The sequence below is a fragment of the Leptosomus discolor genome, chromosome Z, assembly GCF_034619465.1.
Source record: "Leptosomus discolor isolate bLepDis1 chromosome Z, bLepDis1.hap2, whole genome shotgun sequence".
Taxonomy (NCBI): Eukaryota; Metazoa; Chordata; class Aves; order Leptosomiformes; family Leptosomidae; genus Leptosomus; species Leptosomus discolor.
In genome coordinates, this window is record NC_141419.1 from 52,969,594 (window position 1) to 53,113,772 (window position 144,179).

The 144,179-nt window shown below is 40.8% G+C and overlaps 2 protein-coding genes and 3 pseudogenes across 2 annotated transcripts; 2 read left to right on the plus strand and 3 right to left on the minus strand.

The window, feature by feature from the left end:
- Window positions 1-3,668: 3,668 nt before the first annotated feature.
- ST8SIA4 (ST8 alpha-N-acetyl-neuraminide alpha-2,8-sialyltransferase 4) lies at window positions 3,669-66,256 on the minus strand. Its single transcript, XM_086479380.1, has 5 exons — window positions 66,095-66,256; window positions 61,517-61,648; window positions 51,551-51,808; window positions 35,863-36,156; window positions 3,669-3,951 (listed from the first exon to the last, which is right to left on the minus strand). Exons 1-5 carry the CDS (start codon window positions 66,205-66,207, stop codon window positions 3,669-3,671), a joined length of 1,080 nt encoding a protein of 359 aa, XP_086335506.1. The 5' UTR covers window positions 66,208-66,256.
- A 4,431-nt stretch (window positions 66,257-70,687) lies between these two features.
- Window positions 70,688-71,360, minus strand: LOC147413287 (uncharacterized; annotated as a pseudogene).
- Window positions 71,361-112,118: 40,758 nt separating this feature from the next.
- LOC147413288 (uncharacterized) lies at window positions 112,119-112,891 on the plus strand (annotated as a pseudogene).
- A 467-nt stretch (window positions 112,892-113,358) lies between these two features.
- Window positions 113,359-114,131, plus strand: LOC147413289 (uncharacterized; annotated as a pseudogene).
- A 10,021-nt stretch (window positions 114,132-124,152) lies between these two features.
- On the minus strand, window positions 124,153-126,055 carry LOC147413290 (uncharacterized). The gene is given in 2 exon segments (XM_086480280.1): window positions 124,153-124,492; window positions 124,494-126,055. Coding segments are annotated over 2 exon segments (1,710 nt in total). The 3' UTR covers window positions 124,153-124,344.
- Between the last annotated feature and the right edge of the window lie 18,124 nt (window positions 126,056-144,179).

The window sequence follows — 144,179 nt, forward strand, 5'->3', positions numbered from 1 at the left end:
CAGTTTGCAGATCCTCACCGACCCCCCTCCAACATCCTGGATTCTCAGGTCTGCATCCTTATCCGTCACTAAGTCCTGTTTGTCTGCAGTTTCTTGACAGCCGCTCAGTTAGTGTGATTGATGAGTTTGGCTTCTTGTCTGTCTCCGTTATGATTTGCCTGTCAGGTTTGTGTCTCCATATACTTTATTGCTTTCCCCTTTTCCTTAGTACTCCATTTGACACAGTCCTCAATCAGATAATCTTACTGGAATAAACATTGCCATGCTCCACATATCCTTATCAGTTAGCATGACTCATTAGTTTTGGTTCTCCTCATTGCCTCCCTTATAATTTGATGGTCAGGTTTGTGTCTCTCTGTGTTCTTGTTTATGGCTTCCTCCTTTTCTTAGTATCCCTTTTTGTGTCGAGAAAGTCCTTGACCAGATACCTTAAAGGAGCAGACACTCTGCCTCCACATATCACTACAATCAGCACATATAATTGAAAAATATTACCACAATTGTGTTACAAAGGAATATGGAACAAAGTATAGCTGAAAAAAATGAAAAAAAGTCTTTATTTTACAGTTATACAAGTAAAAAACAATCCCCATAGCTATACTTGAAATAATATTAACAATGTCAAACATGACAATCCTGACAGTATACGTATCAATACTTTAAACCACAGAAATTTTATTACATATGCTCAGTAGCAATAGTACTGTGCAGGAATGAGGCTCTCTGTAAATGCTCTTCATTTTATCTACATTTAGAACAATTGTGCTTTTCCCTACACAAAGTAACTGCTCTTAAAATAAACAATGTGCAATTTCAGAGTTATATTCTGAAATATGTTAATCTGGATCCCCATCTAAATCCTGGACATGTGTCTCCCAGGAAAGTCACTGTAGACAGTGCTCAGCACTTTGCTAGATCAAACACTAAAAAAGATACTGAAAAACAGGCACACCTGTTTTTCTTGAAATTGCATTCCATTAGGAGGTGCTGACCTCAAGCAACAAAAGAATGGTACAGTCTTTGTTACACATCAGGTTGTGCAAACCAGCCAAGGTTTGAAAAGTTCAGTAGCTCTTGTATCCGGAGAGTAGCTCAGAACTGCGGGAGAGAGAACTGTCCCAAAGCTGAAAACTTAATTATCAAATATATTTATCTATTATTTTTATGAAATATGAAAGAATCTCTGCCACAGAAACCTTAACATGTATTTTGTAATGTAAATTACAATAAATTTATCTGAATGAAATCAGGTTGTTCAGTGTAAAGCTGCCATAAGATTTGGAAAAATATACACTGTCTGCTGTCTTGATATAGCTCCCAGTTCTTATTTTTAACACACATTCAGGAACCACAGCTGGCAATCAGTATGACTGATGTGATGATAAATTCAGGGAATACTCAACTGATGGGCATTTCTCAGCTGCTCCTCACCGGGGCAGATATCAGTATAATATTAGGGATCCTTCTTCTTTTCATCATACTACTTTGTATTAGTTGTTGATAGCGTTGTATGATAAAAGTGGCAATTATAATAAAGCCTGTTTATCTGATCTGTGCTGTAGGCCACATAGGAGGTGTGAATGTATATAAACAACAGATATTGTCCAAGGCAGCTATGGAGGTGTGAACTGCTGACTTCTGCCCAGTGAAGGACCACAAGGTGAAATTTATTCCACTGTAAAGCCCCTATACAGAAGGTAAGCCTTTGGTGCTATGCCCCAGGTTACCTTTAGGGAAAAAGTGTCACACAGTGATCATGTTAAGACTGCAACCCACACCTTAGCATATAGCCAAAGTAAACTGTTCTGGGTAGCAGAGACTGGTGAATAAGGAAAGATGCTACTGTGTCTTAGCTATAGCAGAATGACTTTCTGTTTCCCATCAACTTTTGGCAAAACAGTCTGCTACTAAATTTTTATCTGCTAAATTTAGCTACTAGATTTGCATAGTGACAGACCTCCAGTCATGCATGATGAAATTCATGTGAACTTAAGAGGAAAAATGGGTAATAAATGGCACTTCTAGGGAGTAAATGTTTGTGAGTGTTGTGCCACATAAGAAATTGCTGAAGCTACTTCAAAATTCAATAGATAACACTCAATATTTTATTTGGAGATGAGTACCTTATGTATAGCTGAAAATGTCACAAGAAAATATCCATACATTGTACCTGCATGCCTCCTCCTTAGCCTAGCCTGACGTGAAAATGGTGGAACCATGCTGCTCTTCATTTTCCTGCTCCATTAGCACTAAAACATATCATATGCAGATAGGTTTCGTATCTTAGTATATGCTGTACTGACACTCCACCCTCTCCTACCCTCCTGTATTTTTTTTCTTTTTTGAAACTGGTGAAAGAATTCTTGGGTTTGTGAATAAACAGGAATGATGCTTAGAAAAATCACTGTGAGAAAATGCAGCTCTGTTATTCCTGTTTGAACTACAGTTCTGCAGTTATTAACTGTTTGAACTACAGTTCTTTTATTTTCCATTTAACTGTCTAGGTCTTCTTTTTTCTTTAGACATGTTCCAATGTCACCTGAGTTCCTTTAGACTTTGAGTTTTCCTTTCAATCAGGAATAAAAATTGTATATAGTTGAATGTGTGAAATAATTTCTTTACTCCTGCAGACTTTTCTGAAGAATGAAATGCTATATGCAAAGTCAGTAAAGAGGCTTTTCTTTGAGATGCTTAATTGAAAAATTTAAATAACATAAAGAATATGTTCCCTTCAGCAGCAAAGAAGCATCATACTAACACCATTTCTTCAAGGCAAGAAAAAAATGTGTGTAAGAGAAATTGTTGGTAACAAAAATTAAGGGCATGTTTTCCTATGTCCTCAAATCTGAACACAAGAGAAAAACTTCTCTTTAAAATGGATCAAAATGACCTCTGTGTGGTTCCATGTGTCCAATACCCAATTGACAGCAGTAGCCAGAAAAACAATTGGGATGTTAAGGGCTGTGAGATAGCAGGATACAACAGAGTAACAATTGATAAATATTTGCCATTTCCCTCCACCCTCCCACCATTATGACTTTTTTTCTTAAGACAATTCCATAAGATATATACTTTTAATTACTCATAACATCCCCAAAATCCCTTAAGGGCTTCAGTACTTAAGAGCAACGAACCCAAACCAACAGCAAAAAGAAAAACAGCAACAAAAGCTGAGATTATAATACAAGATCAGAAATAGTCCTCTGACTGAAGGCATTTACTGATTTGTTTGATCTTATGGACTTCACTTTCTCTATTCAATTCCATCATAATCTTGAATGCCAAAGACTGGTTTATTTGCTCAAGAAAACATTCTATCCACTGTGAGTTTCTTCTGTGGGCTCTCTGACCACAGTGGTAAGTCAGCAGGCTACATTTTTCTTCTTTAATTCATGATGAATGTGTCACTGGATCCTGTAAACACTACTGAGTATACATTCAAGCTTTGTTCTTAGTGAAAGTGGCACTTACTTGAACCCTTGCAGTCAAGATAGCTTAGTTACATAGCACTTTACAGGTATAACAGCTGGTTATGTACTTCTGATAAAATTCCTTTTCCTGATGGCTTAGTGGGTACTGAAACACAACCTCACTGGGATCCCATTGCCATTCCACAACATCTTTATGATGAAGTGTGTATTTTATACTTATTGTACTGTACATGTGCTTTATTGCTGTACGCATTTCCCTGTTGTTAATTTAAGTGCTCCTCTGTTATGTAATACATACAATGTTTTAAACTCTAATGGCATCCTGTGAGGGCTGGCATTAGAAAAGTACCGGTATTTCAGATCATCATAATAATGATACTTGACTGGTTTTCCATGTAAATTCTTTGGGAATGGCCAAAATCCATACAGGTGAATTTCATCGCAAAATCTGGTGGCAAGCGTATACATGAGGAGACCAGTGCTGGGCCGTTTAATGTGGACCTTGTTTGTCAGCCAATAGCTGCAAAGAAAGAAAACATACATTAAGAAACTCTCATACAACTTCATGTCAATAAATCCTGTAAACCTATTTTATTTATTATGCGTTCATTTTGTAGTATAAACAAGCACAAGTTTCCTTCTTTTCTCTAAACTGAGAATATAAATTATTACACTGTTTTGGCACACCTTTATTCCACCTAGAAGAACAGTGAGATCTTATTTAACACAATGCTGAAGACAAGATGGCAAACAGGTTCTTAGTTCAGGATTTAACTCTAAGAAGTTATGATGCCTGCAAATGCTAGACAACTGCAGTTAACCTCCTTAGCCCGATCAGGGAACTGTCTTTTGCTATAATCTTTGACCTTGTGCAGTATCCAAATTCACCTTATCAAGTAAGCTCTACACTGAATATTTGATTGGCCTAGTGATTACTTCACAGATTGCTTATCTAAATAGAAAGTAAATGTACATAATAAACATAACATGTTAAGAATGTAACTTTCAGAAGTAAACAGAAGTGAAGCTTTAATTACTTTGCTTGTGATTAAGTACGTCAAGCTTCCTGGTTGATAACAGCAGTCTCCAGAAAAGTAAAATCTTACACTTACAATTTTAATTTTAAAACTGTTTTGTACTCAACAGTTCACTGATCTGACTGAAGCTATAGGATAGTTTTTCTGAGCCAGTAACAATACATCTGGTTGTGGGTTTAGAAGCTGCAGAGAGTTTTCAAAGAGGCAAATGGTGGATAGATGCAGAAGGAATATGGAAACTGAACTGGATTCCAGCACGTAGCTCATATTGGTACCTTCAAAATCTATCACCAGCACTGTTTTACATCCTCAACCTTTAAAAATGAAATGTCACTAAAATAGTGCCAGCCCATTACTGGTAAAACGCTTCTCCCAAGCTTATTTCAATGTAAAGTTTGTTAGTACTTCATGGAAATAAATAAGAATATTTAGAAACTTAAACCTGGTCATTCTGCTGGTTCAAATAAACATCAGCCACACACACAGTTGTACTGGTCAAATTGTGGGAACGAGTGGCTGCAAGTAAGTGAGGTAAGCAAGTCGTTACATATTGTTACCACACAAACTTGAATGACTACGTTGTATCACTATAGTCTTTGTTAGTTGTAGCCTATGGATTGTTTCTACCATAGCCTAGACAGGGGGTCAAGGGAGATAACCCTCATCAAACCAGAGATAGCCTTGTGTTAAACAGTTACAATAAGGTTGGAACTCCGAGTACAGAACCAGATTGATTTAAAGGCATTTAGCAGTGTAGCAGGAGGAACGTCCCATCCACCGCTATGAAACAAGATAGCAAACGTATGCCTTTAATCAAAGCTTCAAGTGTTTTAAAAGCATCAGATGCTCTGCAACATTTAAAATAACCATCCCATTGAAACTGGCCTTTTCAGTTTCTCTCTTTGCCAAAACCACAGGGCCCAAAGGCTAGTGTCTTTGAATCACAGACACATGCATGTGAAAGGTAATTTTTATTTTTTTTTGCATTGTATTCAGTTTCTTTTTTGAAAGCTGAAGGACTCTGCAAGGAGCAAGCAGTTCTAAGTTGCATGATTGCTCCAAAGTCAAGAGGGGGAATGACTCAGAATTTTGGCTGTAAAAAACAGGTTGGTAAAAAGAATAGTTAAGAAGCAAATGTAATGGGGAATGGTTACATGTACAACTGACAAATGTATTGCATATCATTTTTTCATCATTTTCATAAACCTGCGTTTTCAGACAGAGGTTTCTGAGATAAGATGCTAAGTAGTTTGCTCCCTACTCTGAGAAACTGCAACATTTTAAAACAAGACAAGCCAAAGGACAGACTCCAATTCTTGAAGATTTTTTTAAAATGTTTGTTTATAGAAAAGTTATTGAAGAAAAAAATCTGACCACTTTTGGCAATTCATATCACAGATAGAGTAAAACAAACTAAAAGTGAAAGTGAATTATTTAATTTTTGTAGAAACCGGTATTTGTCTCTTCAAAAGTCAGTTGGGCTACATTCAAATAACAGATAATTTAGCATCTTTATTTGTCTTATCTACAAATTCTATAGGATTTCTAAGTATAAACGAGATCAGAATCTGGCCGTGTAAATTTCAATGGATTTTTAATTCCTTTCTGTGGACAAGATTCAATCTAAAGAAACATATACGTTATAACCCTGAATAGTGCCAAAAGATTATGTACCAAGCTCGATTCATTGAGTGGCCAGCTGATCTCCAAGCAAACCCACTCATACACACTTGCCTGTCAATGAAATTCTGTTCCTTCTACAGTCATTACATGCAGAGGATACTTTGTAAAAGTGCTTTCTGGGAAATCTTATATGGTATTTTAAAAGTTAAAATAATAGCATGAATAAGAAAGTAGGGAAAAAAGCTTGTGAGAAAGAAGACAAAACATTTCAGTGTTACTCAAGAGTGCCTGTGTCAATGGGTGAAGCTAGAGGATGTATACTGTCTTGATTACATTCTCTTAAAAAGTGCTGTAGAACAGGAAAATATACAGAGAAAAGCAACATAGGCTGTCAGAAGAATAAAGTAACTTCTGTATGAGGAGAGAGTAAACAGAGCAGCTTGAAAAACAGACAACTAAGTGGGGGTATGGCAGAAAGCTCCAAAATTATGTAGATTGTGAAGAACGGAAATGGGGGTTTAATTACTACTTTGACACAAAAACTATGGGCCCAGTAGAGTTATTCAGTGGTAGGTCTAAAATAAACAGATGAAAGTACTTTTTTATACAACATGCCACTTGAACAGTGGAATTCATTGCAACAGGATGTTTTGGATGACAATGACCAAGTGACTAAAAAGATAGAAATTGCTAAAGTTCACAAACACAGCAGTGCAGATGAGGCTCCTTATGAAGGGTTTGTTAAGCTGCTGGCCATGGAAGCCCATATCACAGGGTAAATGCTTGACATTTCCTCTGTTTCTAACTTTTTTTCTAAGCCTCTGTGCTAGCACCTGGCACTGGTAAGACCACAGGCTAGAGAAGAGGGATCTACTTAGACACTTTTATGTTCTCAGGCCCAGTGTCTACTTTCTCTAGGTGTTAGATACAACTTCCTCAAACTCAGAAAGAATGAAGCCTTTGTTTATACTTTCATGTCTTCAGTGGGATTAATCGCATCAATGATATGAACAACCCTTCAACTGACCCTCTCAATTTATGTGAATGTATTAATTAAAAATGCATTATTAGTCATTCTTACTGAGATATGCCTTGGGCAGGAGGCTGCACAAGGAATTTAGAGCGTGAAAGAATTAATGTGAACAGTAACACTGAGAGTATGACAGCCACAACTGCTGAGTGTTTGCGTAAAATCTACTTTATAGTAGTCAGTGTACAATATTTTGAAATAACATTTCATTAAAAGGAATAATGTACTTTATGAAGAGCTGAAACACTCCCCAAATTTGCCATTTGCTTTTTAGTGAACTTAATTTTCTACTTTAATGTTCAAGGGTTTTTTTTTGTTTGGGGTTTTTTCCTTTACCCTTTTATCTTATACTGTTAATCACATTTGAATTATTGCTTATAGAGCAGATTTCAATGACCCCTCCAGAGACTGGACTCTGCCTGGCAATCTTCCTTAGAAAAGAAAGAAAAGAATAGTGATATTAAAGGTGAAAGCAGTCATGTTACATACCTTGCATTACCACAGCTAAATGAGATCATGGCCAGCAGACTGCCATACAGTGTCACTGCCATTGCAGAGAATTTTAACCACTGTGAGCATAGTCTTTATCGGCTAAGGCAAAACAATTAAGTACATATTAAATCTCACTTTCACCTGTCTTAAAATAAAATGACTCAGCTTCCCTGGTGTAGGAGACTATTCTGCTTTGCACCATTGCTCTAGCATGATCTACTCCCAAAGCTGCTTTAATCAACTTTTGGAAAATCACCTCAATAGGAAAAGGACTTGATAAGAATAAAGAAGTATCAAAATACAGCATAACATTGCCCTGATGTTGCCAGTGAATTAAGAAATGCTTGTTAAAGACTAGTTAAGCCTATAACTCTTTTGTCATACACGAAAAGATTTTGTGTAACAACTGGAATCCTCCACAGCCATAAGCCATGTGCCCTACATAATACTTGTAAGGATGGGGCAGTAAGGCCTGTGTATGAAGGAGAAAGCCTTCAGGAGTTGTAAACCTTACAGAACAAAAAAAGAAATTAAAATTAAGCCAAATTTAAGCAATAAACAGTACACATTTATGGCTGTTCAAGATAACACGATTGAATAAATTCTGCAATTAACCCACAGAAATGGCTGGAATACTATCTACATATAATTTTAAAAAGCAATTGAAATAATCCTGAAACAGATGGTATGTGGGAAAAAACCCCAATGATTTAACAGCTGGTACACTTTAGATTTCACTGATGAGAATAGTTGTAAATAACGTAAACATAACAGTGTATTAACCTTTTCCAGAACGACCAGAAAGAATCAGACTGCAAAGTAGTATTGCACATTAAATTTCAAACTTTATGCTAAATGAAAGCAACACGGGTGCAGAGATACTAGCCCAGGCCTGTATATATTTTCTTTTGCAATAGTGGGGACTATTAGGAGTTGCTTTGTAGGGCAAGACAGTTGGTGCTACATACAGGATGTCCACACCATACCCATTACAGGGTTTTTTTCACCGCAGACTGAGTTGGGGCATACTTGGTAAGCCACAGGAATGCCCCAGTTTATTTTAATCTGAAAATCATGTGCTTTCAGACCCTTCCATGACATAAAGAACAGTAAACAAGAACGATCAGGACATTTACTTAAAACATGACTTCTGATGCAAAGTGAATACACTAATGTAAAGACACCCAATAACACCCAATGACAACTATTCACTTGAAAGGTAACAGATACAGACTCCAAGATATTTCCTGAAGACTGTAATTAGCATGAATAAGCAATTCTTTGAGGTCTCTCACTAATAATGCCCTACTGTACTTGAAAAAGCAACAATTTATTTTTTTTTAATACTGAAAGTGATGCCTCTTGATTCTCATCAGAGACTACATATCTGTCAAGAATGGAGATCATGAGAAAAGGTGACAACTCTTGTCTGACAGGGCAGACTAGGTTTAGCACTCATCAGGAAAGAATGACTGCAAATCTGATGTTAGCACAATAGCTAGACCTGACTTGCCATTGTCATGCTTGGTTGTGATTATGAACAATAAAGTAGTGAAATAATGGGGAAAAAGATGAAAAAGAACTAATAGTGTGCATGTGTGTGCTTGTATGTGAGACACTGAAATAGCAGTTTTGATGCAGAATATCCTCTAGGAAACAGCTACGTATTTTTCAGGACAATGAAGACCAAAATCAAAGCAATGGAACAAGGACATTTTAAACGTATTGTGATAAAGATTATCTTAACTGGGGAATCAGGTTGGAAATAAAGATCACTAGAGAAGCTTGCAGAATGAAACTGTTTATAACACAATGCTATTATTAACAGACTGGGCTTGATCTAGTCCAAACTAATTACTGGTAGGAGGACCATCATATCCACATTTCCTCTATTCACCTCAAAATAACCATATTTTCATGGCTTTCCTGGTAGGCTGGAGCACATGCACATCCTCTAAAACCGACATATTATTTTTAAGACCTACTTAGAAGTACTTTTTTTTTTTTTTTTTTCATCTCAGTACCTGTATTAGAATTCCTTAGGTCCTAAGCTTTGGTCCATTCAACATTCCCTTAGTAGCTTCCAGAAGCCAAGGTCACTTGTTCTATAAATACATTAGCAACAAAGGCAGGGCTAAGGACATTCTCTATCCTTTAATGGATCCAGGTGAAAACATAGTGACAAAGAATGAGGAAAAGGCTGAAGTACTTAACACCTTCTTTGCCTCAGTCTTAAATACTAACACCAGTTGTTCTTGGTGTATCCAGCCCCCCGAGCTAGAAGACAGGGACGAGGAGCATAATGAACCCCCCACAATCCAAGGGGAAATGGTTAGCGACCTGCTATACCACTTAAGACACACACAAGTCTATGGGGCCAGATGAGATCCACCCAAGGGTACCAAGGGAGATGGTGAAAGTGCTCACCAAGCCACTTTCAACAATTTATCAGCAGTCTTGGCTAACTAGGGAGGTCCCAGTTGGCTGCAGGTTAGCAAATGTGATGCCCATCTACAAGAATGGCCAGAAGGAGGATCCAGAGAACTACAGGTCTGTCAGCCTAACCTTAGTGCCAGAAAATGTTATGGAGCAGACCATCTGAGTAACATAACGTGGCATGTGTAGGACAAGCAGGTGATCAGGTCCAGTCAGCACGGGTTTATGAACAGCAGGTTCTTCTTGACTAATCTGATCTCCTTCTATGACAAGGTGATCCACTCAATGGATGACGGAAAGGCTGTGGATGCTGTCTACCTAGACTTTAGTAAAGCCTTTGACACCATTTCCCACAGCATTCTCCTAGAGAAACTGGCTGCTCATGGCTTGGACAGGCATACTCTTTGCTGGGTTGAAAACTGGCTGGATGGCTGGGCCCAAAGAGTTGTGGTGAATGGAGTTAAACCCAGTTAGCAGCCAGTCACAAGTGGTGTTCCCTAGAGATCAGTATTGGGACCAGTTCTGTTTAACATCTTTATCAATGAGCTGGACGAAGCCATCGAGTACACCCTCAGTAAGTTTGCAGATGACACCAAGCTGGGTGGGAGTGTCGATCTGCTTGAGGATAGAAAGGTTCTACAGAGGGATCTGGACAGGCTGGATTGACGGGCTGAGGCCAATTGTATGAGAGTTAACAAGGCTAAGTGCAGGGTCTTGCACTTGGGTCCTAACAACCCCATGCAACGCTAAAGGCTTGGGGGTGAGTGGCTGGAAAGCTGCCTGGCAGAAAAGGACCTGCAGGTGTTGGTCCACAGCTGCCTGAATGTGAGCTGTCAGCGGGACCAGGTGGCCAAGAAGGCCAATAGCAACTTGGCTTATATCAGAAATAGTGTGGCCAGCAGGACTAGGGAAGTGATTGTCCCTCTGTACTTGGCACTGGCGAGGCCACACCTTGAATACTATGTGCAGTTTTGGGCACCTCAATACGAGAAATACATTGAGGTGCTGTAATGTATCCAGAGAAGGGCAACAAAGCTGATGAAGGGTCTAGGGCACAAGTTTTATGAGGAGTGGCTGAAGGAACTGGGGTTGTTTTAGCCTGGAGAAAAGGAGGCTTAGGGGAGACCTTACAGCTCTCTGCAACTACCTGAAATGAGGTTGTAGTGAGGTGGATGTTGTTTTTTTCTCCCAAGTAGTAGGTGATAGGATAAGAGGAAACAGCCTCCAATTGCACCAGGGGAGGTTTAGATTGGACATTACAAAAAAATTCTGCACTGAAAGGGTTATCAAGTACTGGAACAGGCTGCCTGGGGAAGTGGTTGAGTCACTATCCCTGGAGGTATTTAAAAGATGCGTAGAAGTGGTAGAAGTGGTGCTTAGTGACTCGGTTTAGTGGAGGACTTGGCATTGTTAGGTTAACAGTTGAGCTCAATGACCTTAAAGGTCTTTTCCAACCTAAACAATTCTATGATTCTGTGATTTATTTTCAGTAGAAGGGCTTTTTTTTCCTGCTTATCATTGGTATTCCAGATCATTTATTCACTGTCATCTACAATTAGCTACACAATTTTTTTTCGGCAGTGAGGGAAGATGCATTTTGACTTACCTTATTTTCATGCTTTTCTCTCAATGCAGTCACATTCATGACAACTTTTTAATAACTTTGCTGAGCAAACATTTTGTTGACATCTTACGGAATATCTTAGTCTTCAGGCCGTGCTTAACTGCTCAGCATTCTCACAGAAAAACCTGAACGGGGCTTTTCACAGCTCCTTTTCACCATCTCCTTTCTCAAAGTGTTCAAGCTTCTGGGAAATTACTTCAATCACTTCCCTTTTCACTGACTTTTAAGCCACAGAAATGACTCACTGACTCACGCTGCACCATCAGAGCTCTACCTGCACTTGTTACTTCTGTAACAAGTCATGATCTTTGTACCTGCTCACCACTAGTCAGTATTGCCTACTGCTCCAAGCATGCCTAGACTATTGTCTTCCTCCAACTCTCGAAACACTTCAGAAACACTGATCTGCTGCTTGGGTAGTTAGAAATGGTTTTTGTGATATATCACACTACAGGAGAGAAAGGGAGAATAGAAGCTACCTACATATGTAGCTACTGAAAATAGCAAAGAATATCCATAAATGTATTTTTTAAAGTAATTTAAGCCCTTAGGAATCAAAAGGAGCGCTGAACCTTTGACAGTAAATGTGGTATGTCTTGTTGCATAGCGACTTAAACACTTATCCTTGCTCAGAGTCGAAAGTCATTGGCTCATACTCATTCCAGCGCAGTACGTGCCTTGCTGAAAAGCATTGCTCTCACAACTGATGCAAGAAACCATTTTTAAGAGTGAAAAGTATTTTCATTTTAAAAGAAGTCAGTGGTAAATAATATGTTTAGAGATCACTAGATGTGCACACATGTACATAGCAAAGACGCAGTAAAAATAGAGCTAGAGTACATTTTACAGACTAAGAAATCTTAACACATAAACTACTGGAGAAAAGGTTGGGTTTCCGTTCTGGCACATCATCTCCTACCTGAGGTCTGGTGGAAAGAGATGTATCTCTCAGCAAAGTGTTCAACGTTTACCTTATTTCTGTGACATACTTAGACAATAACATATTACTGAAATTCAAATAATGGGGCAAAACACAGAATTCTATGAATTATAGAATCACAGAATCATTTGTGTTGGGAGGGATCTTTAAAGATCATCTAGTCCAACTCCCCCTGCAATGACCAGGGACATATTCAACTAGAACAGTTGCTCAAAGACTCATTCAACCTCACCTTGAACACTTCCAGGGATGTGGCATCCACAACTTCTGTGGGCAACCTGTTCCAGTGTCACACCACCCCCATTATAAAACATTTCTTCCTTCTGTCTAATCTAAACCTGCCTTCTTTCAGTTCAAAACCATTGCCCATTGCCCTCTCACTACAGCTCTTGGTGAAGTCTTTCTCTGTCTTTCTTGTAAGCCCCCTTTATATATTGAAAGGCCACAATAAAGTCTCCCTGGAGCCTTCTCTTCCCCAGGTCTAACAACCTAGGGACATGGTTCAGTGGTGGACTTGGTAGTGTTGGGGTAATGGTTGGACCTGACGATCTTAAAGGTCTTTTCCAACCAAAATGATTCCATGATTCTAATGCCAATTCCCTCAGCCTTTCTTCACAGGAGAGGTGTTCCAGGCCTCTGATCATTTTTGTGGCCCTCCTCTGGACCCACTCCAATAGGTCTTTCATGTGCTGTGGACCCCAGAGGTGGATGCAGTACTCCAGGTGGGGTCTCACAAGAGTGGAGTAGAGGAGAAGAATCACCTCCCTCGACCCGCTGGTCACACTTCTTTTGATGCTGCCCAGGATGTGACTGGCTTTCTGGGCTGTGAGCATATACTGCCATATACAAAGATTGAAGATATGTTAATGTTTCCTTCAGGTTAACAAATGCTGTCCCTGCTCAAAAAAACATTTTTTTTTTTCAATTTGTGACCATAAACTAGAACCACCAGTGATAAATAATAAAACTGCATCAATATCTTTTTATTTCACTCCCCCTTCACACATTATAAATGAATGAACTACCATCGGAAGTATTTACAAGATAGAAGCCAGTATGTCAGTCTCTAAGTTCCAATCAATACATTTTTTATTAATATAGACAGAACTTGCATCAAATAAATTATTTTTTATTATATATTGGTTAAAAGATGCTGGCGTTAATGGGCTCTTTTTTTCCTTACACTTCCAATAGTTAAGACGACTATTTTTTCATACATTTCACTCTTGCCCCATGGACCTGTTTAAACACATGGAAATATTACGGGCCAAGATAAAATCTTAAAAAATGATGGAGAACTCTTGAATAGAGTGACCCTTAAGTGATCAAAAAGTATGTATGTGAATTTATGAGCATTTGAAATGGAAGACAGGAGATGTGTTTAGAAGGTTCATAATCAGTCAAATCCAAGCTAATAAAAAACAAATGTGTTTAGGAAGGTACAGTAGCAATGCTGAGAAAACAGAACAAAAGAAAAAACCATTTGCTTAACCAGGAAAAATCATAGAGCCAAAAAGATGAATACCAAACCCTAGCAACTATTTGCCATAATTTGCCCAGAGAGGCTGTGGAGTCTCCTTCTCTGGAGATATCCAAAACCCGCGTGGATGTGATCCTGTGCCACCTGCTCTAGGTGAACCTGCTTTAGCAGGTGGGTTGGACTAGATGATCTCCGGAGTTTCCTTCCAACCCCTACCATTCTCTGATTCTGTGATAATTTGATGGTCCTCCTTTTTTCCTTTGTTTCATTCCTTCTGCATGAATTCATAAAACAGAAACTATTTTCCTATGTCTACAGCTACAAAGTACAGCTACAAACTGACCGATGCATGTTCCCGTTCAGAACTTTTCCGTGACTTGCCAATGTACTAATTTAGCAAGCTTTTTCTTTCTTCTCTCAACTTTCTTCCTGATTCAAATGCTAACCCTATAAAGACCAGGTTAGAGCAAAAGGTACAATCTCAGTTAAATGGCAGTTCATAGATATATTCTGATTTGTTTCACTGGGGCTTGGGTTTCATCCGCATAATCTAACAGGAATCTTTCTTCATGATAACTTTTCATTAATGATATACTCTCTGTTACACAAGTATCTCCCAATTTTCTACAACATAATTGGAAAGAAATACCTGGTTGGGACTTCATAAACAAGTAGTGTACGTATAATCTAGAAGACAGTTCAGCTCAGACTTCTATACAAATCTTTGGAGACTAAAGATTGGAGCACCACCATGTCTCCATTCCCCAATCAACTGCTCAACACAAGCAAATAACACTTAGAGAAGCATACTGACAGTACAAACAAAAAACTTTGGCACGAAAAGTAGTGTTGGATTTCCACTCTGGAAAGCACACTGGACTCAATCCTAACAAAACAGTTATAAAAGTAAGCAAAAGAAAGCAATTGCATTTTAAGTAAACGGGGCTAGAAATTTAAGCATGTTTTAAGAGGGACTCAATTGCTTTTTTCGCTCTCATATATATTGTAAATATTACTTATTTCCTTCTCTAAAAAGAGTATCAGAATTAGTTTGGATTAAACAAAAGTGATGAAGCAAGGGGACGAGTGGGAGGAAGAGCAAAATCATAATCAATTTGGCAAAGGCACAAGAATATCTTATTGGTTTTAGAGTAGGAACTACCTTTGCCTTTACAACTGATTTTCTGTTCAGTAAAATAAAACTAGAATCATGGAATGGTTTGTGTTGGAAGGGCCCTTAAAGATCATCTAGTTCCAACCCCCTTGCCATGGGCAGGGACCCCTTGCACTAGACCAGGTTGCTCAAAGTCCCATCCAACCTGGCCTTGAACACTTCCAGGGAGGGGGCAGCCACAACTTCTCTGGGTAACTTGTTCCAGGGTCTCATCACCCTCACAAAAAAGAACTTCTTCCTAATAACTAATTTTCTAAATCTACCGTCTTTCAGTTGGAAACCGTAACCCTTCATTCTGTCACTGCCCTCCCTGATAAGAAGTCCCCCTCCCTTTCTTTTTGTAGGCCCCCTTTAAGTACTGGAAGGGCACTATAAGTTTTCCCCGGAGCCTTCTCATGTCTAGGCTGAACAACCCCAACTCAGCCTGTCCTCGTAGGAGAGGTGCCTCGGTCCCCTGATCATCTTCGTGGCCCTCTTCTGGACTCGCTCCAACAGGTCTTTCTTGTACTGTGGACCACAGAGCTGGATGCAGTACTCCAGGTGGGGTCTCACGAGAGCAGAGTAAAGGGGGAGAATCACCTCCCTCGACCTTCTGGACACATTTCTCTTGATGCAGCTCAGAATGCGACTGGTTTTGGGGCTGTGAGCACACATTCCTGGATCATATTCAGTTTTTCATGCACCAACACCCCCAAGTCCTTCTCCGCAGGACTACCTACCAAACTCACACACAAAAACATACGTAGAGGTGAGGGAAATAAGGCAAAACAGAGAGTGAAAGTACGGAAAAGAGGCAGACAAAAGAAAACATGTAGAAGACAGAAACAACAGCACTTCTTAACAGCAAAATTAGAAGGCAGCCATAGAAGACAGGTGTTTTACTTCACTGATATTTTCAAGTTTCTAGGACACTTATAGCCTAAGCTTGTATTTTGAGTCACAATCATGCTGTGTCTACTTTTGAAGCAGAACTCCCTCCTCCAGCGAAGGAAAAGCTCTGCCCTGAGCTGTCGCCACTGCTGGAAAAAACCCTTCCTTTCCTCTCAACTCATCTTCTAGGCCTACCTACCCATTCAGGGGTGACACATGAGACAGCCACCACTGCTTCCTGCTGCTCGCACATTTCATGGAACTAAGGGTTGATCCAGACCAACTGTGATGATGTGCTAGCGTTCTAGGCAGAAGTTTGGTCTGTGACATCAGCACAGTTGACACCAGAGGTCGGCCTCCAGCAGAAGGGCAGAGACACAAGCCCACACTGAGACCTCTCCTATTGTTGGAGCTAAAACTGAGAAACCAGAATCCAAGAGTGTGTCTGATTTCACCTGGCCCACAGCAGCAATTTTAACAGGCAGAGACTGGATAGAATGACAAATAAGCAGTCTGCTTTCTACCAGCCATATTCCCTCCCTGAAAGTGCCTTTATTTATACATTTTGGAGTAGCTATTCAAGCCTCAGAAAGGCTATTGAAGCAGTTCCTTGCTAGGAAACCTTGATAATGCCTTGTGTCAGCAAAGATACCACAACCAAAAAATTAATTTGGCCCATGTCCTGCACAGCAATGATGAATCCTCTAATCCCAAAATTTTCCTATTGCATGGCTATTAAATATCTATTACATGATGGCAATTACACAGATTATATTTCAGCTTCAAAAAGTTAAGTAATTATGAATTTTAGTTTCAATTGAAGTAATACATACACATGTCATTGAAATAACACATAATACAACATAACCATGTGTTCATGTTAATCTTGAACTTCTGTGCTTTGTCAAACTGTGTCCTGGGGTCCTGACTTTTTCTAGGGATTGATGAGGACATGACAAAATGTTCATTAAAAACTCCCACATGCAAAGCTATGTGCCATGTCAAACATGGGCAAATGGAGTGGAAAAGGAATTTGTTTTTTAACAATACAAGACTGGGACTGATTGAATAAGACTCCTCAACCATGTCAGCCAATGCTTCTTTTGGAAACTTGTGTCAAATTAAGAACAGGGGAAAATCTTATGTTTGAACAAAGATAACAATTCAGCTAAAGGCTAGTAAGGGAAAAAGAACAATGTAGTATTACTGCAGTTATAATAATAGTAACATGCAGCAGATTGACCGGTGGACATTGTTAAGTGCTTTGAAACACAGGTAACTTTGGTTTAAATTTATAAAACATGCATTTCAAACACCTATGGAATTCTTAATATTTTATGAAAGCATTACTACAACTTACAATCAATTAGCATTTTTCCTAAGCAAATTGCAACAGAATGTTACTGGAGTGATGTAACTAAAGTTAATAACTTGTACTAATTCTAGATTTTAACATTAGATCTAGTCTTTCCTACTCATATGAATAACTATTCTTACGCTAATGCCCAGTAAACATACTTCCATAACAGAAAAAATCCTAACTAATTAATTCTCTCTCTTTTCAAAACAATGCAAATGCTGTCATATTCAGAAGATTAAAAAAACAAATATATGAGGAATAAGAATAAAATTCAGTGTGTCCACAATGTATATTAAGGAATTAGGAACACAATAATGGAAGGACTTACTCGTATTGTTTAATTCCGTCTTTTTCACTTCAGAAAACCCCAGAATAATTTATTTGTTCCCCAAAACTTCTATTCCATAAGTCTGTATTCTTGCGAGACCATTTCTAACACCTTATATAAACTGTTACATCTACACTAAAAAAAGACAAAACAGACACAACCATGGGACATTCTGTTCCCTGCTGTGGAATATTATATTCTCTGTCCCTGTAATAGGGGGAAATTTATAAAGATGATTCCAGGATGAGGACTGTGCCCTGTACCATGGATGGCACTGATACTGAAAATTATGTGGAAAAATGTAGCCTGTGAACTTGAGAATATGTTCAAGATGCTCTTTGATCATTGGACTGCTAAACAGGTTAAAACTGTTTAGCTTCTGCCCAACTCTGCTTGAAAGCTGAAGTCAGTAATGTCTAACATCAGCACTGAATACAGTAAAACAACATGTTCAATGCTATGTTACTTGTTACACTAATTTCAGTTATATAGAAGAAAATCTGACCTCTTTTGATTTAATCAATACAATCTGAAGTCTCCCTTTTAGAGATCATTATATAAAATATCCATTACAGGCTCTTAAATTTGAGCAATGCAATGAACCACAGTAGATTAATCAGATATAATAGCTATTGATTTTACCATAATAAACCCCATAGCTGTCAAAGAATTAACAGGGCAGAAGAGCCAGGCTTCATACAAATAAAAGTAAACCACTTCAGTAAAATAAGGAGCCAGAAGCTACTCCTTAGGATCGAGATTACACAAAACCTTCAGTTAAAAAGCATTCACTGAGGCATGTGTAAGCATGTGTTGAAGAACATGACTGAAAAATTTGCTGCATCGCAACCTCATTCAGAGCTCAAAAGTAAGAGATTGCTTTACAAAGTCCATTAAATACGGAAAGGACACTTAAACAATACACGAGAACACATTGCCAAGCCAAAGGACCAGCACCTTTAAAGAATGACTTTTCCTCACTTTGAAAATGCTATTAAGATCTACCTTCACTGCAAATAATGCCAACCAAAATACCAACTAGCAGCAATGAGATGTGACTGGAGTTCCGCCAAGCCCACCAACTGGTTTCACAAGGACACGCAATAGACCAAGAAAAAACTGGTTTTAGTTACTGCTACACTTGGTCAGAAACAAATATATGATAACTATGTGAAAGGCTGCAGATTCACAGAATCACAGAATGTTAGGGGTTGGAAGGAACTTCGAAAGATCATCTAGACCAACCCCCCTGCCAGAGCAGGACCACCTAGAGTAGGTCATACAGGAACGTGTCCAAGTGAATTTTGAGTGTCTCCAGAGGAGACTTCACAACCTCTCTGGGCAGCCTGTTCCAGTGCTCTGTCACTCTCACAGTGAAAAGTTTTTCCTTATGTTAATGTGGAACCTCCTATGCTCCAGCTTGCACCTGTTGCCCCTTCTCCTATCATTGGCCAGCACCAAAAAGAGCCTCGCTCCATCCTCCTGACGATCGCCCTTTACCTATTTATAAATATTAATGAGATCACACCCCAGTCTCCCCCAACTTAAAGAGACCCAGGTCCCTCAGCCTTTTGTCATAAGGGAGATGTTCCCCCCCCTTAATCATCTTTGTGGCTCTGCGCTGGACTCTTTCAAGCAGTTCCCTATCCTTCTTGAACTGAGGGGCCCAGAACTGGACACAGTATTCCAGGTGCGGTCTCACCAGGGCAGAGTAGAGGGGGAGGAGAACCTCCCTCGACCTACTGACCACACCGCTTCTAATACACCCCAGGATGCCATTGACCTTCTTGGCCACAAGGGCACGTCGCAGGCTCATGGTCATCCTGCTGTCCACCAGGACCCCCAGGTCCCTTTCCCCTACGTTACTCTCCAACACCTCACTCCTCAACCTATACTAGTACCTGAGGTTGTTCTTTCCCGGATGCAAGACTCTACACTTGCCCTTGTTGTACTTCATTAAATTTCTTCCCACCCAGCTCTCCAGCCCGTCTAGGTCTCTCTGAATGGCAGCACAGCTTTCTGGTGTGTCAGCCACTCCTCCCAGTTTTGTGTCTTCAGCAAACGTGCTGACAGCGCACTCTGTTCCTTCATGCAGGTCATTGATGACCATATTGAATAGTACTGGTCCCAGTACTGACCCCTGAGGGACTTCACTAGATACAGGCCTCCAACTAAAGGCCCTGTCCCATTGATCACAACTCTCTGACTTCTTTCCTTCAACCAACCCACGATCCACTTCACTACCCGATCATCCAGACCACACTTCCTCGGTTTAGCTGAAACAATGATGTGGGAGATGGTGTCAAATGCTTTACTGAAATCAAGATAAACCACTTCCACTGCACTACCATCATCTATCCACTTGGTTATGTCTTCATAAAAAGCTATCGGGTTGGTCAAACATGACTTCCCCTTGGTGAAGCCATGCTGACTGCTCCTAATGACCCTTTTATCCTTGATAAAGATGCCTAGAGAAAGCACTGAGGATAAGTTGTTCCATCACCTTTCCAGGGATGGGGGTGAGGCTGACCGGTCTGTAGTTACTTAGGTCCTCCTTCTTGCCTCCTTTTTGAAGACTGGAATGGCATTTGCTTTCCTCCAGTCTTCAGGCACCTCCCCACGACTTACCAAAGATGATGGAGAATGGTCTAGCAACAACTTCTGCCAGCTCCCTCAGCACCTGCGAGTGAATCCCATCAGGGTCCTTGGATTTATGTATGTCCAGATGGCTTAACTGATCCCTAACCCAGTCTTCATCAACCAAGGCAAACTCCTCCTTTATCCTGACTTCCTCAGGGACTCCTTAGGACAGTCTCCAGCAGTACAGACAGAGGCAAAGAAGGCATTCAGTAACTCCACCTTCTTTGTATCCTCTGTCACCAGGGCACCCGCCTCATTCAACAGTGGGCCTAGTGGGTCTCTAGTGTTATTTTAGTCTGCAATGTATTTGAAGAAGCCCTTTCTGTTGTCCTTGACCTCCCTTGCAAGGCTTAACTCCAAGGAGGCCTTAGCTTTCCAGTTGCCTCCCTACATCATCTGACAACAGTCTTATATTCCTCCCAAGTCGCCATCCCCTCCTTCCAAGATCCATAGACTCTCTTCTTCCACTTGAGTTTGCCCATTAGTTCCCTCTTTAACCATGCGGGTCTCCTGGCTCTTGATTTCCTACCTACTGGGATGTTCCAATCTTGAGCTTGGAAAAAGTGGTCCTTGAATATAAACCAACTCTCTTGGGCCCCTTTGCCTTCTAGTACACTGTCTCATGGGATTTTCCCTAGCCATTGCTTGAAAAGGCCAAAGTTGGCCCTGCTGAAGTCCAGGGTTGTGATCCTGCTCGGTATTCTGTGGACTGCAAATGGCTAGCTGAATAGGCCTTCCAGCAAGTACCTGGGTAGCTAAAATCCCCCAGGAGTACCAGGGCCTGTGATTACAAGGCTGCTGTCAGATCCCTTTAGAAGGCCTCATCAACTTCCTCATCCTGATCAAGTGGCCTGTAATAGACACCCACAACAGTATCTCCCATGCTAGCTTGCCCCTTAATTCTCACCCACAAACTCTCAACCTGCTCCTCATCCACCTCTGGACAGAACTCCATACATTCTAGTTGCTCTCTTATGTAAGAGCAACACCACCTCCTCGCCTTGTTGGCCTGTCTTTCCTGAAAAGGACATAGCCATTCATGACCACATTCCAGTCATGTGAGCTGTCCCACCATGTCTCTGTAATTGCCACCAGATTATAAGCCCTTGACCGCACGTAGATTTCTAACTCCTCCTGTTTATTCCCCATGCTGCTGAGGTCTTCAGGTCCTCATTAATACTAGAACACTGCCCCACCGCTACAAATCCAGCTACAACCTCATCTCCCTTCAAAAGTAGTTTAAAGCTCTATGTATGAGCCCTGCTAATTGTTGCCCTAGAACCCTTTTCCCTCTACAAGATAAGCCTTTCCCACGTATTAGCATCACTCCTGGTGTCTTATAAAACCAGCCATTATCAAAGAACCCAAAACCCTGCCTGTAGCACCAGTCTCAGAGCCAGGTAGTTACGGACTGCATCCTTCTATTGCTTCCTATATCATCACCCGCAACTGGAAGGAGGGAAGAGAAAATACTTGCTCACCAGACTCTTTCAGTAATTGTCCCAAGGCCCTGAAGTCTCTCTTCATTCCCCTCAGACTATGGGATGCAGATTCCTCCCCTCCTGCCTAGAAGACCAGTAGTGGGTAATAGTCTGATGACTGCACTAGGCTGGGGAGTCTCCTAGCAATATCCCTAGTTCCGGCTCCAGGAAGACTACAGGCTCCAGGAAGACTACAGAATTCCCTATGTTGAGGGTCAGCCCGACATACTGGGCCCTCTGTTCCCTTTAGGAGTGAGTCTCCAACAACTATAACTCTTCTCCCTTCTGGAAGAGGTTGCTATATGGCTGGAAGGCCTATCTGACTGTGGTAAGACCTCTGGTATATGTGGTCTATCTTCCACATCCTTATTAGTCTGCCCATCCTCCAGCAGGGCCTCATATCTATTTCTCAGAGGCCCCTGGGGAGGTGAGGCAGGCAAGGACAGCACTCACCTTCTGTCACGGCCATGAACTTGCCTCCATTCACCTCTTTCGTTTAGGCTTCTGTCTTCCACCTGATGGGGGCAGGATATAGGGGCCCCTTTATCCTGGGTGGTATCTGGTGGGTGCTCCTGTTTCCATTGTAGGGAGGGTAGAGCCTGGTTCCACCAGTCTATCTCCATTTCAGCCTCCCTAATGCTCCTAAGCCTTTTATTTCAGCTTGTAACCTTTCAGCCTTGCAGCTGTGCCACTCGACAGCAGATCACCTATTTGCTGACACTGCACACAGCCATACTCATGGCTGCCCCCTGCTGCCAGTGAGAGGCTGTGGCATTCCCTGCAGCCTGTGAGCTGGACACCTGCAAGTTTACCTGGCACCTCTGTCTAGGTTGCCACATTTCTTCAGACAAAAGGTTTTGCCCAGCTTGCCACTGTGGCTGCCTGTAGCACCAACTGCTCGAGCTGCTGCAGCCCTGGCAGAATCAGTGCTTTTCCCATGCGCTCTGCCCACGCAAGCTGCCATGCCACGCTCTGGTCGACATGCCACGCTCTGTTCGCAGTGCTTCTGATCACTAGTGCTCCCCAGGCCCTTTTTACAGGCATCAGACAGGGTGGCGTTCCTCTGGCAATGCCCAGGTCTTGCCTGCGCCTCCCGCAAGAGCTGCTGTCTCCAGGCGGGCCTCTCCGCCACCCTGGCATCTCCTTCCCTCAGGAAAAGCTGCTGTATGCTGACATTTGCCACTCCTGTGCGGGCTAGGCCAGCTCCGGAGCAGCTCCCCTCAGTGACTGACTACTATTTATTTTACAAGGAATAAGCTTACAACAGAAATTCCTGTGTTTTTCAAGTGAGGACATTAATGAATGTTTTTCCTTCAGAAAGATTTCCTGTCTTTAGCTTGCTTTCCTCAAATATTTGCTGATACCAACAGCCTTCTGCATCAATTTATCTTTTCTACAACATAATTCAGAAATGAATACAGAGATACATAACAAAATGATTGGCTAGTATTTATAAAAAAAAATTCGAGATACCTCCTCTCCGTAACTTGTTTTATTTTCATTCTGTGGGTTTCATGCAATTTAAAACATACCAACAGAAGCATCCAGCAGGTAGGTATCTACTATTATTACTATATTACTATAAAGAAAAAAAAAAGAATTACAACAATCCTAAAACAAATCAGCTTGCCAGTTCACTAAACTGTAAGATTACGATTAAAAAAAGAAAAAAGAAAGAAAGAAAAAAAAAAGTCTATGTAAAAGCATTTGTAAAAAATTTTTTAAAAGAAAGGAAAAAACTTGTCACTTCCTTGATTAAAGCCTTTAAGCAAAACCTGAACTCTCTTACTGTTACTTACCATGCTCTACCACACCAAAAGTCATGGTATATTGCTGGTGGCTTTACTAAGTTGCCATCGGTCATCTAATTAACAGTAATTTGAAGTGAGATAATTCAGTCTGTATTCAAGCTACTCAACTTCAAGTCACCAATATTATAGGAATGAAATTTTTTACACATTGGCACATTTCCCAGATATTTCGTACCCAGAACTTGCTTTGCATATCACAAACAAGTTTACAGAAATTTAAAACAAAATCAGAAAGAGAGATTTCCTCTTCTCTTTCACCTCTGTTTCAGAGGATGATCATCGTACCAAAATAGCAACAATGGCTTAGCAATCTCATGAGTTAAAACCAGGAGATCTCAGGCAAATTTTGCACTCTACAACAGCCTTTGTGCATTATCGTTGTCGGTGAGGAGCCTACTGTTCTCTAAAGGGATTCAGGAGGCAAAGGAGATGTTCACTGCTAATATCAGAGAGCTAAGATTTCCAAATACATAAGCCAAATCTTCCTCTACCCACATCCTCTGAAACCTGTCCTTCTCCCTCCCCCAAATCCATTCAGTTCACCTTCTAACTGACTCACAGCTAGCCAGCATCATATCTGTGGATCTCCTTCCACTGTGGAATGTCCCTGGGGATTCAGAGAAACTCACGAACTACAGCAAATCAACCTTTATGAAAACCCATTACAAACCCTTTGCAGGCAACAGAAATCCCAATTGCCATCAGTGGTCTATAGGTCAAGCCCTGTTTTGTTTCCAGTGCCAGCTTACAGCAATCCCCTACAGCCGGCCATGCTGCACCATCTTCTCAGCACACAGACACCACAGCATGGCTCACAGCTGAGGTTTCACACAGCCATGCAGGTTCACAAGTGGTGCAGGCATGTGTACCTCATGGTTTAGAGGAAAAGACACTGCAGCATTAAGGGAGGGGTTCCCTCCTTAAGCCTGTCTTTACCAGCCCTCATGGTTTTGTTTTAGTGATTTTAAAAAGACAGCTAGCTCTGCAAAGGAACATAAAAAGAAACATTATTTTCTGAAATCTTCTTGTCATTGACAGTTATGTTTTGCAGCCTACCTTCTCTCTGTTGCATATTCTTCTATACTCTGTCCCTTACGAGCTAAAGGTGAATCATGAATCTTTCAAACAGCTTGCGAAGCCCACACGTGGATTTTACATCACAGGAGCAGTCAAAAACAAGCAGGAGGATACTGCCTTCTTAGCCCTTCTCTATGTTACTTTTCATCTGAAGCTGAAGATTTTTATACAAGCATAAGCTGTATCACCTGTTGGTTTCAGTACGACTCTGATACACCCACAACTTCCTCTCTGCCAATACCTCCAGTGAGTGTGCCCACATTCAAACTGAAATGCAAAAACTAAACGTAAAAAAACCCTCATGAGCCTCCAAAATGTTCTGAAACCAGCAGTTGCCCTTGTCCTCTTATCTCAGGGTCTTATCTCAGATCCTTTTACAGGTCTTCTTTGCCTGCAACTTGTAGGAGAAAATGGTTATTCTGTTTGGAAATACTGTTGTATCCCACTGCTAGCCAATGAAGTACAACTACATTTAAAATGAAAAAGTAAGTCCTAGAAATAACTTTCTCTAAGTTAATTTTCTGGGGCTCTGCCGGAGCACCTGGCAGCGAGCAGCCTCTCATGGGAGGCAGAGGGGGGACGGCCTGCCAGCTCATTCCTGTTGTGCCTGCAGTGTGCAGTGCGTTAGGGGGAGGAGGCTGCAGCTCCAGGCGCAGCCCTGGGCGCAAGGTAGAAGCTGGCCGCCTGAGCACTATATGGCAGGAAACGAAAGAATTCACAATGAGATAAAGGCAACTAAATCAAATGTGCAATACAAAAATTAAAATTAGCGGCCAGCTAATGCACAGGTAGGATGCAAGGCAGGTGGGGAGAACTACAGGAGGGTTTTGCTCGGGAAACTGGGGAGCTTGCAGCTGCCCTGCTGCCTCCCGCTGCCTGCCAAGCCCCCGTGGCTGCTCCAGTGCTGGTACTGCTGTCCACGTTGTGCAGATGGAGAAGAAGCGCCGTGGTGGCGGGGACTGCTGGCTCCCTGTGTTCCTCGTTGCCCAGGGCTGAGGATGATGCTGGGGTGGTGGGATGGCATGCCCATTAAGTCCCTCAATTTAAAAACCAATGACAACCCCCCAGGAAAAAAAAAAAAAAAGAAAAGAATAAAAAACCAAGCAGAGGCTTACAAAATGGCAGGGTCTCCCATCAGGCAGTTCTCAGGCAGCTGGAAGACCCCCCTGCCACTTGCCCCCCTGCCTGCACACCTTCTCCTCCTCCTGCCCCTAATGTAACATATAATGCAGGCACGGCAAGAATGCGTTCGCAGGCCGTCCCCCTTCCACTTCCTGTGACAGACCCATGTAGAATTGGCCATGTAGAGTTGTCCAGTGGAGAGTTCACCCATTCCAGCTCTCTTGCTCTCTCCTCAGTGGGATGGGGGAGAGAAGAGAAAGAACAAAAGCAAGAAAGCTCATGAATCAAGATTAATACAGCTTGCTAGCTGAATAAAAGATGGGAAAAAAGGTAATCGCTCACCAGCACCAACAAGCAGACTGAGGACCATGGAAGACAACCACTCCCCACATTTCTGCTAGCAGTTTTATTGCTTGCGGAGCATGACACTGTATGGCATGGCATTTCGCTTTGGTCAGTGCAGGTCAGCTGTTCTGGCCGGGTCCCTTCCCAGCTATTTGCCCACTACCAGCCTACTCACCGGTGAGGAGGAGAGAGTGAGACATGGAGGCTTTGAGGCTGTTCAAGCACTGTTCAGAACTAGCCAAAACACTGGCCTGTTACCAACACTGTTTTACCCACAAATCCAAAACACAGCACCTGTCTTTTTGCACAGGGCTGCCATGAAGAAAGTTAACTCCATCCCAGTCAGACCCAGTACAACTCAGAGGACTAAACAGGAGCTCTTCTCTTATACAGCAGAGAAATACTCTAAAGCCTGGACTCCTTGGTGAAAGAGATGGACTGCTTCCCCACAAGCTGGGTTTGGGAGGAAAGTAGCCATTAGTCTTGGCATTTAGTAACTTGAGACATAAAATGCCCAAATGCTACTCAGTGCTTCTGACTTTAAGCACTTAAGCCTTTTTCCATATATGAACAAGAACCCAGGGACTTCAAACAAACCCATTAAAGCATTTTTGAAGAAACTTCTGTGCACTAAAAAGGGAGGCTACAGAAGATACTATGCCAAACTGCTCCTTCCTGTACTGACACTACTGTTAAGGTTTGTTCCAGGGTATTATTTCACTGAAAAACTGGACTGTTTATTAATTTTCAAAAACAACCTAATGACTTGAATTGGAGTATAAGGTAACACAGCACCTGGTGGCATCAGCTTTCATGTGTCATGGTCATCCATGCAGAAAGGAATGCCATACTCTGTCCTCGATCTAGCTCTCCTAATGCCAGTGTAGCAGCTAGAGATGTAATACCAAATTACGAAAGGAACAATCACAGGCATGTGTATCCATTTCTATGTTCTCTCTTTTGGTTTGGTTTGGGCTTTTTGTTTTGGTCATCCTCAGCCCTCCCCCCCCACCCTGAAAACTTGTAACAAAGATCAAAAGAGAAAAAACAACTTAGTCTTTTAAATTTTCTATTTTTTTTTCCAGATGAAGGGATCCAGTTGGAAAAAAGACTAATAAATATATTTAGAACTAGTAGAACATATCATATGATAACATGGTATCATAACAACTCTCCACTTTTACTGAAAAGTTCACATGCAAAGGCATTCTTAGACAGATGGTAGATGACAAAAAGCTAGGAAGGGCCACAGCCAGGACAGCTGGCCTGAACTGACCAAATGAAATGCCATATGGTGCTATAGCTTTGTTTGCTTATTTCCATGGTACCGCAGTAATTAACTAAGTATTTGAAGAAATCTATTACTGGCTGGATGCTCAATACAACTGCTCCTCATCACAAAAGTTCAGTAAGATCAAAGCTAAATACACATGTCTTGATAACTCTTGGTAGGCATTACAATTAAAACAAAAAATAGCAGAATTGTTACTATTGTAAGTTTCACTTTAGAAATATCACTTTAAAAAGAAAGGAAACCTGACAGAACTTCCTTATGCACATATGCATCACACAGAATCAACTGACAGCTCACCTCACGTGTCAAAAAAGTAGACAGGAGCTACTCTCCATCCTAGTAATATTATCTGCCCAACATGACTCTGTATGGAGTCCAGTCCTCTCTGTACTTTGGTCCTCAAAAACAGACTATAAAAACTGTTTCTGGTTTGCTTCTCAGCTGCACAGTTACATTTTTTTTACAGAAATATGATATGGTCAAATGACAGTCAATTAATTTTGCACATTTTTATAGTTTTCAGAAACACAGACATTAACAGATTTTGTACAAGGGAAGATAAAATAATTAAAAAAAAACAAATTAGAATTGGAAAATAATAATAATACAGTAGCAAAATAGTTTTCAAAATAAATATAAATCTGCAGATACACTGTATGAATAAACTATATGTTATTTATTCCCTGCTTAGCTGCTAACAGTCATTATCATTAGGTACAGTGCTGTTGCTCATGTTAGACAAGCCAAGGAGCAGAACTTGAAAATGGGCAATTTCATTACTATTTTTCTTATGACCAATTCTGTTGCTCTTTAGTTGAAACCTGAAACTCAACCGTGGAAGAGTAAGTTTCACAAGCCTTAAGTATATATTTTGCTGATAAATTGGAATGAAGCAGTTGCCACAGCAACTCACAGAATTTAATAATCAAAAGTTAAATAAAAATAATAACGATTCTCTCCCTACAGTCATGACCTGGCTTTCATGGCCTACTTTGCGGATTGATCCAGGCAACGAAAAATATAAAAATCATGCAGTTCAGTGCACATTCAGTTTCTCCTTTGTGTCGTCCTCTATTTCAACTGTGTTTGCCCTGATTGAAAAAGCTCTCTTTGCTCTCAAAAAGTGACATATCTCAACACAGCTTTCTAAATCTTCCTGAAACACAATAAAATAGGAGATCTTGTGCAAAGGAAATAAAAATTTATCCTGAGAAACTTTGAACCAGGTGAGAAAGCACCCTCATGAGGTGCACAGGCCCTGCAGCCCTGACAATTAGCTGCTAGGCTGAAAGATCCACCCCAGAATGTCTCCACTTCAGGAAAAGGAGCATCACCTCCTGCTCTCCTGTTAGGATAAGATCCCAGGATCCAAAGAAATACTTCACAGAATAGATTCAGTTATGAAAATCCAAACTAACTGGCATCCTATTTGTTTGTATAACTTACCAAACAAAGCCAGCAATACTGACATTACACAAGGGCATAAGGATACTGTAATATAGAAACCCTATTTTAACATCCAGATATGTGAAATATGGGATTGTATTCCACTGAAAAGTAGGGAAAAGTGTGGGGTTTTTTTTGTAATATTTTGAATATTTGTATGATGTGATGCAAAAGACATGGTCATTTTTACATTTAGTACTGTATTTTCAGCTTAATGGCCATTTTTTAAATCTTTTCTTTACTGCAGTGATTATTATTCATCCATGTACTCCAAAATGTCTTTTCTTAAGAAATATTTTAGCAGGAAAGAAAAAAAGTAAAGCCTGTTAGCCATAAGAGAAGAAACAGAAGTGTTTACTATATGGATTGCTCGCAGCAATTGTTTCCTGATTAGCACAGAGCTGCCAGAGAACTACTTGAGTTCTGCATCTTTGAGTTTCTCCAAGTATTTTTTCTGTAATTCCCACAGCAAAGGACTCTAGAGCCATGGTGAAGTTGTGTAAAAGGTCAATACATTCAAACAACAGCTGTTTGCTTTCACTAATAAAGGAAAAAAGACTACACTGAAAAGTGACCATAAATAGGCACAGCATACTCCCTGCACAGGCAAAACGCAGAGATTCGTTGGGAATTCTGCCATGTTTAATGCAGGGTCAACTCTAATATCACTCTTTCTCAGGCAGTATCATGGAGGAAATAAACTGAGCACAGACAAATCCCACAGGATGTCCACATGATTGTTCTGTACCCAAGAGACAGGAAGGAATCTTATGTGAAGCAATTTCCGTGATACTGCTGCCGAGTGACTAATAATAGTTCATGGGATGGCTCCAATAGCAAAAAAAAAGCCAAGAAAACATTCTTACACATGAAGATAAGTGTGAGAACTTTGTTTTGTGGGGTTGGGAGAGGCAACATGGGAAAAAACTTCTCAGAAAACTACTGTAATGTGAAAGATTGTATTGCTTGGCAGGGCAGGGGCGTGGTGGTGTTCTGACTCTTCAGCAGATTTCTTCAGATACTTGCCAGCAGAAGCAGAAGAAGAGCTGTGCAGGGCTCTGGGAGTCAACTCTGACCTCCACCTAATGTACCAACAAGATGCTTAGTCTCAGGAGCCCTCTCTACTCCCTCCAGGGAACTGTGAGGCAGGCTCCATAGCAGAAAGCATCTGCTGATCCTACTTTCAGGTTTTTTTGTCTGCCATCATTGGAAGTAAACAGTAAGATCTGGATTCTAAGTCCAGCAGGCTGTTTGCCTGCTGTTTAATGCATAATCCATTGGAGTTCTGCTACTGAGACCAGACTGTATGCAAACACTGTCCATACTTCAAAGAGTATCATCTCACTTGGAAAAATATTTATAAAAATAATCCTAATTAAAGTATTCAGTGTTAAATCTGAGGCCTATTAATAAATCAGTTTCTGAAATTTGTTGTTAAATTCAATTAAAAAGCAAAGTTGTGTGAATTGCTCATTGTAATTACTTTATAATTAACCTTCCTGGCAGTGGCATTAGAGAGCAAGTAAACCCTTTTAAAAAGTTAAGCTTTTCATTTATAGATTCTAGTTCCATGTTGAACTCTGTTACATATTGATCACCTCAATTATTTTGTCAATAATATGTGCACAATCACATTAAAATTGCATAAAAGAGCATTTAGAAATACTTCATGAAAAAATCATGCAACTGCCCCCAAATCACTTTCCAAATCCAGCATTCTAAGCTGAAATATAAACCCCATGTTGATCAAGGAGTACAAAAGCAAAATAGAGAAAAAAAATTATCACATGAAACCACTTTATCTAAATCTACTGAAGTAAAAAATCTGAATCAAATGGTCATTTAAAATATGCTACTGATTAAAAAAGTAGTTATCGTGTTGGACTTGCTATATACATAATCTGTTTTTAAAACTGAAACCCTCTGAAGATTTTAGAGGAGTGGTCATCACTCACAGAAGTTCAATAAGGCATGAAATCTGAGAAAAAGTAATTTCTTTTTCCAACACCACATGACCTTTTTTATGACCCAAAAAGTGCACAAATTGACTGGAAAAAATAACGTTTTCAAAATTATCTGATCAAGTGCAGCTCCCAAATACTATGGAGTTTCTCCCGCTCAGAAAGTTTCTTTCATTAAAAGAGAAGGAAAACCATGACAGAGAATTTCAGTGCAATATGTGATTGCAGCAAAACTGCCCTGTTATGACATTTAACTGTACACAGGAACAGAATTTGGCCTCACTAGATCAGAAGTCTAAGAAAGTTAATGCACTGTCTTTAGAAAATGCCTATGCTTTATGCTTTAAGGACTGATGAAGGAAAAACCCAATTTGCTTGAACCATTTGGCTGTGTGATACACACTGTGGCTGTCAGCCTGCACCCTTTGGCATTAAATGTCTCTATTAGTATTTAATTGTCAGATGGGAATTATGAATCTCACTTTAGTGATGATTAGTTACCAAATGATTTAGCCCACAATACACTACATTGCCATATTTTTAATAAAATTCTAGGGGCATTAAATTTACACTGGAAATTTGTTTGTTCTTCTAAAAAAAAGAGATGACTTTATAATTGTAATCTTTAGGACAGGCATCATCTTTTTCTAGGCAGTTCAGGCCTATAGTAGAGTGTTTTATATTTTGAGATTATGAAGACATGTAGTTGCAATATAATACATTAAAATTTCAAACAAAAGCCTCATTTCAACTAGCTGAATGACATGGATATGATATAGCCCTATGGTATACTACACCTACCAGGTATATCTGCCATAGGAAAATGGCATGGGTGCATAAGTCTTTCGAAACAGCTTAATAGAATTCAAAATAAAATTGCACCTTTTATTTGTCTCCATAAGAATATGCTTTCAAGTTGAGGACAGTTCTTCAGCAGATCCTCCTGGTATTAAGTCTTTGGCATGGTCTAACAAAAATCTCACTGTGTTTAAGTTATTACAAATTTGGAAGGGTTTCAAGATATAAAAAGCAACATAAGACCCAGACTGACTGTCCTGACTGATTCTCTTATCATTAAAGTCTAACTTAAAACTGCTCTACCTACCTTCATCTAAGTTATTATTTTATGCAAAATATGCATACTCAAATAAAATACAAAGCTAGAATGCTTTGAAATTACCAAGGCAAGAAACGAAACATTTAAGCACAAAGATAGAACTATCTGAGAATGCTCAAAATCTACAAAACAAAGGTTGCAGATGCAAGTAGTTTCCTTGTGTAAAGTAACAGTCTACAAAAACTGCTTCTTGCAGTTCAGCTTCCCTTATCATGCTTTCATCAATAAATCAAAGTCCATCTCCCTCTTACGGCTTAAGAGGCTGAAAGATGTAGCATAAGCCTTGCATTCTCACACTCTTGCACGTTTAGCCACCCTAAGAAGGAGGTCAGATGCTCTGCACAGGTCTTACTGTGTGTTTAACATGCAGGTTTTGTAAGTAGATTTCCTGTGCTTCTCATTCAACTAACAGCAATCTTCACATTCTGTTTATTTTACACTTTCTGTTTTGCATCACCACAGGCCTCTACTAGGTCATCACTGTTAACATGGTCACAAAGACTTAAACTTCCAAGCAGAGAGCTTGCAAAAGCATCAAATATACGAAAAAAATTATACCAAATGTATCAAAACAAATACACAAAACCAGTTCAGATTCATAAAACAAGGACCGTTTAATAGTACTTCTTTTTAGGTATTGTCTCTTCAGAGGCTCATAGATCACCAGTTTACACTGAATTTGAAATAAACATGAGCACAATAGATGGAATACAGTATTATGAAGATTTTCCTTAAAACTAAGTATGCACACACTGTTTTAAATGGCAGCAGACTTAGCTGTCCATTAGTTTCAAACTGAAGTTAGCAGTTGTAAGTTGCTTAAATTTTGCCCAGTCTTACAGCTCAAAATGGACTGATTTGATAATCAGGTTATGCAGCTTTAAATTTTACTTTATTTTTGAATGTTTTCAATACTTTACTTATTTGTAAAAAATACAGTTTTTAGCTCAGGCACATTTTAATTTGTCCTAGGTTACAGTGTAAAATGTGCCAAAAGAAAAAAAAAATATTCTATTACCATCTTCAGGAGCTGTTGAGCCCAGGTGGGGCGGTGCTCCCTGCCTCCCCCCTCTGGACTATCTTCCGTTAATGGGTACAACAATGCCTTATCGTCTGACCCATCGATAACTCGCTCCTGGACTATCTCCTGTTAATGGCCCATCAAGGAACTGCCTCACGACTCCCCATCCCATTGTGAGATGCTCCGCCCGGGGGGAAGGAGCCAAGCAGTCCATGCCAAATAAAAACTGAGACCTCGAACACCCTAGCAGCCTTCTTCCACTGGATTCCCAGAGGAGTTTTCCCCCCACTGGAGTTCCAGAGGACAAGAGCTACCTACCTATCACTGGACCTTCGGAGGAAGACCAGAGTCTTTTTACCTGATTGCTGCTTTCACAGAACTACATCCATCACTTCAGGAGGACTGCAGCCAGCATCTTATCGGACTGCTACTGCCACCCTAACAGGGTGTCAGGTTGTATTCCTGACTCTGTCAGTGTAAACCAGTGGTTGTTTGTTTTTTCCCTGCCTTGTGTTATATATATATATATATATATATTAGTAAAGAACTGTTATTCCTATTCCCCATATCTTTGCCTGAAGGCCCGTTAATTTCAAAATTATAATAATTTGGAGGGAAGGGGGTTGCACTTTCCATTTCAAGGGAGGCTCCTGCCTTCCTCCGCAGACACCTGTCTTTCAAACCAAGACATAATTTAAGAACAGTTTTTGCTTATTAGTTTCTCATACTACCATGGTATTCCATTTGACACATAAACGTAGCAGATCTTAAAGCAATGTAATTCAAGATCACACTCTTTCCATAGATTTAACTTTACTGTAATATAAAGCTCACTATTAGGAGTTGGTCTTTTAAGACTGCCTTCTAAGACATCTAAAGAATATTTCTTCCAGATACAATACTGCTAACTGTATCACTTCCAAACTTGATTCATGAAGACATATTCACCTCTTGCACCTCATTTCCTAAAGAGTTAGACCAAAGATAAATTTGACTTCTTGTTTTGTTCTTACTCAAATTACAAAAAAGAATAGTAAAGGATACATGACGGTACTCGTTACTTCCCACAAGAAGAAAAAAGGGAAAGCAAGGTGATTAAACAAGGTTTGAAGTGGAGGACCTAAGGTTTACAGCACAGATTCAACAACCTGACAATTTTATCCAATCATATCAGATGACACTGCTAGGTATAATCTGAAATACAGTCTAGACTACATTTTCAACACAATTCTGATGGCACAATTTTGTTGCCTTTCTTTCAGAGAGACAATGTAGGTGCTAACCCTTTTTTTAAGATTAAACCCCCTAAAGGACTTTCAAGCTGGCCAACTGAAAGACTGCACATTCTGAATTATCATTCATACTTGATAATTTTGCCCAGGTTTAGCAGATGGAAATGAGAACAGCTGTTTGTAAACTGGAAGTAACATTATTTATTCAGATTTATACACACACACAAGACCCATTACACCTATCAATGTTATAAGCATTTTGAATACTTGAAAATTCAGCACAATCAAGGACCATAAATAGCTAAAGTGTACCTGTATAACAAAACAACTATGGAAACCAAGCAACTCAGTAAAAAATTAAAGGAATTCCAAATTCCAAAGGGAACAGATTTTTTTTTTGTCAGTGCCAGAAGTGTACCATATGAAGAATGCAGCAGCTAACCTATCAGAGACATGGCAGAAGCAGAAAAGCACATTCAAAATTCCTAATATCCTGAAAACTAACATATTTCTAAGCTTTATCCTCATACTCTCAGACTAGATTGAGGTACCAGTTCAAACATCCTCTCTGATCTTATCTCTGCTGCAACAGTAACAACTTTTTAGGCAGCTAGATAATCAGTAACTGGCGTAAAAGACAATACCAATACTTTAAGGCCCCTCTCAAAACTCCACCGACAGCATAGTTCAAGGCACTCAAGCTGTATATTATCAGACTGTCAGAATTCACTTCACAACAGATACTGCACTACCATCATCTTCTGAATGTTTTTCATGCACAGCCCTATACACTCAAACTCTTACTCGTTGTGGCAAAGATACTGGAGTCTTCATCTGACAGTCTTGTTTAATTACAGGGTTAAAAAAAAGGTCTCTGCACAAAGCAAGGATTCTTTGGGTTTTTTTAACAACTGGTTACAGTAGTGTTTTCAGTGATGCTGACCAATGTTTTTTAATTGCCCAAGCATCTGGCCAAATTCAAAAGAAGAAAGTTTGCTACAAAAATCCTAGACATTTTAGGAAGGAGCTCATTATTTTCAGACCTGCCAGACTTCACTATTTATATGGTTGTTACCTTACCCTCTGTGCTACTTAAATTATACTTTTTATGGCCATAGTCTTGCCCAAAAGATGACAAGTAGCACTTTCATTGTCCTCTGATTTGATGACTCACAGATATCCTTTGAATTCACGCTATTTTTTCATTAATTTATCACAATAATGATCATAAAAAATTTTTGTACATGACAGTGAAAGTGAAAAGTTTTTGTGCTAATGCATTTCAGTTGTTTGCACTAGAGCAGGCTAAAGGAGTGGACAACATTTATTACCAAACTTATTTTATCATAAATGCAATCCATTATAACAATGAAAATGGAAATATCATACTCCCTTTAACATTTTGCTTGAGCTTTTTTCTGCGTATGCTAGGTATTCTAGTTAAGAGCTTCACTGTGCCAAAGACAGACCAGTCTTTTCCAGACACTTACCCTCTGACAGCATGAATAAGCCTCAGTGATGGATAGGCAGTTCGGACTTTCAATTTATTCTTAAGGATTAATGCATTAACCCACTCCACATGCTTCTCTCCGCCTTTGACCATGAAAGCAGGGATCCAAAGGACACTGTCATTCAGCATGGATAGTCTATGCACAAATTTTTCTCTGTCACTCTCATTCCGAAAGCCTCCAAATGCTCTTTGTACAACTGATGGGTTCATGGTAATAAAATCAGATTTAGTTCCCACATCGACAGCAAACTCCACCACAGGAGCTAGATTGCACCTGAAGAGGAAGAAATTAATGAAAAAATTAAAATAATTATGAAAAATTAACTCAGAAAAATGTCTGCATGAAGAGAAAGCTGAAAACAAACATGCAAGCCCATTCCAATTTAACATGAGAAAAAAATACCAGAGATAATAAGTGTGATAACACAAAGGATTTTACCCAACTTGCACATCCATTAGACAAATTCTTAAAAACATTTAATGTACATAATGCCACAAGAAAAAAAAAAAATTTCTTTGTACGTTTGAAAACCATGTCATCATGCTCTAAAATGCATCAACAGCTAGAGTAGCACTTGTGAATAACAGCATGCTTTCTAACACCTATTACCTTTCATTAGTGTTCATTTGTCATCATGTTACCAACAGCTCACATTCTTAAAGGAAGCCATGCCAGCCAATTAAGGTATAATTTACACAGGTTAGTCATTGCATTTTTTTTTTTTTTTTACAATACAGTATTTAAATACAATTTACAAATGAACTTTACCGTCTGTTAAATGAGGTTTGGTATTTTGGTTTTTGGTATTATCATTGCAGCTTATCAGATGTTTTGAAATTTAATATTTTCATTTTATTTAGAAATTAAATTTTTGGGAAAAAGAACTAATCTTTCAATTTTTCCTTGATGTCTTATTTTCAAACCTTTTTTAATTCCACAGTAGCTTTGTGCTTTTTACTAGGATAGAGAAAAAAGTCTCATCAGGCCTTTGATCAGCAGTTTCTAACCTCAGTTATTTAACTACATATACATGTAATCACACAGAGGCAGCATTCTCCATGGGCAGCATTGCATGCAAGTGGCAAAATGCAATTCAGAAATTAATTGTCATTTCAGTGACCAGTATGATCTAACTGAAGCAAATCACCTCCACAACAACCTCAGTGAATTAGTCTGCAGCTGGTATGTCCCAAATAATTATCCTGACACAACAATATTTTCACAATTTAACAAACTGCTCTGTTCAGTTGAAGGATGCTAAGAAGCAATGTCGGAACGACGTCCTTCAAAACATTTGCATGTTATTATACTCCTAATATAAATAGTACTCTATTAGTTCTGCGATTCTTTTCTGGTACAATGAACTTTTTAGTTAAGCTTATCCCTCTGAAGTTAGCAGGGCAATATTGACTAACACCAACCGACGACCTAGTCCTAACTAATAATACTAATTCCTCAGAATATCATTTTCATTCTGTAATTACCAACTAAAGAAGTGGTCCTATCTTCTTCAGAAAGAAATGTTCTGAAAACCATAAAGCCTATATATTCTTAGGAGATAAAGCTGTCCAATTTTCTGATGACATGTGGGCAGACGTAAGCTTTCTTAAGAAACGTACTTACCTTCTTCAGTATCTTTATACATCTATTCCACAAACCATCCGCATGTATTACAGGCTGCTTAGTATCTTAGAAAATGGTAGTTAGGGCACAAGAAAAACTCCCACTGATTTACATAATGGCTTTGAAACTACTTTCTAAAAATGTTAATGCATGAATGTATAACCTGGAATTGTCCAAAGTTCAGTGTTGCATAAAATCTAAATTTTTTTTTAAAAAAAATCAAACCAAGGACTTAAAATCAACCAATCAAGTTCACTGAATTACTGCTGCTCTTGAAAATACTTCTTTCGAGGGCAGACTGCACAATATAATGAAGGACTCTTGCACAGCAGGGTTGTTTTCAGTAGTCACACATATATGCAAATCTGGTACTTATAAACGTAAGGCAGAGCTTGACATTGTAAATCCTGCTCTTTCTATGTCCAAGTTTAAGAAGCACCATGTACCACACTATCTTGTTAAAGCTGTACACCATATGCAAAGTGTACATGTATAACATAGGCCTTATGGTTCTAACATGATTCCATGTCTTTTGACAGCTCCTTTCTGATCTGCCAACAGCAGTGCCTAAATCTTAAAAGTGTATGCAGTTTGAAAACAGCATATAAATGTAATTTCACCTAAATCCTGAAATAAATTATCAGAGGTGAAAGAGTCAAACCCCTGACAATCCCTAAGATACATAAAAACCTACTTGCATTTCTCCTAAGTCTTTCTTCCCCTGAAAGGATGGTTTTAGCTATTTGCTGAGCAAAGCTGATAAATAGATAACACCTTGCCAGACATTAAGGAGACAAAGCTCCAGACATCAAGGAGACACCTCTAGTGCACAACTGATTGTTAAAAAAGGTTGCATCAGAAAAGGGGCCCAGGCTTGTGTTCAAGAAGGAGGATTCAACTAGTGGACAGGTGAGGAAGACTATGAACGCTGGGACCTCATCACCATAAGACTGCCCTTCTCAGGAAATCTGATGAATATGTATGATTTTTGTGTATATGAACTGATGTGTTTTGCTAACCCGTTGGAGCACATATGGAAGGAGCTATCCTCCATGCTGCCTGACGTCGTAATAAAGAATACCTGCTTAATAACACTCTGTTGTTATTGAGTTTCCTTTGATTCACAGGCATACCAAATACATGGTCTGCCTACCTTGCATGTCATTACTGCTTCATCAGTAGTATACTTAATATCAAATACTGTAATTTAGAAAGGTATACAGTGTAAGCATGATAAATTCTTAACATATTGCATATTCAGACTTTTCAAGTATAACTTCAGAAAGTTGACGTGCGGAAAATGGACTCCACAATCTGTGAGACTGTGAAGTAGGTAAGTTTATTCAGCGCTGGGCAGCACGGGGGGTGGTAGCCCCACCAAAGTCGTGTGCGCCCCAACGCGGCAACTTGTCTCTGATTTATACGGTCAGATGCTACATGTACATGAGGTTTCCCAATACGCCTACACATATGCATAACCTATCTCCACTTTGTATTAAAATTAGTTCCAAAAGGTCATTTCCATAAACTCCTCCTAACTGTGCTTGCGCAGTGCCTCCTTGTGGTGGTTGTCGGGGGTCGTGGAGATGAAGGCTGATGGCTCCTCTTCGTCACTGCTAGTAACCCCTTGAAGGCTGATGGCTCCTTTTTGACACCGCTAGTAACCCCTTGTTCTTGCGCAGACTCAGTTGCTCCTTGGCTCTTGCCCAAACTGTAGGGTTGGTTTTAGTCAATTCTTGAGGCATCTCCCAGGTTCTTATCAGGAACTGTCCTTGTGTGGAGCCATAAATCTTCATGCTTCCGTGAGTTTATCAGGAATTGTCTTTTGTAAGAGGCCACAACATTCCTTGCTTCAACTAGTTTGTACAATAGTCAGCAAAATATTAAGCAGTATCCATTAGCTTGATTCTTTGGGTTACACAGCAATCTAGATCATCATTAAGCAATAATATTTTCACCAAGATATCCTTAACCCCTTCCCTCAAAGTAATGGCCAATCCAAACGCACTCAGTAACAATCGGGTTGTCTATGAACAGTTATTTAGAATATTAGTCATATTTTTCAAGCTTTAGTGTCTCAAACTAGACACTAGATTATAATATTAGAGGCAGGTAAGGCATTTTGCTTTTCAAATGCAGAGCACCTCTTAACCTTTGATTTTTAAAAATATGGATTAGTAGCAGTGTTGAAGTATGAAATAATGCTGTAAGTACATCTGCACTTTGAAAGGGTCTGTTTTCAAAGAAGTAACTAGGTGCTGTGAGCAGTACACTGCTAAGATTGTTATTTTAGTAGAACACAAATGTAAGACAAGCTCTACACAAATTTCTAGCTCTGTTAAGCAAATAAACTTTATTAAATTGGTTTTAGTTGACCAAGTTTTAAAAATATTACCTTCATTAAGCCATTTCTCATTTTCTTAGAGGTTACTTCCTTCAAAGAATGATTACAGTGCTCATTAAATTAGAAGTATCAATATTGAATATTTATTCAATATTTTCCACAGAGTTGGAAAATATAGAACACCTGCTAAACCCCATCAATTAAACCCAGCATGTTCTTCAGTAGGGAGTAAATGGAGCAGTTATGTCCATACGAGTTCAAGAGTTTATGTGCTTGTGATGAACTATAACACTTATCATAAGCTCCTAGTACAAGATGATTTATATTTCCAGATGAGTTCAAGAAAATTTTATAGAAAGGTATCATAGAAGAATAGAATAGTTTGGGTTGGAAGGGACCTTTAAAGGTAATCTAGTTCAACCCCCCTACAGTGAGCAGGGACATCTTTAGGGAGACCAGGTGGCTCAGAGCTCTGTCCAACCTGATCTTAAAAGTTTCCAGGCATGGGGCTTATACCAACCCTCTGGGCAACCTGCTTCAGTGTTTCATCACCCTCATTATAAAAAATTTCTTCCTCGTATCTAGTCTAAAATTACCTCTTTTTGTTTAAAACCACTACTCCTTGTCCTGTCACAACAAGTCCTGATAAAAAGTTTGTCCCCATCTTTCTTCTATGTTTCAGGGCTAATAAAACTAGCTACTGTGTATTTGCACATAGACCTGAGTATTTGTAATAGCTTTTGTTACCTGTTTCAGAGCTTTTGTCTTAACCGCTAATGCATCTTTAAGCTTTGCCACAGTTTCATAGAGTTATTGGAATTTTTAAGTTTATTTTGTTAGCAGACATCAATGATCTCCCATCAATTCTCAGGACTCTTTCAAGAAAACTTCGCATTCAGAGACACATATAAACTTATTTTCTTTTAAGCCAAATTAAGAAGCCAATTAACTGAACAACTTTGAAATAGGCAATGCAGTACCCTTCCCTTGTTATAGTGTTTAATTCTAGCTCATTTATAAGGAACAGAATGACCAATATATCCACAACAGTGATGAGGAGGTGAGGGGAACTCTGCACCACAAGCTTTGCTATCATGTTCCTAGGAATTTGTACACAACAAATTCAACTGTATTTTTTTTTTTTTTTTTTTTAACTGTCATGGCTATATCAAATCAGCAGGAAGAATATATAGAAAACTGTAACGTACTGAGTTTCCTCTTTCTCATATGCCACATTATTGGTACCTTGGAACTATATGATTACTTAAAATTTGACTGCAAAACACAACTTTCTGCAAAATACCATCATCTTCCGCTCATTTAAGAAAAACCTTCAGTATTGCTTTCATGTTAGTCAACGTTCAAGTAAGTGGGATGCATGTCAAAGCTGAGCAGAACAAGCTTGCTACAAGGCTATCATCACTAAGAATATGTGAACAGGTTGTAATTAACAGTCACACATAGCATTGAAGATTGACTTGAGCAATTAAGCAAGCTGCTGTAAATACAAGCATTGGGAATATACATCACATTATATAAAGGTTTGTAAAACCTCCTTCTCCTGAGCTCAAGCTATTGACTGTTCCCAGAGAAAATGATGAAATGACGTTGCCCCAGCAAAAATAATTTTGCAAAATAATGGTTTTCATTAGTATCTTTGGTTTCCTTTTTTTTTTTTTTCTCATTAAAACTAACAAGCTTATGGCTATTTTTTCTATATAATTTTGTTCAATCAGAAGCTCTAGGTCCTTCTTGTTTCCCTTGCACTGATATGGGAAAGTAGAAAATATCTGAAAATATTCTTTTTGAAATATGTGATATGCTTTAGTCTCTGCAATATTAGCTAGCTAGCCTTGTCTTTGGTAAACAAGAGTGTAACCCCCCTGCCCTTGTCAGGGCTTAAGTAGGGTCTTTATCACTTGAAGGCCTGCTTCATTGTGCTCAAGTAGGGTCTTGATCACTCGAAGGCCTGCTTCATTGTTTCAGGTAAAATGGGGATGGGGGAGGAAGTGTATTTGTGCAGCAGACCGTGATCACGGAGGGGGACGTTGCCTTGAGCTGTGGTCCTGGGACAAGACACTGCCCAGCTGTGGCTGAACTGCACCCTCTGGAGGGTGGGTTCAAAAGGACAATCATGATGAAGACTATCGAGGAACTCTTACTTCCTCCCCAAGACCACCAAAAGACCCCTGAAGGGGAAGACTGCGCCTGTGCAAGGGGGAGGAGATCTAATTTACGTCCCAAGTGGGACAGAGGGATAAATATGTAAATATCTAAGTTTTGTTGCTTTAAATAAGACACATTTACTGTGGTTCGGGGTGCAAGCCTCCTTAGGGTACCTGACCCTCGCTGCACCCAGCGCTGCAGAGCTGTAATAAACATACCTGCCTCACAATCACCTTGGATTGCGGAGTTCTTTCGCAGATCAGCACGAAACTAGCAAATAATTACTTATTACAAATAAACAGTCATTATTTGCTCCCTTCTAAGAACTCTCTACAGTAGAACTGTCCAGAAACTGGTTTAATGAGACAAAGATTGGTAACTTGGGAGAGCGGGTTAGGAAAAAACCTAAGTAAGTGAGAAACGTTCATAATCTTTGTGACTGACAGTATCACAGGCAGTAATATGCAAGGTACCTCAAATTAATGCTGCAGTCCCTGTTCTTCTCATAACATCAGCCTAGACTATACCCAAAACCTCAGGACACCCATTTCAACAAGGTAGTTAGTCTAAATGGATTATCAGGCATCAATTACATGATTTTGGTAATCAGTAAGTTTACAGGGCCACCTAATTTACATAGTACTTGTGTATACTCATGAGACTGAAAGGCAAATATATATACAGAAAATATTCAGAGTAAAAATGCAGAGGTTCCCACACACAAGCTTTCAGCATGACAGCAGATTTTCAATAGGAACATGCACAGCAAAGCTATCAATAAAAAGAGATATGGAGTAAAAGGGAAAAATTAGTCTGAAATATCACATGGTATTTGGGTATCTGTAGAATAATTTAGATCCTAAGATAAACAGATCAAAAAGTCTCAGTGACTGAAAACCTGCTTATTCAACAACTGTCAGTTGAATATATCAGTTACAGTGGGAAAAAGTAAGAAAAAGTGTGGGGCAAAAAGAACCAAACTGCCAATGGCTGGAGTGGCATGCCATGAGAAAGGACTGAAGAACGGAGTAAGTGCTGCCACACCACACTTACATCAAAGTAATCAACTCTGGGTTTGCTGTGACAGCTTTTTCAGCCCAAACACATCCATAACATACTCAGTCTTTGTGGTGGTTTGGTGTCTGGCGTGGCTTTGGTAGTGGGGAAGGGGGCCACAGAGGTGGCTCCTGGAAGAGGCTCCAAGAAGCTCACCCAGCTCCAATTTATGGACCTGCCTCTGGGCAAGGCCAGACCAATGGCGCCTCTGCGAATAACTATTTAAGAGTGATAGAAGCGGCTGATTGTGTCCCTTTGTTCTGTCTGTTTGTGTTGGTGAGTGAAGGGGGATGGGAGAGATACAACCATGCGAACACCCAGGTCAGTGAGGAAGGAAAGAGGGAGCTGTGCCGGTGCAAAGTTCCCCTGTGGCCCATGGTGGGGTGTTAGGCTGAGCCCCTGAAGCCCCTGGAGATCAGCGGTGGCCCAGAGGTTGGCCTGCAGCCCGCGGAGGACCCCAGGCCAGAGGAGCAGCCAGTGCGGGTGGGACCCACGTTGGGGCAGTTTGTGGGGAGCTGCGCCCCTGCAGGAAGGACTCACATTGGAACAGTTCGAGGAGGGCTGTCTGCTGTGAGATGGACCCCATGCTGGAGCAGGGGAGGACTACAAGGACCTCTCTCTCTCTCTCCGAGGACAAAGGAGCACTGGAGACATCTTGTGCCGGAGGACTGACTGAACCCCCATTCCCTGCCCTGCTAGGGGGCAAGAGGTAGCAGAGTTGAGCTCGGGCAGACCAGAGGGGTGGGGGGGAAGCTGTGTTGTATTTAAGACCTGGTTGTATCTCACATTTTCCTTGATGATGATGTTACATTTGTATTAAACATATATTGTTATCCCCAAGTTGAGTCTGTCTTTTCCTTGTAACCATAACCGGTGAGTAAGCCCTCCCTGTCCTTTGTCTCGACCCTCAAGCCTTTTTGGTTGTATTTTCTCCTCCCCATCTCTCAGGGGATGGGGTACGGGTGAATGAGCAGCTGTGTTGGTGCTTTTGTGGCCAGCTGTGTAGGCTCAAATCACAGGAGTCTTTTAGAGAGCAGAGCTTAACAAAGAAAACGATGAAATCATATTCATAAAAATACACTCAAATGAGAAGTCACTTATTCCACAGATATTCAGTTGAACTTGCTTGGTCACTAATAAACATACAGCTCACGTATATGCACATAAATGGCCAATACGTAATTATTCATAGGCCTTATATTGGTATTTTCAAGTTAATTTTAGATAAAAGCCATAAAAATTTGCTTGAGTAAAAGTGATTATTCTTTGTTTTATTTGACATTGAAAAATAAAATATTCTTCATACAGTAATAATGCATGAATTGGACATGAATCTGTACACTTGTCCATCCTTTAACAATATGTGCACTTCAGGTTTTCAGGTTGAAGTAAATATTTAGAAACCACTCTAAAGCCCAATCTGCACAAAAGTGCTGTAAAAATGTGCTTTATTTCATTAATATCTGCTCCTTGCAGAGAAAAGCCATCACACAATATTAACCACATACACTCTGAGAAGCCAAAAAATGAAAATTAGATTGTTTCTGAAAGACATAATAATAAACACCTCTGAAACATCAGACATTACCTAAACCAGTATCAATAACATACACTCTTTCCTGAATAGCCTGCAAACTTTTATATTCAGGTTCATAACCAGATCCTGTAGGAATCAAAACTGCAATCTTGATTCAAAGATTCTTGACATTTTAAGAAACACTTGGATGTGAAAGTAAAATCCAAGGCTCAATGATAGGAGGAAAACAAAAAAAAAGTTGAGTTCAAGGCAGCAGACAACCTAACAGTTGGAATACTCTCTACCCAGTCTATCTGTAGGAAGAACATCACCCTAATACCTGTGTATGTGTAGCACACCATTTCACCTGGTTCTTCAGATAAAGGTCTACAGCAGCACTGTAATAACTTTTACATATACATACATCCAAAAGACAGAGATTTAAAAAAAATGAAACTATGCACAAACCTCCTACCTCCCCCTGGCAAATCTAATGATTAGTACAATACATGGATTCTCACACATTCTGTATACTTCTTTGGCTCCTGATAAAACAAAAATTGCTTCAAATTACCTACAGGGATCTAGATTAGGAGGGAATCCCCTGACATATCCCACGTCATCCCAGTCCTTATCCTCTGTGTGGCACAATACAGAATGTCTCATGAGAGTTGCAACCTGTGTAGAGTCTCAGGTACAGCATAATTACGGATGTAATTCACACACAGAAATCACAGCTGTCTTTTAAGATGTGCCATGTAAAATGTACCATTAGTGATCTGATACCCCTTTTATAACACAAGTCCACAAGAAACTTGAATTTACGACTGATTTTTGTAACATCACCTGATAATAATAAACTTCATTACTTCTTGTTGCCCAAACTAGAACCTATACTGATAATCATTAAGTACTAGCATCTGCCCTAACATCAGCAACTGAAATGCAAGTTATCCTCAACTGACATAGCACAGTAAAGTGACAGATAAGGTCTAACTGGTACTTTAGAAACAGTGGCAAAACACATTATTTACCTCTTTATTGTAAGTCCTTGCTGCAACATTGCCCATGAATTAGAGAGTTCTACTCTTCTTTTCAATATCATTAATTTGACAGCAAAAAAAGGAAAGGAATTTCTATCACTGAAAGTTTGTTGCATATGAAAAAAAAAACAAACCACAGCAGTAGAATACTGACAATGATATTTTAATGTAAGAAAACCTGAGAAATGGAACTCAGTAGTTTTCTGAATACCCATATCTTTGCCTTTTCATGTTAAAATATTTTTACACATTACTGTCTATAAAGTGCCTATTCTATAGGGCAGTTACCAAAATGCTACAGAAGTGTTACTATTTTGATATAGAAAACTTTAGAACAGTTCTGCAACATTGTGAGGACAGAAAGGGTTACAAAAAATTATTATCCTTGCAATAAATTCAGGGAAAATGATAATTTTCATTGTTTTGGAGAGGCACTTTGGAGTTGTGAGTTTGGAATGTAGAAAAAAAGCAGTAGTTTGAAGACTCAAAAATACAGACAGCAAAAATATGAAATGTTTAGGCTAACACTGTTCTGAACATTGTCACACCTCTTAATTGAAACATTTGGTCAATGAACAAAGGGATTAGTGAAGCTTTTCTGCATTTGAAACTGCTCAGAAATACTAAATTAAAAGCTCTGTATTATCAACAATAGGAATAAGCAACTTTAAAAGAATTTTATTCTTTTATCTCAGGATAATAGGACACCTATTTATTTAAGAAACCACTTTGGAATCTTTGATCATTTGTACATGGGTTTACAGAAGTAACTTCTCAGTGATGTTTCCTTAGCCTTCTAAATTTATGTCCTTAAATCTCCTCCCATACCACCCACTTAAGAATTAATTTTCTTTTAACAAAAACAAAAAGAAAAAAAAAAAGTAAGTTGCACCAAAATTGGAATTCTAAATGCTTATGGAGGGTATCCAGTACTGTGAACAATCACTGTAGGTAGCACAAGGTGTTATGTACTGACTGAGTAAGAGATTCAGCTTCATAAGAAGACATCTCTGTATAAGCTCTTGCCCCATCACAGCCTGTCTGGAGAAGCAGTCATGAAAGGACTCTTCCAGCAGCTGAAGAAGCCATGAGGTGAAGCCAAAAGGGGAAAATGTGGCCACAAGAAGCCACTCCTCCTCCAAGGTTCTCCTGCTGTGGAGGCCACCTGTGTCTAACTTGATGGGAAGCAGCGAACAGCCACACTGGTGCTCCCCCTTTCTCAGGCACCCAAATCATTGAGAAAGACCATCTGAAGATGATGGCTTTCTGGCTTTCTTCTGCTTTCATTAACGTTTCAATGCAGTGTAACAATTTGTAGGAAGAGACAGAAGGCAAAAACAGAGCTGCCACATTTGAGAGCTGAAAAAGGTCTAATGAGCTAGTCATGATGTATTCAAATGTTATTTTTATGGGAAGAATCACATTTTAAAATTAATCTGTTAAACTGGCAACTTCACTTCTAACAGATCTGCTGGGTCTGAGCATCCAGCTCTACTGGTACAATGGTTATGCTCCAGGCAAAGTGTATTAAACAAATATTTGGACATAAAAGCTGATAAGACTTATAAAAAAAAGTTCTAGAATATAAGTACATTAATAGCCTAAATCTTTTTATTTTGACAAATTTATGATTGTTTTTTTCCTATCAGCTGAAGGAACAACACAGAAGAAAGAAGCTACTACCACTCTCTGCTTACATATTAATATTAGCTGAGAAATCTAAATTGTTCTCCTGAAATGAGCAAACACACCTCCATGGTATGGTTAGAAGGTCTGTCCTTTTCTTCTTCTTGAACAGATGTGCTGTCTTTGCTCATATCACAATTGCTTGCCCACAAAACCAAGATGTCAGGAAGTCAAACAGATTATCCTCCTCTTTGAATAGGATAAACCAAGAAATAAATTAAAGGACTACAAGATTTTTCCATGTCAACTTCACCAACCACAAGAATTGCCAAGTTAAAAAATGAAAGTCAAAGGACACTGGAAAAATAAGAGCTGCATTTACCCAACAAAATTTTATCACCAATGAAGGCAAAAATATTCAGCTTGATTCCTAGGTGCTGACAGTTAGCAGAAAAACACTCCAACCAAAGAAGAGTTCTAACATATAAACTGGGCACTTCAATCCAAAGAAAGAAGCAATCCTCTTATGACTGTTTTTTGTTAGAGCAGACCTAAGCTAGTCAAACAGCTTCCCTCAACATGCCTGTTCTCCACTGAAATGAAAGGGACTTTCCCAGTACTGTCACCATAAGAAAACCTACAAGATTATTGACAAGGTTTAGAAGGTTTTCCTTGCTTGTTTTTTAATCAAGTAACACTAAAATTCTTACTTGGCCTCTGATTTTGAATAGTTCCCATCACAAATGCTGAATTCCATTAATTGAAAAAAAAAAAAAAAATTCTTCTGATCTTTGGCATAGTTCAAATTCTGAACCCAAAGCTGAACTGAATTCTTTTTGGCAATTGTAGGCTGCCAGAAGTAATTCCATCAATCTGAAATTTATTACTTGGCAATGTTTAGTGTTGCTTTTTCACATTTACCCAAAATACAGCTCTATTTTTCAGGAAGTCCTGTGTAACTACTGCATTTCAAAATATGCCACTTAATATAACATGTTCAACTGTTCTGTAAGATGTAACAGCTAACACAGCCCTGGCATAAGAATTTCAGCATCAGAAAGTGTAGACAATGGTGGAAAATAAAATGCATTGCATTTAAATCTCACAGGGAGTGAGCACTATATATCTGACCCAACACCTAGAGAAACAGCTGAAAACTGCACCATGCAAAAAATGGCTCCTGCAACAGCACTGTGCCATTTATACATTTTAAAAGTCATCTGGTTGATTATCTTATATTTTCATTCTAATTTATTTTATGGAATCATAGATTTTGGAATGCTTCAGACTCTTTCTGGGTATAGTATCAAAATGCAGCACGCTTTAGATCACCACAACAAAAAGTGGTACAGGTGCAACAATCAATATTCACTTAACAAGGCATAAAAACGTAAGATGTAAAAAGGAAAGTCATATGGGAAACAGGAGATAGTTTACAGTCAGCACAGGGTTTTTTTTAATACCAAAGAGTCTCCTTGCTTCCCATTGTATCTAGATGGGTCACATTTTCTACTGCCAAAATAGGTACGACTTCATTAAACTTGTGGAACTAATCCATTTTAGCCTAGCAGAAGCTATGTCCCTAGATCCTTGATTTCTGATGCCATGAGAAGGATTGTTTAATGACAATTCTTTATCGTTTTTCATAATAGAAGTATGCTAATTACTGGTGACTTGGATCAATGTTCTTTGAGAGACATTGTTACATAGAAGGCACTGAATGTGCTGCAACATCTCAGAGGAAGATGGACAATTTTTAGCAACTTTGGATGACTTTCAAAGACATTGACAGACACTATCAAACTTAAATTACTTAAAGTGCTAGGTACTTACATTCTTATTTACCCTTAATAAAGCGTACATTTATGTCTTTACCCATCAGTACTAACATACGGCTGGATTAGATGATCCTTGAGGTCCCTTCCAATCTGGTATTCTATGATTCTATGGTACTATGATATTGAGTTTATTGCACTGTAATGCAAATACTGATGAATGTCTGTTGGTCCTCTTCACTTTCACAGATCTTCACTATTAGTCTTATCATTAAATAAATGGTATTGTTGGTGTTAGATCTAACATTAGAACCACTGCTCTAAGAAAAACTCTCTCAAAAGCACATACTTTTGTTTCAGATCTCAAAAAGAACACAAAGTTCTATCAAAATAAACTGGATAACACATTTAACCGAAACAGTATGACATGCTTGCCACACCACACAGGCATAATGCACTCAACATCAGCAGATTCCATAAAAATGTCGTTCACCAGTCTATACACCTAGCTGTATACAGTACATACAGTAACTGTTTTTCAGAACACCATCAGTTGGTGAGTGGAATGAGTACATTTTACTCCCAGAGAAATTATCTGAAAGCAAAGAGAGTAACAGAGTGTCATATTACGTTTTAATACCAGAATCCTAATAGCAATAGAGGTAAGTGATTACCAAGTATGTCAGTACCATTACATCACATGACTACATATCGTGTTGCATACAACTTTGTTTTAAATGGAAGAACAGGAATGTAGGCAACTATAACTCTGAAGAATGTTTTGGCTTTTTAACTCAAAATACAAATGAATTAATTGCTATTTACTTGAAACAGATGTTATGTACCTACGCACCCATCCCGACATACATAAATAAATATATCGTATCATTTAAGCTATGAGATAATCTGTGAACTTCTAGAATATTTTAACTTTGGTTTGTAAATCAAAAAATTTCACTATATTAAAACTCTCCATAGGCTACAGGGTCAAGTATTCTATTCCCAGAACCTTATAAAGAGTATTATCCACAGTATCGTCAGACAAACTAGTTGTTATACTGATCGCTTTGCTAGGCATACACCATGCGAGCGATGTTTCTCCAGTCTAAACAACTGATTAGCAACTTCTTGATGTTCCTATTCAGCTTCATTCTTCTTTTATTCATACACAAATCTTTATGAATATTATCTTCACTCCACATAGCTTGAATTAGTTAAATCTATCAGATATCATCACCTAGTTTCATGGCTAGTTAAAACATGGGAAAGAGCATGGAGATGACTTCAAAGAAATTCAGCACATGATTTAAGTAAAAGTATGTACCTTGCCTTCTGAAAGAAAGTTTTCACCTAGAAAATCTAGCACCTAAATTTTTCTGCCAGCATAGGCTAAATGTGGTTTTAAAATGTGGTAATTATTTTTTTGATTCCTTCTACAGTAAGGATGCCGATTTGAAAGATTAGTAGCACAAGTAAAGCAAATAAGGAAAATGAAAAGTGTTGTGTTACTGTTTCAGTTGCTACTTTTTAGTAGACCTCTCAAATAAAATACAACTTTCATGTGTATACCCTGTTTTGATTTATGTAATGAAAAATTAATTTTTTTTTTCCACAGCCTTTTGATATTTTTGCCTCCATCTTTCTTCAAGGTGAGAAAACAAGAAGAAAATAACTCGCAATGACTATTTCTATATTGTTTTCTGTCACTACCTTTCTGTTTTCTGCCCCTTCACCGTTCTCAAACCAAACCAATTGAAACTTCTGCTTCAAAAACAAAAGGACCTACCTCTTGCCCAACCTTCTCTATATCCATATAATGCCAGGCTGTCAAATGAGGCCAGCTATTCCTCTTTATTTTCTATTGATATGTGAAGTCCAAAGGTATTCTACTGGGCATATTTGAAAAATTAATAAAAAGTGAAGCATATCAACATTTTTGCCTGAACTGCTGGAGTACATTTTTAGAGCAAAGTGAAGGGATTTAGATGTGTGACTTCCAGTTACCTTAATGGCAGTCATTTGGTTCAACATCAATACATCACACTGAAACCTTACCCCATGCTGCACCGAAGTAATGTAGTAATTTACAACAGGTCATCTCTATTGGCCAAGAGCTAAGAAAAATATTTTTGAAAGAGAAAACATTTGCATTTATTTTACCAAGGCCTCCATAAGAATATTTACTTTGTCTGAATATATAGATTTATATATATTTATATATGTATTACATATACAAAAATTACATATAAATAAATATATAAAAATACATTTAAAAAAACCAAACAGCAAAAATAGGTAGCACAAAACTCCTTTGGCCTTTGTTTTATTTTCATTGTAAAAATAATCTTCTTGTCAACAATATGGTCATGTATTTAACATGACTTCACACAGTGAAGTATACTGTTTTAGATTAGTTTCTGATAGTGCCTGAAATCTGTATCTCAGATTAAAACATTTCTCTCTGCTTTTCTCCAAGAAACACATCGGGCTGTACCTTCAATAGCAGATGAAAACTCACCTTATTACAAAGTCATGACTGTCAATCTCTTTTCCACATCCACTGCCCAGAAGAATGCCAGAATTCCCAACAACTGCACAGGTTTTAAATCGGCGATTCTTCATTGGGGAAACTTCAGGGAGAAGCCTGTGCAAATCCTGAGAAATGTTTAGGGTGCGACGTCTGTCCAGTACGTAATGGATTATATCTCCTGGCTTGAAACTGCTTTTGACCACTGAGACATCTCTTTCAGCATCCAAGAATCGAAGAATGTTCTTTCTGCATTGACAGAAAAATCACAGCTGAAACCCAACACTCACTGCTCACACAGAGTTTATCTAATAGTAACACAGACTGTACAGAGCATACAACATAAAGCAGAGGGTAGATAGTATGAGACACACTAAGGTCATTTCCCATGCTCTAGGATGGAGTTAGAGCAAAGCTGTCAGGACAGAGTTCAAATCTTGGTTACAAAGTATGACGTAAATAAACACTACAGTGATAGAGCTTAACGACTTCCTACAAACAAAGGCACTGAGAGACCAAGGGAAGATGACTTTGGAAATCAGAAGGCATACTATTTTTGGGTATTTTAAAAAACCTTGGAATAAACACATATTTGAAAAAGGACCAGAGCAGTTTGTTTTCATAGAAACATAATTAAATACATAAGGTATTTACGATTGAGGAAATAAATGCTTCACTACAATCTCATCTCTCACACATCATCTTGGTTGAGGAATGGCCATGTTTTCTTACAGATTCTTATTTCACCATAAAAATAACAAACTCAGTCTAGCGTAAACTTGCTCCTAATTACTGAAGTGCAGCCAAAGTTATCCTAATTAATTTGAAGTAAGAAGACACATGCAGTCTTTTGTACCAATTTAAATAAAATCACCTCAAAATATGCTTTGCAAATTAAACTACTGCAGCTCAGGATCTAGTCAAGCTGTTAGTTGAACTCATAGAAACACTTATGAACTCCATTACTGCTTTAAATCAGGTAGTCCAATCCTTTACCTTGCTGCTCTTCAATTAATTGTTTAAACTATCAGCTGGGTTCAGACACACATGACCAAGATATGAGGCTTTCACAAGTTAACACGGATCAAGTGAACTATGGTAATTCAACAGCTGTATACTCCCAGTTCACAGCAAGTAACAGGTGAAGAATGCCTGCTTAAATGTCAGCTGAAGAAATTAAGTCACTGAAACTGTACCTACTTACAAGGGTGGAGGCTGGGATCTAAAAACTGACACACTTTCTACACATAAATTCAAAAAATGACTTTGAATGACTGCAGCTATGTAATGACTGATATCTGCAGTGGCAGTGGCAAGCAACTTTCAGTACACACTTATCCTTGGTATAAAAAGCTGGAAAGGACTCCAGGCCAGAGCTGCAGGAGCCACTAGTAGCTCAGGATTGCAAACAAGCAAAGCCTTACAAGCTTGTGTCCATCCCAGCTCTGCAAATCATGTACATTTGTGAAGAGGCATAACGATCACATCTCAACTTAAGCACATACTTAAGTACAATATGCTTAAGGAACAGATGGAGAGTGCTGAGCTGGGGCAGAGTGTTCACTATGTGTTAATCCAAATAGAAACTTTTGCCTCTGCAATGCTAACAAGACAAGAATAAAACCAAAAATATATTTTCCACTGCTGTCAGCAGGTAAGGTGGAATTTAAAAGAAAATAGACATTTTTGTTCAGTAAGAATGCAATTTTTACGTAATAACTTTTTAGAGCAGAACTTCTTTAGAGCAGATCAAAACAGGAAAAGATAACTAGAGATGCCACTCAGCAGTTGCAACACCCGCTCAGAGACATAAAGGGGAAATAATCCCCCACAAGTGAAAAGGGATGAGCTACAGCATTACCATTCTCACCAGCCAGTTCTTGTGTTACTACCTCAAGAGGGAAGAATATGTCTGAACCTTGCAATCAGTGACACAAAATACACGCCCTGGAACTGACCTTAAAAGCCACAGGAGAAGTGAAATGCAACAAAAATATTTTCTTCAAGTGTTTCCTCTCATTTCTTAAACTAGGACAAAAATAAATTAAAAAAATATAAAAAAGGACAGAGTGTCTTGGGCTGCCTGTTACAGCTGTCGTGTATGAATGAAACAGCATCAGAGCAAAGACAGCTTGTGCTGAGGCATATGAGGGACTCAGAATAACGGCACCAGACAGCCAATGTTAAAATCCTGAATGTCTAAAGCTTTTTTGGTAAGGTCAGGCAAGGTATTTCTGTAAAAGGAAGATGAAGACTCCACTTGAGCCTGTAAGCTGAATGGAATTAAAATCTCCATGGATTTGATAAGCTTCATTTTGTGGGTACTCTGCAACAGACATATAAATCGCTACAAAATGAAAAAGAGCAAGAAAGAAGGAACTGTCCAATCTAGCAGTACTAAAAATGATGGAAGTTCTTCATTACCTAAGAACAGGCCTACCAAAGCTGTGACTGTAAAGGGCAAGACGAACACATCAAAAGTTAGCAGTAACATCAGCCAAGCTATCCAGAGACTTACTTCACACACACTCTGACGTGAGAAGGGGTGACCGCAAATGAGTCTCAAAAAGCAAAAGAAAATATGCGAAATGCACAGAACTCTAGGGATCTGACTAAAAAAAGTCACATGCGATCACCAGAAGATATGCTTTAGTAATTTAAAGCATCCGTCCCTGATATCTAGAATGAATGGACCTAATACTGTTTCTCTTAACAAACAAGTAGCAAAATTTGTCCATGAATAGAGTATCTTGTGTATTATTTTAAAACATAAGAGGAAGGCAGTGAAGTTATGCAAACAGTGTAAAAAAAAAAATAAAAGCATCTTGGCTTCCATTACTAATGTGGTTACTTACAGTCAAAGCTTATTTATTTATCTGTGTGCTTACATATGCTCATAGAAGCCTTCCAAAGTGTTTCAACTAGACCTGAATCAGATTCAGATCATCAATCATTTATTTAACAGAGCTGAAATTTCCAAAATGTGTAAGGAATTTATTTTTCAATAATATTTTGAGATGGGCAAAAGGGATTGAATCTTAGTATCTTCTCAGATATTTAAAAACATTTTCTTATCTGCAGTTGTCAGTAGCATATTCAATTAAATATATTTACAGGTATTAAAGTACACAAAGGAATCCTTGTATAATAGATGGGTAATAATGCTAACATTAAAATATTTTAATCGATTCATCTGACTGTATACAGCTATCTTTTAACACTGAAAGAAATATGATTAAAAATGCAGAGTTCATGCTATTGTTTCAAGTTCCTCTGTGCTACTGACTCATCTGTACCATGGGGATAGTAGCACTTCCTATTTTCATGTAAGTGCTAAGACAAAAAAAATCTCCTAACGGCTGTGACAAAAACTGAAAGTACATACATGAGTGTCTCAGTCAGTCTTGATGCTGGTTAATAAGAAGCTGCTTAAACCTCTGTTCTGTCCCACAAAGAGCAATAAGGTTATTCTGATTAAACAGACCAAAAAAAAATGAAAATAAGTGCTAATCCACACCCAGCTGCATATAAAATTCAAAAGTAAGCTCAATTAGAGGAAGGAAAAAAACACCATGATTTTTAGTAAACCTTGAGGCAAGGTATTCTGCAACTGTAAGCTAAAATGTGTAAAGAAACTGTTGTATTTGAGGTGGCCCTTAACTTTTATTTTGATGAATAAACTGTATCTGGGGTGTGGCCTGAGCCCTTTGTGGGCAGGTAAGGCAGATGCGGCTCTCTTATTTGAAGCCAAGCAGCTGTTCGCAACATCTTTATATGACTCACATATGTCACAGCCTGTAGTTGACCTAGGGTTTTTCTTTGATAACCAGAAACAGATGTTCATAATATTTAAATAAATACCAAATACAACTCCAGGTTATCTGATAAAGTACATGTAACAGACAGCATTGTCTCAGAACAGCTTTCCAAATGATACAAACATGTATTGCTCTGGGGCAGCATGGTGACATTTTTCTACTTATGTGCATTTTTCTGGTTTTATTTTGTACTGTAGGCTTTGTACTACAAGTATTATACAATGACAAACTCTCCCTCATCTGCCTCGGAATTCTGTGGATTAAGGAAAAAAAAAAAAAGTTACTTACAATTTTACTTTTAAGATTACAAATAAATTTGTATTTTTAGACATTGTCAAGAACACTGAAATATAACCTCCAACACTTTTTCTGGGAAAATAATTCCTTTCAACTAAGGCATTCCCAGAAATCCTTGCTGCTGGGACATCTGGACTTGTCTGGACCCCAGCCATAACAGGAAGCCCCTGAAGTGCAGCTTCAGTACCCAGGAAAAGCTGGGCCAGCTCACCAGCAACCACATTACAGAAACAGAGACGGACTAAGTGATTAACCAAGTCCACATTGACCCCACTGAAGGTGTGTCCCCAGCCCATGTTTATCTAACCACCTAACAACGTCCCATGGCAGGGACTCGGCAAACTCCCCACACAATCTATGTCAGTACTTCCTTAGCCTTACCAGCAGCATGGTGTTCCTTGTGCTAGCTTGGATCTTTCCTAGAGCAGCTGAAGCCTGTTCTTGTTCCTTATATCTTGCCTGTGCAGGACAGACTACTCCTTACTCTCTGCAATAGCCTTCATTTACCTGAGGCTAAGAAGCCATCCAACTCTTTTTAAACTTTTATTTTTTAATTGGACAGGTCATGTGTTGTAGATCTCTGACCCCTCTTGTTGCCCTCCTGCAGACTTTCTCTGACTGATAACACGTGTCTTTAAAAAACTTTATTTTCTAACCCTACCAAGTCCTGATGCTGCTTCACGCTCCCCAGTTCAAAAGCAAAAGGTGGCGCTCTCTTTGAAATCACCAAGGACTACGACTTAGGTAAAGCACACTTTTTGCCAACTAAATTAATTTCATTAAAAGAATCAGCAAAAACTGTGTTTGTATATAGCCTGCCCCTGTAGATGGCTGCAGCTACAGCTCCTGTTGGCCTCCTGAGGCAGTGGGGACTGCGAGTGTTTGGTTTGGCTTCAGTTTGACTGAAAGGGAATTTTAAGAAAACCTATTCAAGGAAAGCAGCATTTAGAACCATTGAATGGAAGGGGTCTTTAAAGGTCATCTAGTCCAACCCCCAACTTGGATTTGTCAAGAACATGTCTAACTGCAACTAACATGGAAATGTTCCTGGCTTTCCCCAGCCTGTGGAGTACCACACAAACAGAAGTGCCATATTAACAGGAAGTCACTGTCTGGCTTGACCCCATTTTAGCCCTCTTCACTCCCTTCAAGGCACCTCACTCTCACTTGACGAGAAAAGCCACTTCAATAGCTGAAGCACGTACTAATCAGGCACACAACTTCAGTGGGCATGTAAAAGGAAAAGAGGGCTTTTAAATAGAGCGTGACAACTACTGCTTACTGGACAAAGGCCAGTCACATGTCAGCTTTTCATGAAGTTAAGCAAGTTAGAGTCAAAAGGAAGGGAGTCAAGTTCATCACCTCATCTGACAGTGAACACTGACTTTTAAGTTGAAGCAAGGGACTAAGGAGGCAAAAACCCCTTAAGGTTTGTTATGACTAAAACAGGCTAGAGAGCCCCAGTTTGCCTGTTTTAAGACACAGAAGATCTGAAGGAAACAGTGCAACTGGCCCCAAAATGTTGTTCCAAGACCTTCAGAGCAACCGTACTGCTCCGTTGGCAGTTCAGAATTTACTGCTTGCACTTGTCATAGCCATTTCACATTAACTTGAAAGATAAACAATGATAATAATCTGAACCTTTCTAAGGAGGAAGTTGTGCTTCTTTTTTTTTATGATGGTGTTAACATCTTACAAGTTCTGACACTTTTCTGACAGGAAATTTCCACTCATCGCGTTCTGTGTCATATTGCAAACAGATAAACACATCCTCAACACATTTTTTTTTTTTTCCATTTTGCATTCCTGCAATTGAAAACCTTCATCTGCTCCTTCCAAGATGAACACCCACATTTCATCAAAAATAAGTGGAAGAAGAAAATCATGCACTGAGATGTAAGACTGCAGTTCATTTCACACAGGTCACATATGTGCTAGCATCAGACCTACGTGGAAGGCTTCCCTAGATAAGATTGTACCATCTCAGCCACATTACTCTTTTCTGTATGGCCTTCAATACAACTAAAATTTCCTAATCTCCGTAAATGGAAAACCTTCGCATTGCTACAGAGAGTAGAAAAGACTTAAGACACAAAACCTTGCAGACAGTGGATTCTCTCTCCATAACTGATATCATTCAGACAGAAGGGGAACCAAGCAAGAGGTTTTCTTCCCTTAGGCACAAGAACTACCAGTTATTCTTCAAAGAAGTTGTCAGTAATCAGAAGGTAACATCACCTGGAAAAATCACTCTCCCACTACACCAATCATGATTGGCAAGGCAGCAAATATGCTACAGTCTCAAGTAATCAATAATACCTATCATTTCCACCTCAATCACAGAAAGTCTAGCTCTTTTTTCTAATGCCTGCTTAACATCTCCAAAGGGCTGCTGCCCTCCCAAAAGAGCTGCTACACTCACTAGGTTGCCTCTTCTGGCTGTAAAGTCCCAGAGAGCATCTTGTGACACCAGAAATACAATGGAAGCTTTTCATCCTCCCACAGGGTCCTGAGAAAGGAAGTTTTTCACTCATTGACTCCTACCTGAGCCTGGCCTTGCCGAAACTTCATAGGACCTTTGGGGCTAATAAGACTGGTCACTAACCCAGGCAAAATAAGATGGCCAGCAATGATGCCCATGGTCAACAAAACAAACAGCAAACCATAATATTCCGGCTGCCAGGCAACAAGTCCAGACATACCAACAGTCCTCACTCAAAGCAAAACTCACTATCAAATACTTTCTACATTTTAAAATTGTTAATGTGGGTGTCAAGCTGATGTAAGACACAAAAGTAGCTGCCATTTATGGGTGATTATGAGTTTTATGAAATGTATTTATGCTGTACACTAATGGTTTCACAAATCGGTACACTACTAAGAAATGATAACTTTCTATACATTATTCAACAGGTGCTAGCTTTTTTTTCTCTCTCTCTTAATGTTATTTGCTATGGTCAACCTCACATCACAAGACCACGACTGTTCACATTAACAGTTGCAATAAGAGTATGAATCATCTTCACAGTCTACACAGTGCATGTAATGTACTTCGGAGGGCTGAACAGTTAGTTTAACCACAAGAATATCTTAGGAGATTGCTAGACACATTTGAAGTTAGTCCTGACAGGTCCAAAAGTGTAAAAATATTTACAGCTAAGATGCTTCTTACGGCTGTGACACGGAAGAAAGGTGTATAGCAAACCGCCTGTAAAAGTAAAAGAAAAATGTACCTTGTTTAGTCAGAATCAGAGTGGAACACATATCACAAGGGGCTGCATGAGGCTTCCTCAGGGAAAAGCATGCCAAATTTCGCTCCCTCACCACTGAGTACCAAAACTGAATACACTACGCATGTTAGCAAAAAGGATTTTTGGAAAGAATATGACTGGCTGATAGCACTGTTTCCTTTCATAGAGTTTATGTCAAATTTTGGCCCTAAGTCACATTAATCTAAAGTCTTTTACTGCTTCGGTGAAAACAGCTGCTCTCTGCCCTGCTGTTCATGATGGCAGCTATTTCATCTCAAAACAAGACTGGCAATGGAACATCTAAATAACCTTAGCTTTATGCTCTCTACTGTATATAAATTTTTATGCTGATAAAGTGGAACATTTACTGCTTAAACCAGTGCACAAGACACAAGTTCTCCCCTGTACTACTGAGACAAAAAAACACCCTTCATTGTACAATTTTTAAAAAACACCACAAAATCACATCATGATGCTTCTTAAGAGTACATTAGTAATTTATAAAATGAGAACTTCCCTCCCCCCAGCCAACTGTAAGGAAAAAACTGATTTTGAAACTCATGATTTTAATAGATTGAGATGATACACAATTGTGACAGGCTTAAAAAAAATCTAAAGCATTCTCTACTGTTTTACCTCTTTTGTCTGAATGATGCATTTTGCTTTCAAAACAGGTGAAAAATGAGCACAACTCATGCTTCATTTTCTTTCTTAATTTTAATCAAAAAGCTATTGTAATATTTCTACTTGTTTGTTGTTTAGCTTGAGCAGCAATGTGTATTGGTTATAAACGGTTAGGAAATACGACGCTTGATTTTTCAACAAAATGACTGAAAAGAGTTATCTGTTTCTACCTACAGTCACTCAAAGGCTTCCAAATCAGTTTACTGCACAAGTAAAACAATGTGTTATTTTCTCCTAATTGTCAGAACCATAACCTACCATTTGAAATTTCAACAGTATTCTTCTGATGTTACTCAGTATTTCTCCAACATAAATTTTCACTTATATGCATGTAAATTTTAAATACTGTCACTGACATAGAAAATCTGTTATCTTTCCTCGAACACCCTGGAGTAGAACTTAGCCTTTATGGAACAAGCACATACTGGTCACATAGGCTGCAGCTGAACAGACAGTCCTGAAAGAAACTCCATTCCTGAGCTGCACTTGAGCTGCATTTTAGGGAGACCATCAGGTCTACAACAGTAGGAAATCCAGGTGCATGGGGAGAGCCAAGTGCCTGAGGGTCCCTTAGTCTAGGCAGTCAGGGAGTGGGGACTCCACAGAGCACTTGCCAGGCCACTGAGACACAACTTCAGGCTCCAGAGTATGAATTTGCTGCCTACCCAAATCCTGCCACTCTTTCCATCTCTGACACTGTTCCTTGGCTTTTGCAGCAGGGCTGCACTATGTCCATCATAGCACAAGACTTCCAGAACATCAATCATTTACTACAGCCTTACACATTTCTGAGCTACCCATATCTCCTGCATCTTTTAGAATTAGGGACATAAAATAGCAGTCACTAAAAAAAACCCCTAAGTTCCTCATTCAGAGAAACCACGCTTTTGTAAATGGAAACATTGCCTGTTTAAGGGTTTTGTAAGCTGTCCTTCAGTTAGAAAAAAAAAAAAAACAACACAGAAAGGGAAATGATATTTTAATTAAATCAAATTCCTATTCAAAATCTTAATATTTAGAAAATCAGGTCTACTCTGCTATGTGACTGCTGCCAAAACCAGTTATTTTCTATCATTTTTCACAAAATGTGACACTCCTAGCCCTCCGCACTGCCAACCCATGCTCCAAACACTTCTCTCACTGGCCGCCTTCCTGATTAAGATAGGGAAGATACAACAACAACACACTAAGAGTCTTTTGCTTCCTCTTCTCACAGGCCCCAGGTGAACAGATGCACTGTAACTACTAAGACACACCAGAACTATCACTCACTTTAACTCTGCTACTGTGTTTTGCCCCCTCAGCATGAGCCCAAGGCTCTTTTTGGCCTCTCTGACTTCAGGAAAGAAAACTGCATAAGGTGAGTACTGTCAACACCTGACCTTGTGACTTGGACCTGGTACAGACAGGGTTGGATTTGCACCACCTGATATCCTAGCTCTTGACTCCTACATCTAAGTTGTCTGCCTAAGCTCCCTTTGTAATTAAGGGTGAAAAACTGGTATGTTCAGGGTACTTCCCTTTGTTCTATTTCAGATCTTCAGGATGAGATGAAATCAAGTCCTAAAAGTGCCAGTTTCTCACAACTGACTGCAAGAAAGTAGAACTCCAGCAGAACAACAAACTCAAATGTGGACATGCATAATGTAGATACTGGCTGCACGGGTCTGACTGAGACAGCTAGATGAAAATATTTTATTTATTCTTACAAAAGATGACTTGACTTTGGAGTCTTAACGTAATTTAGTTGCATGTAACATTGAACCCTAAATATGTACAGTTATAAAACATCATCTGCAAATGTAAGTCACATGACTGCTTTCCAGAACAGAAGAATTACAGGCCATATGAAATTAAACTAATTACGGGTAATATGAAATGAACTGCGTTTTATTTAAGACACTTACCTTATTTCCAGTACCAAGGAAGAATTGATTTTCCAACCTTCTGCAGCATACTGGAAGATCGAGGAGCCACCCTTCTGAATTATCTTGTCAGAGCTATTGATCATTGATCTACTCAAACTCAGTTCACCATCTCTGCAATGCAATATAGAAAAGACACAATTACATCAAGGCTAACTCTAGTTTTAAGAAATTTATGTCACAAGCAGCAGTGATATTTCCTTCCATTCACAACAAAAAGAAGCAATTATCTCTCTGCTGCCAAAGCAAATAAACTGTACCAGTGAGAAATCTATAAGGACGTCTATATCTAATAGTTGAATACGCAATTTAAGACCTTAAATATGCTCGTATCTGTAATGAAATAGATGTAACAAAAATCATAATAAATTCCAAATTGTGAACATGGACCAAACTTCAGCATGTTTGTGAGGCAGAGTCTGCTCTTCTGTGTTCCAAATTTCCAGTACTTAAGTGTTAACTTTCAAGCCTTTGCCCAGCTATTGCTCATGTTTTACAACAGTGGCCTAATAGACTCCCTTTGCCTCCTATTGATACTAAAAGACTTTCAAGCACAGAAGTCTGGAGTTTAACAGCATACAAAACACAAAATTTCCTCAAGACTTCCTGAAACTTTTGTATACACATGTCCAAACAACTCCAGTTGTCTTATGCTCTTCATCAATCTTATCATATTCATAAATTTTGGTAAGGTAACCTTACAAAATTAAAATACAAAGCAAGCTGTGAGTGATGACCACTGAACATACGATGAGGTATCGTGATGTTATCAGTTGCAATAATAGCTAATAGGGTGACACAAACATGACAGAGAACCAAAAACACTACAAGCACAACTTAAGGTGTTACATCTAAAATCTGTTTTTATCTCCATACGTTTCCATTATCTTCCATACTGTTTCCATTTAGGCACCTGAGCAACATTCAGCTGAGTTCAAACATAGCTGTTAATTATAAATATATCAAAGTTGTAGGATATAACATTGTAACATGTAGAATATCTTGTATCTCAGGACTATATATAACAGTAATACACAGACATCTCCTTATCTGTTAAATAAGTGTGTTCTGAAATACTGCCAATAACAGTAATTTCACTTAGCTTGTGAACAGAACTTTTGACCACCAGCCATTCAACCAAAACTGAAAAGACATGAGACTGCAAGCTTTCTAGGGAATTGCTGACTCCTGTTTTCCTGTGGCTGTAAGTTCTTAAAACAATTGGATTCTGGCCCTTAGTAAGAACTACAGCAACGTTACTGCTGTGTGTGTATAGATATGTACACATGTAATGTATTAATATTCAGTAGATTATCTAGCAGACTAAAACTTAAGCTGCAATGGGACATTAATTAAGCTAAATTAACAAAACTGGTAACATGTAGTTATTTGCAAAAAGTGCTATGATTGGAAAAGCCCTTGTAACTAATAAACCAGTATTACACACTTCATCAAAAATCCAGAATTCCTAGCAGTGCTCTCCCTCCCTCATCCCCTCTAGGCCAACGCGCTGCAGCACCGACACTGCACTCACTCATAGGTAAGACTGCCACCTACCGAAAAACCTGCAACTTTACGCAATCGTATAGGTATAAGATCTGTATGCAAGTTATCCAAATGACATTAACTTGAGGGCATGGAAGGATGCTGCAGAAGTCTCTAAATTCAATAATGAGAATGTAATAAATCCTTTTTGCTATTTTAAAATGTTTTATTCCTTAAACATTTTCCATAATGGTTGTAGATATACTTATTACATACATTTTCCTGCATATATTTTCTAGATGCATAGCATGTATGCATTTAGAGGAAAATTACCAAAATATATCCAGGTAAAGGACTCAGTCTGAAAGTACTTCAGAGATATCTCCAATTCATGCTGGGTTAAACATTTTCCAGCAGACACTTTAACAGCGACACCGTTCACAAAACTTATCAACAAAGTATGTTGCCACCAGCTAAAGCACCATAGCATCTGAAACATGGTTATCTTCCATATTCACAATTTACACCTGCAGTGAGCTATCTAAATTGTACAGTAAAACAATGTTAAATTATGTTCTCATGAGCTAAAAGAAGGTCCTAGGCACTCTATGTTTAAGTTCTAATATGAACATGAAGGTGTTCACTTACATGCTCCTCTCCCTTTTATCAGTACTGTCTTATTTTTCACGTAAAGTAATATTAAATAAACTCACACATAAAAAGCTAAATTTACTCCATAAAAGCCTTCATTGTGTAAACAACTGTGACATAAATTTCAGCTACTTTGTATCTCCTAGAATCACTGCAAATCCTCTCTGATGTAAATGAAACAGTGTGACAGCAACTTTTGTCTCTTCACTCTGAATCACCTCGCCTTGGTGACCACTCAGACCAATATAGTAAGACTATATAAGACAGCATAGTAAGATTTCACCTGAAGACAGCTCAGGAGAATGATTTGGAATCATACATAATCCATTTTGGAACATCTGGGATTTACCTGCAGTGAGTGTAATAACCATAAAATAGGCCACTTGGGCACTCACAGTTCTGTATTACTGGTACTTCTGGAAGTAAAACACCCCATGGAAAACTGACTTTGTTTGTGCATGTGGCCAGTCAAAAATAACCACATGGCATGAGCCCTTCCTTCAGGAGAAAGGCAAGTGTAACATTAATAGTGGCAGCAGATACCAGTAGTACACCTAAGGGTTTTTTTATTCTGCTTCGTACAATAATACATGGGATAACAGGCTGGGAAAATAAACTATATTCCAATATCCTTAGCCAATGTGAGTAACACCATATCGCACAAGAAGTCTCACTGATACCAAAATAGTAGAGGTATCACTAAATGACCTGGCAGGAGTACATCACAGCTATATTTTATAGTGTTGTTAAGAACATATTTATGACTAAATACTTATTTTCTTTCATTTAATATTATATCTGTTTGTTTTAGTATATTTTAAATCATGTCAAACAATGTATCATAAGCTGAAGGGGGCTTTTTTTGCAAATATATATGGATTCTACCTAGTGACTAATTTCTGAATCATATTAGCAGCTACCTCTAGTCAGACATTAAGAAACACGGGTATCTAATGCTGATTCTCCCTCATACATTAATTTTCACATGTATTTTTGAACACCTACAACCCCAAAACAATTCATTAAACTTCTGTACATCTCATAAGTATGCAGATACCACAACATCACTGCAGAAACTGAGCTTACACACAGGCTGAACGAGAGGGAAAATTACCAGCAAGTTATGAAAACCTTTAATACCAAGGGAAGCAAACATCGCATCACTAAGCACGCACACAGGCGAGGCCACCCCCTGCTCCCGGGAGGTGGCGGAGCCACTGCGGCCCAGCTGTATCCAGCTGCCTGTGCCCTGCTCCGCCACCAGCCTCCCTGAGTAAGGGCCGGGGAAGAGGGATGCACTTTCTGCCTTTAACTCCGGCGACTGCGGGGCCAAAGGGAGGATTAAGTAGGTTGTAATTGCCCCAGCTTTCTCCAGGCCCGTACGGGCACCTACAACATCCTTACGACTCCTCCTCAAATTAAGGCAAGGGCTTACACCAAACGACGATAATTTGCTGTGAATGCATCTTCCCCACAGTCGATTTACCCAAGCAAACTAAGTGTGAGCCCCTTTCCCGCCTTTGCTGATTTCACTAAGCCACCACGGAATTTATGCATCCCTCCTGTGAAAAAAAAAAAAATTATACCCCTCCAAGGTGAAACAGGCTTGGCTGAAAATCCAGCATCTTCACAGGATAGATGCAAGTTGGAAGAAAAATGAGGAATACAGGTATGCACGTAAAAAACCACAATGCACAACAAAGAGAAAGCTGAGGTGCAAACAGAAAAGTGGCAAGGGATATTTAGACTTCTGTTTTCAACCGAAGACAAGCAGGAAAGGGAAAACATGTTAACAGAGAGTCTCAGCGAGGGATCAGAGTTTCTAGCAGAGGAGCCTCGGGAGCTAAAGGAGGAATGCCCCGCACACTCTCAGAGCATCCCCAAGGAGCACTGAAGTCAAGCACAGCTCCCACGCCAACTTCAACGCAGGGGCCACCTGGAGCACCCCGGCACGCTCGCCTCTAAAGGGCTCCCAAAGCAGGAAAAGAGGTACAACGCGCTCCAGCGGCCGCCACCTCCACCTCCAGCCACCCCGGCCCTCGGGGAGCAGCCGCGGCCAGGTGAATTTCCCAGGCGCGCCCTATTACTGGAGCTAGGGAGGAGCAGCATCAGCCGCAACCCCGACACTGGGCAACCTCCAGCCCGTCCCGTCGTCCCAGCCCGCAGCCACGGAGCTCCGCCAGCCAAACCCCCTCGTAACCCATCCGCAGCGGTACCCTCGCCCGCACACGCCCTGCCCCCGCTTCTTTGCGCCGACCAGCATGAGCGCCGAACTTGGGGTGGCACTGCAGGGAAGCGAGTCACGGCCCGGGGGGCGCCGGGGGAACCCGAAAACGCGGGTGGGGCTGCGTAGAGGATCTCAGGCACCGACATCGCCCCGCCGCCCCCTCGGGGAAACCTCCCGCCGCGGCGCCCCGCAATTACCCGGCTAGAGGTGCCTCCTGGCGCTCCTCGGTCCGCGCTATTTCCTTCGTCTTATAAAAGATGAGGAGGAGACTTATCGTGCACACAGTCCACCTCTTCCTGACTGAACGCATGTCTTCTGCGAAACGCGGTCCCCCTCCCCCTTTTCCTTTGTTTGTCAGAGGTGTGCGGAAAACAACTCCACGCGTCACACAAATTGCCAAAATCACAGTAATATTTTTTTAAATAATTAAAAAAAAAATCAGGCGGGCGCTGACGCTGGGATTTGTTTGGCGTTTAGTTCGTCTTTCTTTCACCCTGTCCTCCTCTGCCCAGGAGCCAGGCTCGCAGAGGGCGGCTCGCTCTCCTCGTCCGTGGGGACAAGTCCGTGGCGCCACCACTACGCGCCCGCCGACCCGAGCCGCGGTCCTCCCGTCGCTGCTCGGCTCTCACTCCAGCTCCGGCTCCGGCTCCGGCTCCACCTCCACCGAGGCCCCGTTGCGATCGCGGCGACGACGGCCCGAGGGCGACGCTGGCACCTCCTTCCCCACGGCGGGGCGGTGGCGAGCGGAGCGCGGCCAATGGGCGCCGCGCAGGGGCGGGCACCAGGCGCCGGACCGAGGGCAGCGGCAGCGAGCGGTCCTGGCGGGGGGCTGCGAGGGAGGGAGCGCACTGGCGGGACCTCTGGGCCGAGGCTGGAGGCGCCCCCTTTGTACCCACCCCCTCCTCCGTCTTTGGGGAGGGGGTGCCTTTCTCTTCTGAAGCGTGTTGTACCCTGTCGCCTGTTGGGTGTCAGAAGGTTTGAGTAAAGGACCGTCAGCTCAGTGACCCTAAACAGAAGCGGCACGCTTCCTTTTCTGAGAAGGATACGAGTTTTGTTAATTTTTAGGGCTTTCTTCTTCCAGTCTCCCCGACGGACGGCTGGAGCCTGAAGAGGGCATTGGAGGTTTTTCCCAGCCTCGGAGCACCGCCTCAGCAGCTCCCATGGCCCCGACACCAGGGGGAGAAAGCAGGGGAGGGAAGGGTAAAGGGCGGGGCCCTGGCACACACTCGCCCGGAGGTTAGCCCTGGCCAAATCGACCACGCAACTCGCGCTCCCGGCGTCCTGTTTCATCTACACGGTCTCAACACGGCTGTTATTTTCCTACTACGGCTGGGACGATTTCTCTGAAATGCACACACACACAAAATCACCACCAACACTCAAAAAAAAAAAAAACAAACCCAAACCCAAAACCAAAACCGAACTCCAAAACAAACCAACCAACAAAAAAACCCAAAACAAAACAAAAAACAACAAAAAAAAAAAAACCCAAAACAAACAAACAAACAAAAACCCAACAAAAACCCCTTTAAAATGCACCAATGGGAAAGAAATCATGAGCTATATCCACTTTTCTCAGTATTATTTTGCCCTCTTCCAAGTGACTGGCCTGTCCTGAACTATTTTCACACTGTTTGATGGGGATCTGCCCACAGTCTTTAAGTTTGCATTTATGGAGCAGGCTTCTACATCAACATCACTCTTCTCCCACTGGGATCCAGGAACGGTTTGTGACAAATCTAGTGAGACTCCTCTCCTCTTAACTTAGGTTAAGTGTGGGAGCTTATGGGATGACACAACCTTCCCTGCGTCTATTTAGTTTGATATGCTGTCTCTGTTTGGTAACACACTTTTCACAGCAGGCTGGAAGCAAATTTGGAGATAAGCAGATATTTTTCTTTCCTGAGTGTGTGTTCCCTCACAGACATTAAAAATGAGGAAAGGGTAGAGAAATCCTTGAGAATGTCAGTTGCTAATAGTTGTATTGTTCTAAAAAACAATTCTGTTTAATAGGAAATGTTTAATTTATCCTCACTGGAGTGGAAATTTTGTGATTTCCTTCTACATAACTGTCGTGGTTCGGGCCCAGCTGGGAGCAGGGCACTACAAGGCGCCCTGCTCACCCCTCTCCCTGCAGCGGGTGGGGAGAATTGGGAGAAAAGGGGCAAACCCCACGGGTTGAGATAAGAACAGCTTAATGGAACAACACAAAGAGAGAAGAAGAAACGATAACACCACCATCACTGGTGAAATAATAGGTACAGCGAGAAACACCGAACACAGCAATTCACTAGCCGACCGCCCCACCGGCCTTAGCCTTCCCGGCTATAACCCCTCCCAGCTTCTGGTGAAAATTAACCCTATCCTAGCCAAACCCAGGACATTATCCACACCTTATTCTATACCATCTACATCACGCCCAGATCCTATACTTCGGGGTTTCGTCTGTCCAAGGTGGTGGTGGTGGGTTGCTGCATGCTGCATCTGGAGCCCGCAGCTGGTGTATTTCACATGGGCCATGCTCACAGCCTGCAGGTTCAAGATGTTGATCTTGAGGATCAACTTGCTGAAGCTAGTTCAAGTTCCAACACCACTGACTCTCACTCTGTTTCATCAAAGTCCATCCTTCATTGATTTGAGTGACTCTCACTGTAACACCACTGATACGACATACAGCAACTGTGGTAGTGGCAATATACAATGGCAGGGTTATTTAGCAATTTACATCATACAGTTTAATTCACTGGCTATTCTCACCCAAATATCTAAATATCTAATATATCTCAGCAATATCTAAAGCCATCTGGATGGCTTTCACCTCTGCAAAATGACTTGATTCACCTTTTCCTTCAGCAGCTTCAGTGACTTGTTGTGTGGGGCTCCACACAGCAGCTTTCCACCTCCAATGTTTTCCAACAATACTGCAGGACCCATCAGTAAACAGCACATTTTCCTTCTCATTGTCTGGTAGTTTGTTATATGGTGGGGCCTCCTCAGCATATGTCACTTCCTCCTCCTCCTCCATTCCAAAATCTTTGCTTTCTGGCCAGTTTGTGATCACTTCCAAAATTCCTGGGCAGCTGGGGCTCCCTGTTCCAGCCCATTGTGTTATCAGTGAGACCCACTTACTCCATGTGGCATCAGTTGCATGGTGTGTTAAGACTACTCTCCCTTTGAACATCCATCCCAGCACTGGCAGTCAGGGTGCTAAGAGGACCTGTGCTTCTGTACCAACCACTTCTGAGGCAGCTCAAACTCCTTCATATGCTGCCAACATCTATTCTTCAGTTGGAGTATAGCGGGCCTTGGATCCTCTGTATCTCTGACTCCAAAACCCTAGGGGTCAACGTCAGGTCTCCCTGGATGCTTTCTGCCAGAGACTCCAGGTAGGGACATTTTCCCCAGCTGCAGTGTAGAGCACATTCCTAACATCTTGTCCTGTCTACATTGGCCCAAGGGCTACTGCATGAACACTGTCCCGTTTAATTTGTTCAAAGGCTTGTTGTTGTTCAGGGCCTCATCTGAAATCATTCTTCTTCCGTGTCACTTCATAGAGAGGGCTTACACTCAGACTGTAGTCTGGGATATGCATCCTCCGAAAACCCACAACTCCTAAGAAAGCTTGTGTTTCCTTTTTACTGGTTGGTGGAGACACAGCTGTTACTTTGTTTATCACATCCACTGGAATCTGGCAACACCTATCTTGCCATTTTATTCCTTAAAACTGGATTTCCTGTGCAGGTCCCTTAACCTTACTTCACTCTATGGCAAAACCCACCTTCAGGAGGATTTGAAATATTTTGCTCCCTTCTCAAAAACCTCCTCTGCTGTGTTGCCCTATACAATGATGCCATCAATGTATTGCAGGTGTTCTGGACCCTCATCCTGTTCCAATGTAATCTGAATCAGCCCATGGCAAACTGTGGGACTGTGTTTGCACCCCTGTGGCAATCAATTCCAGGTACACTGGACACTGCTCCAGGTGAAAGCAAACTGTGGCCTGCATTCTGCTGCCAAAGGGATTGAGAAAAATGCACTAGCAATGTCAATTGCGGCATACAACTTGGCTGCCTTTGACTTCAGTTCCTATTGAAGGTCTAGCATGTCTGGCATGGCAGTGCTCAGCAGCGGTGTGACTTCATTCAGGCCATGATAGTCTACTGTTAGTCTCCACTCTCTATCAGATTTTTGCACTGGCCATATGGATCTGTTAAAGGGTGAGTGAGTTTTGCTGATCACCCCTTGACTTTCCAGTTGACGAATAAGCTTATGGTTGGGAATCAGAGAGTCTCGTTTGATGCGATATTGCCGCTGATGTAACGTTGTGGTAGTGATTTGCACCTGTTGTTCTTCAACCTTCAGCAACCCAACCACAGAAGGGTCCGAGAGACGAGGCAAGGTGACAACTCTTCAACATCCTCTGTCTCCAATGCAGCTACACCAAAGGCCCACCAGTACCCTCTTTGGTCCTTGAAATACTTCCTTCTGAGGCAGTCTGTGCCAAGGATGCATGTAGCCTCTGGGCCAGTCACAATGGGATGTTTATGCCACTCATTCCCAGTTAGACCCACCTCAGCTTCCAGTACAGTTAGCTGCTGGGATTCCCCTGTCACTCCAGAAATACAAATGCATTCTGCCCCTCTATAGTTTGATGGCAGCAGAGTACGTTGTGCACCAGTGTCTACTAGAGCCTTATACTCCTGTGAGCCTGACATGCCAGGCCATTGGACCCACACTGTCCAATAAACCCGGTTGTCCCTTTCCTCCACCTGGCTGGAGGCAGGGCCCCTCTAATCCTGATCAGAATCACTGACTTCTTGTAAAAAGGACTTAGAAGTGCCTTCAGGGGTATCAGACGTAGGATCAGCCCTCCTACCCTGTCTGGGCAATTTCCCACTAGAAACCAGAGTGGCATCTTTCCAGGAAGAATTCCCTTCTGTGGTGGTTTTCCCCTGCAACTCACGTACCTATGCAGCTAGGACCAAAGTGGGTTTTGCATCTCACTTCTTCATGTCCTCTCCATGGTCATGTAAGTAAAACCACAGGGTAGCCTGTGGTGTGTACCTTCTGCATTCTCTCTCTTCAGCAGAGGTGTGCCTATTTCTAATAGCGGAGAGGTGGGCCCTTACAGGTGGGCAGTAGGACATAACCTTTTTGAATTTCTGGAACTCCCGGGAAAGTTTCTCCATGTCTGAGACACCGGCCCATAGGGAAGAAGAGAAACTTCCTTTGTATTGCCAGTTGGCTAGACAATTCATCCACCATTTGTCCCTCGCCTTCCTTCCAGGACATTACTGCCAATGAGTTGGCATATGATGGTGGTGCATGTCGTAGAAATGTCCGCCACATGGGTTGTGTGCATCGGACTTCATCTGGATCTAGAGGTGACTGCTCATTATCTAGATAGTTATAAATCACCTCCAGGACAGCTAGTTCCTCCAGGTACTGGATACCTCTCTGCATGGTTGTCCGCTTGCCTGGGTGGCATGCAACACCTTCTTTGAAGGGATACCTCTCCTTCACGACCGACAGGAGTCACCTCCAGAGGCTGAGGGCTTTTGTCCACTTTCCAATTGCCTTGTCAATACCCCCTTCCCTAGGGAGGGAGCCCAGCTGCTTGGCTTCCCTACCCTCTAATTCCAATCTACTGGCCCTGTTATCCCAGCATTGGAGCAGACAATGCTCACCTGCTTGGCAGCCAAAATCCTTTCGCATATCTCACAGCTCACTGAAGGGCAGGGATCGGGTGACTATTTCTGGTTCTGCCTCTTCCTTTTGTTCTCATTATGAGCGTGGTTCACTTTCATCCCTCACTGAGCGAATTGATTTCTTTATGTACTTCTTCTGTATAGGGGCAACTGATACCGGCACAGGTTGGTTCTCTGGTTCAGCTGTAGTGCCTGTTGGTCTGTTTTCAGGTCCAGACACCTTCTCTTTCCCTTGAGGGCAATAACTAGTGTTCAGAAGGTCTCGGTAGGCATGGGGATGTTGCAATGATTTGTGACTCTCTAGAATTGCCAGGGTGACAGCAAAAGGTGATACCTTTTCCAAATGTTTTACTAGTTTTTCAGGATTCTGTCTTTGTTCAGGGGCAAAATTCTAAAACATTGGGAGCGACCACTGTCCTATGTACTTGCCCATACTCTCACACCCACCCTGCCACTCAGAATTATTCAGCCTCAGGGCAGATCTCTGGGTGGTGTTCATAGAAATATGTTGTTTAACTGTGAGTAATACCCGGCACACATTCAGGAGACACAACAGTAAGGACATGCTGGCTTGGGCATCTCAGGGATATTCGAAATTCTCAAAAGCTGCTATAATAAGCCTGAAGGCAGAAGGAGATGTGGAAGAGCAGGAGAATGTATCCCCGTCTCTCCTGTGGACTGTGTGCGATTAGTCACAAATTCCGAAAGCAGGTGCCCGAGGAATGGGCAGGACAGCAATGCCGCGTACAGACACCAACTAAACCTCATGACCAGTGATGCAATCATATCGTAAAACGACATTAGGCAGTGGAGCAGGATGACAGCCCTGATCCCCCTTCCAGCGGTCACAAACATCACCGCAGGGAGCACATAGGGCATGTACGAGCTTACATAGCACCGCCATGTGAGCAGATGAACCAACATGGTGACCCGCGGTTACTGAACTAATACAACAAATGTACATAACAAAACTTTCAACACTCTGGACAATCTGCCGAAATCTCAACCCCTCGGGCCCCACGCTAGGTGCCAAAAAGGACTGTTGTGGTTCGGGCCCACCCGGGAGCAGGGCACCATGGGCCGCTCGCTCATCCCCCCCTGCGGCGTGTGGGGAGGAGAATCGGGAGAAAAGGGTCAAACCCCGCGGGTAGAGATAAGAACAGTTTCATGGAACAGCACAAAGCAAGAAGAAACAACGGTAACAACACCATCACTAACGAAATAATAGGTACAGCGAGAGCCACTGAACGCAGCACCTCACTTCCCGGACTGCCCGCAGCACCGCGCAACTTCCCGCCGTTACTCCTAATATACTGAGCATGATGTCAGCATGGTATCAAATACGCCTTGGCTACTTGGTTTGGCTGTCCCGGCTATGCCCCCTCCCAGCTTCTGGTGAAAATTAACCCTATCCTAGCCGAACCCAGGACAATAAGACGGATCAAGCTGAGTTTTCTCTGTTCTTCTCTGCTGTGGCTCTGATAACCTCATCTCGGAAAGAGATCTCTAAATAGCATCAGCAGCAAAAGGAGGAAAACCTGTGCTATCTGTGAGCGTGAACTTCAAATTTCACTTTGTATAATTCATGTCAGACAGTCTCTTCTAGAAAAAAAAGTGGATTCAATGCAATCCCCTTTTTAATACCATTGTAAATACGCATCAGTTGTTCAGCTTAAAAGTTAGGGTTCCATCAGTCTTTTCATCCCTGTTAAACATCTTTAATACTCCTTTTTATATATCATTTTTGTAATTATAGTTAGATGGGCACATCAGCAATAGATATCGAAAATATATTCAGAAGATCCCAAATTCACCCACCTTCAATGATGGTTCTATTTGGTTCCACCCACAACTACCAATGGCAGCTTATAATAGCTCTTGTTTTTTTGCCAGGCCATATGCATATTCTTCTTCTTCTCCAACTTCTGTTGCACTTCCTTCCCCCTGAAGCTTAAAACCCCGCTCCCCTGCTCCTTCATATGTACTAATACTCACCCCACACAAGGAATCCCTGCTTGCATACAAGAGACCTGAAGACTGATGTGTGTGTCATGAGGTGCTTTGCTCAGCAGTGCACTTTTCTCTCTGTGCTCTGTCTGCTTATAACCAGTCTGAGAGGCCAAAAAAATTGACTCCAAACAGACTCTATGTGCAGATAGCCACAGAAGCCTCATCCAGGCAAGTGGACATTTTCAGGGTTTTTTTACGTCTGTGTGGCTTTAAATATCAGCAGCAGTACCGACATGTGCTCTATGGTGCTCCCAGTGCACTTGAATCTATTTAATGTTGTATCTACAAGCTCCAAACCATCAAGACTCCAAAACTTTTATTCAGTTATTAGAATGTAAAACTGTCAGTTAACACTTCGGTAAAATATGGAGAAAAACACTTCTCCAAAAGCACACAGTTATAAACTGTGGTCATTTTGCTGAAAATTCAGGCTATTCCCATGCATGTCATTCTACTACTACGAAAACATACTTCTGGGTCAGAAGAGGACTATGGGATCCTGAGAGGTAATCCAGCACATCCCCTATCACAAGGCAGGATTTGTGATATCACTCATATATGTGACCCAGGCACCTGTTCTTTAAGACTTCTGCTGTTAATGACTCCACCACCTATTGTCTTCATTGATCTGATCCTGCAGGGGTTCACTGTCTTCACCTTCTGCGTATGCTGTTCTAAGGTGTGAGGTTATCTGCGTAGCAGAGTCCCAGGGTCACAGGAGTAGCTTAAAAGTTGATCCAGAGCAAGTTCCCAACATGTTCAGTGCTCAGCCAAATCAGTCTTGATCTCTGTTTCAGAAATAGCCCTACAGCTGTGACTACGGTAAGGAAGACCCCTCTCACAGCTGTTCTGACCAGGTTTACCTTCTAATATAGTCTTATTCTCTAGCTCTTTAATGTACTCAAGTAACAGACAGATGCACGTAATATATAGGTATGTAGCATATATATATAACATAATTGAATGATGTGGTACATTTCATTTGCAACGACAAAAATTGTTATAACACAAAATGAGTTTACTGTATAGAGAATTTATATCTAGTACTTCACCAATTCCTTTGATTATCTTTCTTTAATGTATCATCAATAGCACTTCATAATTCTAATAAGCTAGCTAAACTATCCTTTGAAATTATTTCCTCTTTCTCATACAATCTAATGATATTAAAATAATGAATACAATTTATATCAAATGGGATATTTTATTTTATATAAATTAAAGGAATGGCTCTGTGAACCCAGAAACGTGTTCAGTAAATCCTATTTCATGGCAGCTGGTGATGACAGTAAAATTTCTTTCATGAAGACTACTGGAGGAGGAAAAAAGTGAATAATACAAATAATCATACATCCAAGCATTTAAAATTTCAGAGTGCTAATTAGTTCCTACTGCAAAGAGTTCTTGAAAGACTGCATTTCATGCTACAGAAAGTAGCTAGAGAGTTGAAACATTTACATTTGTTAAAACATATTACGATATAAAGTCATTTTTGCATTAAGAGTATTTCACGTTATGTGTGGGCACACAGAAATAACTTCTGACTTAATCTGTCCTTGTTACCACTGAAGATAAAGAAACACTAGAAGAGGTTGGCTGGGGAAGCTGTAGCATTTCCATCACCGGGTGTCTTTAGGACTAAGTTAGACAAATCTCTGGATTCCTAACTCAAGGCGGAAGGATATATGAGGTAACTTTTTCAGGTCCCTTCTGTTTGTTTTTTAATATATAATTTGAATGTAAATCTGCTTAATTTACAGCAAGTAGAACTTCCTGATTCCTGTAGAGTAACTTTTAACAGAATACTCAATATTGTGGAAAGGTCATGTGTTTGTACATGCTTCTGTTTCAGGAATACGCATGGTTGATGCTTCATTCTTGCATTTGCTTAACACTTTTAATCCTATGCAATGTGTTTAATAGCATTAACTATTCAGATTTTGTCGCAAAAAAAAAGAAACATCCGTTAAAACAATGAATGATTCTTTGAGAAATTTTTGAGCACTACTGATACTTATATCTGGTTTTGTGCAGATGTCAGTATCCTTCAACATTGTCATTGATGGCTCAAGCAAACAGACATCCTCATTGTTTTCTTAATGTTAATGTGCACAGAACACTAATACTTTGCAGAAGTACTCTTACAACGAAAATTTTAATATCTTCTATGCTTCTATTTGACATCATCTGTACATACTTCTGTTAAAATGTCTTCCTCTTTGAAATATAATCTAATTGCTATTGTAGTAGAAATATAGTCATGTATTATATTTTTAGCATTACTGGCACTGCAAGTAGCGGCATGTCAAATACATCAGCTGTATAATGCAGCAGCTTTTCTATAGGCAACAGAATTAAAGATGATGCAGTGAACTGCATTTTTGTATAGTTACTCCACTGTATAGGACTCAAGGTTTGGGTTAGTGGTGCTTAAATTTCTTTTCACGTTCAGAGACAAAAAAAGCCAGTCAGAATCCATATTCAGAGCTACCTCCGCTTTTGTTTTTGTGACTTACATGCAATGACGTCTTAACGTTTGCATTCACCTTGCAGAACAAACAGAGGATCAATAATGAGTAGACAGTTGCAGTAAGCTTACCTGAATCTTTCAGCTGTTTCTTTGTGTGTGTGATAGGAAGAGAACATCTTTTTCTCTAGAAGAAATGTTACAGCAATTCCTTAGAAAGTGTTGGAACTCAATCCCAATGAGGCCATATTCTGTTTTACATTCTTTTGCGCAGGGGTCCCCAGATGAAGTTGCAGGGTAACAGCAAGGAAGGGTGATTAATTTAGGCGCGCACACTGTTGTGGTTATTTAGGGGCCTACACCTGTTGCAGACTTCTCTGATCCAAGCACACTTTTATATAGTAGTAAAATATAAACTATATTGACATTTAAAGGGAAGTGATCACACAGATAAAGGCCAACGTAAGAGAAAACATTGTCAGTTGTCATGATGTCCTCTTTTGTGACATGGGATATTGCAAATGTCCCATAGCTGTTGGTTACAAATACGCCAATTTTCTGCTAATTCAAAATGGCTATCAGCTAGTATGCCTTTCAGGAAGGCTAAAACCTCACTGCTTTAAATCAAAATAGCTGTCACATTGCTAGAGGCTGTATGAGTGAAATTTGATAATGGTGAGCTGCATTACTTCCCATATTCTTCCAGTGAGGCTCAAGGCAACCTGCCGTTGGGGAAAAGAATCATCACGTGTTTTTTTATAATTGGGATAAACAAAAAAACTGAGGAAACAGAAATAAGGATTAGAACACAGGGAAATTAACAGAAGAGAAAGAGAGAAGAGGAAGTAGACGTAGAAGAAGGCTGGGGATGAAGGGATTAAGGAGTTGGGGACTGGCAGAGAGGGAAATCGCTATATCTGATCCAAAAAAAGAAAAAAGTTCAAGTCCAGAGAAGGTATAAGAAACTGCTGGAATGAAGGAGCATGACTAACTTAGGCCTCCTGAAGAAGTTGAGGTAAGAAATGCAAACAGTTGTGTCTGCCTTTTGTCTTGATTTGTCCTTCCTGTGAGAATGAAACAGTTGTCTCCCTTGCTTAAATATGCCTGAGCCTGTGTTCAATCACTAAATTTGCTTGATGGTTCAGATAGAATTCTGTTTTGGAGTCTGAGTGAATAATTTATCTTTCTAGAATGTAAAACATGGTTCAGCTAGGGGACTGCTGTTTACTTAAAATTTTCTTTTTGGTCTAATGAAAGCAAGTCAAGAATATTTCTGGTTGTATTTCTGTCCTTGCAGTTTAATGATCTGTAAATTACGAAGACAATAAAAACATAACTAGATAAATGATTACAGCTACAGAAAGCACTCCTTTTTCTGATTAAACCAAATGTCCAACTCCTCTCTTCATAACAGCAACAAGACATCCTTTCCTTCAGACTCTGAAACCTGGGCCTAATGGTTTAAGTATTCCCAGGTAAGACTGCTCGGAGTTGATTAAAAAAACCTTCACTACTGTCCAGCCCCACCAAGACTTTTTTTATGAGTTGTGGGAAATAACTAGGAGTTTAAAAGGACTATGAACACCTTCTTATGATGTTAATTGAGCTGTCCATATTGCAGAAGGGGAGGTGAAGAAAGATCACAGCTATATGTTAACATTGTATTAGTCCTGATTTTTTGGGGTTACTCATGCCTGCAGTGAAACATTGGTCCAAAGTGTCTCCTCTTAGGGGTTAGGGTTAAATTTGGGGTGAGAGGTCAGGGTTGGCTAGGGTTTAGGGTTAGAGTTAGAGGTTAGTGTCATCAGGATTAGGGTTATGGTCATTAAAATTTAGGGTTATAGTGAGGGTGTTACGGTTAGATGTTAGGGGCTAGGGGTTTAGCATTAGGGTAGGGTTTGGATTAGGGATTATAGCTAGGGTTAGGTATAACTCAGCTGCATTGAGTCTGTTTTGGTTTTCGGTGGCCTCAAATTGATGTTCCCAATATAGTCCTTTACTACATGAGACACCAAGTAGAACCAAACTGTCTGCCCTATATTGGTCCTATGGTGTTTTCAACAGGCCTCCCAAGATAGGAAGTGAGATCAGACTCAGACAGATCATCTCTGTTCTTTCATACTCATTCAACAGGGCACAAAAAGTCCAAGTTAGTTTAGAGCGAACTCAGTCTTTCTCTTTTGCTCTTTTATACTTTACGCAAGCTTTTAGAGCTGAAAGACCTGGAATCACAGCAAGGTGAATGTAGATTTCCACACAGCCCAGACCCATGCACAAAATACAGCATCAAGGTACTTATTCAGAAGCAATGTTGATGGGGTCTGCCTGCAATTTTGAGTCCTATTTTCTGCTAAGGTGCAGTAGGCAAACACCACATAGGGAACAGAGTGATTAATTGTAGTTAAGACATGTTGTTAGAACAACTGCTACCAGACTACTCTTCCATTGTTACTGCAGAAATGAAGTTTAAGGCAGTATCAGAAACACATAATAATACTTGCTTTACATCTATTAATGTAGAGCTTGCATGTTGATTTTTCTTTTTCCCAAGTGAGTAATCATGGTTGTAAAAACAAGGGAGATACAACATGAATTACTTTTTCCTTTATTTGAAAGGCTATGCTTTAGTTTCATTTATTTATAATATTTCATAACTCATTACTGCATGTAGAGTAATGTATTTCCTAAACACAACGGAGTGAAAATATAATATGAGATTACTTCGTGAATTTTCCATGCCTGAGAACTGGAAAAAAATTTCCTGAGGAGCTATATGGTGGACTTGTGAGGTTCTCTATATTTGAATAACTGTGAATGGCCTCCCAGTGAGAACAATAATTTTACTAATAGTTCCCAGCAGGATTCCCATCTAGGCTATATAGATTTGGAGGTGGGGAAAGAAGATTTTGTCTGAATTCAAACCACAGCCAGAGCCATTCTCTCTTTGGGAAGTAATTCCCATTTTGTTATTTCTATTTTTAATTTTTTTTAATTTAGTTGTGGTTAAACTGTGTGTAGATAGATACTACAAAATTGACTGACCTTTATTGCATTGTGTTAGATAAAGTCAGACAAAAGGGCTTTCCATATGCCTTCAGCTATATTTTCTTACTTGTCTCTTTGACAGTAACACTATAAGGCATTTGCTAAGAGCAAGACTACAGCTTGTTGTGAATTATTTTTCCTTTTTTTTTTCCTAATTGGAAAACCATTATTCAAAAATATTTTTATGGCAGCTTTATACGTTTCAGTAAAAGGAAATCTACTCTATGTCCAAGACTGTATTTCTAGTAAGTGGGAGAGGTGAGACCTATCAGTAATTTATTCTGTTCTGCACTCACCTGTTATACAACGGATTTGGACTCAAATCCCTGTCAGAGAAGGTTTTTGGATATCTTCATTAGCATTTTATAGACCTTGGATAAGCAGATGAACAAGCAAGCCCTTTTTTGTTGACAGCTGAGCTACTTCAACATGATCTCATATTTGCTGCAGACAAAAATGTTCATGTAAACTGTTGCTGTATAACTACTATCACACACTATAAGTTCACAATATACCCTCTGCTGTGGTAACTTCTTTGTGAATCTGTACTTTCAGCCTTCATTGTTATGATCAAGTTCATTTTTAATGACAGCTTTCAATGACAGTTTTACAGCATGAGTAATAGAAAGAGCCTCACACCATTACCTAGTGCTTAAGACAGGACAAAATTCCACCTACCACATTACAACTAAGATCTTTAAGCAGTAGCCTCTTCAGGGCAAGTTATTCTCCAAAATGCTATATCTTTTCTTCTTCTTTTTTTCTTTTTTCTTTTTTTTTTTTTTAATTTATTTTCTGTTTTATTTCTTTGCAAACTAGGATTTGGTATCCCAGCCACAGATTGTCAGGCTCCTAGGTATTTAAATTCCCATGGGAAAGCCTGTCTCAGAAATTACAATCCACACAAAAGACACTGGCACCAACCAGGGTGAGAAAAACCTACAAGGAAATAGGACTTCCCATATGTCAACCAGGTCAGTGGGCAGATGTGAAGCAGATCTAAGGTTGAGTTTCTGAGTCTGCTGAAGTAGAAACTAAAATTTGGATTTGCTTCAGCAAGGTTAAGGTATCACTTCAGCTGTCCTACCTTCTAGTCCTATACTCAAAATATGAAGCCACTAATTGTAACAAGAACATATCAAGAAATATATTTCCTAATTTTATTTAGTGTATTTCATTATATATCATCTCTTAGGCTGAAAAGTTTAAAAACTGACAAAAAGTACAAATGTATGACATAGAAATTGCATTAATAATCTAATACTGTTACTTGTAGTCTTCTCAAAGGCGGTATAGAGGGAAATAATTTTTTTCCATATTTTGATAGCTCAGGAAAAGCATACAAAATCTTAACTAGTCACAGTTACAGGAGTCCTTTATAAGCTTTTCAATGTTAAGATTTTTTCATCTGAGGAAATATAAGCACTGTATCAACTTCAGAGACTTTTTCTTTTGGCTTTTAAAAATATGATTTGCATTAAAGGCAGAGAACTTTTTTTTTTCGCTTAGAATACTTTATGTTTTAGTGTTCTTTAAAGGAAATTACTTCACAAAATCAAAAATAGCTATTTTTCATGGAAACAAATAAGACAATAACTTTTTATAGTTCAGAGAAATGCTGTGGAAAGTAAATTTGATTTATTGAGCTTATCACAGACTGTAAACTTTAACATTAAACCAAAAGGAATGTTTGGTTTTGAAATCTCTGGTTGAGCCCTGACTGAAATAAAATAATACATGAAGGAAAGGAATGTATGTATACACACACATATGTGAAACGCTGTAAGTCACAAGACATTAATATTCTCTAATTGCAGAAGAAGGGACAAATCTTGAGTATGAAGTGCTTGAACAGGAAATCACCACCTACCTGGGCAAAACTGGGAGAACTTATTTTGATATGTCTGTTTTGGCTGATTGCAGAGTGGGAGAATCTGTCTTGGTCCTAGGCTAGACGAAATTATATGGTTAATATAGATTTGTGCCCAGAAACAAGTAATTTGGAATTATTTTTCTGTAGTTTAGTTGTGTGCTTTCAGTGGAGAATTTCCACAATGCAAAGCACAGACGTGCCATGTCTAGGCCTGTACCTCCTCTCCATGTCCTTGCCTCAAAATAAAAAAATTCCAAGCAGAGGGAAGACAGAAGAGATCTGTAGTGTACTATGTCAGTCCTCCCCTGGCAGTCACTGGAAATTGCTTTGGAGCCAGGTCCTACCAGCCCAAGCACTGCTACAGAGCACAGAAATATTCTGTGTTCTCAGGATGAGGAAGGGCTTAGGAAGCCCTTTTGTCAATAACAGTATGATATTTATGATGAGTTCCAGGTGGCACTTTTGCTTCACAAAAATCAATGGCTTGCAGATTTTGTAGTATGATATGGGAGTATCTCTCAGAATGAATGTATTGACACTCAGCTTTCACAAGCACCTGTGATGCATTAGCCTGTTTTGACCGCACCATTCCAAATGACCTTTAGCAGCACCTTTCTTAGAACCTTTGGACAGCTTAATGCTGTCACATCCAGGACTCATCTTACCCTTTCTGTCAGCATCTCGGTTTATCAGGATTTGAGTGATACATCTGGCAAAGCAGTGTTCTTATGGAAATGATTTTAGAATTCAGGCTGATGATTTTCAAAAACATGATTATTTGCAGGGAACTTTGTATTTTTACAGTCTGGGAAGGAAGCAAGTTGTTGGTGAATGAGCTCAGGCTTGCTGCAAAAAATCATTGTTCTTTGCCAGGTTAATTTTTATCCCAACGGTGTTATTCTGTTGTGTTCCCCTGTGAAATTCTTTCTATAAGGCCATCCAAAAAGCAATTTAAGGAAATGGACTCTCTCCAGGTGAAACATTGGTGTGTGTTCACAGACCTCTTTCTCCGCTGACAGGTCCTAACACCATACAAGTGCTCATTTTTTGTCATTAATAGGTACATCTTTTCTGGCAGTCTACCAGTTCTTTGGGTTTGTGTACAGAATGTTTTTTTCTTTTGTCCCGACTCCTCAAATCTAGTCATTTACCCACTGCTTTCCTTAATTTGTTTTGCTTTGTCTGCTGTACAGCATAGGAAGTTTTTCTAATGAGTTGTGTGTCATTTGCTCATTTTCAGCTTCAGATTTTGCCTTACTGATGACTTCCTAAAAGCTGGGAAATGTCTTAAACTTCTGAAAAATGATTTCGATCCTTTACCGTGCATTTGAAAAAAGCACTTTCATAAGGTGAAGCTTTTATAACCATCCTGAATAATAATGCTTAACAGTAGTCTTGTATTTAAGCATAGCTCACTCTTATATTCAAGCATAGCACACTCTTATATTCCACCAGAGAGATGGAAGTGGAAGTTTCGGTTTGCTCTGCAGCAGTCTTTCTCTTTACCCACATTGTGCATGCTTTATAGGTTCTGATCAACACATGCAAACTCTGCTGCATTTCTTGCACTTTTTTTTTTCCATGTGCCAAGTAATGCCCTGTCTTGCTGGCTGTCCCAGCCTGTATATCTTAATCTCTACGATTCTGATATTCACATTTCTGGAGAAGAATTCTATTGTTTAAGCCAGTTCGAACTTGCAATCATTGTATCAAAGCATGGTTTATTCTTATCTCCAAGTTTCTTGGTAGAATAAGTTTTATTTGGTTTCATCTATGTCTCTGTTTTAATGGTTGCTCCATTTTCCAACTGCTGTCATCTCTCTCAGGAAGGATTTGTTTTAATCAATCAAGATGGCAAGACTTACTCCTTTGTTGTTTCAGTAATTTTTTACATTTTGGTTAAAATCTGCTACTTTGACATATTCCTTTTTCAAAATAAGTAAGCAGACCTTTGATTTCTGTCTCAGGTCTCGAGTGAACATTAACTGAAGCCACCACTTCAGTCAGTCACTTACAATTACCATATTTTTAACTCTGCTGGAACATTTGCCTGCCCTCTCCTTCCAGCCACTGCATTTCTACATGTCCTGTGGGAATGCTGTTTTGTGGGCAGTCAGTCCAAGTCTGCTCTGTCCTTTCTCATGAAGTGAAAGAAGTCTGCCAGTCTCTCTGTAACTTGTGTTGTGTGTTCATGATGACCTTCCTTGGAGTTTCTGTATCTGAGAAGTGAAATAACTTAAAACCAGAGTTCCTGACTGAAGCTGTGCCTACCTTTATGCAGTTGGTCTTCTCAGCTGTTTAAATGAGGTTCAAATGAGAGGAGAGGTCTCACAGCAGCAGCAAAAGTGAATGTTTGGGCTTTTTCTGCCTTCTAAAAAGAAATGAAAGGTGGAAAAGAAAATTCAGCTCCCTTGATCTTTTAAACTTGCTTCAGTTCACAGTGATGTCCTTCAGTACCTGTGAAGAAATGCTAGACTTGTAAGGTTTCACTTAAGGAAAGTAAAGCAATGTGTTTATCATGCCCTGGATAGAGCAAGGACAAGAGCTGAGCAACTTACTCATCTGGCAAAAAAACAGCAAAAGAATAAGAATGCTGGTACCTGCTTCTCCCTTCTACAAAACTTGCAAGGGGAGATAACAACTGAAAGAGGGAGCCTTGTGGCAGCAAGACACCTTTGTTTTGGCTGAAGAGTGAGGGACCAAGAAGAAAAGCAGTTTCAGCATGAAACTTTGAAGGTTACGATGCCAGGGAGTGAAACTTTTGCTTAATTATCTAGAAAATTAATATTACAGTTAACACCTCTTCTTATGTTAATAAGAATTATAGACATTATGCTATGTGTATATGACTATGTTACTCAACTCTCCACCTAAATCATGCTACATGTAAACTGTGGGAGGGAAAACAAAGAATTAGAGAATAAAAAGAGAAGAATAAGGGGTAAAAATTGTGAGAAAGGGACTGAAGGTCTAGAAGAGATGATCGATGGACTGTGCTCCTCTTCCTCCACCCAAGACATGGACGCCTTCTTGGTAAGAATTATGCCTTTGTCCCTGGTGAAGAATACCCAGGAAAACTTGGCTAGAATTATTATAGTGTATTAGTGCTATTGCAGTAAGTGTGTTTATCAACAGCATTTCACTACTTGTTACATCTGTCGCCTTAATAAATTACCAAAGTTTCCAAAACTGTTTCAGCAAATGTCCCTGAGAGGACTCTGACAGGCAGACATCACATCCTTACTCTTAATGTGACAGTACCCAAATAAGGCAAACTTTTGGATGCCTTTCTCATCAAGTTTCTGGACCATGTGACTGAGGAGATCTGTAGGAGTGGATGTTTAATTCAGCACTTTTCAGTAACAGAGGTAACAAACAACTTATGCTGCAAGGCACTGGACAATGGCCAGCAAATTAAAATTTTTCCTCTTGTCTTCATTTGTCTATGCCACATTTCTATTATGTAGTTTGAGAAAGAAAACAAACACTTAGCAAAAGTGAAGTAAAGCCTCCACAGTCCCTGCCACCTCTGTCAGCCCAAGCCTCTACAAAGCTTTTTTTTTCTTCTGAAGCAAATCACAGTGTAAAGAAATTGGATGTGTGAAATCCTTCATGTTTAAAGATCAAGAACCTATGATATATTGCACCAGGAGCAGGAAAAAATGCTACATTAAGTTATTAAAAATTTAAATTTTTAAAGAATTATTTGATTCATGAATAAGGGGTTGTTTTGGGGGGAAACTGCAAGATGCCCTGTGAAACTGCAGACCCATCTTTCTGGAAGCCTGCCATATAGCTAAGTCATATGTATTTGAATGTCCCAGTGTGGTGGATTGACCCTGGCTGGATGCCAGGTGACCACCAAAGCTGCTCTATCACTTTACCCCTCCTCAACTGGACAGGGGGGAGAAAAATATAACAACAGGCTCATGGGTCAAGATAAGGACAGGGAGATCACTCAGCATTTACCATCACAAGCAAAACAGACTCAACTTGGGAAAAATGTAATTTATTACCAGTTAACTGAGAGAGGAGTAATGAGAAATAAAACCAAATCTTAAAACACCTTCCTTCCACCCCTCCATTCTTTCCTGGGCTTAACTTTATTCCCGATTTCTCTACCTCTTGCCCCCAAGCAGCTCAGGGGAATGGGGAGTGGGCATTGCAGTCAATTCGTCACACTGTGTTTCTGCTGCTCCTTCCTTCCCAGGGGGAGGACTACTCACATGCTTCCCCTGCTTCAATGTGGGATCCCTCTCACGGGAGCCAGTCCTTCATGACTTCTCTAGTGTGAGTCCTTCCCATGGGCTACAGTTCTTCATGAACTGCTCCAGCTTGTGTCCCTTTCACAGGGTGCAGTCCTTCAGGAACCGACTGCTCCAGCATGGGTTTCCCATGGGGTCACAAGTCCTGCCAGCAAACCTGCTCCAGTGTAGGCTCTTCTGTCTCCATGGGACCACAGGTCCTTACAGGATTCTACTCCAGTTCTGGCTTCTTACAGGGTCACAGCCTCCTTCAGGCATCCACCTGCTCTGGCGTCTGGTCCTCCACAGGGTGTAGACAGATATCTGCTCCGTCATCCATGGGCTGAAGGGGCACAGACTGCCTCACCATGGTCTTCACTATAGGCTGCAGGGGAATTGCTGCTCCAATGCCTGGAGCACCTCCTCCCCTCCCCCCTTCACTGATCTTGGGGTCTGCAGAATTTTTTCTTTCCCATATTCTGACTCCTCTCTCTTGCTGCAATTACTGCTGCGCAATAACTTTTTCTTAAAGATGCTATCACAGAGGCGCTACCACTACTGCTGACTGGCTCGGCCTTGGCCAGCGGTGGGTCTGTCTTAGAGCTGGCTGGCATTGGCTGTGTTGGGCATAGGGGAAGCTTCTAGGAGCTTCTCACAAAACCCATCCCTGTAACCCCCCCCTACCAAAACCTTGCCACTCAAACCCATTACACCCAGTCAGAGGTTAGTCAGTGACCACATTCTGCAAGACATAAAAGGCAACATACAAAGTTAATGTGAGGAAAGAGGCTTGCTCTGCAAATCCCAACAAATGTCCCCAGGGCCAGTGAAAACTGTTCTTCACAAAATCTCTTGCTAGCAAGCAGAGGAAGAAAGAAACCCCACCTAATTAAAAATCACAGAAAAAAAACAAAGGGTAAATTACTGACTGAAACAAGGTGTCTGTGCAATAAATATAAATAAAGATAGCCAATATAACTCCAATATCCAAGAAGGGCAAGAAGGAGGACCTGGGAAACTACTGGCCAGTCAGCCTCACCTCCGTTCCTGGGAAGGTGATGGAACAGCTCATTCTGGCTGTTATCTCCAAGCACATGGAGGAAAAGAAGATTATTAGGAGTAGTCAGCATGGATTCACCAAGGGGAAATCGTGCTTGACCAATCTGATAGCCTTCTATGACAAAATGACTGGCTGGGTGAATGAGAGGAGGGCAGTGGATGTGGTCTACCTTGACGTAATAAGGCCTTTGACACTGTCTCCCATCACATCCTCATAGGTAAGCCTAGGAAGTGTGGGTTAGACGAGTGGACAGTGAGGTGGGTTGAGAACTGGCTGAAGAACAGAGCTCAGAGGGTTGTGATCAGTGGTGCTGAGTCCAGCTGGAGGCCTGTAACTAGTGGTGTTCCCCAGGGGTCAGTATTAGGGCCTGTCTTATTCAATATATGCATCAATGCCCTAGATGAAGGGACAAAGTGTATCCTTAGCAAATTCGCTGACGATACGAAGCTGGGAGGAGTGGCAGATACAGTGGAAGGTTCTGCTGTCATTTAGCAAGATTTGGACAGGCTGGAGAGCTGTGTGGAGAGGAACCAAATGAAGTTTAACAGGGTCAAGTGTAGGGTTTTGCAGCTGGGGAGGAATAACCCCATATACTGGTACAGGTTGGGGATCAACCTGCTGGAGAGTAGCTCTGCAGAGAAGGACCTTGGAGTTTTGGTGGTTAACAGGATGACTGTGAGCCAGCAATGTGCCCTTGTGGCAAAGAAGGCCAACCGCATCCTGGGTTGCATTAAGAAGAGTGTGGCCAGCAGGTCAAGGGAGATCGTCCTCCCACTCTACTCTGCCCTGGTAAGGCCACATCTGGAGTACTATGTCCAGTTCTGGGCCCCCCAGTTCAAGAAGGACAGGGAGCTACTGGAGAGAGTCCAGCGGAGGGCTACGAAGACAATTAGGGGGCTGGAGCATCTCTACTACGAGGAGAGGCTGAGAGACCCGGGGCTCTTTAGCCTGCAGAAGAGAAGACTGAGAGGGGACTTTATCAACTTACAAATACCTAAAGGGCATGTGTCAAGAGGATGGGGTAAGGCTCTTCTCGGTGGTGCCCAGCAACAGGACAATGGGCAATGGGCATAAGCTGGAACACAGGAAGTTCCGCCTGAACATGAGGAGGATCTTCTTTACTTTGAGGGTGGCAGAGCACTAGAACAGGCTGCCCAGGGAGGTTGTGGAGTCTCCTTCTCTGGAGATATTCAAAACTCACCTGGACGCATTCCTGTGTGACCTACTCTAGGCTAACCTGCTTTGGTGGGGGAGTTGGACCAGATGATCTCCAGAGGTCCCTTCCAACTCCTACCATTCTGTGACTCTGTGATAAATGGGGCAGTTCTCAAAGCAAAATGCCGAGGCATGCAGGACAAGAGGCAATAGATCACACAATCTGTAACAGCAACATTAACAACACGTGCTGTCTAAAAAAAAACCTGCTGATGAAAAAAGCAGAAAATTTGAGGTTGGCAGTGATGCAGAATCAGTTGTTTGTCAGGAATCATGGTAGATATACAAGGATACACCCTACAATTGACTCATTTATTACACCAGAACAAATAACAAGACATAGGCTTCAAATAAAGACAACGATAAACTATTTGAAGAAAGGCTATCCACCAGGGATTGCCCAGTCAAAATGAGAAAACGAAGATCTCAATTTTGCAAAATATTAAGAAAAGATTTTCCCATTCTCCTTATTTTAAAGCATATGTGTTGTCATAAGATGGTACTATGCATGTAGATGATCTCATTTTAAGAAGTTTTGGACTCAGTCCGGGTTTGTAGGGTTTTATAAAGCCAAGACTTAAACTTCTCTTTTTCCTGGATTTGTTTTGCTTTTTGATAGCAGGTTGAGCTATTTTGTCACTCAGTACTTCAAAATGTTTTAACATTTTAGGCAAAATAATATTATACTAGAACAGAGTCCATTCCAACAATTTTTACCCTTGGTAGACCTAAATCAGTGTGCCACACAGAAGATTGAAGACAGTGCACCATTTGAAAAGAACTTCTGTTTTAGGAAATCATGGAATCATAGAATTGTTTATGTTGGAAAACACCTTTAAGATCTGTCTTGGTTTGAAAGACAGGTGTCTGCTGAGGAAGGCAGGAGCCTCCCTTGAAATGGAAAATGCAACCCCCTTCCCTCCAAATTATTATAATTTTGAAATTAGCGGGCCTTCAGGCAAAGATATAGGGAATAGGAATAACAGTTCTTTACTAATATATATATATATATAACACAAGGCAGGAAAAAAAACAACTCACTGGTTTACACTGACAGAGTCAGAAATACAACCTGCCACTCTGTTAGGGTGTCAGTAGCAGTCCGATAAGATGCTGGCTGCGGTCCTCCTGAAGCGATGGATGTAGTTCTGTTGAAGCAGCGATCTTGTAAAAGGGTCTGGTCTTCCTCTGAAGGTCCAGTGGTAGGTAGGTAGCTCTTGTCCTCTGAAACTCCAGTGGGGGGAAAAGCTCCTCTGGGAATCCAGTAGAAGAAGGCTGCTAGGGTGTTCGAGATCTCAGTTTTTATTTGGCATGGACTGCTTGACTCCTTCCCCCTGGGCAGAGCATCTCACAATAGGATGGGGAGTCGTGAGGCAGTTCCTTGCTGGGCCATTAACAGGAGATAGTCCAGAGGGGGGAGGCAGGGAGCACCGCCCCACCTGGTCTCAACAGCTCCTGAAGATGGTAATAGAATACTTTTTTTTTTGGGGCACATCTTACACTGTAACCTAGGACAAGATCATCAAGCCCAACCATTAACCTGGCACTGCCAAGTCCACCTGTAAACCATGTCCCAAGTGTCACACCTACACTCAGGCATTTCCCTGGGCAGCCTGTTCCAGTAGTTGATAACCCTTTCAGTGCAAAAATTTTTCGTAATGTCCAATCTAAACCTCACCTGGTACAAGCTACCCTGGTGCAACTTGAGGCTGTTTCCTCTTGTCCTATCACCTACTACTTGGGAGGAAAAACCAACATCCACCTCACTACAACCTCATTTCAGGTAGTTGCAGAGAGCTATAAGGTCTCCCCTAAGCCTCCTTTTCTCCAGGCTAAACAGCCGTGGTTCCCTCAGCCGCTTCTCATAAAACTTGTGCTCTAGGCCCTTCAACAACTTTGTTGCCCTTCTTTGGTCACACTCTAGCACCACAATGTCTTTCTTGTGACGAGGGGCACAAAACTGAACACAGCATTTGAGGTGTGGCCTTGCCAGTGCCAAGTACTGAGGGACAATCACTTCCCTAGTCCTGCTGGCCACACTATTTCTGATATAAGCCAAGTTGCTATTGGCCTTCTTGGCCACCTGGTCCCGCTGACAGCTCACATTCAGGCAGCTGTGGACCAACACCTGCAGGTCCTTTTCTGCCAGGCAGCTTTCCAGCCACTCAGCCCCAAGCCTTTAGCGTTGCATGGGGTTGTTAGGACCCAAGTGCAAGACCCTGCACTTAGCCTTGTTAACTCTCATACAATTGGCCTCAGCCCGTCAATCCAGCCTGTCCAGATCCCCCTGCAGAACCTTTCTATCCTCAAGCAGATCAACACTCCCACCCAGCTTGGTGTCATCTGCAAACTTACTGAGGGTGTACTCGATGGCTTCGTCCAGCTCATTGATAAAGATGTTAAACAGAACTGGTCCCAATACTGATCTCTAGGGAACACCACTTGTGACTGGCTGCTAACTGGGTTTAACTCCATTCACCACAACTCTTTGGGCCCAGCCATCCAGCCAGTTTTCAACCCAGCAAAGAGTATGCCTGTCCAAGCCATGAGCAGCCAGTTTCTCTAGGAGAATGCTGTGGGAAATGGTGTCAAAGGCTTTACTAAAGTCTAGGTAGACAGCATCCACAGCCTTTCCGTCATCCATTGAGTGGATCACCTTGTCATAGAAGGAGATCAGGACTAATCAGGAGACAAGTCAAGCAGGACCTGCCGTTCATAAACCCATGCTGACTGGGCCGGATCACCTGGTTGTCTTATACGTTCAGCATGATAGAACTCAACATGATCTGCATTCAAGGAGATAAATCACTTGACCAGATGTGTGTATCTCTAGGTCTGCTTTATTAACAACTCAGAGTTGGGCCAATGTCCCGAGTGTGTGGCAACTGAATTCCAAGTCCTTGCAGGTTTTTTACCTTTTCTTTATCAATACACAGAGTCCAAAGTCTTTGTAAATCTTCACTCAATATTTTAGTTTTTCATATTCATCACATATTAAGCCCGCTCACAATCCCCTTATTCAGCTGTGTTCGTCTTCTCTGTTTCCAATTCTTGTTTCAGTTTCAGATCATCTCTGGGTCATTGTGTACAAAGTTATGTTTTCTACTAGTCCTATGTGGTTACAATTCTAAGAACTTCTTACATCAAGTACTTATAAGGGCCAAAGTTGTTTAAGACTTAAGCAATAAGTAAAATTCAAACAATCCTGATTCTAATCTTGTTTCCCTGTGCTCAGCACACCTGTTATTAATTAATCACTCTTATTTTCTTTTATTTTCCTACATGATCTGCATGACTGCGTTTTAAACCAGTCCTGGGAGGGTCTACACATAGGACAAGGCTAAGAACATATTCTTGGCCTTTAAAGCAGCTTATTCAACTGTAAAATTTTGCTACAATCTGCTCCATAACATTTTCTGGCACCAAGGCCAGACTGGCAGGCCTGTAGCTCCCTGGATTCTCCTTCTGCCCCTTCTCATAGATGGGCATCACATTTGCGAACCTCCGGTCAAGTGAAACCTCCCCGATTATGCAGGACCGCTGATAAATGGTTGAAAGTGGCTTGGTGAGCACTTCTGTCATCTCCCTCAGTACCCTTGAATGGATCCCATCTCGCCCCATAGACTTGTGTGTATCTAAGTGGTGTAGCAAGTCGCTAACCATTTCAGCAGTAACTGAATCTCTAAAAGCTGACACGGTTGGAATATTACCCTGATTACCTCCATTTTCTCCTCTCATGTTTTAGGATTCTCAGGGAAGCATGTCAAGGCTTTTCAACCTAAAGGCATTTAGGTTCATTTAAATAAAACAAGAAGAAGGAAAAAATATACCACTGCTTCCCTGCATATATGCTATGGTTATTAAAGAGATTTTTTTTTAGAAATAGTGTTCTGATGACTGGCTTTGTGGATGCACTTACTTATCTTTAGGCATTAGATTAACAGCATAGTTATGAACACGTGTCATGGATTAGGGCTGGGCTGGCTGCTAATGAATGACCAATGCTCTCTATTGACTCTTCTCCCTCCCAAGAAGGGAGAGGGAGAGAGAGTAAGGGAGAGGGAGAGAGAATAAGGGAGAAGGAGAGAGAATAAGGGAAAGAGACTTATGGACTGGAAAACTAGAACAGCTTTGATGAAACAATAACAATAAGAGAAGATAAATAATATTAAGAAGAAAATAATAATGTATATACAAATGTACACAGAATCAATACCGAACCCAGTCGCCTAATGACAATATGTCACCACTAATGCTGCAGAGCTGGCACTGAGGCCATCCCAGGCTGGACTCAGCAGCAGACAGAATGCAGGAGCTGGATTCTGGAATGCACGGATCAGGATCGCAGACAGAACAGACACAGTCTTCCTTGGATTTCGGCCATCAAAGAAGAAGAACTTAACCCTCGTGATCCATCAACTTTATACTGAATATGATGTATATGGGATGGAATAATCTGTTGGTCAGTTTTGGGTCACCTGTCTGGCTTGCTCCTTCCTGCAGGTGTGACCTTTCACTTCTCTCTGACCCTTTTTCACTTTCGGCACCTCAATATGAGATAGAGAACTTAGTAGTGACCTTGGTTGCTACAGGAGCAAGTATAAGCAAGAGCCTTTCTGCACACCATTCCTTGGTATTAACTATAAACATCAAGAGTTATCACTGCTAGAAGTAATCACTGCCTGGGAAAACATGCTGTTGTTTTTCGGAAAGTGTAGTTACTTAGAAGAGACTTAACTGAAAAGTAAAATCATTGAACAGTGATTGAGCTAAACCAGAACCACATGTAAACATTTATCAGACACTACAGTTAGATTTTATATACTGACCAGTGCTTTCAAGCCTGTTATATGGAGTGATTCATGTGTCATTATCAAGAATGTTCTTTACTGCTGTTTATAGCTGGCCCATGAACAGTATGACAGATGCTGCCTTCTCTTGCAACTCAAAGCGCAGGAGGTATCTCTTCAGAGAGGATTCTACCAAACTTTACAGGCAGCAGAGAAAATCAGACACATTTCACCTTTAGTAGGGGGAGTTCTCAGGACCTTTGGCTATGCTTACAAAATAGCAAGCACATAAAGGAAGACAGACCCAAGCATTGCACTGTGGTAGGTAGTGGACTGCATTTCCCCCTGTATTACTATAGAAATTACATTTGTAATAATTTGTATTTTAAATCAAGCCTTTTTCAATCACAAAAAAGTTTGGAAGGTTTTCAGACTTAAGTGCCCTGTTTAGGGTACTGTTTAATTCTTACTGTTATTATTTGTATGTTTCTATGGTTTCTTCAGATTCATTCTTTTTCGGGGGGTGTGGCGGTGTGGTGTGTATTTAAGTATAGATGCAGGTGCTTTTAAATTCACGTAGTTCTTATTCACAATCTAAAATTATTGTCAGGGTGCATATGTGATCTAATATTTATAGAAATTAATACAGATGTAGGAGATAGAGAAGAATTGCCAAATACAGTTTTTTGAGTGTTAAAATCCGTAATCAAGTTCTGTGTTTGAAAAAAATAAATCCAATGCATGCATTGGATAAACAGGAGATTACAGTTATCACATTGTTTTCAAAGGCTGCACTTCGGAAGGATTTGAAGAAGGACAAGATTTGCTCTCATGGTGCAGATATGTAAACAACATTCTATATTAGTTACATGGAAAGTTTTAACAAGATGTTAAGTTAATCCATCAAGAAGTCAAAGCGCCAAAGCAGAGCAGCACACAGCCAAGTATGCTGAAGCTACAGAAGCTGGCTCAGTATGCGCCCACTCCTACCAGATGATCTGCAAAGGTCAGATCCATTCATATCTCACTTGGATTTTGTATTCATGCTATCCTAAGCACCTACTCATCAGCCCTGGTCAACTTGCTATGCTATGCTTTGGACTTTGGGGCCTGGATTAAAGACTGAAGGGTGAATAATGCTCTAAAGCTGTGTTGTTGCATCTTAATTTCAGCAAAATTTTTGCTAGTGAGGAAATGCAATCCAAGTATTACGTTTATGTTAATCCCATCATCTAACTATAGATTCAAAAATACAAAGTAGACTGAGTATGTTGATAGTACTGCAACAGGATTCTTTTCAAATCAGAATTGTACAATCGTAGAACGGTTTGGGCTGGAAAGGACCCTAAAGATCATCTAGTTCCAACTCCCGTGCCATGTGTAGGGACACCTTCAACTAGATCAGGTTGCTCAAAGCCCTATCCAGCCTGGCCTTGAACATTTCCAGGAAGCGGACATCCACAACTTCTCTGGGCAACCTGTTCCAGTGTCTCACCACCCTCATGGTAAAGAATTTTTTCCTAATATCTATTTTAAAGTGTAAAGATGCCTAGTAACTCCATATTTACATAGAGTCTAAAGATAAAGTTTGAACACTTAAGTGTTTGAACTCTTCTTCCAAGAGTAACAACTAAGTCCTTTTATATATCTACCTCACACATCTTTTTTTTTTCAATCTATTTCTAAAGCATTTTGGCTTCTTGTTAAATTGTATAATGTGTTTTATTTTTAATGTTTTAAAATTGATTACTTGCACAATTTTTTGATTATTCCCTATGCAGACCTAATTCAGAGAAACATTCACATCATAACAGTTTTCTAAACAGGAATGATTTCTTCAGTCAAGACCAGAAAAAGAACAGAAAATTAAAAAAAAGCACAAGTCAAGCCGCTGAATTCTTTAATACCATTAATTTCATTGATTCCCTGACTTCAATATGTCTTCTATATATATATTACTAATTTTTAGACCTATAAAGAGGAATTGCCATGTCAATAAACTGCAACCTTATACTAATACACAAAAAGATTATCTATTTCTGCAGATGATGTTCTTACTCTTCGAAGCAGTAAAACAGGCAAGGCAGAAAGGTCTCTTCATTTGTCAGCTTCAGCTGCTTAACAACTGCAAAAAAGAAATTCCATTCTATTTTTCAATTACCGACTCAGTGGACTGATGAAACTTCTGGTAGGTCATATCATCCAGACAGTATTTAATTGAATTTATTTTATGTTTAAACAGAAAACAGAAGAAAAAGAAAAGAGAAAAAAGAAAAAAAAAAAGTGAAGTATATATACTTGGGTTTATTAATAAACTTCAACTTATATGTAAATCCAAAATTATGTGCAATTTCTATTTTTTTTTAAAAAGGAGTTATCTCTGATGCCATATGACCTGTAAGACTCTCCTTCTTTTCTGTGCTAAAAATGCTGAAAACCCTTTCTTCTCTTCATGTAAATCTAGAAACATGTGCGTATATGCACACATTGACAAATGGAATGAAAGGGTTATTTTAAACCTTAGCTGAGTATTAGAAATGAAGTCAGCATTTCACAAAGTCTATTTTCAACAAAAGAAAAAAGAAAGTAAGTTTCTTCTTGCAGTAAAGTTAAAATACTATCATGCTGTTTGGAACATGAGTAAAACAGACTCATCATATGCAAAAGTATATAATGTAATAAAATGGCAAGTGTTTTCAACTTACATGGTTTCATCAACTTGTTTGGTCAACAAAAGGATAAAAATTAAAGGCAAATATAAAGATATGCATTCCCAATTTAATTACTGCTTCCAGATTAACTTGTGGAAATGAAAGCTGGGAATCCAGAAGATACCAACAGACATCTAATTGCCAGAGGAAAATACTGTTTGCTAGAAAGAATGTGTCTTCAATACATGCTAAGATTATCAGAGATCTCAACAGTTCATCAGCTCTGAAATTACTCAGAAAAAAAGGATAGGTATATTTGGGATTTATTAAGAATAAGGTATGAGTGTCTGGAGCTATGTGAATGTAAAAGTTTGAAAAACTCATTATGCCGAGTAATATTTAGAGAAATAAAACCTACGAAATCAACAAAAAGGAAGAGAAGTCCAAAGTAGATAGGGTGAGCTGAGCTTTATTTGTGCTGTAAATGATAAAATGAATGTGCAGAAAAGATTGAAATTCCTTTTTGCTGTCTTATTTATACAATATACATTCATCAATCATCAGACTGTATACTGAAAAAAACCCAAAATCTACTATTGCAGTCAATACTGTGCCTACAAACACATCCAAACTGGAACTAAAATGTGTCAAGACAGATCATTTGCAGAGAAACAAAGAGAAGCTTTGAAATATTCCTCAGGTATGGCTGACTCCTCAGCATAGTTTCATTACCTTTGTGATTTCAAAGGAAATGTGCTGATTTACAGTAGTGTCGGAGTCCAATACTCTCTGACCAGGTTCTTTTAGATATTCCATGTGTGGAGGGATATCTTTAATAGCAAATTTACTTATTTGAAGACAGTTGATGTTACATGGTATTTCTGATTTAGCAGAATGATACAAAATATGCTAAAAACACAATACAAATGTAAGTTACATTTAGAAAAATACAGCAACTGCAATACACAGTTCAGCCACAGTACCAATGTGATTCCCATTACCGATCTCTATAACATGTTCAACATCACAACCCTGGGCCTTTCTGGTCACCAGGAAGGCACACATGGGTTGAAGCCAGCTCAAGCTCATTGCTCTCTGAAATTCCTCTTCTGGCTTTTTATACTCTATGTTGGACTGAGGCACACTCCCCCCATACAGGTCTGGCTGAGACAATGAAACTTTCACACTGTTTTAATGAACTCAGGGAGAAACATTTACAGCACCAGTTGATCCAGCAACTGCTGATAGCTGTTTACCTGAAACAAAGGCCACTTTCCAGTCTACTTTGTGTTGGGATAAAGTCAGCTTTTTTTTGCAACAGCTGTGGTCAGTCACACCCTGCATTACTCTCTTAGCTTCATGGGCACGTTGCCCTTGCAGTCTCGTCTGAGCCTTCTTCCGTAACAGGGTTCTACTGGTAAATAACAGGTAGCTGTAATGCTAATACTGAAATTTTATTTTCATACTAACCTCTCTTGCATTTTCTGGGGGGAAAAAATAGTGAAAATAAAATGCACAACTGAAGCCTACAACATCAACAGAAAAAAAGACAGAGGAAATGAGGTAAAATTGAAAGCCGATTTTCTTTAGTATATATCTTCTATGGAATTCTCCAATGGAATTAGGCCAAGTCAGGTTACTTTCTACCTTTTGAGTTTATGGACTGTGATACTGGTCCAGACCATTGGCCTTCAGCAGTGTCCTGCAATGCCTGCTCTCTAAGGCAGGTACAAAGTGATGCACCTGCTGGCATGCCTTCACAGGAATAAATGGTTTCATGACATCTCGAGTGAGGTGATTACATTCAATAGTCCCCATGGACTTTACATTCCATTAGTTTGCCTAATCTTTTCTTCAGATTCACTTACACTTTTGGCCTCTACAACATTCTGTGGAAATTAATTTTAAGTTTAATTTTAAACACACTGTGAAAAAGTATTTACCCTTAAAAAGTGCCCAGAAAAAACTGCTAGCTGCTCATTTCTGTGGATGCCTACTGCTTTTTCTGCTAAAAGGAGTATTGAACAGTCTACACGCACCTTACCATACCTGATTTTGCAGTGGTCTGTCATCTTGCTTTTGTCTTTGCTTTTCCAGGTTGAAGAGTCCTAGCCTAATTAGTTCTTTTCCTGTAAAAATCGTGCCATACCTTCAGTCATGCTTGTTACCCTTCTCTGCACTTTTGTAGTTCAGTATTTTGAAATAAAATTATAAGGCCTGCCTGTGTGTGATGTTCAAGATGTGACAGTACAATAGTGATATTTTCTGGTTTATTCTTTATTTTTTCCAAGATTTCCTAGGATTTTGGACTGAGCATTGAGCTGACCACTACTATTCCTGGCTGGCAAAAATGTCCTTTACTGTGGAGCTCTTCATTGTCAGACCAGCGCTCAGGATGCTTTTCTGTATCTTCATTGTTGTGTATTTATAAACTCTGCATTTCATGTGCCATGTTATCTTGTGGTCAGCTGATATCTCCAACCGTTGGTAGAGACTTTTGTTTTGTCTTTCCTGACTAACTTCGAAGCAGAAGCCAGCTTACTGGGTGCAGGTGCCCAGGTGCTGGCAACATGGTGGCTACAGGGGCACTCTCTGTGAGGAGAGGCTGTGGCTGCCCTGTGCTGGACACAGCTGGTTCCATCAACCAGCCCACCACAGGGCCCAGCTGAGCCCTTCAGCCAAGATGGTGGCATCTCTGAGGAAAGATGTTTAAGGAAGGACAGAAAACACTGAAGAAAAAGAGGAGGAGGAAATAAAGCAGAAGTGAGAAACAATGGCAGGAGCACTATGGTCAGAGGAGGAGGAGGTGCCCTGTCGCAGAGCAGGTGCTCCCACAAAGGGGCTGCAGCTTCTGGAGGACCCACAACAGTGCAGAGGAAAACTCTGAGAAACAAGGAGCAGCAGAGAGAAATTTGCATCCTGACCCCAAACAGGATGTAAATGCTCCGCTCATGGCCTCATGGTCCTCTCATGGCCTCATTGAAGGGACTGAAAGTATAACCTGTGGTGCTGACAGAGATGAGGAGTCTGGAGTGAAACTGAGCCTGGGAGTATAGGACGTGTTTTTCTCCCTGTGTGTTTTTATATTTTTATTTCTCAATACCCCAATCAGTAACTAAATATGTGAATTGGCAATAAATTTAAAGTCAAGCCCATTCTGCCCTCTACAGTAACTGATAAATAATCTCACTGCCTTTATTTTGGCTCATGAGTTTTCACAATCCTGTTTTACTCTTGTCTCCACTGCCCACAGAGCAGGGGCCTGAGGAGTGAGAAAGCGTCTATGCAGGCTCACTTTCAACTTCCTTGAAAGATCTTGCTCACTTTAAAGCGTGGATTGAAATGTCAGAGACAGGTGGGACGGACCCAGGGGAACATCGTTTTGTGAAAGCTGACTGTACATTTCCAGCTTTATAATGACTCCTAGTCAGTTGTTAATAGCTAAGAAAATCATCTTCTTATCCTATGAAAAGTAAGGGTTTTTTAAAGTGTCTTTAGTGATGGATATGTTAAAATTTGCTTTACTATAGAAGCAGTATATAATCTGGATCCTCCTTAGTTGCAAGGAATTCTCCTCTTTTTTTGTTATAATTTCAAACCACTTGCCTAATATGGAAACTCAACTCAACAGTGTATAGCTTCATGATCCTCCTAAAGCCCTTTCAAAGGTTGGAGAATACAGTTTTGTTTCTGTTCTGGTACTAAGACTTCATGAAAAAACACAGTTACACACTATGGCTAATAATTTTAGAGTTTGAATTTCGAGTTTCTTTCCTACTTTTGAGTGACTCTTCTGCTTTGGATACTGAGGATTTGTTGCTGTTCATTTCATTAATTAGAAGGTGTCACTGATGAGGTACAATTGGCTGTTCAGTTTGGAACAGCACCTTAGGCTGTTTCCTCATAAAAAGTGTTTCCAGAGTGAGAACTTGTAAGGCAGCTCCAGATTGCTCAAATACAAAAGGTATTTTAAACATCACAACCCTTCACTCTGATGCCTGTGCCTCTCGTCCATTTAGCAATGTCCTCTCTGATGCAGTATAATCTTAGAGTGGAGAAGCACTAGGTTAGACCACGCTGCCCAGAATATCCAAGAATGCAAAGATGCCTGTCAGCACACTTTTGCAGGGCACAGTCCACCCTGGGTTATGTGGCTGGCCAGTTCTGTTCACTTTAAAGCTGCGAGAACGTGTCCTGCATTCCTGATTCCCACATTTTGTAGGCTTCAGATATCCTGTAAGGAAAGAAATATAGCCCTGCATTCTGCAGAGTACAGAAATCAAAATCCTTGTCCTTCTTCTTATAAAATCATAGAATCATTAGGTTGGAATAGACCTCTGAGATTGTTGCAAATCTACGGTGGGCAAGAAAAGCTTATCAAGGTTAGATAAGTAGAGAGGTCCTTTATTAATGATGCGCACCGTGTGCACGGAGGACATGCGATCCTTCCCAAAGATGTCCGCCTGTATATTGCAATCAACAAATATTTATATATTAAATTAATACATATTTAGTTTATACACTGCATGTTCATTTTCATCCTCTTGATGATTGGTTCTTCTTCTCTCGCTTCTGATGTAAATTAGTGCGCAGCCTCTGTTGTAGTCTTCTATTGTTCTCTTTTGAGTAGGTGGTATAATTTGGGTAGGTGGTCTGTGGGTCGGAGGTCTTGACCACTCCTCGAATTGACCATATTTGGTCGAGGAACATGTCCTTGGCTTGTAGGCTCTTGACTCGTACCTACTTTGGTCATGATTCAAAGATTATACACAATGGGTACCATCATAAACCCTGTCTTGCAGACATCTTGGACTACAACATACTGTCCTTGTTTCTAGCCACTAACAGATTATTGGTTAATGAATACCTTGGGTCAGGAATTTTACAGGAGTATGCTAGCAGCATTGGCAATACAGATTTTATTTTATATTTGATTATTTATTCCATTTGAGACTTATTTTCCCAATATAATGATTATTTTCTTTTATTAATATTCACTAATTAGAATTCTTGATATTCAAATCAAGATGGGAAAAGTAAGAGGATTTCTAAGCAGTATCCTAAAATCCTAAATCTGGTGATTTCTGCAACAAGATCACCAATTCCAACCACTGACCTAATACTACCATGCACACTAAACCATGTCCTGAAGGCCGTATCTACATGTTTTTTGAACACGTCCAGTGATGGTGACACCACCACTTCCCTGAGCAGTCTGTTCCAATGTTTGATTACTCTTTCGGTAAAGAAATTTTTTCCTAATGTCTAGTCTAAACCTCCCCTGGCACAATTTGAGGCCGTTTCCTCTTGTACTATCATTTGCTACTTGGGAGAAGAGACTGACACCCACCTCAGTACAACCTCCTTTCAGATAGTGATGAAGTGGCCCCTCAGCCTCCTCTTCTCCAGGCTAAACAACCCCAGTTCACTCAGTCGCTACTCATAAGACCTGTTCTCCAGACCCTTCACCAGGTTTGTTGCCCTTCTCTGGACACACTCCAGCAACTCAATGTCATTCTTGTAGTGAGGGGGCCCAAAAACTGCACACAGTATTCGAGGTGTGGCCTCACCAGTGCCGAGTACAGGGGCATGATCACCTCCCTAGTCCTGCTGGCCACGCTATTTCTGATACAAGCCCAGATGCTGTTTGCCTTCTTGGCCACCTGGGCACACTGCTGACTCATGTTCAACCAGCTGTCAACCAGCACGTCCAGGTCCTTTTCCACCGGGCAGCTTTCCAGCCACTCATCCCCAAGCCTGTAGTGCTGCATGGGATTGTTGTGACCCAAGTACAGGACCCGGCACTTGGCCTTGTTAAACCTCATAACATCGGCCTCAGCCCATTGATCTGGCCAGTCCAGGTCCCTCTGCAGAGCCTTCCTACCCTCGAGCAGATCAACACTCCCGTCCAATTTAATGTCATCTGCAAACTTACTGAGGAAGCACTCAGTCCCCTCATCCAGATCATCAATAAAGATGCTAAACAAGACCGGTCCCAATACTGAGCCATCTGGGACACCACCTGTGACTGGCCGCCAGCTGGATTTAACTCCATTCACCACCACTCTCTGTGCTCAGCCGTCCAGCCAGTTTTTAACCCAGCTTGGTGTACACCTGTCTAGGCTGTGAGCCGACAGCTTTCTTAGGAGAATTCTGTGGGAGACTGTGTCAATGGCTTTACTAAAGTCCAGGTATATGACATCCACAGCCTTCCCCTTACCGACTAGGCGGGCAACCTGGTCATAGAAGGAGATCAGGTTGATTAAACAGGACCTGCCCTTGAAAGAAAGAAAGAAAGATCCCACTCCTGGGGTTAGTGACATCTTGCAGGTATTGGTATTTTTATTGTCCCTTCCATTAATATTCATGAGTTGTGTTCACATTATCCCCTCCTCTTCTTGCTTTTCATGCTAATTACGACACAGGCACAGTATGCAACATTTCAGGGGCTTGAAGAGAGTTTTCTTCACTGTAGATAAGGGAATGTTCCTCCTCAAGTCCAGTGTCCAATTTTAGATAAGGAAGTGGACCTCCTCAAGTCCAGAAACACCCCTCTTCTGCAGGGTTTGTCTGTTTGGCTAGGGAAGGTTGGGTAGCTGCTTCAACTTAAACACCTCCAGGGTTGGTGATGCCACCACTTCTCTGGGCAGGCTGTTCCAATGCCTGACAATCCTTTCAGCAAAGAAATATCTAACCTGAACCTCCCCTGGTGCAGCTTAAGGCCATTTCCCCTTGTTCTATCTCTTGTTACTAGGGGGAACAGACAGACCAGACCAATCGCCACCTCGCTACAACTTCCTTTCGGGTAGTTGTAGAGAGTGATAAGGTCTCTCCTCTCTTCCCCAGGCTAAACAGCCCCAGATCCCTCAGCTGTTCTTCATATGAGACATGCTCCAAATCCTTTACTAGCTTGGTAGCCCGCCTCTGTACCCTCTTCAGCACTTCAACGTCCTTCTTGCAGAGAGGGGCCCAAAACTGGACACAGTGCTAGAGGTGCAGCCTCACCAGTGCCGAGTACAGGGGAATGCTCACCTCCCTACTCCTGCTGACAACACTATTCCTGATAGAGGCCAGGATGCCGTTGGCCTTCTTGGCCACCTGAGCACACTGCTGGCTCATGTTTAGCCAGCTGTCAATCAACGCTCCCAGGCCCCTCTCTGCCTGGCAACTCTCCAGCCACTCCTCCCCAAAGCCTGTAGCACTGCTGGGGATTGTTGTGGCCGAAGTGCAGGACACAGCACTTGGCCTTATTGAAACCCATAGAATTGGCCCAGTGATCCAGCCTATCTAGATCCCTCTGCAGAGCTTCCATGCCCTCAAGCAGATCAGCACTTCCACCCAGCTTGGTGTTATCTGCAAACTTACTAAGGGTGCACTCCATCCCCTCGTCCAAATAATTGATGGTAAACAGATGTTGAACAGGAGTGGCCCCAGTACCGAACCCTGGGGGACACCGCTCATGACCGGCCGCCAACTGGATTTAACTCCATTGACCACAACTCTCTGGACTTGGCCATCCAGCCAGTTTTTCACCCAGGAAATCATATGCCCGTCCAAGCCAAAAGCAGTCGATTTCTCTAGGAGAACGCCATGGGAAACAGTGTCAAATGCCTTACTAAAGTTGAGGCAGATAACATCCACAGCCTTTCCCTCATCCAACAAGTGGGTCACCCTGTCATAGAAGGAGATCAGGTTTGTTAAACAAGACTTGCCCGTCATAAACCCATGCTGACTGGGCCTGATCATCTGGTTGTCCCGCATGTGCTTCATAATGGAATTCAGGATGATCTGCTCCATGGCACTGATCCAGCTTCCCTGGCACTGAAGCCAAACTGACAGGCCTCTAGTTTCCCGGATCATCCTTCCGTCCCTTCTTATATATGAGTGTTATATTGGTTAACTTCCAATCTGCTGGGACCTCCCCAGCCAGCCAGGACTGCTGATAGATGATGGACAGTGGCTTGGTGAGCACCCCTGCCTGTTCTGTCAGTACTCTAGGATGTACCTCATCTGGCCTCATAGATTTATGCACATAGAACAAATCATGGAACAGATCTTCCTAGAGGCTGTGCTAAGGTACATGGAAAACAGGGAGCATGGCTTCACTAAGGGCAAGTCCTGCCTGACCAACCTGGTGGCCTTCTATGATGGAGTGACTGCATCAGTGGACAAAGGAAGAGCTACAGATGTCGTGTATCTGGAATTCTGTAAGGCTTTTGACATGGTCCCCCACAACATGTTTCTCTCTAAATTGATTTGATGGGTGGACTGTTCAGTGGATGAGGAACTGGTTGGATGGTCACATCCAGAGAGTAGTGGTCAATGGCTCAATGTCCAAATGCAGATCGGTGATGAGCAATGTCCCTCAGGGTCTGTACTGGGACTAGTACTGTTTAATATCTTCATCAACAACATAGACGGTGGGATCGAGTGCACCCTCAGCAAGTTTGCAGACAACACCAAGCTCAGTGGTGTGATTGACACATCTGAGGGATGGGATGCCCTCCAGAGGGATTAGGACAAGCTTGAGAAGTGGGCTTGTGTGAATCTCATGAGGTTCAACAAGGCCAAGTGCTGGATCCTGCACCTGGGTCAGGGCAATACAGGCTGGGGGATTAATTTTGTTCAGTGATTTTACTTTTCAGTTAAGTCTCTTCTAAGTAACTGCACTTTCCGAAAAACAACAGCATGTTTTCCCAGGCAGTGATTACTTCTAGCAGTGATAACGCTTGATGTTTATAGTTAATACCAAGGAATGGTGTGCAGAAAGGCTCTTGCTTACACTTGCTCCTGTAGCAACCAAGGTCACTACTAAGTTCTCTGTCCCGTATTGAGGTGTCGGAAGTGAAAAAGGGTCAGAGAGAAGTGAAAGGTCACACCTGCAGGAAGGAGCAAGCCAGACAGGTGACCCAAAACTGACCAACAGAGTATTCCATCCCACATATGTCATATTCGGTATAAAGCTGAGAGATCACGAGGGTTAAGTTCTTCTTCTTTGATGGCCGAAACCCAAGGAGGACTGTATCTGTTCTTCTGTCTGTGACCCCAGTCCATTCCTGAATTCAGCTCCCTCATCCTGTCTGCTGCCGAGTCCAGCCTGGGATGGCCTCAGTGACAGCCCTGAAGTATTAGCAGTATTAGTGGTGACGTATTGACAGCGGGGGGTGGGGGTGGGGGGGGTGGAGGAATGGGGGTGGGGCTGTGGGATGGTGGAATGGGTTTGGTAGTAGTTCTGTGTATATTTGTATATATTTTCTTATTTTCTTATTGTTTGTTTTCTTTTGTTATTGTCACTGTTTCGTTAAAGCTATTCTCTCTCCCTCTCCCTTCTGGGAAGGGAGAGGGGTCAATAGAGAGTATCTGACACTTGTTAGTGGCCGGCCCAGTCCTAACTTGTGACAGGAGGCCTGTAAGAAAGATGGGGGCATGTTTTTAGCAGTGCCTATTTTGATAAGACAAGGAATAATGGTTTTAAATTAAATGAGGGTAGATTTAAGCTAGTTATAAGGAAGAAATATTTTAAAATGAGGGTGGTGAAACACTGGAACTTGTTGCCCAGAGAAGTGGTGGATGCCCCACCCCAGAAACATTCAAGGTCAGGTTGGATGGGGCTCTGAGCAATCTGATCTAGTGAAAGATATCCCTGCTCACTGCAGGGGGGTTGGACTAGATGACCTTTAAAGGTTGTCCCAAGCTATTCTATTCTATTCTATTCTATTCTATTCTATTCTATTCTATTCTATTCTATTCTATTCTATTCTATTCTATTCTATTCTATTCTATTCTATGATTCTATGAAAATTTGACCTGAAGATATCCAAATATTTTTTTACACAGGTCAGAAAATCCTCAATGAATAGAATATAACTGAAAAGCCAAGAAAAAGATCCTTCCTTCTGCCTTGAATTACATGTCTTTTGGAAAGGGGGAATATTGATCTATGTTGCCATACTGACACTATTTCCCTTATCCCACTGGGCCTACAACTGTCATGTCTATTACATCATATTACATCTCCTGAATATAATATACAAGCATCTTACATAAGCAGTTCATCTTACCTGCCAAACAGATGGATCATTGTTCTTTTTGTTGTTTTATGTTTGTTTGGTTGGTTAGTTCTCAAGCATATCATAAACTTCTAGTATCTTCTGTTTATTTGCCTACAGCCATTTACAACCTTTGGTTTTATTCCTTATTTTTTATTATTTTATACATAACATATATTTTAGACTTCACAATTGATCACATTTTTACTTGGAAAAGGATACTGCTTCTACCATGACTTATGCCTTTTATTAAAGAAAATTGACGTAAAGTAGGTAAAACAGGTACCAGCTAATATGAATGAATATTGCAAGGTTTACTTTTCTCACTCATTTGGCTTTCATTATCATGAATGCTTACGCTTGCAGCACAGAGAAGTTCACTAAGGAGATGTTGCTGTATATTATTAAAATTATGTTAGAAAGCCAGAAATAGAAAGTAGTATCATTTGGATTAACAAATTGCCTTAAATGTCAAACACATCCTACTGACAATTTTACTCACCTGTGGCATGAAAGATGTTAATTAATTTATCACCACAACAGACTGAAAGAAAATCTTTCATGTTAATTCTTTTGGATGAGAATCAAGGACTCATTAGTATTAACAATATCAGTCTGCTAACACTGTCTAATGAAACAACAAGCAACATTACAGGGAATACAACATGCCACACAGAGAAAACTTTCACCTCCTATTAACCTCACTCAATACACACTGCTACTTGCATTGTTGTGCATAGGGAGTAAGACTAACATTGTGAATGAGAAGGAAGTGCACACTATATGGCACTTATTGCTTCTGCCTCTGTCTGTAACTGGCCTTTCCTCCCATGACCCTAAATAAGATCAGATTTTGTCTAAGCACTAGTTGTGATGGGAATTATACGATCCTGATGTTATTGAACCAGGAATTTCACAGATATTTACAAGGTAAGATTTAGGGAAGAGAAAATGAGAATGTTGGAAAAAATTATTTCCTTCTTTATTCGTATATTTGTAATATTGTATACTTGATATTTGTAATATTGTGTATTTTATATTTGTAATATTGTATATTTAGAATATCATATACTTGATATTTGTAATGGGCTTTTAAGTGTCTTAAGACTACATTAACTGCACAGTGAGTTCTCTCTTACTTCTGGAAAATACTAGAGATTATTTTATACTAGTTGTTTGGAATAGAGTCTAACGGTTCATCTAATCTAGATGCTGATTTTGGTCACTTATCACTGAAATTTTAGACTCTTAGTCAAGAGAGATGGAATTAAAGAGAATTGAAAACTTATCCTTGATGTCTTCTGAACTGAGATGAAAGTACTGAAGATTCACAAAAGGTGATCCAAACCACTCAGCTCACACAATGTTGCCCTGCTGATCGTACAAGACAGTCCAGGGTACTGGAGCTAATCCTTCCCACTAAGGCTACAGGGAACCACTAGCAAATGACCAGTGCTAGCTGACTGAGGGATACAGTCCACTGCGTTCAACGGCCTTCTGCACCTCTTCTAGGTGGCTAAGGTGAAAATAGTGATAATATCTATTTCTTGCATTGCAACTGAAAAATTAGAAGGCGCTGTCAGGAAGTGGGATATCTCAATGGTGTACCCTTTTCAAGCAGACTGAACACATAGCTCCAATACCATGGGGAACTGCCCAAGTTTGGGCTCATAACTGACCATATTTGGCTGTAGAAATTCTGCCTTAACACATCCTCATCATCTTTAGCCAGCTGTGTGATCAAAAAGGCAAAAATTTCGGATTCTGAAAAGGGAGACAGGAGAAGGCTTTGCTTAGCTATAGTGTTGACAGTAATCAGCTAAAAGAATGCAGAACTGTGAGTCCAGAGCTATGTCTTTGGAAAATATACACTAGCTTATGCACTGGCTAGAACTGAGAAATGAGCTGCAGCAAGAGGAACCAAAATCCATCCTGTCAGTGTCCTAGGACAGAATCAATGTTTTCCTGATTTGTCTCTTTCTGAACCTTCAAAACTTTCACTTCTGTGCATTTCACAGTTTTCAGAAGCTAAAAGGGAAAATCTAAACTATGGCCTGCTTCTTTGGAGCACTGGATAAGAACAATGTGAGTTTAATCTCTTTCAGTCTGGGTAGCAAATTGAACAAGGATCTTTTGCTTTGTACTGTCTCTTAGACCTATATTTCTACAGGTGTTTGTTGTTTTACAAACAATAAACTATCCATCTGAATTACAGACTCATTAGTTTGTGGGAAACTACCACACAAGGATTTTCCTTTTCTGTCATACTATTATCTTTCAGAATTGCCTTTTATGAAATTTGCTATAATTGGCTTTGAATTTAGTGCACTAGTTGAGTATCATCTTGATGTCAGATCTCACTGATATGCCTTACAATAAATCTAGTATAAAATAGTATCCAGACAGAAATATTCTATTAGTGAGTATATTAGAAAGCATTTCTGGTTTGTTCTCTAGAGAGCATCCTGGTTAATATTGATAACATGCTGTGCAAACTAATTTTTATAACTGTATACTCTAAAATAATAGCAAATAATAACTAACACAAAAATCAAAGACAGATATCTAAAGTATAACTAAGACATATAGTATTTTATGTTACATAAAATTATATTGAACATGAAAGACAAAGCCACTCACAGCTAAACCAAAAATAGACTCCTATAACTTTGGCCGCACCAATAGTTCACTGTATGAAGATTCATTGATTTCACTGTAGCTCTGCATGAGCAACAGGATTAATATGTGGCCTCTCCTCTGATAAGAAAAGCTCTTTGGCGTGTTTCCATTAAATTTCATCTTTGAACTGTTCTTGGAAACAGGCCATAAATACATGTCTGGAAGAAGACCTCATCTGAAAAGCCTTCTGGTTTCCTGTTTTTCATAATGAAGAAATTTTTTACGATGAGGGTGGTGAAACACTGGAACAGGTTGCTGAGAGAGGTGGTAGAAGCCCCATATCTGAAACTTTCAAGGTCAGGTTGGAGAGGCGCTGAGCAATCTGATCTGGTTGAAGGTGTCTCTGCTCATCGCAGGGGGCTGGAATAGATGACCTTTAAAGGTCCCTTCAAACTCACGCTCCTCTATGATTGTATGATTCTATAAAAAGTATTAAAGTAAGGCTAAATGTCTCCAAATACTGACAAATTAGTTATTGCATTGTGGTTTAGGCCCAGCCCTGAATAGGGCACCACGCAGCCGCTCACTTACTCCTCCCCTTGGCAGTGGGGAGGAGAATTGGGAGAAAAAGGTAAAATCCCGTGGGTTGAGATAGGAACAGTTTGATGGAACAACACAAGGAGAGAAGGAACAAAGTTAACAACAACAATACTAACGAAATAATAGGTACAGCGAGTAACACACAATGCAACGGGCCACCACACAGATCCTGGCATTCTTCCCCCCTCCCTGTTATATACTAAGAATGACTCAGTATGGTATCAAATATCCCTTGGCTAGTTCATTTTGGCATTCCTGGCTGTGGCCCCCACCAGCTTCTGGTGAAAATTAACCCTATCCTAGCCTAAGCCAGGACATGCATTAAAATGAATCTTCCCACTTATCTGTAAATAATAGGCAAGAAAAGGAGGGAATACGCAGACATTTGTGATTGAAACAGTGAGAGTGCCCAGCAGATAATTTGTAGCACACTTTCTAACTGACAAATCTAGATCCCAGGTTACTTAGTTTTCAGTTCAGTTTTCTTCTCCAGAAGTTTAACATCAATCAACAGTGACAGGATTATGAGAATATTTTTACAAGAGTATAGTACCATTTACCCAGGCTGGTACAAGATACCTCAGACCTAAATAGTGAATAGATAAGGAAGAAAGTGTTTTTGCAAGTACATGGCACTGTTTATCTAGAGGAGCCATGTGTTTAGTAAGTAATAAGAACAAGACAAGGAGATCTTGACAGACATATGACACTAGTCACCAGGACTGGTAAAACAAAACGTGCCATATATTTCAGCAATGAGAGACAATTGGGAGAACTCACCAGACTGCAAAGGTCTGTTAGATAAGATAACATAAAGAAAGATCATTAAAAAAAAAAAAAATCAAACCTCAAAAAAGTCAAGAGAAGTCTGAACTTTTCAATTTTAGGAAAGAGTGTGCAGGCTTGATAGGCTTATTAATATTAACTTCTCCACCCAGGAGATGCATAATGGTATGATAATGAAACGTACAATGCATGATGTAAAGGGGGGGTACATGTTAAGGGCTAAAAATATAGTATATGTAGTAGGTGGATCGGGAAGTTTGTGCCTTCCTAGTACCTTAGCCGATGGGGAGTGGGAGAGGGTCCTATGCGGCTGGGAATTTAGGATAAAAAGGGGGCTGCAACCCCAGCAACTTTGAGAGACCCTGTGGGATATGCCCAGTGGACTCCCCCTTTATTCCAATAAAGTTTGTTTTTACAGGACTGCTCTGTCTCCTATGTGAACACTGACCACTTCTGCCAGGATTTTCCACACAACAGCTTTATTTTCTTTGTTTTTACACAGGCTAATAACGACATACAAAATTTTGAAAGGAAGTGAGATTAATGAGGGAAGTTTTCAACAGACTAAGGGACTACTAGCAAACCTGCACTGCAAAATGCGTGCCCTGCTGAAACCATAAGCTAGAGATGATGGAACTAATGTTAAAACAAGAGGTTGTGGGGCAAATCAGTTCAAATTAATCAGCCCTGAAAAAGCATCTGCATTGCACAAATGCAGTCACATGGCTTTCAGGATTTCAGGTAGTATCAATGGCATATAACACTATGTTGTGCCATGGGACATAGCAGCTCAGGTTAGTAATAGCTTAGTGATCTTCTGCACCATTCAGGGATGTAAATTGCCTTCATTCACAAACTTACTTAGTTCTGCATTTCATTAAAATGTTGCCCAAAATAGCTTTGAGAAAAACTGTAAGCAGATGTAAAGAATACTCTGAGGACATATTTTAAGTAATCTAGATAGAAAAACAGATAGAGTAACCCCGTTGTAATTTAACTGAAAGAAACCTAGTATCAGTCCTGAAACACAGTCAGGCTACAGCTACAAGGTTCCTATGGCTCATAAGAGAAAGATCATAACTGGCTATTGATTTTTTTTCTTTACACTTTATTGAGGTATTTTTATTTAAATGTAAGAATCTTCAATAACAAATGGAGAACGGAATAAAAGCTTATGTTGTCTTATAAGGTTGTGTATTTTTATAGCTTAAAGAAAACACAGAATATGTCAATACACAAAAACATTCAGGAAAAAATATTTTGAAAGAGTCAAGCCAACAATTTAACATATATTTTTAAAATATTTCAATTCAATTTTACCTTTTCAACTTTTTGTTGCAACAGAAACCAATAAACGATAAAGTTATTTAATTCCTCCCTCAGTCAGACTGTGGTTTTGCACTATAGTTCTATATACTTATTTATTTTTCCTTCCCTTTCTATCTTAAGCAATAAAAGAATTGCTGGAATGTGTCACAGTGTCCTGGGTTTGGCTAGTATAGGGTTAATTTTCACCAGAACCTGAGAAGGGGCACAGCTGGGACAGTCAAACTGAACTAGTCAAGGGTATTGGTGGTGGTCTGGGCAGTAAGCTGTTGCATTCCATGTTGCTCGCAGTACCTATTATTTCATTAGTGATGGTGGTGTTACCGTTGTTTCTTCTTGCTTTGTGCTGTTCCATGAAACTGTTCTTATCTCTACCCGCGGGGTTTGACCTTTTTCTCCCAATTTTCCTCCCCACTGAGCCATAGGGGAAGGGGTGAGCAATCAGCTGCATGGTGCCCTGGTCCTGGCTGGGCCTAACCAATGACAGTCCCTTTTGGCACCCAACATGGGGCCTGAGGGGTTCAAGTAACACCAGAAAGGCCAGAACCTATAGAAAGTTTGTCATACACATTTGTTATATTAGTTAGGTAACAGCTGGTCACCATGTTAGTTCGTGTGTTCGCATGGTGGTACTATGTAAACTTGTACATGTGCTATGTGATCCCTGTGGTGATGTTTGTGACCTCTGGGAGGGGGATCAGGACTATCATCTTGCTGCACTGGCTAAAGTTGACTTACGATACAATTGCATCATTGGTCATGAGGTTTAGCTAGTATTTGTATGCCGCATTGCTGTAGTGCCCATTCCTTGGGCACCTCCTCTCGGCACTTGTTACTAATTGCACCCAGTCCACGGAAGAGATGAAGGGGGATACTTTCTCCCACTCTTCCACCTCTCCTTTCTACGTCAGACTAATTATAGCAGCTTTTGAGAATTTTAAATATCCATGGGATGCCCAAGCCAGCATGTCATGACACTCCAGACTGTGTCCCAGATCATGTGCAGGGCTAAACAATATTTTTCCAAGAACGTCACCCAGAGATCTGCCCTGAGGCTGAATAATTATGAGTGGCAGAGTGTGTAGGAGAGTATGGGCAAATACATAGGACAGTGGTCGCTCCCAACATTTTGGAATTTCACCCCTGAACAAATGCAGAATCCAAAAAACTAGTAAAATATTTGGAAAAGGTATGCTGTCACCCTGGCAATTCCAGAGAGACACAAATGACTGTAACATGCTGGGGCCTGACCCATGCCTACCAAGTCCTTCTCAACAATGCTCACTGCCCTCAAGGGGAAGAGAAAGAGTCTGGACCTGAAAACAGACCAACAGGTGCTACAGCTGAACCAGAGAACCAACCTGTGCCAGTATCAGTTGCCCCTATACAGAAGAAGTACATAAAGATATCAGTTCGCTTAGTGAGGGATGAAAGTGAACCAGGGTCATCACGAGAACAAAAAGAAGAGGCAGAACCAGAAATAGTCACCCTATCTCTGCCATTCAGTGAGCTGCGAGATATACGAAAGGATTTTGGCCGCCATGCAGATGAGCACATTGTCAGCTGGCTGCTCCAATGCTGGGATAATAGGGCCAGTAGCTTGGTATTAGAGGGTAGGGAAGCCAAGTGCTGGGCTCCCTGTCTAGGGAAGGGAGTATTGACAAGGCAATTGGAAAGTGGACAAAAGCCTCAGCCACTGGAGGTGACTCCTGTCGGTCATGAAAGAGAGGTATCCTTTCAAAGAAGATGTTACATGCCACCCAGGCAAGCAGACAACCATGCAGAGAGGTATCCAGTACCTGAAGGAACTAGCTGTCCTGGAGGTGATTTATAACTATCTAGATAATGAGCAGTCACCTCTAGATCCAGATGAAGCCCGATGCACACAACCCATGTGGCGGACATTTCTACGACATGCACCATCATCATATGCCAACTCATTGGCAGTAATGTCCTGGAAGGAAGGCGAGGGACAAATGGTGGATGAATTGTCTAGCCAACTGGCAATACAAAGGAAGTTTCTCTTCTTCCCTATGGGCCGGTGTCTCAGACATGGAGAAACTTTCCCGGGAGTTCCAGAAATTCAAAAAGGTTATGTCCTACTGCCCACCTGTAAGGGCCCACCTCTCCGCTATTAGAAATAGGCACACCTCTGCTGAAGAGAGAGAATGCAGAAGGTACACACCACAGGCTACCCTGTGGTTTTACTTACATGACCACAGAGAGGAAATGAAGTAGGATGCAAAACCCACTTTGGTCCATGCATAGGTATGTGAGTTACAGGGGAAAACCACCACAGAAGGGAATTCTTCCTGGAAAGATGCCACTCTGGTTTCTAGTGGGAAATTGCCCAGACAGGGTAGGAGGGCTGATCCTACGTCTGATACCCCTGAAGGCACTTCTAAGTCCTTTCTACAAGAAGTCAGTGATTCTGATCAGGATTAGAGGGGCCCTGCCTCCAGCCAGGTGGGGGAAAGGGACAACCGGGTTTATTGGACAGTGTGGGTCCAATGGCCTGGCATGTCAGGCTCACAGGAGTATAAGGCTCTAGTAGACACTGGTGCACAACGTACTCTGCTACAGCTGAACCAGAGAACCAACCTGTGCCAGTATCAGTTGCCCCTATACAGAAGAAGTACATAAAGATATCAGTTCGCTTAGTGAGGGATGAAAGTGAACCAGGGTCATCACGAGAACAAAAAGAAGAGGCAGAACCAGAAATAGTCACCCTATCTCTGCCATTCAGTGAGCTGCGAGATATACGAAAGGATTTTGGCCGCCATGCAGATGAGCACATTGTCAGCTGGCTGCTCCAATGCTGGGATAATAGGGCCAGTAGCTTGGTATTAGAGGGTAGGGAAGCCAAGTGCTGGGCTCCCTGTCTAGGGAAGGGAGTATTGACAAGGCAATTGGAAAGTGGACAAAAGCCTCAGCCACTGGAGGTGACTCCTGTCGGTCATGAAAGAGAGGTATCCTTTCAAAGAAGATGTTACATGCCACCCAGGCAAGCAGACAACCATGCAGAGAGGTATCCAGTACCTGAAGGAACTAGCTGTCCTGGAGGTGATTTATAACTATCTAGATAATGAGCAGTCACCTCTAGATCCAGATGAAGCCCGATGCACACAACCCATGTGGCGGACATTTCTACGACATGCACCATCATCATATGCCAACTCATTGGCAGTAATGTCCTGGAAGGAAGGCGAGGGACAAATGGTGGATGAATTGTCTAGCCAACTGGCAATACAAAGGAAGTTTCTCTTCTTCCCTATGGGCCGGTGTCTCAGACATGGAGAAACTTTCCCGGGAGTTCCAGAAATTCAAAAAGGTTATGTCCTACTGCCCACCTGTAAGGGCCCACCTCTCCGCTATTAGAAATAGGCACACCTCTGCTGAAGAGAGAGAATGCAGAAGGTACACACCACAGGCTACCCTGTGGTTTTACTTACATGACCACAGAGAGGAAATGAAGTAGGATGCAAAACCCACTTTGGTCCATGCATAGGTATGTGAGTTACAGGGGAAAACCACCACAGAAGGGAATTCTTCCTGGAAAGATGCCACTCTGGTTTCTAGTGGGAAATTGCCCAGACAGGGTAGGAGGGCTGATCCTACGTCTGATACCCCTGAAGGCACTTCTAAGTCCTTTCTACAAGAAGTCAGTGATTCTGATCAGGATTAGAGGGGCCCTGCCTCCAGCCAGGTGGGGGAAAGGGACAACCGGGTTTATTGGACAGTGTGGGTCCAATGGCCTGGCATGTCAGGCTCACAGGAGTATAAGGCTCTAGTAGACACTGGTGCACAACGTACTCTGCTGCCATCAAACTATAGAGGGGCAGAATGCATTTGTATTTCTGGAGTGACAGGGGGATCCCAGCAGCTAACTGTACTGGAAGCTGAGGTGAGTCTAACTGGGAATGAATGGCATAAACACCCCATTGTGACTGGCCCAGAGGTTACGTGCATCCTTGACATAGACTACTTCAGGAGGAAGTATTTCAAGGACCAAAAAGTGTACCGTTGGGCCTTTGGTATATCTGCCTTGGAGACAGAGGATGTTGAAGAGTTGTCCACCTTGCCTGGTCTCTCAGAGGACCCTTCTGTGGTTGGGTTGCTGGAGGTTGAAGAACAACAGGTGCAAACCGCTACTACAACATAGCATAGGTGGCAACATCGCATCAATCAAAACTCTCTGATTCCCAACCATAAGCTTATTCGTCAACTGGAGAGTCAAGGGGTGATCAGCAACTCACTCACCCTTTAACAGCTCCATATGGCCAGTGCAAAAATCTGATGGAGAGTGGAGACTAACAGTAGAATATCGTGGCCTGAACGAAGTCACACCGCTGCTAAGCACTGCCATGCCAGACATGCTAGACATTCAATAGGAACTGAAGTCAAAGGCAGCCAAGTTGTGTGCCGCAATTGACATCGCTACTGCATTTTTCTCAATCCTTTTGGCAGCAGAGTACAGGCCACAGTTTGCTTTCACCTGGATAAGTGTCCAGTACATCTGGAATCAGTCGCCACAGGGGTGCAAACACAGTCCCACAATCTGCCATGGACTGATTCAGACCACACTGAAACAGGGTAAAGCTCCAGAACACCTGCAATACATTGATGGCATCATCGTATAGGGCAAACACAGCAGAGGAGGTTTTTGAGAAAGAGAGGAAAGTAGTTCAAATACTTCTGAAGGTGTAAAATGATTTGCCCTAAAATAAAGTGAGATTAAGGGACCTGCACATAAAAGACATAAAATAAAAAAGTATTTGCCATAAAATTAAGTAATGTTAAGGGACCTGCACAGGAGATCCAGCTTTTAGGAATAAAATGGCAAGATGGGCATAGCTAGATTCCAATGGATGTGATCAATAAGATAGCAGCCATGTCTCCACCAACTAGTAAAAAGGAAACACAAGCTTTCTCAGGTGATGTGGGTTCCTTGAGTACGCATATCCCAGACTACAGTCTGATTGTAAGCTCTCTCTATCAAGTGACATGGAAGAAAAATTATTTCAGATGGAGCCCTGAACACAATGAACTTGAATACGGAGCCCTAGCCCCCCAGGAATTTTGGAAGTGATCACAAACTGGTCAGAAAGCAAAGATTTTGGAATGTCAGAGGAGGAGGAATTGACACGTGCTGAGGAGGCCCCACCATATAATATACTACCAGACAATGAGAAGTGATATGTCATGTTTACCAATGCGTCCTGCAGTATCGTTGGAAAACATTGGAGGTGGAAGGCTGCTCTTTGGAGTCCCACATGATGAGTCGCTGAAGCTGCTGAAGGGAAAGTTGAATTGAGTCAGTTTGCAGAGATGAAAGCCACCCAACTGGCTTTAGATATTGCTGAGCGAGAAAGGTGGCCAGTGCTTTATATCTATACCGAGATGGTGCTGGTGGCAAATGCTCTGTGGGGATGGTTACACCAGTGGAAGCAGAGCAACTGGCAGCGCAGAGGTAAACCTATCTGGGCTGCTGAATTACGGCAAGATATTACTGCTTGATAGAGAACCTGGTTGTGAAAGCACGTCATGTGGATGCCTGTGTACCCAGGAGTAGGGCCATTGAAGAACATCAAAACAACCAGCAGGTAGATAAGGCTGCAAAGATTAGCGTCTCAGGTGGATTTGGACTGGCAGCATAAGGGTGAATTATTCATAACTCAGTGGGCCCATGACAGCTCAGGCCATCAAGGAAGGGATGCAACATATAGATGGATTTGTGATCGAGGGGTGGACTTGACCACGGACACTATCACACAGGTTATCCACGGTTGTGAAACATGTGCTGAGATCAAGCAAGCCAAGCAGTTGAAGCCCTTGTGGCATGGAGGGCGATGGCTGAAATACAAATATGGGGAGGCCTGGTAGATTGACTGTATCACACTCCCACAGACTCACCAAGGCAAGTGCCATGTGCTTAAGATGGTGGAAGCAACCACCGGATGGCTGGAAACATATGCTGTGCCCCATGACACTGCTCAGAACACTATCCTGGGCCTTGAAAAGCAGGTCTTACGGCGACATGGTGCCCCAGAAAAGATTGGGTCAGATAATGGGACTCATTTCTGAAACAACCTTATAGACACCTGGGCCAAAGAACATGGCACCGAGTGGGTAGATCACATTCCCTGTCATGCACCGGCTTCCAGGAAGATTGAACTGTACAATGGTATGCTAAAAGCCACACTGAGAGCAATGGCAGGGTGGCACCTTCAAACACTGGGATATATATTTAGCAGAAGCCACCTGGTTAGTAAATGCTAGAAGATCTACCAATCGAGCTGGCCCTGCCCAATCAAACCTCCTACGTACTGTAGAGGGGGATAAAGTCCCCGTAGTGCACATGAAGGGTATATTAGGGAAGACAGTTTGTGGCAGTCCTGCCACAGGCAAAGGCAAACCCATCCGTGGGATTGCTTTTGCTCAAGGACTTGGGTGCACTGGGGTGAGCGAACAGTCACGTTGTGCCCTGCTCCCGGCTGGGCCTAAACCGTGACACATAGTTACCAATGTAGAAAAATCTTGTCCACTGCATCTGAATTTCCTACATACTGTATCGCAGCATACTAAATTTTTTACAATGAGGCTGGCGAAATACTAGAACAGTCTGCCCAGGGAGGTGGTAGAAGCCCCATCCCTGGAAACATTCAAGTTCAGGCTGGACAGGATTCTGAGCAACCTGATGTAGCTAAAGATGTCTCTGCTCACTGCAGGAGAATTGGACTAGGTGACCTTAAAGGTGTTTTCCAAGCCAAACTATTATATGACTCTATGATTCTGTGATGCTGTGATACTATGATTCTATAACCACTAAGGATTTTGTCATTTACTGTAAAATCATCAGCACTTCCTGTTTACTAACAGTTGATTATTATTCATCTGCTTTATGTTTCTTTTCCGGTGCATTACTGGAATTTCTTTGCTCAATGCAACAGTATCTTCAGTGCAAAAATCTATCTGAAGCTATTACCATTGTAATTTAAGCTGCACTACCACCACCACTGGGAGAGAATACTGAATACCTCTTTAGTGAAAAACAGAGTAAAGATATTTTTTCTAGAAAGGACAGAAGTAAAGCATATGAGTGTCTCAGAGAACACTTGGAGAGTCAGAAGGTTAAAAAAAAAAAAGAAGACTCATTCAAACTCCTCACTTATCCTGTAAGCATTCCTTGGTAGTGATATAACAATCAAGACCGTGTTTTTCCACCAAGAAGCTTTCAAACATCATCAGAACAGATGAAGCTTGCCCAGAGCAAAAGAATCCATTAAACTGCTTTTCTGCCAAGTCAAGGTAAAGTATGACAACCTGGGTGAAATTTTAATCAGATCTTGCTCTTATTGCTTGACCTTTACCCAGAAACTTGAAACTGTTGAAAGGTCTTTAGCATTTTAGTGGTCTATTCATTTTCTCTCCCATGTAAATCCTTTGCTATGGTGACAATTAGGACCATCTTCAAGCTAGCCATGCCTTTAACATTGAGGATTGTGTTATTGCCAGATGTGTGGCCATGGTCTATGAAATACTGATATGTTGACCATACAAATAATCTAGTATGACATACTAGATTGTATGAAATAACAAATAATCTAGACATGACTAATGAAGGCCCACAGAGGGGAGGTTTGAGTTGTTTTTTATACAAGCCTCTCTGCAGCTATGTTTTTTCACCCAGAACATAGGACCCCTGTAAGAAATCTCCAGGAACCTGTTCCATGCTATTGCAAGGAAACAGGTAACTTAGTCCCAGCTGTTTCAGCTCTGTTTTGCAATGAACTCTGTTCTCCTGCTCTGGAACTCCTCTTGGAGTGAAGTACAGTGTTGGTGGAGCCAGGGCACCTTGCTGTGGCTCCTGCATTGCCAGTTTGGGCTGTATTTACAACCTGGACTGAAGATTCTCTCAGAGTATGTTTCGTATAAACAGACACCAATTTCCCAAAGCTAAGGGTTCAACAATGGCACTAGTAAAGAGCTAGCAGTATGACTCTGCTGCAGTCCATGAGTTATAGTGACTGGACCACTTAACTGTGGTGGCAACAGTAAGCCTACATGACCTGAGACAGGCCCCTGGCATTGAGCTTTGACTCTTACTGGAAATCTGAACCTCACGGCTCTCATGGTGAAGGCAACCTGCCTTTTGAAAGTAGAATTCCAGGAGAATTCAGAAAAGGAAGGGAAATCCTCTTCAGATTTAAAGTATCAGAACCTTTATAAAACTGTTTCCCACCCATTTGGTTCTCCTATCTCACCTCCTATCAATAATGACCGGGCATTGCTCACCTGGTAAAGTAATTTTGGAAAAATATTTTATCTACTTTGGCAGTGTGGGTAGAAATTCATCTGCCATAAATTAAGAGAAGAGTCATTTAATGAAACAAAAAATATCAGGGATAGAGAAGGATAAAAAAGCTGCAAATATAATCAAGCTTTTACATGTATGTCACAGGGTAAAGCCTGCACAAATGTATCACTCAGAAAAAAATGAGACTTTGTTTACATCTGCTCTGCTCTTGCTCATCAGATGATTTTAGTATGTGCTGGGAACCCAGAGAAAGCATATGCAAATGTTATGGGGGTGGCATACCTGAAGGGCTGGACTATGTCTGTTCTGCTCTTAATGAATTAGGTATGTGCTGAAGAAAAACACAGTGCTCTGATGAATAGCTTTTAGATCCATTTGGGGTGAGAGAATAGAAGATGGTAGAGATCCAGGTAACACCTTTTTTAAATAAGGAGAAAGTCAAAGAGGCTGTCAGCAAGACTCAAACACTTTAACTAGCTGGAACACAAGTCCTGTTCCCCTGAGTCCATGGTGGTGGGCAGAGCTGGATGAGACATCTTGGTTGATGTCTCTCCTCTACACAGCATGTACATGTGTGGTAGAACAGAGACCTTAAAATAGAAATTGCTATCGACCCACTATACCCGTCCCACTTATTAAATAAATGCTGGATTTTGTGTCACTGAGCGGTATGGTTCTTCTGGCTACGTCACGTGAAATTCCACCAAGACAACATGAGCTACTGAATACCTTGATAGTTCAGTATCAAGTGAAAACCTAAAATAAATGGATTAAGCTATCCCTGAATGCTGTACAATCCAGTCACCACTGCTGACAGAAATACTCTTTCACACTCAGTCCTTTGTATTAAAATTTACTAAAAAAAATTTGAAATCTCTTGAAGCTTTGCTGAGATAAAACTTTACATACAATTTTGACTTGTCGAAAACATGTAAAGGTTTTTTTTTTAAGTTCTTTTTCCTCAGGTGACTTGTCTATTTTCTCTAAGTAACCTTCAATGCATAGCACTGTCTCTGACAGTGTAAGAAAAACTGTTATTTCCAGCTATGTGCTTTGTTTCCACGTTAGCCATTTGCTTTTTCTGTAACCTTTCACTATCCTTTTACTCCTTTTCCCTCTGGATTAACAAAAATTATATTCTCCGTCCCATATTCTTCCTTTAGACGAAATATTCAATATAATTGTAAAACTGTTAATCATCCAACACATAGCAATACTCTGGTAACTTCTCCAGGTGTGTATTTTAAAGGACTGCAAGTGAAGTTGTGTCTTAGGTGACTTAAATTCCTGCTTATGATCGTAGCAGTGGACTTTCATGTTACATCTATGATCCACAAAGGATCTGAGGCTTTTCAAGGAAATCTGCCATTCTCATGCGAAAGAACAATACACAACTTCTGTGAGGTCACATATAGTTTTTCAGACAGATTATTATCTGCCCAGAACTGTTCTGAAAGTTCCACTGAATTTTGAAAATACGCTTTGAAATACTGATGATCAAAGATGATCCTGAAAACTTGAACTTCCCACAAATCCTTATCTTTGACACAATATTCTGATAGAAAATTGGAGTACGATTTTTAAGAGCGTTGCAACTACAGCTTATGTCAGGTGAATTCCTGTGGTGGTTTGGCCCTGGCCAGATGCCAGATGCCCACCAAAGCCACTCTATCACTCTCACCCCCTCAGCTGGACAGGGGAGAGAAAATGTAACAACGGGCACATGACTCAGATAAAGACAGTTTAATGAAGCAAAAGTTGCATGCTGAAGCAAAAGCAAAACAAAAGATCTTATTCTCTACTTCCCATCAGCAGGCGATGTCCAGCCGCTTCCTGGGAAGCAGGGCTCCGGTACGCGTAGCTGTTGCTCTGGACGGCAAACGCGAAACGAATGTCCCCCTCTTCTTCCTCTTTTCCCCAGCTTATATTACTGAGCAGACGTCATGTGGTATGGAATATCCCTTTGGACAGTCTGGGTCAGCTGTCCTGGCTATGTCCCCTCCCAAGTTTTTACCCACCCCCAGCCTACTGGGGAAATGTTGGGGAAGTAGCCTTGGTGCTGTGTGAGCCGGGCTCAGCAGTAGTCAAAACACTGGTGTGTTATCTAGCACAGCATGGTGAGGGCTGCATCTCAGGCAGACCCATTACACTATCCACCCCTTATTCCATAGCACTTGTGTCATGCTCAGGTACCACATAATTTAATGTACATCCTTCTTACAACTTACAATTGACGCTACATACTTAAACCATCTTTATCCCCAACATAGAGATTTAACATTCTCATTAACTACCATCCCTTGTCCTTTAGCAGACAGATAGTCTTTTTCCCAGGTCTACAACTTCTGTTCCATCTGTCAAGATGAGTGTTTAGGACAAGAGAAGCACTATGTTCAATCGTTAGGCACCAGCACCGGCTTGGTTTTGGTCATCGCTGCATTCTTCTGTTTTCTTGCAAAACTCTGTCTTCGTCTTTCCAGGTCACTCCTGCTACATTACTTTCCTGCAACATACAAATTACTTCTCGGCAAAGGTTAAGTCTTCTTGGGGCACACATCGGGTCTCCCCGTCGTTCCGCATTACCCACCAAGTACACCCAGGGCCCTGAGCAAAGACAATCCCACGAATAAGTTTGCCTTTTCCCATGGGAGGAGCAACCCACACTGCCTTTCCTAGCCACTTTCTTGTATGCACTACGGGGACTTTATCTCCTCCCACAGTATGCAGGGGTTTTGTTGGGGCAGAACCAGGACGGTTAACAGATCCTCTGGTATTAACTAGCCAAGTGACTTCTGCTAAATTTACATCCCAGTGCTTCCATGCCCCATGGCCCAATGTTTTCAACATCGTCTTTAACAGTCCATTATATCGTTCAATCTTTCCAGAAGCTTGTGGGTGGTAGGGGATGTGATACACCCACTCAATGCCATGTTTCTTCGTCCAGGTGTTTATTAGGTTATTTCCGAAATGTGTTCCATTGTCTGATTCAATTCTTTCTGGGGTGCCATGTTGCCACAACATTTGTCTTTCGAGGCCTAAGATGGTGTTTCGGGCGGTGGCATGGTTTACAGAGTATGTTTCTAGCCAACCGGTATTTCCTTCCACTATGGTGAGTATGTAGCACTTGCCTTGACGTGTTCGTGGCAGTGGTCCAATATAGTCAATTTGCCAGGCCTCACCATATCGAAAACGCAGCCACCGCCCTCTATTCCAGGGAGACTTTGCTCGCGTGGCTCGTTTGATTGCAGCACATGTTTCACATTCATGAGTGACCTGTGTAATGGCCTCCATGGTCAGGTCCACCCCTCGATCAGAAGCCCATCTGTATGTTGCATCTCTTCCTAAATGTCTGGAAGTTTCATGGGCCCATCGAGCTCACTGTTACGCTCCCAGTCCAGGTCCACTTGAGCTACTTCGATTTTGGCAGCCTTGTCTACCTGTTCATTGTTTTGATGTTCTTCTGTGGCATAGCTTTTGGGCATGTGAGCATCTACATGACGTACCTTTAGAGTCATGTTTTCTACCCGTGCAGCAATGTCCTGCCACAGTGCAGCAGCACAGATGGGTTTACCTCTGTGCTGCCAATTAGTCTTCTTCCACTGCGTAACCAACCCCATAGGGCACTAGCCACCATCCAGGAATCAGTATAGAGATAGAGTACTGGCCACTTTTCTCTCTCTACAATCTCCAGGGCTAGTTGGATAGCTTTTACTTCTGCAAACTGACTTGACTCGCCTTCTCCTTCAGCAGCCTCAATGACTTGTCGTGTGGGATTCCACACAGCAGCTTTCCACTTCTGATGGTTTCCTACCACACGACAGGATCCATCCGTAAACAAAGCATAACGCCTTTCATCTTCTGATAACTCATTATATGGTGGTGCCTCTTGGGCACGAGCTGTCTCCTCAGGGAGTGCTCCAAAATCTCTGCCTTCTGGCCAGTCCATGATTTCTTCCAGGATTCCTGGACGGTTGGGTTTTCCCAGTCGAGCTCGTTGGGTGATCAATGCTACCCACTTACTCCATGTAGTGCTGGTTGCATGACGCGTAGAAGGCATGTCTCCTTTGAACATCCAGTGTAACACAGGCAATCGTGGTGCCAAGAGGAGAGATGCTTCTGTACCAACAACTTCTGAAGCAGCTCGAACCCCCTCATATGCTGCTAGAATCTCTTTTTCAGTTGGGGTGTAGTGGGCTTCTGATCCTCGATATCCTCGGCTCCAAAATCCTAATGGTCGACCTCGGGTTTCTCCTGATGTCTTCTGCCAGAGGCTCCAGGTGAGACCATGCTCCCCAGCTGCAGTACAGAGGACATTCTGCACAGTTGGTCCTGTCCGGACAGGCCCAAGAGCTACTGCACGAGCTATTTCCTGTTTGATATGCTCAAAGGCTTGTTGTTGCTCAGAGCCCCACTCAAAACAGTTCTTCTTTTGTGTCACTCGATAGAGAGGACTCACAAGGTGACTATAACCTGGAATATGCATTCTCCAGAACCCCACAAGGCCTAGGAAAGCTTGTGTTTCCTTTTTGTTAGCTGGTGGAGACATAGTTGCTATCTTATTGACCACCTCCATAGGCACATGATGGCGTCCATCCTGCCACTTTATTCCTAAGAACTGAATCTCCTGCGCGGGTCCCTTAACTTTGTTTTTCTTTTTGGCGAAGCCAGCCTTCAGAAGAATTTGAATTACTTTTTTTCCTTTCTCAAACATTTCTTCTGCCTTATCACCCCACACAATGATGTCATCAATGTACTGCAGATGTTCAGGGGCATTGCCCTTTTCCAGTGCAGTTTGTATTAGTCCATGACAAATGGTAGGGCTGTGCTTCCACCCCTGGGGCAATCGATTCCAGGTATATTGGATACCCCTCCATGTGAAAGCAAACTGTGGCCTGCACTCTGCTGCCAAAGGAATTGAGAAAAACGCATTGGCAATATCAATCATAGCATACCACTTTGCTGCCTTCGACTCCAGTTCATATTGGAGCTCTAGCATATCTGGTACAGCAGCACTCAATGGTGGAGTCGCTTCGTTCAGGCCACGATAGACTACTGTTAACCTCCACCCTCCATTAGACTTTTGCACTGGCCATATGGGGCTATTAAAAGGCGAATGAGTCTTGCTGATGACTCCTTGGCTCTCCAGTTGATGAATCAGCTCACGGATGGGAGCCAAGGAGTCTCGGTTGGTGCGATATTGTCGTTGGTGCACTGTTCTGGTAGCAATTGGCACCTGCTGGTCTTCAACTTGCAGCAGTCCTACAACGAATGGATCCTCCGAGAGGCCGGGCAGGGTAGATAGCTGTTTGATTTTCTTGGTGTTCACAGTGGCTACACCAAAAGCCCATCGATATCCCTTTGGGTCCTTGAAATACCCTCTCTTGAGGTAGTCTATGCCAAGGATACAAGGGGCTTCTGGGCCAGTCACAATGGGGTGTTTTTTCCCATTTGTCCCCTGTTAGGCTCACCTCAGCCTCCAATACAGGTAATTCTTGGCATCCCCCTGTCACTCCTGAGATCCAGATGGGTTCTGTGCCCCTATACCCTGATGGCACCAACGTACATTGCGCACCAGTATCTACTAAAGCTTTGTACTTCTGTGGGTCTGATGTGCCAGGCCATCGGATCCACACAGTCCAGTACACCCGATCATCCCTTTCCTTCTCCTGGCCAAAGGCAGGGACCCTCTATTCCTGTTCCTCATCAGAATATTCACTCTCTGACCTTTGCATTGCCAGACCAGAAGTTCCCTCACCAGGATCAAGGGAGGTGATCTCAGTTCTTTTATGTCTGGGAGATAGTTGATTGCCTTCTTGGGTCTTTGCAGAGACCACCTGCCTTCTTGGGTGATCCCTTCTTAACAAGTGTCTTCCCTCTCAGTTCACGTACACGGGCTTCCAGCTTGGAGGTGGGTTCACCATCCCACTTCCTCATGTCCTCCCCCTGGTCACGCAAGAAAAAACAGAGTGCACCACGTGGCATACGTTTAGGGCTTCCTTTCCCTCTGACCAGCGCAGGAGAGGACTGTCTTCTTGGGGCACCCCTGAGAGCTAAGGTGCTGTCCCATAAGAATGAGGTACACAGATTTTCTTCAAAGTTTCGGAGCCAAGCAGATACTCTTTCCACAGTCACTGTATCCATATCTGGGTAATACATTGAAGCCAGGCTGCTAGAATATGACACAGGGGCACTTTGAACCACCATCCTCCACATGGCCCGTGTGCATGGAACATTTTCTGGATCTTTGGGAACTCTATCGCTGCCTAGATCACTATAGATGATTTCCAGCACAGCTAGTTCTCTCAGGTACTGGATGCCTTCATCTGCAGTAGTCCACTTTCCTGGTGAGGTTGCAAGATCTTCCTTGAATAGATATCTTGCCTTTACACTTAAGAGCAGCCGTCTCCAGAGACTGCAAATTGCTGTCTCTTTTCCAATTCCTCTCTCTATTGCCCGGTCTCTAGCAAGGGATCCCAGCTGTTGGGCTTCCCTACCTTCCAGCTGTTGACTGTCAGCCCTGTTATCCCAGCATTGGAGCATCCAGGCAGCAATCCACTCGCCCGGTTGGCGGCTGTAATCTTTCCGCAGGTCTCTAAGTTCTGATGAGGTTAAGGACCGAGTAGTTTCTGCTTCTTGTTTGATTTCTCTTACTTCTTCCTCTGATTTCCTTGTTGAAGGACTGGCTTCTTGATCGGATACTTCTTCCTCCCTTGTTAATCGAGGATATGGACCTGTTGCTTTTCTTATCCACTGTTTCTTCTTCACTACTGGAGCAATTACTGTAGTCGTTGTTGTTTGGGTTCCCATCTCAGCCATGGTGTTCTCAGATGTAGTTTGGGTCCCTGCTTCAGCCACAGTCCTCTGAGAGTATTGAACTGTGGCTTGATAGGCACAGGCCAGGCCCCAGTACAGGGCTAGAAGCTGCTGGGTTTCATTGGGGTAGGTAAGGCACCCTTCTATCAGGTGGTGCGTTAGTTTGCTAGGGTTGCTTGCCTGTTCAGGTGTGAAGTCCCAGGTCATGAGAGGTGATAACCGTCCTAAGAATCTGCCCAAATCCTTCCACACACCCTGCCACCCAGGGACTGGCCGCCTCAGGGCACTTTTCAGTATTGCCTGACCCAAAAGCTGTCTTCTCTTATACCAGGATGATGCCAGATTCCACAGAAACCGTACCATGCCAAAAGTGTTAATGAGTAATATTAAACAACTCACATAAGGATGAATGAGAACCTTGGGAGCCTGCATAGCAAAATCATCTACATCAATTTCAGGTAGGGAGAGGGAGATGGATACTTTCATCTTCTCCACAACATAGCTCCCGAAGCACAACAAGGCCATCACTACCAGGCAAGAGCACATAGCTATTATTTGAGCTAGCATGCTCCCAAGCTCCTTCATCCTCCCCCCACAATAGCTTCCCCAGAACACTAAAGCTATCACTATGATACCGAAGTACATAGCAGCTGTTTCTACTAGCATGTTCCCAAGCAGAGCAAAATAAAGAGACAAGCACTGCAATTAACAAACTCCGTGACCTGCACAGGAGTTTTGCCACTTAATAGCTACTACAGCTACAGCACACTTAATGCAAAACTGCCGTTACCAGGCCCCACTTTGGGCGCCAAAAAGACTGTGGTGATTTGGCCCTGGCCAGATGCCAGGTACCCACCAAAGCCACTCTATCACTCTCACCCCCTCAGCTGGACAGGGGAGAGAAAATGTAACAACGGGCACGTGACTCAGATAAAGACAGTTTAATGAAGCAAATTTGCGCGCGGAAGCAAAAGCAAAACAAAAGATCTTATTCTCTACTTCCCATCAGCAGGTGATGTCCAGCCACTTCCTGGGAAGCAGGGCTCCGGTACGCGTAGGTGTTGCTCTGGACGGCAAATGCGAAACGAATGTCCCCCCCTTCTTCCTTTTTTCCCCAGCTTATGTTGTTGAGCAGACGTTATGTGGTATGGAATGTCCCTTTGGACAGTCTGGGTCAGCTGTCCCGGCTACATCCCCTCCCAAGTTTTTACCCACCCCCAGCCTACTGGGGAAATGTTGGGGAAGTAGCCTTGGTGCTGTGTGAGCCGGGTTCAGCAGTAGTCAAAACACTGGTGTGTTATCTAGCTACCACTGCACAGCACGGTGAAGGCTGCATCTCAGGCAGACCCATTACAATTCCTCAGGACTTTGATTGTGTTACTAGAAGTCAATTCTGTTTCTCAAACCAAATGTAGTCGATATTGTATTTGATTTTGTGAAATAATTTGTCTGCCTTATGTCAGAGTTTATCGTGAATGCTTAATCATTCAGAAGGAATATTTTTGTGGAATCCCTAGTTGGTCTTAACATCACAGAATCACAGAATCTCAGAACCTTAGGGGTTGGAAAGGACTTCAAAAGATCATCTAGTCCAACCCCCCTGCCGGAGCAGGACCACCTAGAGTAGATCACACAGGAACATGTCCAGACAGGTTTTGAATGTCTCCAGAGAAGGAGACTCCACAACCTCTCTGGGCAGCCTGTTCCAGTGCGCTGTCATGCCCACAGTGAAAAAGTTTTTCCTTATGTTAATGTGGAAGCTCCTATGCTCCAGCTTGCATCTCTTGCCCCATATCCTATCATTAGACATCACCGAGAAGAGCCCAGCTCCATCATCCTGATACTCACCCTTTACTTATTTACAAACATTGACGAGGTCACCCCTCAGTTTCAGCTTCTCCAAGCTAAAGAGACACAGCTCCCTCAGCCTTTCATCATAAGGCAGATGTTCCACCCCCTTAATCATCTTTGTGGCTCTGCGCTGAACTCTTTCAAGCAGTTCCCTATCCTTCTTGAACTGAGGGGCCCAGAACTGGACACAATATTCCAGATGCGGTCTCATCAGGTCAGAGTAGAGGGGGAGGAGAATTTCTCTCGACCTACTGACCACATCCCTTCTAATACACCCCAGGATGCCATTGGCCTTCTTGGCCATGAGGGCACGTCGCTGGCTCATGGTCATCCTGCTGTCCACCAGGACCCTTTCCCCTACGTTACTGTCCAACAGCTCACTCCCCAACCTATACTGGTACCTAGGTCTGTTCTTTCCCAGATGCAAAACTCTACACTTGTCCTTCTTGTGTTTCATTAAATTTCTTCCCCCCCCCGCCGACCCAGCTCTCCAGCCTGTCTAGGTCTCTCTGAATGGCAGCACAACTTTCTGGTGTGTCAGCCACTCCTCCCAGTTTTGTGTCATCAGCAAACTTGCTGAGAGTGCACTCTGTTCCCTCATGCAGGTTGAATAGTATTGGTCCTAGTACAGATCCCTGAGGGACTCCACTAGATACAGGCCTCCAACTAAACTCTGTCCCATTGACCACAATTCTCTGACTTCTTTCCTTCAACCAATTCACAATCCACCTCACTACCCGATCATATAGACCACACTTCCCCAGTTTAGCTGCGAGGATGCTGTGGGATTTATGTATATGAGTAGGTTTCTTTCAAGTATGTATTCTTTTTAATGCAGTATTTTAACATTTTATTTAATTTGGAGATAGAAACATAAGATAAACAATCATTGAAATTAAGAGCTGCGTAATGATAGAGAAGATCTGTTCTGACTTATTAATAAACTTTATTCAGAAAACAGCACGTGAAAGCTACAGAGTTTGTACAATGAAGGTGAAGGTAGAACGTTCAATTTAATTTAATCAGATTTTCTAAAGGTCAAAAATCGTTTGCCTACAGTAATTAGTATGCACACCTGGAAATAATAATGTCTGGTTTCTTCAGCTCTTTAATTTGTACTTCTTTCCAGCAAATAAGCCCTTGCAATGCATAAATAAGTTCAAGATGCTAAACATGATATACATGCAAGGGATCCATCTTAGATTTTAGCAATGGTGTCAATTTTTGTCACATGCCTTATAGTGACAGGGAGAGATGCATAGACATATCTAAGGACTGTAATTCATTACCTAGTTTCCTCTCTGTTAATACTAATCAGTTACTACCTCTGTTACTATCATATATCATGATTCCTGTAAAGACCTTCAATTATAATGATCCAAATATCAAGAGTTTCACAGATTACACACACACATATGTGCATTCACATATTAGTATTGTGTGGTTTAACCCCACATGTTCAGCTATCTCCAGGGAAGCAGGGTCCATCACAGGTAACTGTTACTTGGGAAGACAAAGTGCAATAACTCCAAACATGCCTCCATTTCTTCTTCTTCCCCCAGATTTATAAGCTGAGCATGTTGTCATACTGTATGAAATATCCGTTTGGTCAGTTGAGTCAGCTGTCCCAATTGTATCACCCTCCAACTTCTTGCGCACCCCCAGCCTCCTCGCTGGTGGAGTGGTGTGAGAAGCAGAAAAGACCTTGACTCTGTGTAAGCAGTGCTGAGCAGCAACTAAACCATCCCTGAATTATTAACACTGTTTTCAGGACAAATCCACAACACAGCCCCATACTAGATACTCTGAAGAAAATTAAGTCTATCCCAGTCAAAACCAGCACAAATATTTTTTTGTAGTCTATGGTGGGTTAACTCCAGCCAGCAGCCAATGTTGGCTGCTTGCTCACTCCCTGCTCCCCCCACAGAAAGAAAGGAGAGACAACAAGAACAGCAGAAGTGAGAAAACTTGTGGGTCTAGACAAAGAAAGTTTAACAGGGGAAGGAAAGAGGAAAACAACAAGCAATGCTAAGGAGATCATTCACCATCTCCTGCTAGCAGATGAATGCCTAGCCACTCTTTCAGCAATGGCCACCTTGAAAGCCAAAAACTCTTGTTCTTCTTCTTCCTCTGTCCCAGGTTTTAACAGTGAGTATGACATTATATGGCACAGAATACACCTTCAGATCAGCTGTCCTGGTCATGTCCCTTCCCAGCTTCCTGCTCACCGCCAACCTACTCTGTGGGGCAGGAGGCACCATGAGGGCAGTGTAGAAAAAAGAGAAAGCCTTGATAGTGTGCAGGCATTGCTCAGCAATAGCCAAAATATCAATGTGTTATCAATACTGTTTTAGTCACAAACCCAAAGCACAGCACCACATGGGCTGCTATGAAGCTAGTTAACTCCATCCCAGCCAGACCCAGTACCCAGTTACATTAGTAGTCTCTCCTGGACAACTAGTCCTAACGCATATTACCAAGTGAAGTGTCCACATGGTGTAGAAAGCAGGCTAACTAGAAGCAAAGAGAAAATTGCCTGTTAAGTACCCAGACAGTCTGAACTCTTGGCAAAGCCCAAACACAAAATAACAACTTAATTGATTGGCGTGAATGGATCAAAAATCAAAAGTCAATACAGCCCACAAACCTACATTGCTGTAGCCAGAGGCATTTAATTTGAATCCAACCTCAAATCCTAAAGATATGTTCAAGCTAAGTTTTGCGAAGTCTTTCTAATGGAATAAAGCCACTTCTCCCCCTGAAATTTTTTGCCACAGAGAAATTGGAACCCTGCAGCATTATACCTGTCACTCTTTCTACTGGGTCTGTAGGGTGTGCTGCAAAACTGGGAGTTGCGTTTTCCCCAGGTAGCTCCAGCAGTAATTAAGGAATATTATAAAATTCTGTCAGGGCTGAAATGCCTGAATGGTTCTGGGATCAACATTGTATATAACAGAGGGCAGGCACCTTGCTGAATATACAAATAATTTATAAAAACACACCAAAAAAATGAAAATGATTCCAGGAAGAGCACTGATTATTTATCATAATGAGAACAGCCTTGGGAATCTAGATTTCCAGCTGCTACCCGCTAATTCACGTGCCCTCTCGCACTACTGGTTACAGCCAGACTGTCCTTCTATCAGTAGGTTAATTGAGAGACACAGCACATAATGTGAATAATAATCATCTAGGAAACATCATGATCATTCAGTTAGCCAGGTAAGGTTTTAATTGCAGTTTTGGGCTCAGAAATGCATAATCATTAGAGAAAAATTCAGAATATAAAGTGTTTATCTCTCTTTCTTTCTTTAACAGACTTATGAAAACTTACCTGCTTCCAGAACATACAAATCCATGTTCTGAGTGGTCCTAGGGAAAACATAATTTGGCTTTTCACATAAGGTTTTCAAGCTTTTGCAAAGACAATTAATGTGATACAAATATCATCAACAATGGACCACTATAAAACTGGTTTGCTACAGTAATAAATCAAGTAGTATCAACAGCAAAACAAGACCAGACAGTGTCATGAACGTATATATTTACATTTAAAATAGATTTACTGTGATGTAATTATTAATAACTACCTAGGTAACTGATAAAGTGCTGATCCTAAAAGAAGAAATATTCAGTGAAACTACTTTGCCTTTTCACAGACTTCTTTGAAGCTGCAGCACAGAGTAAGTGTTGGTATTGATCCACACACATAATGCTTCTAAAAATAGTAACAACCTACCTAGTTCTGCAAGTACCTTGGGATGTTCAACCAAACCTGCCTCTGACTGTATTTGTTCCATGCTTGAAAAGATAGGTCTGACCTCTGAAGTGTGTGTTTCTGTTCACCAACAATAACAAAGAGGAAATTGTTCAGTTGTAGGAGTATTGTGAGGATGACTTTAACCCGGTCCTGTGACACTACCAGGATGACTTCATAAATATGGTAAGTATGTTGATAAACCTTATGTGGCTTTACAATTAGCAAAAATATGTAGCACATATATATATATCTGTGTATATATATATATATATATATACACACACACAACTGGAATAATCCAAAAATATTATTTTCCTTTCAAGTGTCCCGTTTTTGAAAACAAAAGAATCCTACATATTTCTGAAAATACATAATTGTAACACCCTACTGTTACTGTGCAGCAGTTAAAAATTCGTATTCAGTGGAAATAGGTACATAAAAAACTAGAAAAGCACTAGAATCAGAATATAGACAGATTAATCATAGTACTAAAATTATTCTCATATTTTATCTAAATAATGTGCTATAATTTCAGATTTCTCAGACTATTTTTCTTTCATGATACTTACCACGCATTTAACATACAAGACATAATGCTAGCTGTGCATTCAGTAGAAAATGCAACCTTTATGTTTTGTGATTTTAAAGATGTAAAATGGCATTTTCTCCTATGAGTTTGTCCACAGATAAATATTTTTTAAATTTCTACAGGTTTTAAGTAAAGATTTATTTTTCTTGGTGATGGAAAAAACCTGGTAGGGAATAAGCTTATATTAATAAAGAGATAGGATCACTATTATGTGGCCATATTTGTGGGTTTTTTTTTAATTCCTCAGCAGTTTTAATTTTAAGAATACTTGTCAGAGCGAAGGGAACAAAATTTATGATCTCTGCTCTTCTCAAACAGAGAAATAAAATAAAATATGAAAATGTAACATAGTGCATTCAAGGTAATACATCTCCTAGCACCAAAATGACTTTCCAAATATGAATGCAGACCTACTGAAGCTGAAGATATAAAACCATCCTGATAGGGGATAGAAGAGAGGTCATACAGTATGCAGTGACATTTTAGAAAAGCAAAACCCAAATCTTTTCTAGGCAGTAGCTCTAGCACAGCAGATTTAGGTTGACAGAAAATCACCAGTGTCCAGTTGCTTAGAAAGACCACAATTCTTTTTGCTGAAAGTCTCTGTCAAAATGAATGGGGTTTTTTTGAGATTCTATGTCAAACATTTTGGCAAATCCAGGAATAAGATATGAGAACAGACATCCTCCATCCATGTTAAAAACTACAGTTTCTTCAGATGAGAGGAGATAATTTTTATTAAGATCACAGCTGAACTTTGGCAGGGAATGGCAGCTGCATTGGAAGTGTAAAAAGCATAGTGTATGCATATGCTTATTATAGAACTGCTAGACCCCTGCAACTAGTCTTTTTGGAGATTCACATCATACTGGACATAATATCAGGACAGCCACAAACTGGGCAGTTCTGTCACCACCATTACAACGACCTGAAACTCCAGGACATGAGAAACACCAATCATGAAACCTAGAACAAGGTGTCTGAGTCTCCCCTGTTCCTACCACATCACGGAAAATTGTATATTTACAGTAACTATAACAAGAACAGGACTACATTGGAAACATTATCCCTGTTTCTGTTAAAGCATCTTAGATATTCCTGCAGGGGATTTAGTTTTAACTAGCAGCAAAACAATATAGGAGGAGTGGTCCACTGTTGTAGGTTATGAATAAAGAAATAGCATATAAATACATAAAGAGAGGTTGTATACTTTAACATGTTTATAAGGTAAAATAGGAAATTGAGACCTCCTGTATTCCAGACAAACTGTTCAAAATCCTTATTGCCAGAGCTTTTGCTTTTCTTGCTTCAGGGCAAAGAAGTGATTGCACTTTAAGGTCAGAAATATATTCCACTATGGAAAAGTGTTGTATATCTAATAGTTTTATTTCAGAGGAGTTTATAATTTTTGAGAATTTGTCCACTGATGTAGGAATTATACTATACATTAGATGAACCATTACATGATTACACCACTATAACTTACATGTTCCTGACTATTGTGCATGATCTGTCAAAACACAAGAATTTCTTCATCTGTGGCTTTTGTGATTAACCTTTGATCATTAAAAAGCATATTTGAAATGCTATTCAGGCCTGAAATATATATCAGATAGTTCTGGTACCTCAGCTTTGTTTAAAAAACTTACAAGTATTTCGGCTGCTCTGAGAGTTTTGAAAAGTGGAAACAGGTTTAATCCATTCATTCTTAACCAACTTCTTCCTTCACAGTGATTAACTCTCAGATTCAGATTGGGCAGAAGCTGTATAAAAAGCTGAGTGGGTGCCTATTGGAAAAAAAACAAAACAAAAATGCACTTTCCTTCATCTGTATTACACAAGATTTCATGGTGCTCTAGCTATTCTACAAAAGTTTGAAGAGCTTCCCATAAGCAACATCTCCTACTTTCACTCAATTCGAACTAGACAGTTCAGGGTATCAGAACTGAGTGTAATAAACTTCATGAAGAACGGCTGAGATAATGTAATTTCGTAAAGCTTCTGTAATATAAGACACAACTATCTCCCTGAGTTAGATTTATCTCTATTTCCCGCTCCCACCACCACAAAAACCCTCCCTTAAATGCATGCAAATCAGTGAGACGCTCATGTTTCCGTCAGTAAAGTTTCTCAAATGCTTATATAACAGAAGCATTGCTAGATGAATCCTTATGAAAGCAGGAAACTTGGCACTTAAGCCCTGGTGAGGTCCACAGCGCAGTGATTTTCTTGCCTCTCTGAGCCTTAGGCTGCTGGTTGTATTCTGAAAACACTTCTTAAACAAAGCCTTGCACAAATTCAGGCAGGAGAACAGGTCATTGTCATTCTGTCTTCTGCACAGGCGTTGCATCCTTTTTCTAGAGGCATGTTGAAATCTGTCTTCCGTTTGCTCACTGTTGGCAGGAGTTGATTCTGTGCTTCCAGTCAAAGCTAAGAAAACTACAATTGTCTCTTCTGCAAAAACTTTATTTCATATAAATATTTAAATATTGTAGTGACAAGAGATAAAAAAAGAGACATTAATCTAGAGCTTCTCTCTTACATGGACTCTAGAATTCATACTAAATCCCCCTTCTGCTGAAGGCAATGTTAGCTTGATTAAGGCTCTTAAAAGTACTGCTGTTCATGAGTGGGACTTACAGACATGTCTGAGGTGATATATAAATCCTTCTTCAGAGAGAGGTTGTTTTAAGCAGCTCTTCACAGAGTTAGTCCTATAGCTTACTTCTTTATTTTCTAGTAACTTTTCCACAATATGGAGCATATTAAGCAGTCTATAATTAACTGGCTAAAGTTTTTCTGATTGTGATTACATAGCTTGTAGCTTTTAGTAACCTGATCCTTACAGACTGAAACAGTCACATCAATATAGAAATATAGGTACTAGAAGAACGAACTACCACTGACCTAGCCTGAAAAGCCTAACTGAGATCTAGACTGCAAAATTTTACACATCATTTATGACATAATCCCAGATAATAAATGCATTTTTTTAAACAGAAGATATTGAAAAGAAAAACTTAGAGAAAAACGGACTGCATGTCTTGAATATATTGCTAGCTTAAAATAGTTGTAGCTGTTGTGTTACTGATGACACTATGAGTAAAGAACAGCATTGTGTGTCAGGGTAGATGGGCTTTCACCCAAGATTCTGCCAAAAACCTTCTGTATGACCTTATCCTTTCAATATTCCCAGCTTGTGAACTGGGATAATAACTCTAGGATTACTGCAATGTTACAAGACTACTTTTATTAATGTTTATAAGGAACTTTTAAGATTCTTGGGTGCAAACGATTGTTTATTGCTTTAGTTGAACTGCAACCTCTATTATACTAGCTAGTAATTCCAGAAGTCCCCTGAGAGAGGAAAATGAAAATAGTAACTGTCCCCTTGCCTAAATACTACCTCTGCTCCAGAGTATTATCAAAACAGGATTTCTACATTTTAAAGATGCTAGAGAAAAAAGATGGTAGATGTTACTATGTTATATAAGACACAAACAAGAACACTGCCTGTAAAATGTAAAGCAATCCTATATTCAGTGGCAGTATGGTCTCAGTTGCAGTATGGTTTCCAGTTTGGGGTGTAACAATTCAAGGACATTAAGACACTAATGAAGAAGACCCAGAAAAGATCAAAGAGAATACGTGGAGGTTTAAGAAATATGACATGGGTGAAAAATTCAGAGTTTAATGTGAAAAAATTAAGACAAGGGAATATAAAATTATGGTCCTAAAACACTGAGGAGCTGCTGTAAACAAGAAAAGTATGATGTATTATCCACGTCCAGAGTGGACAGAACAAGAAGTAATGGTCTTCAATTGCAGTAAGGAGGATTTACTCCAGTCCCCTAAGCATCTTGTTAGCCCTCTGTTGAACTCTCTCCCAGTTCAAGAGGCACAGGGAACTACTAAAGAGAGTTCAGCGAAGGGCTACTAAGATGATTAGGGGACTGGAGCATCTCTTTTATGAGGAAAGGCTGAGAGGCCTGGGGCTCTTTAGCCTGGAAAAGAGAAGACTGAGAGATCTTATAAATGTTTATAAATATCTAAAGGGTGGGAGCCAAGAGGATGGGGCTAGGCTTTTTTTAGTAGTGCCCAGTGACAGGACAAGAGGCAATGTGCCCAAACTGAAGCATAGGAAGTCCCACCTCAACATGAGGAAAAACTTCTTTACCCTGAAGCTGACAGAGCACTGGAACAGGCTGCCCAGGGAGGTTGTGGAGTCTTCTTCCCTGGAGATATTCAAAACCTGCCTGGACATGATCCTGTGCAACCTGCTCTAGGCAAACCTGCTTTAGCAGAGGGGTTGGACTAGATGATCTTGTGGTCCCTTCCAACCCCTACCATTCTGTGATTCTGTGATTCTCTGATTCTGTGATTCTGTGATTCTGCGATTCTGTGCAGGACCAGATGAGTGGAAGTATGTGTCCACAGTCCTTCATTATCGTAACTCCTTGCTCTACAATCTGATGGGAGGAAAAGAATAAATATAACTTTCTTATTAAAGTGTCTGCTTTGAGCCTTCTCAGTCTTCCATCATAAAAAGTTCTTATAAGAAGCTTACAGATGCCGAAATTACATCGGTCTGTTAAATAATCATGAGTAACAGATTACTAAACATAGATCTAGTCTAAGTTCTTCTGGTCTTGATATTCTGTGCAGAGTTTCATACAAGAATACATTTGTACCACAGAATAGGAATTACATAGCATTTAAAGTAACTATTACTAGGAAAAAAAAAAAAAAGACATACAAATAATTGTCCCTAGTAGTAACCGAAGTCTACGGGTTTGACTAGGAAATTTTTTTTGCCCTTGATCAGATCTATGTAAAACTAAAGAAATGTATTCAGAGGGTTATCAGGGTACTGTCTTAAATGAAGTGTGTCTGGACTATTTAAAAAACAAGAAAATCAATACAGCATACAGAAAATTGAAAAATACAGTCACAAAATAAATTTCTGGAAGCAGCTTAGCTGGATGGTAGACTGAATGAACTGCTGTGATTCATGGACACCCCATTATTAATATCTTCTCTTCAATTACCTAGTCTATCACATAAAATGAGATTATCAAAAGGAGAATTTTTTTTTAAAAAGCTATAATTTACAGTCCAAGACAATTTTCCAACAGTAAGTCTGTGGCTCATGTATTCAGAAAGGTATGACACTAGACATTAAAGAAATACTCAGCAACTGGAAGCACTGGAAATTAATGAGAAACAAAACAAATCTTACTGAACATGTACAAAACATAAATTTCTACTTTCCTTTTTTGAACGAGAATAACAAATACAGGAAGTGTTGAAAATAAAATCATATCATGGATGAATATTTAAGAACTACAAATGGATGAAATCTGTAGTTTTAAAAGTACATTGTGCTGTGAAAAGTGATGTTAACAAAGACAGATGCAACCCATGTCACCCTTGTTCGCTGCAATCAAGCATTTCAGAAAAATTAAATTAAACAATTATTCCAGTTTCTAGTGTATCTTAGAAATATAAGAGTTTATCTGCTGCATGACAGTGAGGAAAAATGCCAAAGGACAAACAAAAAAAATTATAAATGTTAGTTTCATTTTTGTCAAGACTCAAATATAACAGAAATTACATAGTATTATCAATAATTTATTAGTTTTGCAGCATAAATTCCATTACAAAAATTTTAAGTGTGAGAATAAATACAAAAATTCAAAACTGTTGCTTGTAAAACAAAGCCATAAACCAATGCTTCCAAATAAGAATGTTATTTCTGCATTAGACATAACATTTGCATTTAAATATAGATTTTTGGCATGTAAGCTCTATTTAACATTTACATCTCCTTATCTGAAGATTTGCTAAATGACTCACCAGGAAAAGAGTCACCACAAAAGCTGCAAGCCTTTAGTGGTAGCAAACCTGCTCTAGTAGACAATGCCACATAACGCGTCTTCAGCTTACCTCTTAAATTCAGGAAATGAAAAAGAACAGAAAAACTGAACTCAGCACCAGTGGGGATGCCTAACACACAGCGGTATTCAGCTGGTGTGTATTGCAATGATAAGATTTTCAAGGATTGCTGGTCCTTGTGCACAAAAGAAATAGTAATTATTGTTAATACGGATTATAGGACTTTAATTTTCAAAATATTTATGTTTAAGTATCTGGTTTCCAGCAGTTAAGGCTGAGAAGGAATGGGAATTGTCACAGCTAAAATTTATCAGCTTGGAAAAAATTTTGTACTGGTAGATATCTGGAGAAACCAAATAGCTGAGTGCTGCATAGGCCAAGTTATATAACCTCTCATGAAGGAATATTTGAGGTGAAAGATATTTTATTTAAATGTGCTTATTAATTCAGAGATCCTAATAGTAAAAGAAGAGTTTGCAATTTTGAATGATTCTTGAAATTTGATCAAACTGTTGCTGAACTTGGTAGCAGAGACACAAAGATTATCTCGTGTTGCTGATATGCAAATGCATAGAATCAATGTCTTAGCATTTTTGTACAGAAACACACAGACTTAATTGCAACTGCCAAGTGTCATGGAAGTTGACATTCTGGTTTTGAACCTTAGGAGAGAGAACAATTTATATAGAATACAATAAACAAAACGTTATCAAAGCCAAGAAGATAGCTCCTCTTTTTGATATGCAGGTGAGTGGGTCTATCTTAATTTTAACAAAACTGCTCAGCTGCACAGCAGAAGTTATCCACAGTTTTCATCATGGTGGGATTTGTACCATGGAAGCCCGAGACACATTCATTTGCAGGAAGGTGCCATTTTATAGTTGCTATACAGTATGAAGAACAAAACGAATCTTTTCTTTCATCTGCAACATTCTTGTGAATCTTCATCAGCAGAAGTAGTGGGCCATTTTGCAAAAGCTGATAAACTTGACATGGGACTGAGTCAAATATATATTCAAAGCACATTTATTTGTTCTGTCTCTGAGCTAAGAGATCACAAAATAATGTATGCTCACCAATGAATTGGTTGATAGATATAGATGAAGGTTGCCATTGTCAGTGCCAGCTGTTCTGAGTTTCTATAATTCACCAAATATAAATATCTATGTGCAGTCTGTAAACTCATACTTACAAATATAAATCTTAAAAATATTATATCATCAGCTCCGGTCTCTGGAGAAGTAAGGGGTTGGAGGTGTGTGGGGATACCCCAAGTGATCAAAAATCCTAGTTCAAGGGCATAAAAACTGGTTCTTAATAAGCATAATTGAAAATACCAATGTCTCCTCTAAGATGTATCTGACTGTCAATAAGCTGAAATGAACCCGGAGCACATATATAAACCAACCTGTATATAGACAATGGAATACTTCCTCTCAGCGGTTCCCACTGGAAATGTAGTTCAGAGCCATCTGCGCATGGAGCCTGTTAGGCCTAGCAGCATGTATTAGCACAAGTGCCTCCTGGTAAAAAAACATCTGGACCACTGGAATCATGCTGTCTTGGAGGTAGCAAGCATAGCATTGCTTACAAGGCATTGCTTTTTGGTCAGGGAACTGGCTCTGCACCCACAGCATTTTCCATAACAGATAATAGGCTATGGATAGCTGAAAGTTGACTGTATTTACCCTGGACTGTAATATTTGACCCTGTAATGACAGGGTGACAGTAAACTTGGATACTTTTGACCAATGCAATGGGTTTGCATGGCAAGGTTTTGGTAGCAGCGGTGGGTACAGGGGTGGCTTCTGTGAGAAGCTGCTAGAAGTTTCCTCTATGTTCAACACAACCAAAGCCAACCAGCTCCAAGACAGACCTACTGCTGGCCAAGGCTGAGTCCATCAGTGACAGTGGTAGCGCCTCTATGATAACATATTTAAGAAGGGGGAAAATTCACTATGCAACACCAACTGCAGTCGGAGAGAGGAATGAGAATATGTGAGCAAAACAACTCTGAAGACACCAAGGTCACTGAAGAAGGTGTGGGAGAAGGTGCTCCAGGCACCGGAGCAGAGACTCCTCTGCAGCCCATGGTGAAGACCATGGTGAGGCAGGTTGTCCCTCTGCAGCCCATGGAGGTTAATGGTGGAGCAGATATCTGCCTGCAACCCATGGAGGACCCCACACCAGAACAGGCGGATGCCCAAAGGAGGCTGTGACCCTGTGAGAAACCCATGCAGGGGCAGGCTCCTGGCAGGACCTGCGGACCCATGGAGACAAAGGAACCCATGCTGGAACAGGTTTGCTGGCAGGACTTGTGACGCCATGGGGGACCCGCACTGGAGCAGTTGGTTCCTGAAGGACTGCACCCTGTGGAAGGGACCCAAGCTGGAGCAGTTTGTGAAGAACTGTAGCCTGTGAGAGGAACCTGAAGCTGGAGTAGGGGAAGAATGCGAGGAATCCTCCCCGCTGAGGAAGTGGGAGCTGCAGAGACAACGTGTGATGAACTGACAACAACCCCCATTCCCCATCCCCCTGTGCCGCTCGGGGGCAGGAGGTAGAGACATGGGGGATAAAGTTAAGCCTGGGAAGAAGGGAGGGGTGGGGGGAAGGTGTTTTTAAGATTCGATTTTATTTCTCATTACTCTTCTGTGATTTGATTGATAATAAATTACTTTTTTTCCCCAAGTCAAGTCTGTTTTGCCTATGATGGTAATTGCTGAGTGATTGTTCTGTCCTTATTTTGACCCACGAGCCTGTTGTTACATTTCCTCTCGCCTGTCCATCTGCAGAGGGGAGTGATAGAGTGGCTTTGGTGGGCACCTGACATGCAGCCAGGATCAAGCCCCCACAACCATACAAATCTTTATAGATTAAAGAAGATTTTCACTTCTCTTTAAGCTTGGAAATGTTCTATGAATGTTACAATTCTGGTGAAAGGTGCTAAATTTTAAAGGAAATAGGAAACCCATCAGTAGGACTAGACTTTGTTTTTCTCCAGTCTACACCAAGGCTATTTACTCCTGCTCCATTTAATTACTATTACATGCAACAAGTTACCCAAGAGCTAGACAGCTAGTAATGCATTTTACATTTTTGTCTTTGAGCCTTTAAATCCCAGAGGCTTTGCTCAACTATTTTTCTTGTGTGGCTGAATCTTCTTATGTACTGTCTTACGTTTCCACATGACATCCCTGAAAGATGTTTAAAAGATGCATAATATTTTACAGGTCTCTTATTAAAATTCTTGCAATGTAGAACAGGCATCTTTTGTACTCCCCAAAGAGACTGGTTAGTAACAGAAGATATTAATCTGTAAATATGAATGCTAAAATCCAAGTAAAGAAAAAGGGCCATGGAATGATGTGCTTCATGAAGCACAGTCACCTATAGACAGTCACTAATTTCTTTTTCTCTGGACAGTTATCTTCCAAATCATACAGCAAAGGGACACAGATTTTGGTTGTCACTGAAGTTTTAAAGCAGCTTCATAAAAGAAATTAATTTGTCAAATACGGTGTGTCATTCACCTATTAGGCTGTCTTCCATTTAGTACAGGATATACCTGTGCTTTTGTGCTGTGGTTGTGGATTGAGAGACAATGGAAAAGTAGTTATACAGTTTGGGAAATATCTGTATTTGCTTCACGACTTAGACATACACGGAGTTTTGAACGGATAGTTATTGTATTTTGTGACTCACTCTGCTGTGCCTTAACACACCAGAAGCCACTGTAGGCTGATATCATCAAATTTTGCATAACACATTTAGGATGTACAATAATATAACAGTGTTCTAGTGGGAAAAGAATGAGATAGCTCATGGCGCAGCATTCTGTTGTCCAAGAAGTTCACATTTTGGATAAATTTACCTACCTAGCACTGGATATCTGCTATCAATTTTGCAAAGTGGTTTAACAATTGAAAAAGAAAGGCCGATAAAGGCTAGGCCCTCAGATCCTTTGCCTGGTCTGACACAGTTTTCCTAAAATTCTGTTGCCTCTCCAGGGTAGTACTTGTAGCACAAGCTCCTTCCACTTTTGCAAGGAATAGGAAAGGAATAATTTTCTGGGTCCTTTGCCTGTACTTCCCAACTTGCTCCACCTAACTATCTTCTTGCATGTGAACGAATTTCTTCTGTCACCAGTAAATGCAGCTAGACCTTGCAAAAGTTTACACTGCCATGAGGACCATTTAAATTCCAGAGTACGAATAAAGGAAGGGGGAAAAACTGTATCACCACAAAAATTACCACAAAACTGTACAAAACAGGTATTCTTTCTTTTACATTAGAAAATGTCACACATGAAAAACATTAGTTGCAGCAGCAGCTTTTCAAAAGTCAAGTCAAAATGAACTTTTGGTTACTTGTTTATGATGATACAGCCTTTACCATGAACAAGATTACAGTCGGATAAAATCTGAAAACATCCAGGCAACTGACATTTCCAAGATTTTTGGGCATATTACTTTGCAATAGAAGCTACTCCCCTGCCCCTCCCACCCCAGAAGGAAGCAGAAGATACTTAATGGACTTTTTATTCTGATGGAAAAGCCACCAATAAATAAACAAATATTAACTAATACTCACAAAGCAATCACAGTTGGATAGAAAGTAATTTAGTTCCTTTCTTTAGTATAAATGAAGTGAGCTTTCATTTTCTTAAGGATCACAAAGAAATATATTTATAGACTCTAAATCCCACCTGGGGAAAAAGCCGTCACAATACTAAAGTTCTGTTAGTTCTTCTGTAAGTTTTAATTGTTTCATGAACAATGTGTCAACCCTCTGTCCCAAAGGATTCAACATTATTTTATATTACGGGACTTGAGGCAAAACAGGATTTCTGTAACTGAAACAATTTAGCAATGATTAGCAGTTTGTCTGATCAAACAAAAAAGTTTTCTGTTTGTTAGGAAAAAGGGTGTGTGGAGGACAGTAAAGGACCTTTTTGAGGAGTTCTTTTAGGCTTGTAAAATAATAAAATTTGAGTCACACTAAGCAACTGAGGATTCTTGTATGGAAGCAGCATGTTATTAAACGTACTCATCAGAGGATGTTTTTCAGTTATATTTCCCTCCAAATTTGGTGTTCTGCTTTCCTCTACAAAGAACAGATATTTCCAATATTTTCTTTTCAGGGATTAGTAACATAAAAGGCTTTGCAAAGGAAAAAAAAAGCCAAAGATACAAAAATATCTAAGGAAGGTTCCTCTTACCCCTTACACCTTACTATGTCCAGTTCTGAGGTCTAACCTAACTACTTTTACCTCTTTAATTTCCCTGCTTCATGGAAACAGACTGCTAGGTTTGGATGCAGTAAGTACTGCAATCATGGTATTACACACTTCAGTGGGAATCAGTATATCGGTTGCTATGTTCACCGATGTTAGAAGTTTACTTTTAGGATTTCTCTTACTCATTCCAGCTTCTACTGTTACTTCTACCCAACCCACTACCATTGTGATTCATCTTCCACTTTGTTTCTGCCAAAACTAAATCAATTATTTGCACAGCTGCTCTCTCTCTATATGAGAGCATTAAAAATGTCGGGGTGTAGGGAAAAAAAAATGCATAATTCCTGGTTTTCACTCTTTTTTCCCCAAAGCAGTTTATAACTTTGGCCAGATGGCAAAATGAACCATCTTGTTCTGGACAAATATCATGAGCATCTGCTCCCAAAATATAGCTAAATAATCCAGGACATGTATTTTAAAGAGAGTTGACAGCTTTGTACAATTGTAATTCTATCATAAAGAGTAGACAAACTGTATTAGAAGAACAACTATTTATCTCTACATTCCAAAATTCATGTATTTGTGTCATTTGGCCACCATCCTGGAGTTACAATAAATATTTTTTTGTCTTACGGTTTCATGGACAAGGGTCATCTCTTCTCCTGATAATGCAGTAAATTGTTTATTTTTGTGTATTTTTTTATATTTTGTTGAAAGATAAGGTTATAGATATGATATCTCACAGATGAAAATGCATGGAACTCACAGCTAGTTTCAAGAAATTAATTATCAGTGTCGTATCACAAATAAGCCTAGAAAATCTTAGGGGATGTGAAACATGTCAAATATTTCACCAGAAAGTTCACAGTGGTTCATATTTGACACAGCTTTCTCAAGCATTTCTTCAAACATCTTTATGTGGCACTTAAAATATTTTTAAATAAACTAGGGAGCCACAGAGCAACTTTTGAGGAGCAGTAACCAAACTAAAACACACAAACTACAAGGTGTTCTCCCCTATACACATCAAGATTTCCACAAAGACCAAAACACATTGGAAAGGAAAAAACAAAATCAACAGCGTTCTAATTCCTTCCTCTTTCCAACCAAACCACATTAATCACTAGATCAATCAAACAAGCAGAAAGACAGAAATTATTGATTTATGAGAGTGTCTATCAGAAAGAGATTTTAAGGCATAATGTGAAATCAAGACAACTATGATCCGATGTCAAACAGAAGCAATTATCAAAGAATCCTGACATACTTGGTCAAATGAACAGATTATTTCAGGATTAGAGAATATGAGAAATTTTTGTGCTATACTGTAGAGTGGAATGAGGAGATTTGGAAAGCAAATGTAGCAGACTCAGTGACT

Coding starts and splice junctions, on each gene's coding strand:
- ST8SIA4 (XM_086479380.1), bottom strand. CDS start 66,207: ATGCGTTCAGTCAGGAAGAGGTGGACTGTGTGCACGATAAGTCTCCTC. Junction 51,809..61,516: donor TCCTTGGTACTGGAAATAAG/GTAAGTGTCTTA, acceptor CTGTCAATGCAG/AAAGAACATTCTTCGATTCT. Junction 36,157..51,550: donor AGTCATGACTTTGTAATAAG/GTGAGTTTTCAT, acceptor CTTCCTCTTCAG/GTGCAATCTAGCTCCTGTGG.